At 38.3% G+C, this 136233-nt stretch overlaps 2 protein-coding genes across 2 annotated transcripts; one reads left to right on the forward strand and one right to left on the reverse strand.

Annotated features, from left to right (window-relative positions):
• The first annotated feature begins 7669 nt into the window (after positions 1-7669).
• On the forward strand, positions 7670-60105 carry LOC109434145 (selection and upkeep of intraepithelial T-cells protein 1). The gene is given in 11 exon segments (XM_019710869.2): positions 7670-7957; positions 7959-8068; positions 8070-8233; positions 38352-38432; positions 40094-40441; positions 44378-44659; positions 47609-47713; positions 53895-53987; positions 58581-58700; positions 59754-59849; positions 59957-60105. Coding segments are annotated over 10 exon segments (1659 nt in total). The 3' UTR covers positions 59822-59849; positions 59957-60105.
• A 5948-nt stretch (positions 60106-66053) lies between these two features.
• LOC109434149 (putative selection and upkeep of intraepithelial T-cells protein 1 homolog) lies at positions 66054-93700 on the reverse strand. The gene is made up of 8 exons (XM_019710872.2): positions 93623-93700; positions 83860-84207; positions 82080-82361; positions 79216-79326; positions 75780-75872; positions 74892-74999; positions 70171-70293; positions 66054-67048 (listed from the first exon to the last, which is right to left on the reverse strand). The coding sequence occupies exons 1-8, from the start codon at positions 93696-93698 to the stop codon at positions 67032-67034; spliced, it is 1158 nt and encodes a 385-aa protein (XP_019566431.2). The 5' UTR covers positions 93699-93700; the 3' UTR covers positions 66054-67031.
• Between the last annotated feature and the right edge of the window lie 42533 nt (positions 93701-136233).

The following is a 136233-nucleotide window of genomic DNA, read 5'->3' on the forward strand; positions in this document are numbered from 1 at the left end:
CAGGGACAGGGTAATTGAGGCTCACAGATGTGAAGTCATTAGACCCCAACTGCACAGCTCGGAAGTGGTGCAGCTGGGATGTGAACCGGGTTTGTCTGCCACAGAAGCCTGTGCTTTGTCAGTTTCACCTCGGAGGTCCTGGCTGAGTTTTAATGGCTGGTGTCCTGCCCCAAGACCCCAAGTCAGGGACATTAAAGCAGTATGCTCCCAGGGCTGGTGTCAGGAGCCCCGTAGTTAAAATTGCAGCTTCTTGGGCTTCACGTCAGCCTCTTCCAAATCAAAATCTCTGGCAAGGAGATTTTCTTAATCAACTATCTGGGCTGATTCTTATGCTCTCACTAGCTGTCAGGGTCATTAAAATCTACCGTTTGCTCATATTGTTGAGATAGCTACTCCTAGACACGTGCTTGGGGTAGGGAAGCTTATCTTCTAGGTAAGGGGACAAGAGAACGGTGAAAACAAGCAGCCCCCTGTCCTGAGATGAGACAGTGAAAGTGAGACAGGCCAGGACCCCTTGAGAGTAGCCTAATGAGTTCACACTGGGATGAGTGTCTCCCGTGGCCGCCAGAGACAGAGAGATGGATTGATACCTGCTTTGAGCACCAGGCCTCTCCCTTTGCACAGGCCTGGAACAGTGGGCTTCCCAAGTAGTTGAGAACTGCAGAGGTCGTTTCTTGAAGCCAGCGAGAGCGTCAGGCTAGGAGGCAGCAGCTTCTGTCCCCCGCGGATGGCAGCAAGGCAGCCTTCATGGATGTACATGTTGCTGGCAGGACGTAGGGCGCTGACCTCCCTAAACCTAATGGGCATCCAGAGCAGAGACGAGTTCATTGTGGGGACTGCAAAGGACTCCTGGGAAGAAACAACTGAAGATTCTGGGGGCACTGGGGCTGGTTTTTCTGGGCCACAGTGACTGTGCAACGGTGAGCACCCAGACGGCAGGGGACTCCTCACATGCTGACAAGTAGCACAGGCTAACCAGGCAGACAGAATTGTATGCTGTGTCCCCCTTTGCCAGAGACAAGCTATGCAAACTTGGAAAACTTCCTTCCCTTCCCAGTGCCTCAATTTCCTCCTCTGTATAATGAAAGTAGCAATATCTGCCTTGCCCGACATTTGTGAAGATTAAACGACCATGTTATACACATTATCTCATTTAATCTTTGCAAGAACCTTTGAAATAAGGGTATAATTATTCTCAAATTTATAATGAGAATGAGAGGGGTTCAAGTGACTTGTTCAAAGTTACATAGGTATTTTTGTTTGTTTGTTTGTTTGTTTTTGTTTTTTAGTAGCAGAGCCAGGGTTTAAACCCAGTTCTGTCTGATTCTAGAAACTTTGCTTTTACCATGTTCATAATGTGTGTTTTCTAGGAATGAATGAATGAATGAATTCCCTTACATATTTATTCAGCCTCTGACGTTTTTCTGAAAACCCTGACTACTTCCTCTTGAAGCTGGGTTCAGCCCTTCCTGTGACTTCCTACTGTAGCACACAGACCTACCGGCCTGGCTGGTGTATGCTGCTTTCATCACAGGGGACCGCTAACTGCTGGCAGTACTTGAGGCTGTGTGAAACAGTGGTTTTAAGCACAGACTCTGGAGTCAGGCAAACTTGGGTTACAATATTGTTCAGGAAACCCTTGGACTGAGGAACTCTCAGTGAGACAGAAACTGTCTGATAACGGGGTTACCCAGGATCCCAGGTTTCAGGGGAGCACACTGATAGGCCAAGAAGGAGCTTGGAACCTTCCATAAAACTGCCTTATACCCTCCTCAAGATGCTACAGCCAAGAGATAAGGAGTCACCTCACTGGAGCCCAACATGGAGTCTGAGCTTTGTGGGAAAGGAAGGGAGGACGATCTCACAGAAATGTTTTTATAATTTAAAGTCTTCAAGTTAGAACTTTAAATGCAGGATTTAATCAGCAGGAAATCCAGACAGGACTCGTTTTTGTCATTGCTGCTCTAAGTAACTGCTTGGACTGGCTCCCTGGTGGCTGTCTTCAGTCCAGCAAACATTTATTGAGAACATACTGGGTGCCAGGACCTTTGCTGGGGATACAGGGATGAAATTGGGACAATGCCGTGATTACGGAGATTTTCAGCTCTCTGCAGCTGGGTGGTAAGGCTGTGTGTGTGTGTGTGTGTGTGTGTGTGTGTGTGTGTGTGTGTGTTGAGAGGGAGGAAGAAAAAAGGGAAGGACTGATGCATCTATTAATACATAAAAGGTGTGTTCTCATTTACAGCCCTGGGAGGGACCACTCTACCCACCGGTCAGGACCAGCTCTGCTTGTGCTGGGCTAAGAGTAGGAAGATGAGTTTTCATTTGGAAACTGGTTTGTATTTGCCCAGAAAAGAATCTAAGAGTTGGAATTGTTCAATAAGAGGTTTGTGAGGTCAAGAGAGCTGAGTTCTGTGGGTGTTGGTTAACAGATAGACACCAATCTGTGTGTTGGGGAGAAGGATGGGGAAGAGGGCGGGGGACAGGGGACAGGACAGAAGGGGTTGGTGGACTAGGTCTGGCTTCATGTCCAAGTCCCCATGTCATGCGGGAGACCCTGCTCACTGCGCCATTTGTCCTGCAGGGAGTCCGGCAGGGTCTCTGCTCCCGCTCCCCACATAAGAATGCAGGACATGGTGAGGCCAAAAAGGAACACCCACGGAGCCATAGGTAGGGGAATCATACCACTATATTCTCGCTGGCAGCTGGGTTGGAGAAACAGGAAACAGGAGCCACACAATTCTCAACCCTCACTGAGCCGCTTGCAGGCTCAGCCACCATCTTCCTGCTAGCCCCCATTTGTTTGCTAGCGTAGCCACAGCAGTTATATTAGTGGCCAATGACTCACTGGTTATAGCTGACGGCCAACTAGCCACAGCTGATGGCCATCCAATCACATTGATGGCCATTTACTACCTGAGCCAGCACCTGTCTATGTGAGGCCGAGAGCCTGGAAACTGCTTTCTGGGGCTCTGTCCCCACACCCTAACTATAAACATCTAGTCTTAGGGAGTTCAGTGTTTTGCACTATTCATGTGAGAACAATCTGAGAACTGGAGGCAGTCCCAGGTGAACAGGAAGAGGCAGGCTGACCCGCTGTTCCCAGCTGTATGCAGTCTTGGCCAGCAGTGAATGTGGACTCCCCTTCCCCTCAACCCTGGGCAGAACACACTCAGCTAGTCATCTTCAGGTGTGGGGATCACAAATTGGGGGAGGTTTTACCAGGACGGGGAGGGGTTCGTTGGTTAAAGTCTGAAGGAGAGAAGACTCTGAGGCCATATCTCTGTATCCAAATCTCTGAAGGTTGTCAGAGGTCGGTTCTTGAAGCCCTCACCCCTTCCCTGGATGGTCTGCCTCCTGTAATCTGTTTGCCCTCTGCTTGATTTGTCCAACCTGTGGGCCTATACAAACAAGAGTGGGGACACTTAGCTCCCTCTTATGGTTGAATTAGTCAGAAGCTGTTGCTTGCTGAAAGGCAAGGCCTTTTAAGAACGCTAGGAAAATCACTGCAATGGAAAAGGTTTGCCCACCTGGGAGGTAGGAACATATTCCAGGAATGGAGTTCTCTGGCACACAGTAGGTGCTCCGTACAAATCCAGTGCATCATTGAATGAAACAGAGACGTGGAGGCAGAGGTGGATCATGGGTATTTTACCTCACGGGTAAACGTTTCTGCACAGATTTTTGTATGAACATAGTTTTTCTTTTTCTTGGGTAAATACCTAGGGAAGCAAAGCAAAGAGTTGCTAAGGCAGGGCAGCCAGCTGGGAAGCGTGCCAACTGGGGCAGAGCCCAGGGCTCCAGTTGCAGCTCTCCCAGCGACCCCTGGGAGTCCCACACAAGCTGCCCTCCGTGGCAGGGCCTCAGCCTCGCCTGCATAATCAGGAGGCTGATTTATATCAGCGGCATTCATTCGAGGCTGCACTTATTAATCACTTGGGAAGTTTTAAAATATCCTGATAACGGGGCCCTCTCCCTAGAGATTCTGACTTAATTGGTCTGAGGTGGGTCAGTGCGTTGCTAATTTAACACCCTCCCCCCCCCACCCCCCCAGGTAATTACAGTAAGCTGCCAAGGCTGAGAAAGACATGGGTTATTTTCTGGGTCCCTCAAGTTCCCAATGCCTGTGATTCTGAGATTGTTTTTGAAGAATTGAACTAAATTAAATTTGTATCCCGTGGTAGTAAATGATGGCATTGCACCATTAGGACAATGGGTGGATATTGGTCACCAATAAACCTAAAGATAAATCTGACTATTTGTGTTTAGAAGGTAATCCCAACAATAAGCCACGGGAATATGATTTATTTCCCATGCCTCTAATGTAATTAAGTGTGCATTATAAAGAAAGCTGCATTATTGAGATGCAAATTAGTAATGGCAGTTTACCTTCCCATTGCCATTTTGTTGAGGTTACCATTGTGTGGTTTCAAGTGCTTAAAAGTGCATTATTCATGTAGCAAACACAGGAAGTCCACTGGGAGAGAAAATGCAACACACTCAAGAGATGATTCAAGGCCTCTGGACTTTGTCACATCCACAAGAACTATTACTTCATTCCCTCCCCTGTTTGTTCTCCCTCTATTCTACGCTGAACTGTGCAAGAAACATAACACTAGTGGGGGAAAAGGAAAAACCATCTGCAACTTGGGCAGTCCTCTTTAGATACGCCACTTAGAGCAAGTTGTTCTTATTAGAAATGTTCAAAGGGCAAGCATTATTTTGAGGCAGTTCTCTAATGTCTCCCTGCTAGGGAAAACCATGCACCGAAAGAGAGAAGTATGTGAAGAATATTTTAGAATTCTGAGCTGGGTCTGTGTCTGGAAGCCTGGCCTGGCCCCCCTGCTTTGCAGTCTCTCCCCCAATCCTAAGGGGGCTCTGGCCTAGCCACTGAGCGAGCATTCACAGAGAGGTTGCTAACGGGCCCCAGATGAGGCTGCTGCCAGATGACACGGCTCTGGCTTCGATTAGCAAGAAACCATGTGGAACAATATCAGTATTAAGAACCACTATTGATTGAGTGCTACCATATTCCAGATGCAATGCTTGAATGACCCCCTTCACCAGTCTGAGGCATAAAAACAAGGTTACAAGGCTTTTACTTCTCATTTAATTACTCAAGGCCTACCTGCCTATAATATCCACCTTCCTTGACTTTTCCAAGAACATCATATAGTAAAAGGGTTTGGTGATGCTTCCAAGTGAACTCAATCTATCAAAGAGATTTTAATCTTGTTGATTGTCTAAAGGGGAGAGATTGGCTGTAATCCCTTTTCTTCTTAGAGATTCCTCAACCCTGTGCAAATTTAGTCCCTTATCCTAAGTAGCTAGATCTTGGAAGGGTTTGCAAAGGACAATCTTTGTAAGCCTCAAAGAATCCTGTTACACCTATTCCACATCTCAGTGTGTACTTTGTGGTCTCTTATTTGTATTAACTAAGTGGTGTTACTGAAGTGTTCAGAGAAAAAGCCAAGATCTGCTTTCAGGTGATAAAACTTACAATGTTTGTCAGACAGAAGCTACTGGCAGCTTCTCTTGATGAAAAAATCTTAAGTTCTGTCTCACCTGGCAGTCTATCATTCATATGTACATAATTTAATTATCACAACAATTTTGCAAGGTTGGCAAGTTAATCTTATTAAGTTAGAATGCTTATTATTGTCAGACTGATAGTAAAAGCTAATATTTTCTTAGTGCCTTCTTGGTTTCAGGACTTGTGCTAGGTCATATATAAATAACAAACACTCTTGCTGATCCTGACCATAAGACCATAAGGCAGGCATTATCATTCCATCTAGCAAACTAGGAAATCAAGTCTCAGATGTAATTAGCCCGAGGTTCAGTAGTTTGTACAGTCCATAAGTGACAGAGCTACGTAGGATTCAAGAGTGCATCTCACTGACTCCCAAACCTATGATTTGCACTGCATGGTGACTTGCAAATGTTCTGTTGTCCTGGAGATGATGGGACATGCTTTTCTCAAGGATCCTGTTCTAACAAGGTCGGGGAACACATTTCAGAGATGTTGTACAAGGTACTCCCCCTGAGAGCAGGAAGGGGCTGCATAAAGTTTCTTCCAGGCCAGGGGCTGACTTGTCATGAATCAGCAGACAGTCCCATTACCAGCACAGTCTGGCACAAAGAGTATGTTCAAAAATATCTGTTGACTAAGTGCTGACTGCCTACCCTGAGATTGGAAAATATGATTTCTCCATATGCTGTGCAAGTTAGTAGCTTTCATTGTATCTTATATATACAAGCTCAATAAAATGCATTTATTGAATTAAAAAATTGTTGAAGATAGTGCTCTGTCTTGGGAATGATTAAATGATAAAGAAAACATACAAGAACTATCAGGGAAGGGGAGGTGACTGGTCTGCAGTGATTAGGGAGGCAGATTTTGACTCAAGATGTGAAAAAACGTGCCACTGCTTTCGTTGGCAGTAGTAATGATGTCATTTATTCTTTTCTTTAGATGCCACATATAAGTGAGATCATCTGGTATCTGTCTTTCTCGGTCTGACTTATGTCACGTAGCATATAACGATGTCCATCGGGCAGTGATAATTAGGGACCTCTGGGAACAAATTCCTGTGACCTGCTTTGCATGAGCAGCCTCTAAAAAGTCTGCAGTACTAGTGTTACCTCCAGGTGGCACTCATGTACTTTTATAACTTTTACAGCTTAGCTTTCAAAGGAACTCAGCCAGTGGTTCTGTCCAACACCCTCCAGCTTCTCTTCATTGTGTTTCTGTAGGTTGGGATGTCCACTTATGGTTAATAAAATATCAGAGGACAAACATGTTTTTATCTTATTTATTATGAATTCAGTCATGTATACCCCCTCTTAGCCTGGATTGGGCTTGAGGCTAAACAGTCTGGCGTCCTGTATTACACATATTTCAGGCAGATACAGATGCAGACACAGAGGCCCTGAGACAGTCCCAATGTCACAGTGACTCCCATGCTCTCGGGATCCTCCCTGAGGGTCAGGTCTTGGGCTATGAGTCTGTGAAGAGACAAGATGCTGGCAGAGCCCTGCCCAGGGGTAAAGTACCTGTTTTGTCTCAAGTGACAAGCAGAGGAAATTTGTCTTCAATTCCATATTCATTACTTTTTGTTTTCTCTTACCTATTCTAATCTTGTGAAACACAGATAGGTGACAGGATGAAGGTATGCAGGGTCATGACAATCATAAGCACCGTGGTTGGAAGATCATGAGAAACAGTGTACCCACTGTACCCAAACAGTGTAACGTACCAAAGAGATGTAACAAACTAGGAATATAGGAACTGGAGGTGAAGTAAAGGCTGGTGAAAGAGAGATCCTATCATCCTCGATTCTATTGCCAAGGAGAAGAGTGAGTGAAGTTGAATTTTGGATGAGAAGTTCTGGGAATGGGGCGGAGCCTGGGCTAGTTGAATTTTGAGCTGGAGCATTCTCCCCACCCTGCCCAGTATCTCATGATTATGCCTTTATTCAATAAATACCCGAGCATCTTTCATGTTATAAGAATTGGTAGAGGTACTGAGGGTATAGCTATGAGAAAGACAAACAAAATACCTGCCCTTGAGCTTACATTTTAGTAGGGGAAATAGATAGACTTAAGTAAGGGTTGAGCGCAGGGCCCATGCCACTGACTAGGGCGTGCTGAGGGGTGCCATGGGGGCATGCTCCCTTGTGCTGCTCCGGGGACCAGGTGGGACCCACCAGACTCCGGTAGAGGCAGGTGCTCGCTCTCCTCCCTCCTGGTCCTGACCGCCGCACTCTGGTGACAGGAGCAGGCCCAGCCCACCGATTGGAGGGTCACGCGGAACGGTGTTCACAAGATCAACAGGTACCTGAACGCAGCCTTGGTCCTCCTGGGAGACGAGGACGGGCTCTGCCAGGGTCACTGCAGTGACTGATCTAAGCCTTTCCCACATTACGGTTATAAACCCTCTCCGCCGAGTGTATGCACGTGGCGCTCCACTATGCGGTGTTCATCTTAACATCGGCGTCCTTTCCCTGACAAAGCGCTGCAACCACCACGACAGGAGCTGTGAGACCCGTGGCAAAAGCAAGAACGACTAACGAGGAGTTCCAGTATTGCCTCTCCAAGATCAGCCGAGAAGTACAGAAAACACTGGGACTAGCTCAGCATGTTCAGGCAGGTGAAACAACAGTGGAGCTCTTGTTTGACAGGGTTATACATTTAGGCTGTAAACCATACCTGGATAGTCAACGAGCCACCGGTAGGTGGCGCTGTGAAATAAAAAACGGATCTTGAAAGAAGATGCTGGCGGGTGGTGACAGCACCAGGATGGAAGAATATAACCTTTGGCAAAGAACTAATGTTTTTACAGCATTAAGCTGCCTCATTTTTGTTTAAGAGTTATTTTAAGACCTCATTTTGACATTAAAACTGCAAACTAAAGAAAAAGCAGGGGAGTTTATGTTCTTGGATGTTGCTGCTTTAGTGTGCCAGATTGCCTTGACAATTTAGGAGGTTCAACATTTGAGAAACAGGAGTTCAAAAAGAGATGAGGAAAACTCAAGGGGAGAAAATTATTCAAAAGTGAAAATAATTTAAAAGAAAAAATAAATGAAAAGAATAGAGAATTTATCAGAGTAAAATGGATAAATGAAGTTTGAAATTGAGACAATCAAGTAAGATAAATAAAAATAAGGACAAGATAAGGCAAAGCATTATAGGGTTTCATACCATTAGAATTAGGACAGCAGGGATCAAATGAAAATTCTAAAATTTTCAGAGAAAGAGAGAGAGACTCACAAAAGAAAAATATTAGATAAGTAGATAAGCATCAGATTTCTTGTCGGAAAGAGTATATATATTCTTTTCCAGTATTCACAAAAAATTTGCCAGGGGGCCATGAAGCAAGTCTCAACAAATTACAAAAGATTGAAATCACATGAGGAATTAAGCTAGAGATGAATGTCAAAGAGATAACTATAATTTTCCATAGTACATGGAAAATTACAAAATATACATATACTCGTAGTTATACCATTTTGCATTCCCTCTAGCAATGAATGAGATTTCTTGTTACTTCACACCCTCACCAGCATGTGATATTGTCAATTTTGGGACTTTTAGCCATTCTGATAGCTGTGTAATTGTATCTCATTGTTGTTTTAATTTGTAATTCCTTAGTGACATTAGCATCTTTGTATGTGCTTATTTGCCACCTGTATATCTTCTTTGAAGAGGTGTCCAGATCTTTTGCCTATTTTGAAATTGGGTGCTTGTTTTCTATTTTTAGTCTCAATATTTGGATCCAAATCTTTTAACAGGTAGTTGTTTTTCAGATATTTTTTCCCACTCTCTGATTTGTCATTCTCTTAACCATGTCTGTTGCATAGAAGTTTTAAATTTGAATAAATCTCAGTTTATCAAAATTTCTTTCATGGAATACCCTTTTGACATTGTATCTAAAAATTCATTGCTAAACTCAAGGTCACATAGATTTTTCTCTTTTGTTTTTTTAGAAATTTTATAGCATTGCATCTTATATTCTTATATTTAGGTCTATGCTCCATTATGAGTTAATTTTGTGACAAGTGAAAGGTCTGTGTGTAGGTTTTTTTGTCTCTCTCTCTCTCTCTCTCTCTCTCTTTCTCTCTCTCCCTCTCTCTTTTTTTTTTTGTTTGGTACATGGACATCATGGTGTTCCAAAAAAGATTATCCTTTCTCCATTGAATTTCTTTTACTTCCTTGTCAATGATCAGTTGACAATATTTGTATGAATCTATTTCTGAGTCTCTATCCAATTGATGTGTTAATCTCATCACTAATCACTAATCACTAATACCATGTTGTCTCTTTTTTTATTTTTTGTACCAGCTTACTTTTTAAAAAAATTATTATTAGTTTCAGGTGTACAAAAGAATGTAATAGTCAGACATTTATACCCCTCACAAAGTGATAACCCCTCCTCCCCCAATCTACTACCCCTCTGACATCACATACAGCCGTTACATTTCCACTGTCTCTATTCCCTATGCTGTACTCCACTTTTTGTGGAGTATATGTATAATTATAGTTGGCATTCATTATTGTTCCGCTTCAGGTGGACAGTGCAGTGATCAGGCATCTATACCACCCATGAAGTGGTCTCCCTAATAAGACAAGTGTCCATCGGATACCCTATAAAATCTTTACAACGTTATTGATTATATCGCCCAAAGTGTCTTTCATATCCCAGTGGCAATCCTGTGGTTACCAATTTGTGCTTTCTAATCCCCTCATCTTCTCCCTCATCCCCACCTCCTCCCATCTAGCAACCCTCAGTTTTTCCTCTATGTCTCTGAAAATGTTTCTGATTAGTTTGTTCATTTATTCTATTCTTTAGATTCCACCTATAAGTGAGATTATACGGTATTTGTCTTTCTCCATTTGACTTATTTCGCTTAGCATAATGTTCTCTGGGTCCTTCATATTGTTGAAAATGGTAAGATTTCATTCTTCTTTATGGCCAAGTAATACTCCATTGTATAAATGTACCACAGTTTCTTTCTTTCTTTCTTTCTTTCTTTCTTTCTTTCTTTCTTTCTTTCTTTCTTTCTTTCTTTCTTTCTTTCTTTCTTTCTTTCCTTCCTTCCTTCCTTCCTTCCTTCCTTCCTTCCTTCCTTCCTTCCTTCCTTCCTTCCTTCCTTTCTTTTATTAGTTTCAGGTGTACAAAACAATGTAACAGACATTTATCATTTATACCCCTCACACAGTGATAACCCCCCTCCCCCAATCTACTACCCCTCTGATATCATATACAGCTATTACAATTCCACTGACTCTATTCCCTATGCTGTACTCCACGTCCTGTGACTATATATATATTAAATTATAGTTGACATTCATTATTATTCAGCTTCAGCTTCAGGTGTACACTGCAGTGCTCAGGCACCTACAACGTCCATGAAGGAATCTCCCCAATAAGACAAGTGTCCATCGGGTACCCTACAAAATCTTTACAACATTATTGATTACATTCCCCAAATTGACTTTTGTAACCCCATGGCAATCTTGTGGTTACTGACTGTGCTTTCTAATCCCCTCACCTTCTCCCTCATCCTCACCCTCCCTCCCATCTAGCAACACTCAGTTTTTCCTCTATGTCTCTGAGACTGTTTCTGATTCGTTTGTTCATTTATTCTTTTCTTTAGATTCCACATATAAGTGAGATCATATAATACCATGTTGTCTTAATTACTGTAGCTTCATGGTAAGTCTTGAAGTCAGGTAATGTCAGTCCTCCGATTCTGTTGTTCAATATTGTGTTGACAATTCTAAGTCTTTTGTCTTGCTATGTAAACTTTAGAGTCATTTTATCAATATCCACAAAATAGCTGGCTGAGATTTTGATTAGGATTGTAATTAATCTATAGATTAAATAGAGAAAGAATTGAAATCTTAACATTATTGAGTCTTTCTGTCCATAAACATGAAATATCTTTCAATTTACCCCTGTGATTGCTTTCATCAGTTTTGTAGTTTTCTTTTTTTTTTTTTTAATTTATTGGGGTGACAATTGTTAGTAAAATTACATAGATTTCAGGTGTACAATTCTGTATTACATCATCTATAAATACCATTGTGTGTTCACCACCCAGAGTCAGTTCTCCTTCCATCACCATATATTTGATCCCCCTTACCCTCATCTCCCACCCCAGCCCCCCTTACCCTCTGGTAACCACTAAACTATTGTCTGTGTCTGTGAGTTTCTGTTTCTCATTTGTTTGTCTTGTTCTTTTGTTGTTTTTGGTTTATATACCACATATCAGTGAAATCACATGGTGCTCTGCTTTTTCTGTCTGACTTATTTCGCTCAGCATTACACTCTCAAGATCCATCCATGTTGTCACAAATGTTCTTATATCATCTTTTCTTATCGCCGAATAGTATTCCATTGTGTATATATACCACAACTTCTTTATCCATTCATCTATCGAAGGACATTTTGGTTGTTTCCATGTCTTGGCCACCGTAAACAAAGCTGCAGTGAACATTGGAGCACACGTGTCTTTATGGATAAATGTTTCCAGATTTTTTGGGTAGATACCCAGGAGAGGGATTGCTGGGTCATATGGCAATTCTATTCGTAATTTTTTGAGGAACCTCCACACTGCCTTCCATAATGGCTGCACCAGTCTGCATTCCCACCAACAGTGTATGAGGGTTCCTTTTTCTCCACAGCCTCTCCAACACTTGTTACTATTTGTCTTGTTGATGATAGCCATTCTGACTGGGGTGAGGTGATATCTCATTGTGGTTTTGATTTGCATTTCTCTGATGATTAGTGATGTTGAGCATTTTTTCATATGTCTATTTGCCATTTGTATGTCCTCTTTGGAGAAATGTCTCTTCAGGTCTTCTGCCCATTTTTCAATTGGGTTGTTTGTTTCTTTGTTGTTGAGTTGCATGAGTTCTTTGTATATTTTGGCTATTAATCCCTTATTTGAGGCACTGTTTGCAAAAATTTTCTCCTATTCAGTTGGTTGCCTCTTTATTTTGTCGATGGTTTCTTTTGCTGTGCAGAAGCTTTTAAGTTTGATATAGTCCCATTCATTTATTTTAGCTTTTACTTCCCTTGCCTTTGGAGTCAAGTTCATAAAATGCTCTTTGAACCCAAGGTCCATAAGTTTAGTACCTATGTTTTCTTCTATGCAGTTTATTGTTTCAGGTCTTATGCTTAAGTCTTTGATCCATTTTGAATTAATTTTGGTACATGGTGACAGATAGCAGTCCAGTTTCATTCTTTTGCACGTGGCTTTCCAATTCTGCCAGCACCATTTATTGAAGAGGCTGTCTTTTCTCCATAGTATGTTTTTTGCTTCTTTGTCAAAAATTATCTGTCCATATTTATGTGGTTTTATTTCTGGGTTCTCAATTGTATTCCATTGGTCTATATGTCTGTTTTTCTGCCAATACCATGCTGTTTTGATTATTGTAGTCCTGTAGTACAAGCTAAAGTCAGGGAGTGTGATACCTCCAGCATTGTTCTTTTTTCTTAAGATTGCTTTGGCTATTCAGGGTCTTTTGTGGTTCCAAACAAATCTGATGATTTTTTGTTCTATTTCTTTAAAAAATGCCATTGGGATTTTGATGGGGATTGCATTAAATCTGTATATTGCTTTGGGTAATATGGCCATTTTAACTATGTTGATTCTTCCAATCCATGAGTACGGAATGTCTTTCTATTTCTTTGTGTCTTCTTCAGCTTCTTTTAAAAATGTCATAGTTTTCAGCATATAGGTCTTTCACATCCTTGGTTAAGTTTATTCCTAGGTATTTTATTCTTTTTTGCTGCAATTGCAAAAGGAATTGTTTTCTTATTTTATTTCTTTTTCTGAGATTTTATTGTTAGTATATGGGAATGCAGTGGACTTTTGTACATTGATTTTGTACTCGGCAATTTTACTGTATTTGTTTATCATTTCTAATAGCTTTTTGGTGGCATCTTTAGGGTTTTCTATATATAGCATCATGTCATCTGCAAAGAGTGACAATTAAACTTCTTCATTCCCAATTTGGATGCCTTTTATTTCTTTCTCTTGCCTGATTGCTCTGCTGAGGACTTCCAACACTATGTTGAAAAGCAGAGGTGATAGGGGACAGCCCTGTCGTATTCCTGAAAGTAGAGCAAAGGGCTTCTGTTTTTCACTATTAAGTATGAGATTAGCTAAGGGTTTGTCATATATGGCCTTTATTATGTTAAGGTATTTTCCTTCTATACCTATTTTATTAAGTGTTTTAATCATAAATGGATGTTGTATCTTGTCAAATGCTTTTTCTGTATCAATTGATAAAATCATATGATTTTTGTCTTTTGTTTTGTTTATGTGGTATATCACATTGATGGATTTTTGTATGTTGAACCATCCTTGTGCCCTGAGGATGAACCTCACTTGGTCGTGATGAATAATCTTTTTAATGCATTGTTGCATTCGATTTGCTAGAATTTTGTTTAGGATTTTTGCATTTGTATTCATCAGAGTCTGTAATTTTGTTTGTGTGTGCTGTCCTTGCCAGGTTTTGGTATCAGGGTAATGTTGGCCTCATAAAATGAGTTAGGAAGTACAGTCTCTTCTTCAATTTTTTGGAAGAGTTTGAGCAGGATTGGTATTAGATCCTTTTATTTTTCTTTTTTGCATATATATCTTACAAATATTTTGTTAGACTTATATCTAAGTATTTATTATTATTTAAATATTTTAAGTGATGTGTTTTTAATTTCAAATTCCATTCAAACTTTGCAGTCTATATGAAAACAATTGGCTTTTGTATATTAATCTTGTATCCTGTGAGTTTGCAATGATCATTTTTTTAGTTTCATGAGTTTTTGGTCATTTAATTGGGGTTTGTACATAGACATTGATGTCATCTGCAAACAAAGACAGTTTTATTTTTTTCTTTCCCAATATGTACACATTTACTTTCTTTTCCATTTTTTGTCTTATTATATTAGCTATGACTCCAGTATCATGTTGAATAGAGTAGGAAGAGGGACCTCCCTGCCTTGTTCCTGATATTGAGAGAAAGCATCCAGTTTTTCACTGTTAAGTATGTTATCTGTAAGTTTTTTATAGATATTATTTTACAAGTTAAAAAACTTCTTGTCTCTATTAGTTTCCCAGCATGTCCATTGCAAAGTACCACAAACCATGTGGTTTAGAACAACAGAAATTTATTCTCTCACACTTCTAGAGGCTAGAAATCCAAAATAAAGACAACGACAGGACTATACTTTCTCTGAAGGCCTAGTTGTTTATTTTATTAATCTGTCTATTTCTGTGCATATTTGTAAGTTTACATTTAAAAAGAAAAAGATCAAATGGGATGAATAAAAGCAACTAGCAAGGTAGTAGATTTAAACTCCATCAAATCACTAATGACATTAAGTGTACATGGTCTATGCACCTCAATTAAAAGGCAGAGATTGTCAGATACAAAAAAGCAATTATACACTGCCTACAAGAAACTACTTTAAATAAAAGGGCACAATTAGGTCAAAGTAATAGGGTGGGGAAAGATATGATGCTATTTTTAATCAAAGGAAGCTAGAGTGGCTATTTTAGTATCAGACAAAATAGATTTCAGAACAAAGAATATTACATAGAATAAAGGAAATCATTTCATAATTGTAAAAGGAACATTTAACTAGGAGACATAAGAATTTAAAAATTTTAAGTACTCACAGTTTTAAAACACTTGAAGCAAATACTAATAGAACTGAAAGGAGAAATAGGCAAATTTATATATTTATTTGGAGATTTCAAAGCTCCCTCTCTCAATAACTGGTAAGTAATCAGAAAATCAGTAGAAGACTTCAACAACTCTATGAATCAACCTGACCTGATTCACTTTTATAGAAAACTCCACCCAACAGCAGCAATATCCATGTAGATCAGCTCCAGCTGTGTCTGCAGATTACAATCTTTTCACCAGCAGCCACTTCTGAGAAACTCCAGCTTGCCAATGCCCTCTGGCAACAGCAGCCACCACTACAGAACAGTTCTGGTTCATCCATCCTTCTGAAACACTGGGAAACGTCTACAGAGCATCTCCAGACTTCCCACATTCTCATTAGAACTGGGCCACTTCTATAGACCAGAATCGGCCAACCTCCTCTGTCAAGTTTGGGTGCCAAAGGCAGAACGTATGCATATTTGGTAGCCATGCCCTCTTCAAAGAGATGTAAATATTTACCTTGGTGTAGAACACTCTCACTCTTTAGTGTCTTTATTTCCCATTCTTCCTTAGCCTAGAGCCTAGGTGATGCTCTTTTGTACCTACTGCTTCTGAATATCACAGAGTTTATTGAGCAATTAGCCACAATTCTATTGTCCTAGGCAACAATAATTTATGTTAAAATTACCCTACTTGAATATCTGGAGTGGTTTCAGCCCCCTGACTTGGCCCTGATTGATATATTTGTAGGGAGCTAAAATACTATAACCCACAGCATCTCTTGCAGAAAAGGGGTGACAAATGAGATATTGGGTGGGCTGGAGGGAAGCTTTTTAAAGAGGCCTGCCCTTGCTGTCAAGTGCCATTTAAGCTTTCCCCTATTCCTCATTGTTTTTGCTTGGAAAGAGAACACAATGGCTGGAGCTCTAGAAGTCATCAATGATCATGAGGTGACCTTGAGGATGAAAGCCAATTGATTCAGGAGGACAAAGCAAAAAGAATAACTTCATTCCTGGTGATTTAATGGAGTCATCATACTGCACCTGAACTGTCTGTCTCAACTTCATGTCACATAAGGGGGAAAAGAGCCCAATATTAGAGAAATACTTGGATTATGAGAATATATTATAGGAGAGTATTAGATTGTTTCTAAACCTTTATCATTATAAATACTGTAGTTAATATCTCCCAACATAACTGTCTTCAAACCTGATCCGTATTATAAGGAAATTAGGGGACAAAGCATAACTATTTTAAGGTTTTGATGTATATTCTTCTGTGAATTGTTGATTTTTTTTTGCCATCTTTTTTTCTATTCAGACGTGCATTTTTCTTATTGACGTATGTGCAAGGGCTCTTACCCATTGCATGTGTTAATTAACTTTTTAACTTTTTAAATTACCACAACCTTGGCAGCTCAAAGCCACATACATTTATTATTTACAGGTTCTGTAGGTTAGGAATCTGGCCATGGCTTACTTATGTGGGTCCTCTGTTTCAGGGTCTCTCATGAGGCTCTGATTAAGGTAAGAGCCAGGGTAGCGTCTCACCTGAAGCTCGACGGAGAAGGATCTGCTTCCCAAAATCCCTTATGTGTTTGTTGGCAGCATTCAGCTCCTTTAGGGCTGTTGAACTGGGTGCTTTAGTTCCCACCTGGCAATTAGCTGGAGGCCCCTCTAAGTTCCTTTCCACATGATCCTTCCAGAAATGGCAATTTGCTTCAATAAAAGCCAATAAGGGAGAGAATGCATTAGCAAAAGGGAAGTCAGACCCTTTCATAACCAATCACAGAAGTGAAATGCCCTAAACACTGAGGTTATCTATTGGTTGATAATCTGTCAGTTGATAGGCCAGCCCACGCTCAAAGGGAGGGGTTACACAAGGGAGTGAATACCAAGTGGTGGAGATCACTGGGGCCCATTGTAGAGTTTATCGCACCATATTGAAGTCAAGCACCTTTTTTTAAAAAAAAAAAAAAATCATATTTACTGCAATTATTTTTCTCACTTTGACAGAATTTTTGCTTCATTAATGGTGTTTTGGATACACTGATAGTTTTTTTTTCACCTTAGCATTTCAGATGTAAAATGTTAAGAAATATGAATACATGAAATTTGTCAAGGTAGAAATTTGGGGCCACCATGTGAAGCTGTGACCACTAGGACCTCCATATGGCCTAGTGGCCCATCCTTCCTCCCAATGGTCAACCCTCAGGCTACATGCCTCACTCCTGAAGAACTAAAAAAGAACACCTTTGGGCGGCTGGATGGCTCAGTTGGTTAGCGTGCAAGCTCTTAACAACAAGGTTGCCAGTTCAATTCCCAAATGGGCCAGTGAACTGCGCCCTCCACAACTAGATTGAAAACAGTGGCTTGAGGTTGGAGCTGAGCCACCAGTGGGTGGCCGGTTTTCTCAGTGGTTAGAGCACGGTGCTTATAACACCAAGGTCGCCGGTTCGAGTCCCACACAGGTCAGTGAGCTATGCCCTCCACAACTAGATTGAAAAAACAATGAGTTGACACCCTGGAAAAACACTGTTCCCCAATATTCCCCAATGGAAAAAAAAAGGAACCCCTTTTGCAGCTCTGAGGGTTTTTTGTTCATCATTGGTAGTAGTCTACTCTGCAGGTGACAGAGAAATTGTGGACCTGTTCAGTGGATTGTGGGGATGTAGGGCTACCGTCAGTCCCCACTCTGCATTGGCCACCATCTAAGGGCTTCAGATCAGCTTCTGGCAAGAAGAGACCAGCCCAGGGTGTCCACCCCCTTTGCCTGGTCTGGCCACTATGGAAGCTAAGGGGTAATTAGGAAGCTCTGTCATAAAGATTATCAAAGCATGAATAGAGCTATTCAAACGCTATACTCTTATTGTCCATTGGAGAAAATGGAGTTTCTCTGATGTATCACCCTGATTTGAAATGTTATATTTTTGAGGTATCACATTGTACTTTTCGTTGTGTTTCCTGATTTCACAAGGATAATAAAACCTTCCAACTTATTACAAAATAGCTCTTTACCCCTTTTTGTATCCAGAAAGGCAAATTAACTTTGAGGGTACAAGGGCTGACAGACGACTTCTTAACAGAACCTATAGAATCCATAAGTCAGTGGATTAACATCTATAAAGTGCTGCAATACACACACACACACACACACACACACACACACACACACACACAACCTATAACTAGACTTCTATGCCCAGTAAAAATATTATTCAGGAAATAGGATAAAACATTTTTTGAAAAGTAAAAGCCGAGGGAATTTGTAGTTCGCAGATCTACACTAAGAACAACACTAAAGGGATTTCTTCAGGCAGAAGGAGAATGATCCCAATTGAAAATATAAAAAGGCAGGAAAGAATAAAGAACAAAAGACAAGATAAATACACGGGTAAATGATATTTATGACTCAATAATTGAAATGTATTATAGAGTAGCATATGGCCGAAAATAATAATGCAAAAGGTGGGAGGAAGTAAATGAAATTTAAAAGTTCTAAATTTCAAGCACTGTTAGGAAATGGTAAAAGTAATATTTTGTATTGTGGTAATAAATCAAGGATGAATGATATAATCTCTAGGATAACTACTAAATAGTAATAGAGTGTAAAACTAAAATTTTAATAGAAGGAGAAGTAAAATGAAGACGTTTAATCCACAAGAAGTAAGGAAAGAAGGAAAAAGGAACATTGTCTAGCTAATAAATTAACAAAAGAACCACAAATAAAAAATAAAATGTTGATTCATTAAAAAGAAGAAAAGAAAGGAGGTAAAGGACCATAAAACAGATGAACCAAATAGAAAATAAATAGTGAGATGGTAGATAGCAACTCAACTATATTGGTAATTACATGAAAATAAATGGAGTAAATGCTTCAAATAGAAGAATAATGTTGTCACAACGGTTAGAAATAAGTTTAAAATGCTTCTTCCATGAGACACACTTTCAGTATAAGAATACAAAATGGGTTAAAAGTAAAAGAATGGATAAAGATAGCCTGTGAAAAAGGTAACCAAAAGAAAACGAATGTAGCTATTCTAAGATTATACAACATAGATCATAAGGCAAAAAGCATTTGTAGAGATAAAGAGAAACATTTCATAATGATACATAATGATAAAGGTGTCTAGCACAAAGACATCAAATTCATAACACATACAGTTATATATGCTAATCTTATATGTCCCGATCCTATTTCATCATCTTTGTGTGTATCAAGGGTGTGCAACGAAGTCCAATGATATGTTCTATCTAAGCGCCTGCAATGGGCTGAATTTTTGTGTCCTCCCAAAGTTCGTATGTTGAAATCCAACACCCTCCCCCCCCCCAATGTAATTGTATTAGGAGGTGGGGTCTTTGGGAGGTAGTTAGATCATGAGAGAGGAGTCCTCACAAATGGGATTAATGCCCTTATAAAAGAGACACCTCTCACCTTAACTCTACCATGTGAGGATGCCACAAGAGGATGGTAGTTTGCAAGCTGGAAGAGAGCCCTCATTACATTAGTACCCAACCACTGGCATCCTGAGCCCAGACTTCCAACCTCCAGAACGATGAGAAATAAATTTCTGGTGTTTATAAGCCGACTTGTATATGGTGCTTTGTTACAGCAGCCTGAATTGACAAAGAGTGCCTGCCTTTGTTTTCTCTATAAACTTTGCTCTTCTTGCATGAGGCTTTTGTCAAGTTTTCACAAGTTGTTTGAGGTCCATGGTTTGGTGGCTGCGTCCCTACCTTTGCTTCTGGGCCCTCTGGAGCCTGACTTTCTTTCTGCTTTTATCTCTGCACCAACAAGACTTTCACCCTTATTTAAAACTATCACTTAAACAATGGAATGAACGCATAATTCACAGACTTTTTGGACAGGAGGCTGGTCTGGTATGCAGTCTTCTCCTTCCAGAAATAATGCCCCATGACATTATATTTTGGAGATTACAATCTGCCAAGCTGAGTTTGTGTGACTCATCTTATCTGTGCCAAAATTGCTGCCTCGCCCAGGGATTGGTTCTCCTCATCTATTTCCAGTACTCTTGTACGTGACCTAGCCAAACTCTGATAAAAATTTTTTATATAAGTTATAAATATCATTTTCAGGAAAAAGTAATTAAGTAGAAAGTATTTTCTTTTGCTGGTGGTGAGAGGTTTTATCATCGTACCTCAGAGAACATCCTACTCTTATTGGAAACTATGCCTTTTAAAACCATCTTGAGGTAGGCAAATACTGACAAGCCTGGGCTTTAGCTAGTGCCGAGACTTCTGAGAAAGGTGAGAAAATAAAACATAATAGACAAGGTTTAAGTATTTTCTCTGTGTGGGAGAGGAAGAAAAGGGAAGAAGGAAAGGTGATCATTATAATAGTATCATGTCATGTCATGAGTCATATAATACTTTTACGAATCCCAAGTCATTGGTAAAGCAGAGAATAATATTACAAATGCTTGGAATATTCCATTTCTTCTGGAAATTATTAAAGTCACAGATGTCTGCATTTTGGTTGATTTGATATGGAAGCTACACAAGGACAGAATGCTTGGGTGTTGGGCCTAGAGACACAGTTGACATGAATATATTGCTTCTATGGAAATTAGAAGACGTTTTTGGACTTCCTCAAAATATGGAACTAGTTAGGGTTCAAGGACACTTCACCCAGGACATTGGGGAAGAGAAGGTATCTGAACGCGATCTGGACCACATGTACGTTCAGTAAATCTCTTGTCCCATTCTGTTATATCCAGCTCTTATTTCTGAGGCTGCCAGATGAGACCTATATCGACTTTATGCTCCCAGATACTGGCTTGGGACCTCTAAGGTGCCTCCAAACTGGTATAAGTCCCCACTCTTGAGTTAAAGAGGGAGACTCCAACTTGTAACCTCCTTTTCTCCTCACCAATTAACCAAAGCCCCCATGATTACTGTCCCCAACTTTCTGGTTCGTAGTTGGGATTTTAATGTCAAAGGCCTTAAGCTCTGTCCCCACATCTGCTGTTTCTTGAGTCAGTGCCTCCATTGATGACTTTGTTGCTGTGGGAAGTGGATCAGGAATTGAGAGGGTGAATGTTGGAGACTTCCGATTGCTTTGGGGAGTTTGCAGTCTGTCCATGCTACTGCTTAAGCCTAGTGTGACATACATCTTACAAGTTCCACAGTATTCAGATATGACTTGTAAAGCCTTTCTGTGTCCCCTCACACATCATTGCTTCTCTCTGGGCCTTAGTCTCCCTAAATACATGATGACAGAGGTATTTGTTGACTGGTTCTGTGAGGCTAAGAATAAGATCAGGTCGCGCATTACAAGGAAAGACTGACAATTCTATCTACCTCTCCTTGTACCTCCATTCTATTTTTTTAAATTCCCTGTTTGATTTCTTTAGTTCTAATTTTTACCCTGGCTCTGCCTGGAACCCTGTTTTCTTTGGAATAGGGTCTCTGCCTGACTCTAATCGGCCCTGATAGAGATAGTACTTCTGATCCTAAACTGCTGTCTCTGTCAGTTCTCCTAGAAGTTGGCCTCCGGCTGCTTACGAGACTTGACAATTTAGTTCGTGAACTTCTTGCAATGCTGTTGCTAACCTTTTTTGATATCAGAGGGATTATTCATTATGAAATTGTACCAAGTGGACAAAGAGTTAACCAAGTTTACTGTTTGGAAGTGCTGAAAAGGCTGCGTGAAAAAGTTAGACGACCTGAATTTTCGCCAACAATTCATGACTCTTGCATCACAATGCTCCAGCTCACACAGCACTGTCTGTGAGGGAGTTTTTAGCCAGTAAACAAATAACTGTATTGGAACACCCTCCCTACTCACCTGATCTGCCCCCCAATGACTTCTTTCTTTACCCAAAGATAAAAGAAATATTGAAAGGAAGACATTTTGACAACATTCTGGACATGAATTGTAATACGACGACAGCACTGATGGCCATTCCAGCGAAAGAGTTCCAAAATTGCTTTGAAGGGTGGACTAGGCACTGGTGTCAGTGCATAGCTTCCCAAGGGGCATACTTTGAAGGTGACCATAGTGATATTCAGCAGTGACGTATGTAGCACTTTTTCTAGGATGAGTTCGCAAACTTAATTGTCCGACCCCATATACTGCATATTATTAGCTACATATTCCAAGTCTTTGTAATGTAGGACGTGGTAGCCTTTATGAGAATTGCTCCTGGATTCTGCCCTCTTGTCACCAACAATAGTGCCCATAATCTGTTACCATGTCTTCTAGGGGACCAAGCAAGTCCAAGTGACCTGTTTGAACCCTCTCTCTAGATGTCCTCCCTTTGTTCTGTGCTTGCTGTATTCAAGGACTGGGACTTTCTATCAAATTACATCTGTTTCCATTGAAATTCCTCATTTTTCCCTATGAATTCAAGCTTCAACAGATGCCCTTCACTTTGTAAAAAAACAAAAAAAACAAAGAAGTATGACAGAGTCTTGTTGGCTGCTGAGTACTAGACCCCAGACATTCTGGTTGAATCTGGGAAGGAAAGACAAATCTCTGGATGGAAGGGGCTCTCTGGAATTTATATTGTATAAAGGCAGGAATATTGTCATCCGTTTAGTGACTCACCATGTGTCCCTTGCTATGTTCTCCCCAAAGCTCTCTCACATAGCCTGCTTTAAGGACCATCATGATTGTAAGGTAGGTTGGTGAGCTATTTTATTTTTTACCACATTAGTAATAAGTAAATGAGGGTTTAGAAAGTGTAAAACACTTGCTTAAAATGACGCCAAACTACATCTGCTTGAGAGAAGCAAAATTGTTTAATTTGAATGAAAAGCCCTATGAAGACATGGACTTGTTTTCATTTTGGCCATTCCCCTCCCCTTCCTGCCCCCCATTTCCTATCCAGATCAGTTAAAACCAGGCAGTAGCCTAGACCAGAGAAAATGGGATTTCAGGCAGAGCCAGGGCAGAGATCTGAACTAAAGGAATCAAACAGCATAGCTAAAGAATGGAATGGCGTGCAAGGGAAGGTAGATGCTATTGTCAATTACTCTTTCTATTTTCTGTTTGGTTGCTAGAGTATCATCCTGGAATGACCTGGCTTCTCTCCTAGGCTTTCTGTTTACAACCTCTCTTGAGTCTAAGCTCCTATTTGGCAAAGGAGTTTCTGCCATTTGTCTTAAAACTCCCCATCTACAATCCCATCTTCTACGATATTTCAGCTAGAAAAAAAGTCTTACTTAAGATAACACACACGGGGGTGGCCCGTTAGCTCGGTTGGTTAGAGTGTGGTGCTAATAACACCAAGGTGGCCGGTTTGATCCCTGCATGGGTCACTGTGAGCTGCGCGCTCCTTAAAAAATAAATAAAAAGATAACACACGTAATTCCACGCATATCTGCAGATGGCCTGTGGAAACTATAACTCCTACTCTTCCCGTTTATTAACTGTCTGCCGTGTCATTGGTATCTACTAAGGAAGGAAATGTGTTGAAGGCCGTGGAAGAGAAGTGGTGTGTCTCTCACTCTTCCTTTTTCTCCTTAAATATTCAAAAACGTTTCCTTTTCTGGCTCTCAGAGGAACAAGAACTCAGCTGGAGTAACAAAGTGGGCAAAGAAATAACAGGGTTATTTCTCCAACATGCCCCAGATTCAGCTGTTTTGACAGATGTTTAATATCTTATGAGATATAATTGCAAAAGAAAGAACTTGCCTTTTTAAGAAATCTTTTGCAAAATGAACGGTGTATCCCTCCATGTTTGTGCAGAGTGACCATGTTTGCACAAAGGCTATGATACTCAAGCTTTTCTAGCTGATTAGTGAGTACGATCATGGTTCTTAAGTTTCTCTTGTCCCAGATAAATGCAAGTGGGATGTCAAAGTCACATCATATTCATCACATTCACATTTCATAAACTCAGAACCGACCTTTGTTTAACGGTGTGGTTTCACAAACATGAGACTTAGTTCCATTTAATATATACAATAACATTTTGAGCACAGAATTAATATTTCTCTTTTATAAAGTCGGGCTTCAGGGCATGTAGCACACAGTGAGCAAAAGCAGGCAGCATTATAACGTAGGCCAGTGTGACTCAATCTGTCACTTCACATTAACTTCACAAGGTGTGTGGGGTGTTATCACACAGACCATGAGGACATCAGACTGTGGAGTTCCCCTTCACAGGGAATCCGGGAAGTAAGTAAGAGGAGAGTCTATGATCTAGTTCAGATGTGGCAGGGTGAGCAGACAGTTACTATAATTCAGCAGATTGCCAGGGTTCAGGATCCAGGAGCTCAGGGAATCAGCTAAAATAGCCCCAAAGAGCAGATAGGTCAGAGAGATTTTGTTATTGCTGGGTTTTGTTTTCTTTTGTTTTGCTGTGTATGAGACTCCATACCTAAAGCTGTTTCAGCAATACTCTCAGAAAGTGCTTAGAATATGCTCCATGGTGATGCGTGAAGTTCTCTCTGGAACAAAGCTGAGTTGGGCCAAGGCAAGGGGCAAAGCTGGAGAGTCATTCTCAGGAATTTAGGAGGCGGGACCGTGGCAGAAGCGATGACCACAGGTGGGATGCCAGGCAGGTACAACAAGCAGACCAAATTCCAGTGGGGGGGCGGCGATTGTAAACTAATTCTAGGCAAGACTTGTGAAGCCAGTTGAGTTCTGACTGGGGAGAAGTGGCCTGGGTGAGCTTCAGAAATGTAAACTAGGAAAATGGAGAGTGTCTGATATGTTTGACATCCCCACTCTGATCTCAAAGGCACCTCAAATCTGATCATGCACATATGAAAGTGTGGGTTGAAGGATTGAGAAAAGGCTGGGATAGCTAGTATTTCAGCTCAAGCAGCATAGAAAGGCTTGTGCCTTTCTCAAGTCCCTTGACAGAGCTTTGGGCTTCCTGACCACAGGGAGGGACTGACATGGACTTATAGCTAAGGTGATTCGTCTCTTTCTGCTCCTAAGTAAGAGAAGATCTTCACCAAGAAATCAGAACGAGTCCAGCAGCATTCCATTTCAACAGCGAGAGAGAGACTCAGCCTGCTCACCTGCTTGGGCCGCCCGCAGCACGAGACCTCCCCAGCTCTGGTCTTCCCTTTGAAAAGTGTCAATCCCACCAGATTCTTGTCTTTGCCATTATAGGTCACTTCAAAATTCACATTCCTGCTAGCTCTTCTTCTCTTACATCCTTTTACATTTTTACTCTTCCTTTTCCCCCATTCTATTGGCCCAGGATGCTCATTCTATGTACAGTCACTGTATCCCATATCTTTACCTTATTTATATAATTATTTTTTTCCTCCTTGTGATGATTAATTTTCTACGTCAACTTGGGTAGGTCACGGTTTCCAGTTTTTGGTCAAACACCAGTCTAGATGCTGCTCTAACGATATTTTTAAAGATTTTATTAATATTTAAATCAGTAGACTTTCAGTAAAGCAGATTGCCCTCAATAATGTGGGTAGGCCTCATCCAATCGGTTAAATGCCTTAAGAGAAAAGACTGAGGTCCCCTGCAAAAGAAGTGATCCTGCCTTTGTACCCAAGCTTGCAATATTAACTCTTCCCTTGGGTTTCCACACTCCTGGCCAGCCCTACATGTCTCAGACTTGACTGCCCCACAATTGCATAAGGTGAAATAAATCTCTCTATATATATGTACATCCTATTGGTTTTGTTTCTCTGGAAAATCTTGACTAATACACTCCCCTAAAGAAAACTTGACGCAACCCCCATGGAAACCACCTCCCACCGAGTGACTGTCAGTAATTGATTTTTCTCTCCCACAAAAACCACAGAGCCAGGAAGCAGCGTCCGCATTTTGCACGCCTCCCATATACTTGCTCAGAAGTCATATTCTTTTCTTATCAGATACAAACCCATCCTTCTTTGTTATTGATGCTGTCCAACCAAGATCGTACTACTGCTATGTTTCTCACTTTTGTCCTCTACCAACCTCCGCATCACTTCCCCTCATTCATTCATGGGAACAGTGTCTAGCTCTGGCCTATGCATTTGGGACAGTGATAGCTCTCTGGAAGGGTAGTTGTCAGAACTAATGCCAATATGTATAAAAGACCTAAAGCTGTGAGACCAATGGTAGGCACATGATACATAGGCGTTATTAGCAATTATGTTTTCATTCAGTACAGGTCCTTGTATAACCATATGAGGCTCCAATGAACATAAGGACAAACCATCCAACACTCTTGGTTTAAAAGTTCTTTGACCTTCACTCCAAAAACGTTTACCTGAACTCCTCTTTGGCCACTCATACCACAGCAACGTCCTGTATCTTATTAGTTTAAGAGGGAAGCATGTTCCAGAAAACTCCCCCGTCACTTACCACAAACTCATTTTCTATAGTTCAGCCAGAAAAAAAGGCTTGCTTAAGAAGCCCATTCCTGTGATTTCCATGAAAAGAAAATTTTCTCAAACACTACTGACCTCTTGTCCCTCCACTGTACTTCTTCCCTCAAAAGAAGAGAAGTTGTTATGATTGGTTGGTGACAGCATGAGCCCACATTTTTCTCAATTTACTTGGAGATAATTTGCCAAAAGTCAGTTACCACACAGATTTATCTCCTCAGTGTGAAAACCTAGACAGTATGCTTCTTTTTCAAACACCAATTTCTTTTCAAATGATGTCAAGATGTTAGGAGTGGGGAGAATGGGTGGGCAGGGGTGCTAACAAGCCCATGTGGTTCTCACAGTAAGACAGCAATTTTATCAGTGATCAAAACTTGTCATTTATTAGCCTTCTTAGACCTCTCCTGTCATCAAGCAAAACTGCTCTACCTATCTGAAATTGTAAAGTATAAAATACCAATTTCTGACCATACCTTTATACTCCAGTTTTTCTCACCCATTTTTCTACTAGAACTGACCTTTTACACTCATTAAGATGTAGTCCTAAACTCCCTCCGTGCTTTGTCGTGATAACCAATGCTGCACTGATCTCATTCCCAACAGGGCTCTGGTTCTATGCAGCAGGGACTGTTGATGGCTGTTGTCTAGAGCCTGATGGGCTTTCTGCGTTAGAAATCTCTAGTAAGTCACTGTTGAGAGACTGGATGGTCCTGGATGGACACAAGCAAGATACTGGTCCAAGCTCCAAAAGGGGAAAATGGTGTGACCGTGTCATGCACTGAGGGGCTCTAAAGCATGAATAATGGGAGTCCCTGCTGGGCAAGCGCAGTGCCCACCCTCAGTGTCTGATGAGAAGTCACAGCCTCACTCTGGGCTCTAACTTACAAAATACCTTGTCTCTCCCAACCTCTTAATCATAATTACCAAAGGGTCAGATTCAAGTCTCTTCTCTGAGTAACCCCTCTTCACTACAAATGTGAGGGTTATTTTAATTTCTTAAGGTTTCTCAGAAAACAATGATAATTGATGATACTTGCAATTACAGAAGAAAGAGCATTATCAAAACAAATATATTTACCAAATTGAATTTTGTGAGGTGATATTTGACAGGGAATTTCCTTCCTTTAGGAGTTTGGCTGAAAGTTAGATATATTTCTGCTGCTGTGCTATTGCTGGTGGTAACTTGCCCTGGCTTGACTTGAGTCTGCTCATTTGAATCATCCACTGCGACTGAGCTGGTTGCCAGTGCGGTTCTGCCTCGCTCTGTTCTCATTATAGAGCAGCAGCGGTGGTGTTTCTGGGAGCATGGAGGGAGCAAGGACTTGTTCAAATTTTGAATGGATTAAGTTATATACAGGTGAGTAGTTAATCCTCCTCTTCCAATCTAGCAGTGGCCATTCCCAGGTTCCATTTTGTAATTCTTTTTAAAAAATTTAATTTTCCTTACTGTGTTGTTTCCTGCTAAGGGAAGTTTGCTACTGGCCCATTTGGGGAAAGCTCACAGAGCTAAACAATTTCAGTCATATTTTGAGCTCAAAGGCAAATCGTTTCTGGGAAAAGTAAATGCAGAGAACAAGTTTGCCTTCTCTTTTGTCAGATATGTTACAGGCACTAATAGAAACATGAAATGCAGAGAAGTGTGCATTCAGGATAAAAGCAAGGGATACTTATTCCTCCTTAGGACAACGATTCATTCTGATGTTTCCTTATGCTCAGTGTCATTTAAACTGGTCTCCTTCAGATTTAAGGTGCTGCCATCTTCAGAAATTTAAAAGGCCAGGTGTCAGTGTGTCACAGTGTGATGATTTAGAGGCAGGCCACTATAGACAGGACACATTCATGCTCTCCTAGTGGAGATATATGGGTGTGTGTGTGTGTGTGTGTGTGTGTGTGTGTGTGTGCATATATATAATAAAATAAGGGCATGTTTTTTAGAATAGCGAGCCTTTTGATAAACTCTGACCTCCAGTATTTCAACTACATTATTACCTAGTCCCCCAAGAGAAAATTGTGTGGCGTTTGCTTCTAATACTACCCCACCAAGGGAGAAAATAGGTACAGCTATTCTAGTCCTCAAGTCAGTAACTAGTTACAAAGCTATAAATAATATTTATGACTTTTCCCACTACCTAACCTAGGCTTCCTTTTCATTCATCTCAGAATATTGGGGTTTTCTACCTGGTGGGGAGACCCTAATCTTCATTCCTAAAGCATCTGAATCTTTAGTGTTCTTGCCTTTATTACATTACTGTGGTCTTTAATGAACATCTACTACTGAACTTGAAGTAATTAGGTATGTTCAAGAGAATCCCCTGGATTCTAGACATAGTTCTCTCTGAATCGATAACGTCTATTTCCTTTTGATAACTGGATTTCAATACATTTTTTATGTGCCTGTTGATTCAATGGCAAAAGGAACCCAAACTAGCCAGGTGGCCGTCTATGCATCCTTGTCACCAGGCAAATATTGCTCACTCTTATGAAGTTATGCCTCCCTTGAGAAGACCTTTAAACTGACAGAGCCCGAAATTATGGGAATGGGAAGCAAAGATATAATGAATGGATTACTGGGTACGGTAGTAACAGAACCTCTCCCACTTCTGTCTCTCTAGTCTTGAGCCTACGCATTTTGGCAACGGAATTAAAAACACCACGCATAAGTCATTGATTCAGAGATGGACTGATCCTTATGGGGCAGTGTTGCAGCCGTGCAGATGGTGCTTTCTAGCTAGCACCACATCTGAGTGTTCAACAGGCCACTCTAATGGTCTCTAAGACCTGCTGCTACTGTGTAAAGGAATGTATAGTAAGATCTGTCAGTTCCATAAGTGGGAGCTCATTGCTGCACTTTTTAAATGGTAAACTTAGTTCCTCAACCAGAAACCATTTTGTATGGAATGCCATGACTACATATAAGGCATATTATAAATTGGTTCTTGGTGATGCTGACAGAAGCATTGCAGTCGATGAAGGCAATCACATATGTAGGATAATTATCCCATCCAGTGAAGACAAAATGCCCTTTTCTCTATGGTGGCAGAGGTCCAATATAATCAATTAGTGGAAAATAGTTTCTCATCCGGGGAAAGAGTAAAAAACATGGGGCTTAATGTTTGATCCTTGCCATTAGCAGTTGGGCAATCAGTGGTTTCCGTAAGCAGAAACTGTGGGGAGGAGAATCCATCTTGTTGAGCTCATTCATAGACCACACCCCACCACCATGGCTGTTTTGTATCTGAGCCCATTAAACAAATACCAGGGTTGCTCACAGAAAAGGCTGATTGACATCCACAGGGTGGGATGCCGTGTCCACTTGATTACTGAGGGCTTCTTCTGCAATAGGAAGCTTGGATGACCATGCAAATAATTCATGAATATGCTCATACTTTGTGCTCCTTATGAGAGCATTCACGCATGAACTTTTCCAGACTGCCTGCCACTAATTTTCCTACTTTGTTCATTCCAAGATTCTGATCAGTTATCAGCTGTTTCATGAGCCAGTGTAGATCTTTATGCTCACCTACTGTCTCGTTATCACTCACCTAGTCTCTACCAGAGACCAGGAGCAAGGCAGACACTGATTCTCTAAAGGAGAACAGCTATTTGTGAAAGATGGTGTGCCTTGTTTCCAAATCTGTAGATAGTTTCCTGGTTGTTCTTGAAAATGAAGAACTCAGTTGGACAATCTGATTTCAAAGCTCACTATATATCAATCAAGAGTGTGTGCTAGTGCTGGAAAGATGCACAAATAGATAAATGGAATAGAATAGAGTCCAGAAATAGACCCAAATTTTCTGCACTTTGAATTTTTGTCAAAAATCAGTTATCAATATATGCATCTATCCCTCTGATGACAGAACACTGTTTTGATTATTATAATACATCTTGAGATTAAATAGTGTTAGATCTTCAACTTTGTTCTTTTAAAAAAAATGTTTGGTTATTCTGCATCCTGGACTTCTCCATATAATTTTTGATGAGCGATGTAGTTTCCTCAAAAAACTTGCTTGGATTTTGGGATTAAGTTTAGTTTATAGATAAATTTGAAAGTATGGCCTTAAAAAAAATACTGAGTCTTTCAATCTGTGACCATAGTGTATCACTCCACACATGTGGGTCTTCTTTAATGTCTTTAAAGATGTTTTATAATTTTCATTGTAAAATTTCTATACTTATTAGATTTATATCTGTATGTTTCATTTTAGATTAGTGAATAGAATTAGCATTACTTCTTTCTGATTTTTGTGCCATTACTCTTGCCTTTCTGCACTGGATAGGATAAGTACACTGCTAAATAGAAGTAGTAAGAACAGATATTCTTGCTTTAGTCTCTGTCTTAACAGAAAGTGTTTAACATTTCACTATTAAGTCTGATATCAGCTGTAGGTTTTCTGTAGACACCTTTTATCAGACTGAGAGAGTTTTCTTCTATTCATATTCCGAGAGTTTTAAGTGTTGAGTTTTGTGATATGATTTTTTTTTCTGCATCTGTTGAAATGATCATATGATTTTTGTCTTTTATTCTGTTAATGTCATGAATGCTCTGTTCCAGTTTTTCTTTTTTCACTTTTTCTTCTCTTTTAGTTTGGATAATTTCTATTGATCTCTCTTCACATTCACTGCACCTTTTTCTGTGGTGTTCTGTCATCAACCCATTCAAATGAATTCTTTATATCCAAAGTCATATTTTTTTATATTTAACATTTCCATTTTGTTTTTTAAGTGGTATCCAAGTTTCTGAAAAAAATTTCCATCTGTTCATGCATGTTGTCACTTTCCTAACTAATATTTTATTATATTTATCATACTTATTTTAAAGTTCTTGAGTTGCAAATCAAACATTTGAGCCATCTCTGGGTCAGCTTCTACTGACTCTTTCCTCTTGATAATGTGTCACATTTTATTGCTTCTTCATGTCTTGTAAGCTTTTATTGTATGTCAGACAATGATATGTTAATTCTCAGTACTAAATGCTAATTTTAATCATAAAAGCATATGTTCCTTCTTTTGTCAGGCTTCTGATATGGGTGACTAGATTAATCTAATTTGTATTTGAGAATGCATTCAGTTTCACTACTTGCTTCAAGTACTTTGGGCATGGGATCAGAACTTTCCTTTAAAAAGAGCCTGGGAGCAAATTGTATGAGATATCTTTATGCTCTACAACCCAGTTGTCATCTTCCTGATCTGAGAGGTCCCTCTCTGCTTTATATTCCAACTACTGGCTTTTTGATTCACTTGGGAATTCTTTTTGCTCTCCTGTCATAATTTAGCTATTCTGTTTCTTAGGAGATCTCTCACTGCCCTCTTTCCCTGACCCTAGCTGTTAGAAGGCCAACGCAGTGCTATTGATGAAAGAGTCTCTAGGAAGAATTTTTCTCATGTTTTCTACCTTTGCCTCAATCTTCAGCAGCCACTGCCTTGCACGTAAGGTACAGCCTGCCTGCCTCAGGGGATTTCTCTCACCTGTTATGCCCTGTGCCCAGTCTTTGGTATACTACTCTCATGCACTAATTGAATTCTCTTGGGAAAGAATTAGTGTTGTATACAGACTTGCTCTGTGGCAAGAGCTCCTCAATCTATCAGCTTAGCCCACATATGACTGTTAAAAGTTTACCTTATTTTGTCTTACGACTATCTATGGTGGATTTCTCCTCCTTGAAAAATTCCACCAGAGGTGAAAGAAGCCTAGAAAAGTTTTTCTATTTTCTGGAATTTAGTTCCTTAGGTTTCTTTGAGCCCTTAGTTCTCTTGTGGGCTTGAAAAAGTTATCATCCTATAGCTTATCAACATTTTCATGTTTAGGGTGGGAGTAACAATCTCTTATTACCTAAAATTTGAATTAATTTTAAACTTTCATCAATGTTTCAAGAATAGAACTAACATGTGCAGAGACTCCTTAAGTTTCACTCTTTGTCCCAATAAAGTTCTTTATAGCAAAGGAATCCAATCCAAGATTATGTGGAGTATCCACTTTTTAGGTCTCTCCTGTCTTCTTAAATCTGGAAAAGTTCCTCCGTTTTTCCTTCATTTTAATTACCTGGACATTTTTTATAATTATAGGACAGTCATTTTGTAGAATACTCATCAGTTTGGGTTTGTACGATGTTTCTTCTTGATTAGACTTAGGTTAATTATTTTAGGCTGAAATACAACATAATAAATACTATGTTTTTCTCATTGCATTATGTCTGGTGGAACACAAAGAAAGAAAATATATATGCTAAAGATATATATACCAGCCATACAAAGGAGAATACATATTTTCTTTCTCTTTCTTTCTTTCCTTCCTTCCTCCTCCTCTCTCTTTCCCTCTCTCTCCCTCCTTTTCTCTCTCTGTTTCTCTTTCCCTCTTTCTTTTCTCTCTTTATTTTTTCTTTCTAGATTAAAAGAAATAATTTCTGTTTTAATTCCCTATGTTAAGATAGCATATTCTTTAGGATTTTAATTCTTTGGAATTGATTGTGACTTGTTTTATGGTCTGGTATTTGATCTATCTTGGTGAATATCCCAGGTGTATTTTCAGTTTCTGTGTATAATCTTCTATAAATATAGTGGTAATATTTATAGGATTTTTAAAGTCTTCTTTATCCTTACTGATTTCAGTTCACTTTTCCTGTCAATTACTGAAAGAGAAACCTTAAAATCTAGAAGTATAGTTGTGGATTTGTCTATTTCTGTTTTTATTTTGCTCAGTTTTTGCTTCATATGTTTTGAATCTCTTTAATTAGGAGCATACACAGTTGTGATTGCTATGTTTTCTTGATGAGTTATATTTTCATCATTATGAAATGTCCCTCTTTCTGTCTGCTAATACTTTGTCCTGAAATCCATGTTGTCTAATATTAATATACTACGATATTAATTAATATGCTTGCTGTTCAGACGGTGTATCTTTTTTCAAGATTTTACTTTTAATCTTTCTGTCTTTATATTTAATGTGTCCCATTTTTATCCAGTTTGACAAAATGAACTGTGAGAAACATTCCTTTCTCTACATGGGCACCTGTGAAGGAGTTTCTTGAGGTATATATCCAGACATGTGCTTAGTATATCACACATACATGAATCCTTAATTTAATGCTAAATTAAGAGATTACATTCCAGATTATATAGGTTTATTTTCACTCCTACCTGCAGTGAATTTTAGCCCCCATTTTCCCAGTTCTCCTCAGCACTAAATATTATTCAACTTCTTTATTTTGCTCATTTGATGGGTGAAAAATTGTATCTCCTTTTTCTTATATTTGTGTTTACCTGATTACTAGCGAGATTATGAATTTCTCCCCATAGGTTTAGATATTCAGTTCTACCCTTTGGTGGATTTCTTATTCACACATTTTAATGATTATGGAGATGTCTATAGGTAGACTTTATCAAGATAAGGATGGTCCTTCTTATTTCCATTTTCAAAGACTGTAACCATAGTCCACAATCTTCCCTAATATATTCTTAAGACACTTTACTGTAATTTCTTCACCATAGAAAATTTAAATGATTCAAATTTTATGATACATAATAAACAACATTGTTTCATGCTCTATTTTCAGGGAAAGGTAAATCAAGTTGAAACTTGTGCTTGTTTGAGAATTGTTGTTGAATCCTGATGGCAAAAATGAGTTTGAACAAATAGTCCCACACACTGGGTGGGGTTGCCACCTTCAGATTTCTCTTATGAGGGGACGTGCATACACCTTAAACTGGAAAAATAAGCTGTTGCATGCATGCATTCATTGGGATGTATGTGTGTTTAAAGGTGTGTGGGGAGGATATATCCAAAATATCTGGAATGAATCTAGGTCTTTAACAATTTCAGGAAGCTGGCCTACCAGTCTTGAAATGTTTGCTTTTGACCTTCTTTCACCTTATTTAAGAACACTTTAAAGATAAATAAATATTGAATAGGTATAAATATTATTTATAATATATTTGCATTAAGAAGAACAACAATAAATGGAACAAGTGTGAAATGCAACCCAATTCAAGAAAAAAAAAAGACATAACTTTCATCATTAAACAAAATGAAAGAAGACCAAAGGTGGGTTTCCAAAGCTGGTGGGACAGCTTTGTAAATTTAAGGACCAAGCTCCTTCTGTTTCACTTTGTGCTCCATCATCTTCAGCCTATGGCTCCCTCTTCAAGGTTCAAGGTACATCTGAGATAGAGCCATCAGGATGGCATTCAGTCTGGCTCTAAGGAGGAAGAGAAGGTGTGCCTCCTGTTTTTAGGGATAAAAGAAAGTTGCTTACAGTTCTGTCTGCATTGTATTGGCCAGCAATTAGTACTATAGGCTCACCTAGCTGCAAGGAATCTGAAAACTGTAGCTTTGTTTGAGTTGTTCAAATTCTTCGATAAACACAGGCCGTTCTTTATTAAGGACAAAACAAAGAATTGTTTCTATTAAGAGACCACTAGTAATTTGTATGATAAGGAGTAATTAATGTATTTTAGATATTGATCCTTTGCTAGTTCTAGGTATTTCAAATTTCTTCCATATCTATCTTTATAATGTCCTTAGATAAACACACTATTAAATTGAATGGAGTTGAATTTAACATTTACATTGCTGTTTTATTCATAGTTTAAGAATTTTGTCCATATCCAAATTTCATAAAAAGTATATTACTATTATAGAAAACGATTGAACATTTTTCAGCTTTGATTTAGCTTATATACAGAGGGTGCCAAAAAAATGTATACATACTTTGAGAAAGGGAAAAACTGTGTTAAAATTATAATACTCAATATATACTGATAACAAAAGATGAATATAAGTCATGTGCATACATTTTTTTGGCATGCGTGGTGTACCGCATAGACTTAGCGTCTCCATTCACTACTCGCCTTCATAGACCAGTAGTGCTTCTTCTCTTAATTGATTTGCAATGCTAGTTCTATCATGCATCAGGTTTCCATGTGTGTTTGGATCTGTATTGGGACCTAAATTTTGTTGATTTATCTATTTGTCTATATCTACACTAAGACCACCATTCTTTTTAATTATAATAGTTTTATAATAAGTCTTAGTATCACTTAATTCAGATTTCCTCACATTATTGTTCTTCAGAAGAATTTTGGTTCTTTTTGGCCCATCACTGTTCTATGTATGTTTTAGAGTCATTCTTTTAAGATTCATGATACAAAACAAAAAACAACAAAAACAGAAAAAGTCAGAACTTTCACTGAAAGTGCATTGACTCTATAGAATATTTTGGATAGACTTGACATCTTTATGATATTAAATTTTCCAATCCATAAACACTTGTATCTCTGGGATTTAACATAATAAAGTAGTATCTTTCAATAGATACAATTACAGTACTGTGTCATAATTTCATTAATAAAAATTTTGAATTGTTTCATTTATTCCAGAGGACTTTACATTTTTATTGTTGTTATTAATAAATGATAGTTTTAAAAAGGTATATATGCTAACTTCCTGTTGTTGGCAGAAATGCAAGTAATTTTTAAATAAAGAAACAAAAATAAGTATCTAGAAAAACATGATTTTCTATGTACAAATACAAAAGAATATGCACCTAAGTCATTATAAATGGTAAGAGATTTTAACAAATTGATTAATAAAATCTGTTATTAACATTATGTTTCTAAAGTTGTTTGTTGGATGTTGATATTACTTTGGGTTATATGTGTATGCTTACTGCTAGAATATTTGTATTGTGCCTAATTTAGTTATTACCAATAATGCTATGTTTATTACACATGTCTCTTGTGCAGATGTACTTGTGTTTCTAATAATCATATACCCAGATGTAGAATTGCTGGATCATAGGCTATATTTATTTTCATCTCTAGTGGAAGATGCTAAAGTGCTTTCAAATACAGTAGTTCCCCCCTTATCTGCAGTTTTACTTTCTGCAGTTTCAGTTATCCACAGTCAACCACAGTTCAAAAATATTAAATGGAAAATTCCAGAAATAAATTTATAAGTTTTAAATTGTGTGCCATTCTGAGTAATGTGATGAAATCTCTTGCTGACCCGCTCCATCCCACCCACGACATGAATCATCCCTTTGTCCAGTGAATCCATACTTTATGTGCTACCCATGCATTAGTCACTTAGTAGCCATCTCGGTTATCAGATCAGCTATTGCAGTATCACAGTGCTTGGCTCTAGTAACCCTTATTTTACTTTATAATGGCCCCAAAGTGCAAGAATAGTGATGCTGGCAATTCATATATGCCAAAAAAAAGTCATGAAGGGTATGTATGTATAAAAAAATCATAGAATATCTAAGGTTCGGTACTGTCTGCAGTTTCAGACATCCACTGGGGTTGGGGTTGGGGTGGTCTTGAAAGTATCCCCACAGATAAAGGGGGACTACTGTAACATCTTAGCAATGCACTCTAACCAGCCATTAACATAAGGAATGCTCTGTACACCACGTTGCACCATATCTTCAGCAAAACTTGGTATTGTCAGCCATTCTGGTCTGTGTGACAATGTTACATTGTGGTTTTATTATGCATTTTCCTGATTCTTAATGAGGTTCTTCATCTTTTTTTATCTTTACTGTTATTTGGGTATTTTCTATGTTGAGACTGTTTAGGTCTCTTGCCTACTTTTCCTTTGGCTTATTTGCCTTAAAAATAATTTGTGTAATTAAAAATTTTAAACTATATATTCAGGATATCAGCCCTTCATCAGCTGAAGTTTTGCAAATACCTATCCCTACTCTGTGGCACTGTTTTCATCTATGTCATTCTTTCTAATCCCATTTTCTTTTTAATGGGTAGATTAAACCATTGCAAGAGACAGCTAACCTGTAAATTTTCTCTCTAACACATTATTTCATATTCTTGTATTGTAAAACACAAATCTCAAAATAGAATCACATCATTTATATTTGCACATAAGCACTCCATATTCTAGCAAGTGAAACCTAATATTTTATTTATTGACACATTTGAGATTCTTCGTGAACCAGACTTTGCTTAACTATTGAACATATAAAACCAAATATAGGTCCCTCAATCCAGCATGCTAATACATACTCCCATATCTTAGCCATGCCTTTTTTTTCTGTCTAGGACTCCTAGAAAAAGAGCCTAGGACCAAATGTATTACTAAGAATTTATTGGAGGGGAGTTGCAATTTAAGCAGCAAAAGTGAGGGGAGAAATTAAGAAATAAAGTAAGAAATGAGTAGCATTTATCTGCTTGCTTCTTCCTATTTCCTGTATCTGATTGATCCAAGTTAATCTCACAAGCAGTTAACACACCTTTGCATATGAGTTATTTTACCCAGGCCCTCTGGCCAGCTATTGTGGAATTGAGATCCTTCCTCCCTATTGTGGCATTTCCTTTGAATGTGGAAGTAGTGGCAAGAGCCAGAAGTTCCATGGATTCAGGCTGGTCAAACCCTGCCCATAACAATGGAGTTATAGATATTTTGCTAAAGCGGGCCTATCCCCTACAGAAGGCACACAAGTGTTCCCTTTAGGGAATGAGGCAATATCAGAGGAAGCAGCCAGGGCTCTCCACTGAGTAAGTGGCCCAGGCCAAGGAGTCGATGGGGCCAAATGAGTGTGGGGATGTGTATAGCTGGGTTCTGTACGCCTTTATGCTCTTGTCTGCCACAGCTGCCATTCAGAACAGTAAATTGATGAAAGCAATGAGCCACAGGAAGGAAAGAGGAAAAGAGATAATCTCAGTGCATCTGACACCTAGTTTCGCTAAGTCATTTGGTTGTACATCAAAAGGAATTCTCTCAAAAGGCAAGCTTTCAAAAATTATCTCGTGTGTGTGTGTGTGTGTGTGTGTGTGTGTGTGTGTGTCTTACCATGATTCTTGCTGCCTGATCGATCCCACAGTTGCTATTTCATTTTCCAGGTGTGATGGAGCCTTTATTTCCCAGTGTGTCTGGATACTCTGTGGCCATTCTTCTCTTACTGGTGGCAGTACCCACCTCGGGTAAGACTATCTGTTTCCTTTGCATGGTGGGTTACATCTATAAGGGAAGATAAGGGAGATAAGTGACACTAAACGAAATGAGGAAGCTTTCTCACTGATATTCCTCAGGTCCTACCCTTTTTGTTCTAGTTTTGAGGATAAAAATGAGTCCTGAAACAACTTATTATTAAGAAATGTTGTGTCAGTGACTGCGTCTTTCTCAGCCCCAACTCCATACCACAGTGCTGTGATGATGTACCTACGAGACAGATAAATGCCTACCATCTACCCCAGGGAGACTCAAAATCTGGCAAAACATAATGAATAGATCCCTTTATTTAACAACAAACCATGATCATTTATGTGACTATGAATTATAAGTTTAGTAGGACCTCAGGTAAAGAAATGGTGTGACCTGGATCTGTCCACAAATTTTTCTTAGTGCAGTGGGCCTTAAGTGGCAATTCAGATTCCTTATGGTGAGAATGATAAGCATTGTTGGCAGAGACAGGAACGCATTTGGCGTAGTTGAAAGGAGCAAAAACTCAGAGAATGTGAGGAGCTGTGTGATAGTTATCTATAGCTTCATGACAAATTATCCCAAAATTAATGCTTTAAAATAACCACTATTTTATAATATCTCACAGCTTTGTGGGTCAAGAATTCTGGCCAGTGCTTAGCTGGGTGATTCTTCTGTTCCACGTGACATAGACTGTCACTGGTTTATTCAGCTTATGGGCAGGATGGTCTGAAGGACCCAAGGTGGCTTTATTCAGATGTCTGGCACTTGGGTGGAGCAGGCTGGAAGGCTGGGATCAGCTGGGGTTGTCAAACAGCCTTTCTGCCATGGATGTCTCAGTGTAGTCAGACTTCATTTTGTTAGCTCATGGCTTCCAGAAAGAATGTTACCAGAGAGAGAGAGAGAGAGAGAGAGAGAGAGAGAGAGAGAGAGAGAGAGAGAGAGAGAGATGCTCATTTCTTCAGACAGGCTCAGAAATGATTGCAGGTTGTCTTCTGCTATATTCTCCTGAGCAAAGCAATCTCAGAACACACTTCGAAGAGGAGGGGACATAGACCCTTTCTCTTCATGGAAGGGGCATCAAAAAATTTATGGCCATCTTTAATCCACCAAAAATGGATACTGAAAAAAAGCAGTGGTATATTTGATAAGTAAAGGATATTGTTCGGCAATAGTGGTCCACATCCCACCTCTCAACAAGGGAGTATCTTCCATTCCTTCATTAAGTATTTACAGAGTACCTGCTAGGTCCAAGTGCTGTTTTATGCATTGGGGATAATAAAGAGTCTTAAAAAGGGAAATGAAACAAGACTCTGCTATTGCATGACTTACAAGTTAGTGGGCCAGGAGGTAATACAGAAATTTAAAATATCAGGTAGTAATATGTGCTATGAAGACATGCTTAGTTATGATTAAGGGAAATGTTAAATGGGTGGTCATAAAAAATTTCCCTAAGGAGAGATAAGGAGGCTGTGACTGAAGTGTCTGAGGAAGGAAAGCTGCTCCCAGAGTGAAAAAACCTCTGAGAATAAAGTTTTGAGTCAGAAAGGACTTGACATCAAGAATCAGAAAGTAGGCTAATGTGTCCGGGGCAGAGGGATCTAGGTGAAGCATTCTTCTCAGGCCTTCAGACTAAACCCTTGGTCTCCAACTTCCTCCACAGAGCATTTCAAAGTGAACAGCTCCAGGAGCGACCAGGTGGCCATGGTAGGCAGACATGCTGAGCTCAGCTGCCAGCTGTCCCCACCACAGAATGCAGAACACATGGACGTGGGCTGGTACCGGGATCACTACTCCCACCTAGTTCACATGTATGAGCATGGGAAAAAATTCTCTGGAGAAAGCACTCAGAACTATGCAAATCGGACAGTGTTACTGATGGATGCCTTGGGAGAGGGCAAAATGACGCTCAGAATCCACAATGTCAGTATTTCTGATGAGGGGAAGTACCACTGTTTCTTTAAAGATAATGACACCTATACAGAGGCCAGCATGGATCTGAAGGTGGCAGGTAAGGACAGAGGAGTCATCTCCAGGTTTCCTTGGTAGTGCTACTCTGGACCCATGATTCAGGATTCATTAATGCTGGGCCATGAGAAAAAGATCTCAGGGCATTTTTAAAAATTTATAACTTTTCAATATAATGAAATACTATAATTTGTAGAAAAATACATAGAAAAATATAATAATCCAGATACTTGGTTAGCAATTTGTCATATGTACTTTAGATCAAGTTAAAGTCACTTTTATACTCCTCGATGGCACTGTTCATTTTTCTCGTTTCCAAGAAATAATCATTAAACTCATATTGTATTTTTTGGTTTATGTACAGTCATTCATAAAAATAGATTTTATTATTTTGTGTTTTTAAATTTTATACATTACTATCATTATATATATTCTATTGATCTGATTATAGTCTTAATATTTTATTTTGATATCAATTCATTCTTATTCAAGTAGATACAATTCATTCTTTTTAACTGTAGTACAGTATTCCACCCCACAAATATACGACCACTGGTTTATATATTCCCATATCGCTGTGCATTAAGGTGGTAGTCAAGTTCCGGTTCCCATGTTAAACTGTAATCTTTGTGTGCAAGAGTTCCTCTAGGATATACAGCTAGGAGGGAAGTTGCTAGGCCATTGTATACAAATATCTTCAAATTAATTTGGCAATTGCCCAACAAAATGATTGGACCAATTTATATTGGACTCAAGTCATGCAAAAACTATATCCACTTCAATGCTTGGAATTATCATGTTTTTAAACTTTGGCAATTTTGAACATTTGTGACAACATGGATGGATCTTGAGAGTATAATGCTAAGTGAAATAAGTCAGACAGTAAAAGCAGAGAACCATATGATTTCACTGATATGTGGTATATAAACCAAAAACAGTAAAAGATCACGACAAACAAATGAGAAACAAAAACTCATAGACACAGACAACAGTTTAGTGGTTACCAGAGGGTAAGGGGTGTGGGGGGTGGGAGATGAGGGTAAGGGGGATCAAATATATGGTGATGGAAGGAGAACTGACTCTGAGTGGTGAACACACAATGGGATTTATAGATGATGTAATACAGAATTGTACACCTGAAACCTATGTAATTTTACTAACAATTGTCACCCCAATAAATTAAAAAAAAAAAAATCCTTTGGCAATTTTGATTTTAGTTTCCTTATTGATAGTAAATTGTTCTTTGTTATATAATGGATATTGTATTTTCCTTTCTGCTTCTTGCCTGTTTATTATTTTTACCCATTTTGCTATTGAGTTCTTTGATGGTTTTCTTAATTTATGGGAATTTTTTTTATTCTGGATATTACATTTCTGTTTTCATTTATGTTGCAATAATATTTAGTCTATTGTTTTTTGGGAAAAAACACTTATGGTAATTTTTGTTGCGCAGATATAATTTTGAAATTATCAAATTTACAGTCTACCAATTATGATTTATAATTTGTGTAACATTTAAGAAACATCTTCCTATTCTCATATTATAAAGATATTTCCTTTTAAATTTTTAAAGATTTTTTCACATTTAGTTCTTGATTTATACAGATTTTACTTTTGTTTGTTATGAGATAATAATGTCTTTCAATATTAAGATATATATTTGTTGACTATTCCCAATAATTGTAAGATCTTACACAACTTTTGTCGAATTTCATTAGTCAATTTTTTTGGATTATGAATGGGATGTTATTGTTATACATTTTAATGATTATGGTTGTGATGTAGAAATGTTACTGATTTTTGTTTTCTTTAAATATTACTTTCTGAATGAAAATATCAAGATTCAAAATTTAATAATTTGAAGAGTGCATGGTGAAAAGTTTCAATATATTCCCATCTTATAGCCAAGAATTTCACCTGTCACAGCTAATATGATTAGTTTCTTAAATATCACTCCCTGAGATATTTTACATTTATATAAATAATATACATAAACATGCATATGTACACGCATATACAAACACAGGCATACAAGTATATATCTATATAATCTTTATATATATCCATATTTTCTTTTTAAATAAATGCTAACATACTATATAGTTTTTTAAAACTTGCTTTTTTTTGCTTAATAGTATGAATTGAAAAAAATTTCATATCAGTATATAAATTTTTTTCTATTCCTTCTATGGTTGCAGTGTTACATTGCAATGGATTGTGGATGCTGTAGAAATTATCTTACTCATATCCTATTAAAGAATATGCAGATTGCTTTCAAGTTTTGGTGTGCAAGCAATGCTCTAATAACTTAAGTAAATAGCTACACATACAATTTCACACATGTACAAGTATGTGCCTGTATGAAAATTTTAACATCCATTTGTCAAATCTTTCTCTCTCTCTCTTTTTCTCTCTCTCCCTCTCTCAGACACACACACTCATACCTTTAGGTTTTTATTAGACTTCATTGAATTGATAGAACAAATTGGGTATGGGGTAGGGTTAATGCACCAGAATCTTCATCTTCTAGGTTCCAATCTTTTCTCTCTTACTCCCAGAAATTCTCTAAAAGAAACTCAAGGTCATTAGCTGTCCTCCCTGACAAGCAAATACTCAGATGCAGAAACAGCTAAACCTTCTCTTAACTTCAATCCTTTCCCTGTTCAGGTCCTGTAATTGCTCTTTATCTTTTTTTTTCTTTTTTCTTTTTTTTAATTGCTCTTTATCTTATTAGAACTTTGAGCAAATTTTAGGAGATGCTTTTTGGATTTAATCCACATTTGGGTTGTCTTCAGATGGAAGATTTGTTCAAATTACCTCATCATCATTACTGGCAGCCAAAGCTCTAAACACATCATTTTTATTTTTAAAAATTTATTATTTGTATACTTACGTATTTACTCCCAAAAAGAACTTGATGCAGGTTCTATGCTCAAAAAGTGATGATGCAAATTTTACAATAGTTAATGTAGAGATGAGGACACCTAATAGAACTTGATTCTAATTTGGATTTTTTTTAATTACTTTTTTTTTGTATTGAGGTACACTTTATAAATAGCACAGTGTACAAATCTTAAATGTACAGCTCAGTGAATTTTCACATATGGGGACACCCATGAACTCACCCTTTAGATCAAAATGTTAAATATTTCCAGCACCCCAGAAGGGTCCATCTTTCTCCTTCCTAGTCAATACCACTCTCCTCCTATGGAGGTAACCATCATTCTAACTTCTGTGACAATAGATAAGTTTTACTTCTAGAGGATGATACAAGTGGAATAACACATTTAGATACACAATTGCTCACCATTATTCATTTATGTTATTGTGAATAACAAAATGTGTTATTTCTCATTTCTTTGTACTATTCTATGCTGCGATTGGACATTGGATTACTTTCGGTTTGGGGCTATTATGAATAATGCTACCACGAGTATTCTTGAGCATACTTTTGGTAGGCATTAGTACTCATTAGTACTAGCATTTATTTCCCTGAGAGTTAGTGGTGTTGAGCATCTTTGCATATACTTATTGGTCCGTGTGTGTGTGTGTGTGTGTGTGTGTGTGTGTGTGTAAATTGAATATCTCTTCAAATCGTTTGTCCATTTAAAAAAACAGGTTTGTCTGTCTTACTGATTTATAGTATTTTTAAAATTGTGTTTTGGACTCAACTCTTTTCTCAGATGTATTGTGAATGTCCTCTAGTCTGTAGCTTGATTTTTCACTTTCTACCTGTCTTTTGATGAACAGAAATGATTAATTTCCATAAAGTCTAATTTGTCAATCATTTCTTCTATGGTTAATACCTTGGTATCCTTTAGCTTGGATTTGGATCAGAGTATTAGCCCTGCCCTAATTGTGGCCATCACTATTAAACTTATGGCATATTATATCAGCCACAGAGAATGAAAGGAAACATTTACTTATTAATTTTTGAGTACACACCAACCATTAATGTTATTTCTCTCTCCTCCTCCAGCTCTTGGCATGAATATACAGATTGATCTTCAGGTTTCTGACACAAAAGATTTCATGGTGGAGTGTAGCTCAGGAGGGTGGTTTCCACAAGCCCTGATGGAGTGGAGAGACAGCAGAGGGAACGTAATTCCACCCTTATCAAAAATCTCCTCTGAGGATGTAGCTGGATTATGGCACCTAAAGATGAGTGTTCTTCTCAAAAATAGCACCCATTGTTCTGTCACTTGCTGCTTTCATAACACGGTTACCCGTCAAGAGAAAAGGGCAGGTATTGTCCTACCAGGTGAGTACTTGTGGCTTACCTTCTTGTTTTTATCAGTGTGACAAACTAAATATAAAATTAAGTAAAATAATAAATGGGAAATTGCTTTATAAACTGAACTGCTGTAGAAATGTAATATTTAAACCTTATTAACTGGTTGGGAACAATGAAAACACCAGATGCAAAGGGGACTGTTTTTTAAAAATGGAAGGTACTATAATAATCAGAGAAAGAGCCCTTATTCTGTTTAGCATCTTAAGGCTTCAACAATTATATGTCATTTGAGTGCTAGATCCACTATTTCTAGCTTTGTGAACTTGGATGTCACTTGACCTTTAAGACCATTGATTTTTCTTATTTGAAAATGATAACACATATGGTATTTTGAGTTTGCAATAAAATGTTGCAAGTGAAATGGCTTTACGAGACCTAAAGCACATGCATATTTAACATTGATTTAAAAATTATGGATGTCACAAGTGGACTTTTTACTATCTCATGAAGAAATAGATATGTAGAGAAGTCAGTTACTATAGATTCAGAAACCAGTAAGTGGTATATCCAGGATTAGATCCCAGCTCCTCACCCATTATCCAAGGCTGTTTTTCTCTGGCAAGGGATGGGTTATGATCATGGAGGAAAGAGGCCAACACAATGAGTTGTGACCTGTGTGCTTCAGCCAGTGACTAGGTGCAGTCCCAGAGAAATTAAAGTGAATGGAAAGGACAAGAGGTAGGAGAAGTGAAAGAGTCCATTTTCAGTAGGACAACAGCTCAACAGTTATACTAAAAGACTTTCTCCATCAGTAGTTCAAACACAATAGAAATAGTCAGATAGTTCATGTGGCTCTACTCCTTGAGGTAACTCAAACACTTAGATTCACTTGGGTTGTTCACAATCAATCCCCCTAAAGACCTGAAAAACCTGTTTATTAGACCTAATGCAGTAAGAGAGAACATCATCTTGGCAGAGTATTAATAGCACTCTAAAATGGGTAATTAGAGGAGGATATTTATAGAGTTTTAGAGCCTCTGCTGGGTGATTTTAAAGGTCTTGCAAGATGACACACTAGTTAGAATTTACAGAGTTTATAATATAATAGCTTTGAATTGGTGAGCACAGTAAGAGGAAGGTCTTGAAGTGAGTCTTGATGAGCCAATCATTAGTTTTATTGAATAAACTATTTTAGTTGACCCACAGCCTTATCTCCCAGGAGCAAGAATTTCCTGGGACCAGTAGTCAAGTTATTGTTGTTTTCAGTTGTTTAGTAGAGGGACACGAAAGTATGCCTAGCACCAAAATTGTTTACCACAAGGACCAATGTTTAACATAGGGACAGGGAATTATTTTAGTTTCATTCTCAAGGGGACTACTGCTGAAAAGAAGGAGAGGACATGTCCTGCGGGACATCATCAGTGTCTACAAGAGGGTCTTTGGATATGACCTCAGATCAATTTTAGTCTTACTGTAGAGAACGGAACAGAGAAGATAACTGTTTAACTACATCCAGTTCACAAAGCCTTAGTATCAGGAAATTACAAAATGCCCTTTTTCTTCATAGTCATGGAAGAATTAGGAAGTTAATAAATAAATTTTGGAAGCCCCTTTACTCCTGTTCATCAAAACCCCACTTTATGTGCTTAAATCTTTTCATAATTCAAAATTAACTCCCTTTGTCAACTCACAATTTGAATCTTCTGTTTGGCTTCATGGGAAACTTACTTCTGGTTTTCCTTTTAATCCTACATTTCTATTCTGAGTCATTCGGGATTTTTGGATTGTCCGACCTAATCAATATTGTTGAAATTGAAGTGTAATGTAGAACCTTGGATCCCAGGCTCTTTTCATGTTGATCTTTTATTTGAATGAACGACTTTCATAAAATGAAACAACAAATTCAGCCCTGGTGATAGCCAAGTAAGGGAAATACCTTGACAGTGGAGCTGCTATTTTTGTTGTTGTTCCTAAAATCCATGTGTCCCTCAAATTCCAATAGTTTGCTAATCTACTTACTGGGTTAGCTTGCTTTACTTCACACCATTTGTTAATTTAATATATTAAGATATTAATTTAATATATTAAGATGAAAATAACACGATATGGAGGTATTTCCTGTCTGATTCTGTGTTTTGTTAGTTTGTGTGTTTGTCTCTTTCCAAATTTACCTTCTTCATTCCCTGAGAAACAATGCTTGTCTCCTTTCACAATATCTCAGACACAAGGTTTTTAAAATCCTACTCTCCAGGTCACCAGTTATTAGTAGTAATGATAGGGCAAATATTGGCATTGCACTTTCCCTATTTTCTGAACTTTTAAGAGTTGAGGATTCCTTGCTTTATTACCACTCAAAATTTGTTACTTTTTAATTTAAATATTTTGATCAGGATATTGGATGTTCTCTCCTGGGAGAATTTTTCTGTCATATTGGTCCTAATACACAGGGAATTTGAACACTGAATGTCAGAAGACTTTCATAGTTTTATTTCTGGAATTTCAGAGCTCTTATGTTTTCTTTAAACTTCCTAAAATTTCACCAGGCGCACTTCTGATTCAGTTCCACAGACATTGGTTTCCCCAAATCTCACAAATATTTTTTGTGAGTGGTGCTCAGGACCCTGTCCTCTAATTTCCTTAATTTCATAGATTTGTCCTCTGGAATTTAAGAAAAGAAATAGAAAGTTATTCCTCCCTTCAATTCTGTCCCACCCTTGGCCCAATACCTCCTAAATTCTGGTCTTTCCCTTAGTCCATTTTCATTGGCCAGTAGCCCTCATCTTTGTACTGTGTTGGTGGTACAGTGGTGAGCATAGCTGCCTTCCAGGAGCCCTCATCTGAGCCCAGAGTACATTTCAGAGTGTAATGGGGATGATAAGTGTGGATCCTGCTTCCTTAGGAGCAAATTTCCATACCCATTGGACTCTTGTAATCCTGCTGCCCTACTTAATCAAGACTTTCTGCTCTCTCTTTCAGATATCCTGCTCAAATCTGAGTATTGGTCAACAATGTCGTGTATGTATTCATTGGTCATTACAGGTTTGGTCTTTGTGCCTGTTTTTCTGACACTCAGAATGAAAGGTATGTCATTCATGGAAGGTAAAGAGCTCTGAAGCCTTCTGTACTTGATATCAAGTGCTTAGAGAAGGTTTATACAAAACTGTGAACCTGCATCTCAATGTGTCACACTGCTATACTTGCCAAAGTAGGTCTCAATGTCTCGAGTTATGCCTCAGGTTAAGCTGCCAGTCTCCCTCCTTCTGTGGTTCTCCAGGGTGTGGGCACTGCTGATGTGTATTACCGCCAAGACCTCCTGATCATTTCACAGTCATCATTGCTTGTTTCCATCACTTGGAATCTCAGTAATAGTAATTCTGTCCTCTTACACACACAGCCATGGATCTTTAGACTTATCTCTCAAGTTATTGAGAATATTTTTTCTTGACAACATGAGAAAGAGAAAAATATATGAACCAATAACCAGATTCTTGGTCCTCCTGAATCTCCTCTCAACTCTCCTTTTGCTCTTCCTATGAAACTAACATAAATATATCATTTTTCTTCCCCATTAGAGGTAGGAAATGAAGCCTTAATTGGAGGGAACTGAGAACAGAGGGCAGAATAGGTATCAGATACATTTGAGAATGAGTCCTTAAGTACTTGACCTTAGGAACTTCAGACCATGCATTCTATAACGTTGAATGAGTATTTGTCATGTGCCAGAAGATGTGATAAATAATTTGTAGTAAATATCTTACTAACTTATCCAAACAATCCTATGTGGTAGCTTCTGTTTATTAGCATCATTCTTAGATGAAGAAATTAAGGATCAGAGTTTTTAGGTGAATTGTTCAAGCTCAAACAACGTATAAATATACAGCCAGGATTGGAACTTAGGTTTTTCAAATGCTAAACACTTTGCTCCACAATCAGGCTCTTCTTCATGTTGTGTGGTATCAAGATCGTTCTCTTATCCTTGCACTGATGGGGAGATCACTAACTCATTAGACAGCTTGATTTGTTTATTCATTTATTCAGCAAATGTATATTGAGCATCTCCTAGGTGCACTGTTCCAGATACTGACAATATAGTAGAAGAGAGCACTGGTAGACCTTACTTTTAGTGTAATGTGAGAAAATTCTTCTTTTTGGAACTTTCTTGTTGAGAATTACTTGTATTTGTGACTTTAAGAACAAAACAAACATAGAATATTTGTCTTTCTCTGTCTGATTTATTTCACTTAGCATAACACCCTATAGATCCACCCATGTAGAACCTTAAAAAACAAAATAAATGAACAAACAAAACAAAACAGAAACAAACTCATGTATACAGAGAACAAACTGATGGTTGCCGAATGGGAAGGGGTGGGGGGCATAGGTGAAAATGGTGAAAGGGATTAAGAAGTACAAACTGTCAGTTATAAAAGTAGTCATGGGGATGTAAAGTACAGCTTGGGGAACATAGTCAATAATATTATAATAACTGTATATGGTGCCAGATGACAACTAGACTTATCATGGTGATTACTTTGTAAGGTATATAAATGTCTAATCACTATGTTGTATACCTGAAACTAATATAATATTATACGTCAATTATAATTTAAAAAATACAAACTAACAAACAAATAAACAAAACAAAACCAAAACCATGTTTCTGGATCCTCTCCACTCTAAGCCAAGTATTCAGTTTTTTTTTTTTCCATTATAAACCTCAGAATTACCCAACTATCTCATCATTTTCCTCTAGGAATGTTATGAATGAGTAAATGAATCTTTTAAAAAATTTTTCATTTAAAATATACAATATTATATTAGTTTCAAGTGTACTCTATAGTTAATTCAACATTTATATACCTAAAGATAAGTCCAGCAACCATCTGACACCATATTATGCTATCACAATATTTTTGGCTATATTCCCTATGCTGCACATTAAATCCCATGACTATTTGCTTCATACCTGGACATTTGAACCTCTTATTCCCCTTTACCACCCCATTTTTTAAATTTTTCAATTATAGTTGACATTCAATATTATTTTATATTAATTTCAGGTGTACAGCATACTAGCGAGACATTTATATAATTTAAGAAGTGATCCTCCTGAGTAGTCTAGTACCCACCTGGCACTATACACAGTTATTACCTTATTATTGACTATATCCCCTATGCTTTACTTTATATCCTCATGACTATTTTATAATGACCGATTTTTACTTCTTAATCCCTTCACTTTTTCACCCTGCTGCCCAACCCACTCCCATCTATCACCTCAACAAGTCTAGCACCCATCTAGCACTATAAATCGTTATTACACTATTATTGACTATATTCCTTATGCTATTCCCCATAACTACTTTGTAACAATCAATTTGTACTTTCTAATCTCTTTACCTTTTTTCACCCACATCCCCAACTTCTCTCCCATCAGGAAACCATCAAAAAGTTTTCTGTATCTATGAGTTTGTTCCTGTTTTGTTTCTTTATTTTATTCTTTAGATTCCACATATAAGCACAATCACATTCCATCTGTCTTTCTCTGTCCTTCCAGGTCCATCCATGTTGCCAAGATGGCAAGAACTCATTTCTTTCCATGGCCGAGCAATATTTCATGGTATATATGTATATCACGTCTTTTCTTTCTTTCTTTTTTTTAAATCTATTCATCCATCCACAAATACCCAGGCTTCCTCCACATCTTGGCCATTGAAAACAATGCTGCAATGAATATATGGATGCACACATCCCCTCAAATTAGTGTTTTGGGTTTCTTCAGATAAATACCCGGAAGTGGGATTACTGGGTCCTTCTTTGTCTCTTGTTATAGCCTTTATTTGAAAGTCTATTTTGTCTGGTATAAGTACTACTACTGTAACTTTTTTTGTGTGTGTTTTTTTTTTCATTTCCATTTTCATGAAATATCTTTTTCCATTCCATTACTTTTAGTCAGTGTGTATCTTTAAATCTGAAGTGAGTCTCTTGTACACAGCATATGGAAGGGGTTGGTTTTCTTATCTATTCAGCCTTCCTAAGTCTTTTGGTTAAAGCATTTAATCCATTTATATTCAAAGTAATTGTTGACAGACATGTAACTATTGCTATTTTATTATTCATAATTTTGATTTTTTTCCCCCATCTCTAAGAAGTCCCTCTACATTCCTTGTACTACTGGTTTGGTGATGATGAACTCCTTTAGCTTTCTCTTGTCTGGGAAGCTCTTTTTCTGTCTTTCAATTTTAGATGATAGTCTTGCTGGGTAGAATAATCTTGGTTGTAGGTCCTTGCTTTTCATCATGTTGACTATTTCATACCAGTCATTTCTGTCTGCCAAAGTTTCTGTTGAGAAATCAGGTGACGATCTTATGAGGGTTCCCTTATAAATTATTAATTGTCTTTCTCTTGCTGTTTTTAGGATTCTCTCTTTGTCTTTAACCTTTGCCATTTTAATTATGATGTATCTTGGTGTGGGCCTGTTTGGGTTCATTTTGTTTGACACTCTGTGCTTCCTGGACTTGTATGTGTATTTCCTTCACCAGGTTAGGAAAGTTTTCGGTCATTATTTCTTCAAATAGGTTCTCAATTCCTTGTTTTCTCTATTCTTCTGGTACCCATGTTATGCACATGTGGTTATGCTTGGTGCTGTCCCAAAGGTCTCTTAAACTATCCTCATTTTTAAAAATTCTCTTTTCTTTTTGCATTCTGATTGGGTGTTTTCTGTTATCTTGCCTTCCAAATCATTGATTTGATCCTTTGCTTCATCTAATTTGCTGGTGACTCCTTCTAGTTCATGCTTCATTTCAGTTATTGTATTCTTCACTTCCGACTGGTTCTTTTTTATGGTTTCTATACCCTTCTTTATGCTGCTTTCTCTCTGTTGAAGTTCTCACTAAGTTCCTTGAGCATCCTTATCACCATTGTTTGGAACTCTGTCTCTGGTAGGTTTATTCCCTCCATTTCATTTAGTTCTGTTTGTGAAGTTTTCTCCTGTTCTTTCATTTGGGATACATTTCTTTGTTTCCTCACTTTTGGCTGCCTCTCTGTGTTTGTTTCTATGTTTTAGGTACATCTGCTATGTCTCCCAATCTTAGCTAAGTGGCCTTATGTAGTAGGGCCCTGTGGGGCCCTGGCACAGTCTCCCTGGTCACCTGCTCTCAGATGTTCCAGGAGTGTCCCTTTTGTGGGTTGTGTGTGCCCTCCTGTTGTAGTTGAACCTTAATTGCTATTGGCATGTTAGGGGGTGGGGTTGACCCTCAGGCTGATTGGCTGTGGGATTTGACCATATCCACAGCTTACCTCACTGAGTGGGATTTGCCCCAGGGGGCTCTAGTGCCTGTTGGGACCACCCTTTGTGTGTGCTGCTTGTGGGGCTAATTGGGTGGTGGTCTGCTGTGGCCTGAAGCCAACCTACAAGTATATTTGTTCGGGGGCCTCTTGGGAGGGGTTCTGGTGCAGACCTAGGTCTTCCCCTGCCTGTGACCAACTGGGGACTACCTAGCAGGAGCTACAAAGTGATCCACAGTTATTCACTGTCTGTGCTAAACCTGGAGCCATGTGGGAGAGGCCATGCTGTGAACCAAGAGTGTCTGACATCAGTACCTGGCCTGGGGTAGCTCTGCAAAAAGCCAGAACACCCGGAGGCCTGCTGCCACCTGCCCACTCTCTTTAGGTTCAGTTACTAATAAAGACTCCTACAGGATGCAAGTTGGGTGAGACAGGAGCTCAGTGAGTCACTAGAGTGGGAAGAGTTGTGGTCACCAGGTAATGTAAATTCTGGTTTGATGCCAGTGCTGAGCCTGGGATGACTCAGCAAAAGTCTCAGAGCTCACTGAAGCTATTTGCTGCCCACCTGGAGCCTGTGAATTCTGATAGTTTTCCAAGAAAGAGTTGCAATTGGGGGGGGGGGGGGCTGACTGCTCATGAGAAAGTGCCTCCAGCATTGGGAGTTTGGGGTGATATGGAGTCCTAGTGGAGCTCACCAGACCAACTCAAATTCAGATTTGGCCATGCATGTGTGGGGATGGCTCAACACAGGCAAGATGGTATTTGCCCACTGGCCAGATGGGAGAAGGACCCCACACAGGGAAAATGGCGACTGTCCTCCAGCCCCTGCCCCGAAGCCACACACCCCAGGCTGCCCCCAACAAGCCCTTGATGCCCACTGAGATACCATCCCTGTGCCAGAGCCCAAGGTGAGTGCCTGAGTGTAAGTGAATCTGTGCCCAGGCTTTTTAAGAAGACTCCTGGGTTTCCCACAGCCTTCTGTCCCACTGAGATGATCAGAATCCTCACTGTTTTTCACAGCCAGATGTTGTGAGGGCTCCTCCTCTCAGCACCAGTACCCCAGACTGGGAAGACTAGTGTGCGGCTGGTGTCCCTTGATCCTCTGGGGGGGACCTCCACAACTCAGATATCCCTCCTAATTCTCAACCACCACATGGAGGTTGGGGGTCAGCCCAGTTTGTGTCTCTACTCCCAACCCAGTCTCAATGTGGTTTCTTTTTGTATCCTTACTTATAAAACTTCTGTTCTGCTTGACTCAGATGACTCTCCAGGTTGAGTTTTCAATAATGTTATAATTTTAATGTGTTCACAGAAGGAAGCCGGCACAGGGTTTATCTACTCTGTCATCTTGGATTTCTAAATGAATCTTTTATTTTTTTTAAATCTAGCTTGATGTAGGAAATCATAGTTTAATAAAAAGAGTTTTCCAGCCTTGAAATAATCTTTCTCCCACTGCAGTAAGCGCCCTAAACAATAAATATTCAAGCCAAGATTGAATGAATAGCAGGGATGCTAAAGAGAAGAGCCTTGCACTGTAACTGAAGGCCCTTACCGCTGTAAAATTCTTGGCTTCCAAGGCACTTTTGTTCTCCTAGCTAACTCAGAGTTTCCAAAACTGTCACTTTATTGGGCCTATCAACTTTATACCTCAACATGTCACAAGGTTATAGTGACCTGGGCCCTACTCTTTCTAGATCTTATTTCCAGGTTGATCACATGCTACACAGTATGGGAACAAGTAGAAAGAGATCATTCTTTTTAACCTTGCTCTATCCTCAGCTTAAGTGACTGTGAGCCCTGACTATGGCTTTATCTTCACCCACAATCCTGCCTTTCATGCCTGAACTCTGATATAGGTTGAATAGCTCTGAGTAGACATGGCAATGAGAACTTTAAAAAAGTTTCCGGTATTCAGCATTTTTATTGTTATCCCAAAGTATCCTTAAAGTCCTACCTTCCTAATTCTCTTTTTCAGTTCCACAGAATAAATGGTGTGTTCTAGTTGAGTATTTACCTTTCCTGATACAGGCTGTCATCTTTCCTGTCTACTGGATACTCAAGAAAAGAGGTAAATGGAAATAGAAAACATTGAGTTTTTCAGATAATTTCTTCTCTGGCTGGTGCCCTCTTTACTAGGAGGTACTTAGAGATAAAGCTGGGTGACCTTTGTAGCAGCAACAGGAGGAGGAATCAGGGTTACTTGACATCTCAGAGGTTTCAGATTCTGCTCCCTGAACTGTTAGAAGCCCAGCATTTTAGGCTGTACTGATTGATGGCTGTGTTTCCACCATCACTCATGGTGACAGCTGCTTGTGCACCAAGGGAAAAACATATGTTCCTTCAGGTGTCACAGAAATTTCATCAAAAATTATTAAGTCCAGACACTCATTTACGAAACACAATTATTGATGTCACCTATAGGTTGGTTCTGAAGCCACAATTCAAAAACATTTTTGAGTTAGAGATGTTCTTTGAAAAATTAATGAAATAATCCAAATGCGTAATTTTACTTATATTATTTTCTATTCAGTTTCAAGACTATTGAAAGCTATCACTTAACCCTATTTACATATATTTAGATGTTGTTTAGAAATGTGATTACACTATATTTTATACCTTATTATGATCGTATCTGAGAATTTAGCAATACCTTTCATTCATTTACAGTCACTGGTAAGTATTTACATAGGACAATGACTAAGTAAGCAAAAGCATCACTTTATTATTTGCTAGGGCTTTTTTAAATCTAGTATATATTTCTGCATTGCCCCCAAACTAAGCCCATTACATATATTTATACCTCCAGTTACAAACCCAAGCCTCAAATCTTAACAAACAAATGAGCACAAAGAACAGCCCCCTCCGAGTCAGCTAGAAAGTAGTAAGGATGTGTAAGGTGGAATTCTTTTTCCAAAAGTATGGGAGGTCTGAATACCCTAAACCACTCTCTGACAACAATATATGTGCTGCAACGTCTATCTATCATCCATCTAATCTAACATCAATCTGTATCAATCTACCAACCATTATTTTCAAGTTATTTTTGAGCTACTGTGAAGCATTGTTAAAGGAAATTCTTCAGACAGAGGAAAATAATACCAGAAGGAAATGTGGACATTAGGAATTAAGGAAGAGTAAGAAGAGAAGGGGAAAATATCTGGGTTGATCTATTAGAATGTTCTCCTTTTAAGCTCTTAAAAAACCCCAGTTGGCTATTTCTCTTCCTGTTGTCCCACCACTTGTCTCTAGACACAGGTACAGACACAGGAATTATACAGCAAAGCGGATGTCTTAGTCCATTCAGGGTTCTATAACAAAAGCCACAGAATGAGTAGCTTATAAACAACAGAAATTTATTTCTCATAGTTCTGGAGGCTTGGAAGTCTAACATCAAGTTGCCAGGAAGGTCACATTCTGGTGAGGGCCCTCTTCCTGGTGTATAGCTGGGACCTTCCCACTGTGTCCTCACATGGCGGCAGGGGGCTGGGGAGTTCTGTGAGATCTCCTTTATAAAAACACTAACCCCATTAATGAAGCCTCCAACTTTATGATCTAATCACCTCCCAAAGAACGATCTTCCTAATGCTCTCACATCAAGCATTAAGATTTCAACATATGAATTTTGAGAGGGATACAAAAATTCATAGCAGTAGGGTGAAGTAAAAAAAAAATAGATAGAAAGTTTGATGGTGGAAAGCAAAAATCATAGTATTGTCTGATTAGATTTTTTGTTTTTATTCTCATTTCTTAAAATCAATTTTTATTAAATATATTTGGGGTGATATTGGTTAGTAAAATTATATAGGTTTCAAGTGTACTTTTCTATAATACATAGATGTAACATATGTGACAACTACAACATAAATAGGGATGGTAAAGGGACCTAAGTAGATTGTAGAAAATTCAGTATATTTATTTTAATTCCTTGTACAACCATTAAAACCAACCAAACAAAAACTATACAAATTAATAGAGTAAAAACACAAAAGATAAATTAAAACGTAAAAATTAAAAAGTTCAAAGGATCCCTAAAATTGAGGAAAGGAGGAACAGAGGAATAAGAAATAGAGAAAATAAATAATAAAATGGTAGGCTTAAATCCAAACATATCAATAATTACATTAAATGTAAATGATTGCGTTTTCTCAATTTTCTTTTTATATGTTGAAACCATAGTAAGTACATACACATTTAAAACTGATAAACTTTACTGATGAAAGAAAGCAATAATCATTACAGTGTAGCTATTAATGTTTTGCTTTAGCATCTGTTTTGTTCATTAGTAGTATGGCTACACCAGTAATCTTATGACTTGTATTTGCATTGTGTATCTTTTTCTAACCTTTTATTCAATCTTATAAAATATTTTTTATTTAAACTTTTCTGCATGCTTATGCTTTTATGTTCCTCTTGCAAAAAACATATATAATTAGATTTTAATGTTTTAATTTATCCTGTTTAATTTAACTGTCATTTAAATGGATCATTTATATCTTTTGCTTATTGATGTTTCAAATCTCTAACGTTATTTTGTGCCTATTGACCTTCCTGTTCTAGCCACATATTTCCATTCTTCTTTCACTTTTGTTTTATTGTGTATTTTTAATAATTTCATTTCCTTTTTCATAATTTTAATCATTCCATCTGTTTTCACTTATAATTGACATATAACTTATACAGTATTTCTATTATTTTAGCAGTTCCCTTAGAAATTGATATACAAATTTAAGTTAACACGTATATACTTAACTTATTAAGTCTGAAGTGAATTAATACCTTAAACACTCTCAGTAGATTAAAAAAACAAAACAAAACTTGGAATAGTTTAATAGCATTTAGCCCCATTGAGTTACATACTATATTTGCTGGGGATTTTAATTCTATGTTATTTAAGCCTCATGGGAGGTTATTTTAATTATTGCTTTATATAGCATTGCATATTTATATTTATCCACACATTTCAATGCTTTTTATCTTTATTCTTTCCTGTGTGTTAGCCTTTACAAATACTAACACATTGAGTAGTTTGTTGACCTTTACCTCACCTTTATTTCAATCACTACAGAACTTTAGTTTGCACGTTATTTTTTTTTTCTTCCAGTGCACTGAATATATTATTTCACCATTTTGGCTTCCACTCTCTCTATTCTATCGAGACTCTTCACTCTTGACTGTGATCTGTTTTTTCTCTGGTTGATCAAAAGAGTTTTTATTTGCCTTTGTGCCTGTGTGCACAAGTGCCCTCAGTGTGGGATTCCTTTTATTTTTCATAACAGGGATTTGTTGGGCTCCCTGATTTTCTAGATTAGTGTCTTTTACCAGATCTCAAATATTTTCAAATACCATTGTTTCAAACACTTCGTTTTCTCCATTCTTTAACTCTTCTTCTTGTACAACTTTATAACTAAGAATCAGAATTTCTACTTCATCCTATATGTCTCTTACCATTTCTTAATTGTTTTCACTTTTTCACTGTTTGTATCTTCCCATTTATTATCCAGTTTACTAATTATCTCCTGAAACATGACTAATCTATTGTGGGACCCAGCCTTTGACTTCTTAATTTCAGGTATTATGTTTCAATACCATCAGTCCTATTAACTATATTTTCAAATGTGCTATGTCTTGTGTTTTTATTATTTCCTGTCCTGCAGATATTTCCTAGCTTGTCTCTTTCAATTTTTGAAATATGATATGTATATAGGTGTTTTATAAAATTCTGTCTCATAATTGAAATATCTAAAACTGTTTTGCATCTGTTTCTGACTTTTGTTGAATGCTGTCTTTGTAGCTCTAATTCATTTATCAGATATTTAATAAGGGCCTACTATGTGCCAGGCACATTTCTAAATACTGGGGATTCAACAAGTAACAAAAAATTAAAAGACCCTGACCTTCCTCTGGAGCTTCCATTTTGGTGACAATGTTTTGCATTAATAGACATGAAAACTACCATCTCCAACTTCTCTATTGGTCCTTCCAGGGTCTCATCACAATGACAACATTTTAAAGATTTGAATTTAGTCATCATGGCCCCTGTATCATCATTTGCCCATTTGTTACTTAAATGGAATGACTTTGCGCGTCTTCAATATTATGATCATATCCAGGGCACATGCGTATTTGTCTTCTAACACTGAGCTGCAATTACAAACCACTTTGTTTTACCCAATTGCTCAATGGTCCAATTTATTATCTCTATGACATTTCTAGAACATTTTGCCGCTACAGCTCCTAACCAAGGGTACGAAAGCAAATGAGAGTGTGTTCATTTAAGTGAGTAGATGCCTTGCAGTTTACAGTCATGGCTCAGTCCAAATTTTATGCACCCTCTAGCTCATGTAAACTACCAAGTCTTATCCTGTCCTAAAACCTGGGGTTGCAATCCCAAACTAGACCCAGAAAAAGAAGTAAATGAGGGCTCGAAGGCAGATTTTCCTTTGCCAATGTTCCCCTTTCCCCTGTTAAGTGGGCTCTACACACCTGTTTCCTTTATTTGTGCATCTTTTCCAGTCTCTATTTTGTTTTGCATATATATGTGTGTGTGTATATGTATATATATATACACGTATATATGTATACATATACATATACATATACATATACATATACATATACATATACATATACATAGTTTTTAAAATATTTTCTTTTTTTCTAGTCTCTGTTTTAGATGACCTGTCATTTTATAGTACCTTCATGTGTGATATGTCTGTGATCGTGGGTGTGCTGATGTGCTTTTTCACCATACTGGTTTGTGTTCTACTTCGTACTCTGAAAGGTAAGTGAGACAGTGAGGGTAGGAGCTCTGACAATGTCATCTCCTGTACTTCCACCAGAATCCCTTGTGTGCTTGGCTTGCACACTGAAACTTCCAGTATAGGGTCAAATAAGCGCTAGGGGAAAAAATGGCAGCTTTACCACTCCCATTATGAGTGAAAGCTAGTCCGAAAGGGCACAGCAATCAGAAAGAAAACCAGGACAAGAACAAGAAAGGCAGGACAGAAGTATGTTTGCCCTGATTGAGGTTTGTATTTAGGCTCTGCTTCCTGTCAGAGATGGTAATGAAGGCACATGTACAGGGATAGGTAGCATACCACCCAAATCAAGAGCAATTCCCATGTAAGAGTCTCATGCCCACAACAACAACAACAAAAAACAGAAGTAACAGCATAAGAGCCAGAGAAGGGCTGTGCTCCTGCTAATACAGGCTCATTTTATCCCCTTCTTGACCCTGCTTAAGGGTTTTCCCTTCTGTCTAAAAAAAGATCCGGTAAATTCCAAATGGGTCATCACTTGGAGGTGTTCAAGTACCTACTAATGCCCCAATCCCTTGAATCAAGGGTTTTCTGTTTTGAGAAGAGACAAAGTGTGTGTCTTGTCCTGGCTTGTTTTTATCTAAGTTAAGAAATTGTAGAGGAATCAGGCTTCCTTTTATTGGACTACAATTATCAAAGGAATGGGTCATAGCTGTGACATCGGAATTAACATTCTACTTCCAAACCATGTCATTTAACTTTTTCCTTAACAAATATATTCTAAACACCCCAATGTGGAATTAGAACCAAATCTGTCTTGGGAGAGACTCTACTCCCTTATCTAAATGGTATACTCCAAGTTTATAGTAGGCAGCCCTCAGATTTTGTCACTTATATGATATTAAGCCAATATCTTTACTGCTCTCTATATATCTCTTTATCCACTCAGCTTCTTGAATAACACATGTAATTTACACAAAAATGGTTGTTGATACTGGTTTCTGCTCTAGAATTTAACTCTACAAAACATTACAATCACAGAGGTTCTTTTCTCTCTCCAATTTTGTTCTGTCTAGAAAATAAAGACTTTGATCTTGATCTTCATTGTCCTATGAATGTCAGTGAGCACCATCATGACCTTTGATGTACACTCATGATGTCCATGAATGTCAGTGAGTACCATCATGACCTTTGATGTACACTCCTTTCCTATACCTTAAATTTAATTAGGATTGAATCCATATACATTCAATAATAACACTTGCTGCTTCCTTAACAGGTTTTCTATAATCATGGACATCTGTCTCTTCATCTGAAACATAGGACACTTGAAGACAGCAGAACCAGTTATATAAAACTTTGAGAAAAAAGCACTTTGGATAAAGGGCCTGTATACTTTTGTGCAAAGTCAAATAATGAGCAATGTGTGAGAGCAAAATAAAAATTTTCATAGATATTTTGTAGTCTTTGAATGAATTTATCACATATGTATCTTTCTTGCAAATTTACATGAGAAATTATCTAAGCCAAATGTAAATTGCACCATAACAAAGAACTCAAGCAAGGGCAGTAGCTATAGGTAGAACAAGTGATAAGCTAAGAATCAAACATATCACAAAATCTAAATGTTTCCTTGAAATAATCCCTGTGTATCATAATCAGATATATAAATGGACTAAAATCTTTGATTTTCAAACTGAGACTCTATTGGATGAAATTACAAATTAGAAAATGTTTGATTTTCAGGACTTATGCTCTGATGGTTTACTTTATACATCAACTTGACTGGGCTAAGGGATGCCCAGATAACTGGTAAAACATTATCCCTGGGTGTTTTTGTGAGCATGTTTCTGGAAGAAAGTAGCATTTGAATCAATAGACTGAGTATAGCAGATGACTCTCACCAATGTGGGCAGGCATTAGCCAATTCACAAGGGGCCCAAATAGAACAAAAAGTTGGAGAAAGGGCAAATTCTCTCTCTTCTTGAGTTGGGATGTCCATATTCTTCTGCCCTTGGACATGAGAGCTCCTGGTTTTCAGGCAATTAGCCTTGAATTGGGAGTTACACTATTGGCTCCCTTGGTTCTCAGGCCTTTGAACTTGCACTGAATTATACCACCAGCTTTCCTGGTTCTCTACCTTGAAGATGGCAGATCACAGGACTTCTTGTTCTCCAAAACCACGTGGCAATTTACATAATAAATGTGTGTGTGTGTGTGTCTGTGTATAAACTTATATAATAAATTTATATGTATACATTTATATAGATATATGTAATTTATATAATAAACTTATACACACACACCGAGGTCAGACAATTAAGTTTGCAAACTCATTCTAGAAAAAGTGCTACATGCCTCATTGCTGAATATCACTATGGTCACCTTTGAAGTACTCCCCTTGGAAAGCTATGCACCAATGCCAGGGGCTAGTCCACCCTTCAAAGCAATTTTGGAACTCTTTTTCTGGAATGGCCATCAGAGCTGCCGTCATATTACACTTGATGTCCTGAATGTCATCAAAATGTTTTCCTTTCAATATTTCCTTTATCTTCAGGTAAAGAAAGAAGTCATTGGGAGTCAGATCTGGTGAGTAGAGAGGGTATTCCAATACAGTTATTTGTTTACTGGCTAAAAACTCCCTCACAGACAGTGTCATGTGAGCTGGTACATTGTCGTGATGCAAGAGCCATGAACTGTTGGTGAAAAGTTCAGATCGTCCATTTCACACAGCCTTTTCAGCACTTCCAAATAGTAAACTTGGTTAACTGTTTGTTCAGTTGGAACACATTCATAATGAATAATCTCTCTGATATCAAAAAAAGGTTAGCAACATCATTATAACAAGTTCTCAAACTTAATTGTCAGCCCTCGTATACATACCCTATTGGTTCTCTTTCTCTGGAGAACACTGACTAATATATATGCTTAAAACTTAATGATAAAATCAGTTTTGGTGTAAAAGGATGGAAAAATAAATACCTGGAAAATAGTAACTGTATAATTACACTGATACTAGTAATTATACAGAAAACATAATTGCTACTACATAATAGCAATACGTAGGTGTTGTTTTAAACTTTCGCCATTTTGGTTGGCATGTAGTGCTATCTTACTTGGGTCTTAATTTGTATATCTCTAATGACTACATATATAACCTAGTATAAAGTATAGGGCAAAGTAGAACATTTAGACATGATGTACTTGTTGACCTCAGTGCAAAATCAATCCAAGGCAACGTGTAAGTGTCCACATGAGACTTTAAGAGAGTGAACTTTTATACCTTAATCCAAAATGTCAGAGACGGATAAGATTGATGTGGACCTAACACCTGAAAGAAAGATTTTTGGAGAATGTGGGATTTGAGCTGGACTTTTAAGATAGTTAATGTTTTGGGTTTTAAAAATAAGAGAAAACAAACTAGAGGGGACACCCAGTGATGCTAAGGAATAGAGTTTTTGTAAGAAATGGCTTGTTTTTAAGCAGCCTTGTTTCTCTCCTAGGTTTGGTAACTTAAAAAGATCCCCTGCGAGATCTGCATGGTTGGATCAGAACTAGAAACACGTGAATATAGTTCTTTAAATAGCAGAGTTAAATTAGTTGTAGAATTTGAAGTGCTGAGTTCAGCATATTTTTGATAGGATTAACCTTAGTATAAGAAGAGACAAGAGAAAGCTCTCTCTCTCTCTCTCTCTCTCGCTTTCTGTGTGTGCACAAAGAAGAGGTCATGAGGGCACATGGTGATATGGCGGTTACCTACAAGCCAGCAAGGGAGACCTCACCACAAATTGACCATGTTAGCACCCTGATCTTGGACTTTCAGCTTCTGGAACTGTGAGAAAATAAATATCTGCTGTTTAAGCCACCCAGTCTATGATATTTTGTTATGTTACCCCAAGCTGACTAATACATATCATCTATAAAGCAATAAGTAAACTGGGAAAAAAATATGTTAGAAATCAACTTTTTCAGAACTCCAGAAGCTAACCAAAAGCTTGCAACAACCAGAGGGACACTTAATCAGAAAAACAAACAAACAAACAAACAAAACAAAGAGCTGAGTTTAGGTAAGACAGTGAACTTTGCGGCATTTTAATGGAACCTCATATTCTGCTTCCCAGCTCAGTGGTTATCTTGAAAATAACAGCCTGCATTCCCTGACTAGTACTGGAAGAGAGAGCAGAAATGAACCTCATTACCAAAGATACATATAAGTTGGAACCCACATGCATGAGCTAGACCATCACAAAGTTGGATTGATATCCATATCTATTCTTATTGCTTCTATTTCAGGATTATTTCTTCTGACCTTATCGAGGAGACTCTATGCAGAAGTCAGGGCAACTTTATAACAGAGTTAACACACGCATTTGGCTTAAGAGTCAGAGAAATTGAAGGAAGATTAATGGGAAGATAGAGCAATTGTAGATCTATCTGCACATTTCCCTTGTGGCCCATCCTAACTGAAAACATAAAAGAAAAGGCATTCTGGAAAGTAGTTCATCCTAGACAAGTTGATACATTATAAAGCTATCACAATGTCCTTAAATCAAACTTTTTTTATATGTGAGAAGACAGAATCATCTGAATATAAACTAAGAGAAAAAACAGACAATAGAAACCAATCCAACAGCCCTACTGTTTACTGAGATAGTAAAATTAGCTGGTAAGTTTAAAATAACTACCATGTTTCCCGGAAAATAAGACCTAGCCGGACCATCAGCTCTAATGTGTCTTTTGGAACAAAAATTAATATTATATATAAGACTGGGCCTTATATTATACATAAGAGAAGATCTGGTCTTATAGTATTATATTATATAAGACCCGGTCTTATATTATAGTAAAATAAGACCTGGTCTTATATTAATTTTTGCTTCAAAAGATGCATTAGAGCTGATGGTCTGGCTAGGTCTTATTTTCAGGGAAACAGGGTATCATTAATTTGTTCAAACATGTAGAGGAAGAGTATTTAACATTACCATAGAAGTGGAATCTATGATAGAAAAATACTTGGGATTCCCAAAAGAAGAAAATATAACTTCTGAAACAACACACTCATTAAAATAGTTTAGTAGTATATTAGGCAGAGAGAACACAGTATTAGTGAACTGGGAGACTCTGTAATTGTAAAAATCCAAACTGAAGAACAGAAAGAAGAAAGAATAGAAAATAAAGAAAAAAGCATAGGGAGATAACAAACACAATGAAAAGATCTAATATACATGTAACTGAACACCCCAAAAGGAAAAGAGCATAATGCAGAAAAAAATATTTGAAGAAATAATTGTTGGAATTTTATTTTTAAACTCATGTATGCAGGAGGTATGTGAAACCCAAGAAGGATAAATATAAATTAAACAATATCAAACACATCATAAATAGACTATGAAAACCAAATTGAAGCAAAAATGTTTAAAGCAATCTGAGAATTAAGACTGACTATTCAACATATAATACAAAAGAGATATGCAACAATGAAATAACTGATCTAACACTTTGGAAGGAAATAAGTTCCAATTAGGGTTTTGTTCCAGTTGACATTATCCTTAACAAATGTAGGTTAAAAAAAGATGATTATATCACAATCTGAGAGAAGTGAGTTTACTTTAGTTTAAGAAGATATTTACAAATACCAAGACCTCCTAATTCTTGAATCAAATTACAAACACGCTTACATCTTTACCCTGGTGTGAAAAACTCAGTCAAGGCTTGGATTTTTGTAAGCCAGTGTTTCTCCTTCAAGATTTCTAGTTTTTGTTTGTTTTGTTTGTTTTTTCCCCCCACCTGTTCAAATTTGGTTCCCCCCCCCTTCTGTCATGCAGGGTGTCATGCGGGGTCTCTACTCCCGCTCCCCACATAAGAACACAGGACATGGTGAGGCCAAAAAGGAACACACATGGAGCCATAGATAGGGGAGTCATACCACTATAGTCGCACTGGCGGCTGGGTTGGAGACACAGGAAGCAGGAGCCACACAATCCGCCACCCACTGTCTGCTTCTCTGCCAACGAACCTCACTTGCTAACTGCAATCCGCCTCTCTGCAATCCTCAATCCGCTGCTGCATAGCCACGGCAGTTATATTAGTGGCCAATGGCTCACTGATTACAGCTGACGGCCAACTAGCCACAGCTGATGGCCATCCAATAATCCTCAATCCGCTGCTGCATAGCCACGGCAGTTATATTAGTGGCCAATGGCTCACTGATTGCAGCTGACGGCCAACTAGCCACAGCTGATGGCCATTCAATTACAGTTGATGGCCATTTACTACCCGAGCCAGCACCTTTCCACATGAGGCTGAGAGCCTGGAAACTGCACTCCTGGCTCTGTCCCCATACCTTCCTTCCATCTCCCACCTGCCCCTCCATTTCAAGCCGTTGTTTCTCAGTCTAGTTGTGTAGGACACAGCTCCCTGGCCTTGCACTCCCCGTGGGCTGAAGCAGTTGGTCACCAGTCATCAACTGCTCACAGCAGCTCACAGCAGCTCTCACCGGCCACTGGCCACTCAGCAGCCTGCGCCCAGCACTCAGCAGCTCACACCAACCTCCGGCTGCTCACGGCAGCCCAGCTCCAGGGAGAGCTGTTGTTCACAATTTTAGCAGTAGAGGGCGCAGCTCACTGGCCCATGTGGGAAGGGAATCCGCAGCCTTTGGCGTTAGGAGCATGGCCCTCCAACTAAATCTTAGTTGTCCTTTCTAAGTGTACTTGCGTTTCAACATTATCTGTGTTGATGTAAATCTTTCTAAGATATAACTTTATACTTAGCATTATCTGTTGCAGTAGACTGAATGTTTGTGTCTCCCCACCCCCCAAATTCATCTGTTGAAACCCAGTCCCCAGTGTGGTGGTGTTTGGAGGTGGAGCATTTAGGATGTGATTGGGTCATGACAATGGAACCCTCATGAATGGTATCATGCCCTTATAAAAGAGGCCCCAGAGAGCTCCCTTAGCCATTGCATCACGTGAGGACACAGTGGAAAGACTTCTGCTGTCAATGAACCAGGAAGTGGGCCCTCAGCAGACACTGGATACTTGACCTTGGAATTCCCAGACTCCAGGACTGGGGGAAACAAATTTCTGTTGTTTATAAGCCACCCAATCTATAGTATTTTGTTATAGCAGCCTGAATGTACTATAACATTGGCTTAGAAATATTCATGGTATTGAAAAGAAATTTGATTATTGAATTTTATTTCTAGCTTGAAAAAGAAATGTTCTATCTTACAATTTCATTCAGAACCACAAAAAACACCCAGTCTAAATGGAAATGTAAATATTTGTTTTTTTATGCATAACAATTTTTATTAATTATTGACAAAATGTTTTTTACTAAGTTGTTTTTAAACAAGAAATATATGACATCCCATTTACACAAATGATCATCAAAATTTGATGCTTTTAAATGTTTGTTAGTCTGATAGTGGTTAGATAAAGTCTCATTGTTTTGGATTTCATTTACCCTGAACAGTAATTTTAAGAATCTTTTCACATATTGTTTTATTTTACTTTATTTTATAAATAAAATTTCTTTAGTACCAGACCCTAAGAAAAGTGCTACCCAAATACTAAATCAGGTTATCACATTAGGAACCTATGAGGCAGGTACTATTGTTTGATCTGTCAATTCCTGACGCCAAGAGGCATATTAAAATCTTACTCAGTATTTATAGAATTGTATATTTTCACTTACATTTTAAAAAATGTTTTCTTTATAGATTTAAGCATGTATTATCAGTGTATATCTACTAATATTTAGAAAATTTTGGTGTATGGTTCTTATCTTTATTTTGTGGGTGACTTTTTTATCCTTACTCATTTACTTTTATCTTTTTCCCTTAATATTAATATATCTTTCCACATTATTTTTTGGTAGCGGTTACATATTTTTGGTCTTTGCATTCTTGTATTTTCAACTTCTCTGTCATTATGCTTGAGTTAAGTCTCTTGTAAACATGGATTTGAGAGTAGTTTTCTTTAATTGACATCTTTAATTACTGATAGATATAATATTTAATTACTGATATAGATTGATTTCTACTTTCAGAGAGTTCTTCAATTTGACCATGTAGATTATTAGTTTTGTCTCAATTATTCCCTTAATTTGTTTTCTCTGATTACATTTCCATCTTTCTCTCTCTCTCTCTCTTTTGAGTTAACATAGTTTATACAAGAGCTTTTAATGAAATGCAGATTTGAAGATACAAATATATTTTATTTGCCTTTCACCTGGCAATTACTTGAACCTATATAAATTTGTTGGTTACTTTTTTCTGAGCTCTTAGTATATTGTTCCACTGTAGTCTCTTTATTCAGAGATCCAGATGAGATGTTTGATGCTTGTTTAATCCCTTAAGTTTCTAGGAAACCTGTAAAGGAAATAAAATTTACTCAAGGCATTGTAAATTCACATCTTACTGAAGGCAAGTAGTTGAAATGAAAACCATGAGAAACAACTTTTATTTAGAAGTCATTAACTTGAATTCTCTGGCTTAAATCAATGAGAGGGCATTCTGTGCAGGGAGGAAGGCTGCAAGGAATAAAGGCATTCTAGAAAGGAGTCTGATTTAATTTGCATATTATCTCCTTACAGCTGAAGTAAATGAAAATCCTAGTGAAACTGTAATCAAGAATATTTTTTATAACTCAGATAACAGCAAGTCAATATATGTTGTGTTTACTTGGAAAAGGCTATTGCACAATAAAATTGAAGTGTATGTCACAAGATACATCAGAAGTTGCAGCGCGTTTGTGGATTTACTTTTTAAATTTTCCTAAATATTCTTATGCACCCTCTTAACCTTCTAGAACTTGGAAAATTATGAAACATAAGAGACATAAAATTGGAATAATCAAACTATTCAACATATGAAAAAAAGCTGAACTTGTTCAATGAAAGGGCATAGAAAGTAGCTACTAAAAAAGCCATGGGTTTCATCATAAAACCCCAAAACAAACTTGGCAGAACTAAAGAAAACATTAAGAAAAATTTTAAGGAATATATTTGGAGAAATTATTTTTTCTTTGTAAAATTGATTCCATTATGAGAAGTGGTTGATTTTTTTTTTTTTTTTTTTTTTACTTTAAAAATCTAGCAGCTAATTTAGAGCATATTAATTTGTGGTCAAGTTTGGCCATTTCCAAGTTGACTATGCTATCATGAGGTTGCTGCTTTAAAACTATGATATTAGCAATGTGAGACAAATTAGTACAGCATAAATGGTGATAAAAAAAAGAATGTACTGGGTCTTTTCAGTTCATTGCATTGTATACTCTCTACTGCAAATCAATTAATACATTGTCTTGACCTTTTTTTCATAGAATTCTGGGGAAAACAAAAAAGATACTTGATAAAATCTTCGACTGGCTAATGCAACTTTTTCATTGGTGTCAATGGGATACAGAGGAGCAGCATCAAAAAATGGCCTTGCAGGTCCACATATCTGAAAACAGGACTTGTTTCTTAGCAACTCTGATCCCATTCACTGTGAGAGACAGTAAAACTTCTGCTTGATTCTGACCGGGCTTTTAAACCCCCTGAATCAATAGGTAAACATGAGTCAAGCGGAAGAAATTGGCTGCAGGCTCCTTCCTACTTACCCCTAGCATTAATTCATATCTCTGGATGCAGGGATGATTAGGTTGCTGTTCTTGGTGACAGAAACTAGGGGTGAGAAGTATAAATCGTACTGTAGGAAGCACACACTTGTCCCTTGCATTGGTTTAATCTCAACTGAGAGACTATTTCTCAACATTACAGAAGTAATGAGGAGCCTGACTCCAGGCCAAAATCCTATGTGTGATCCCTTACGTCTGATTATAGGAAATTGCAAAGGCTTTGCCTAGCAGGCGGCATGTGGGAAAGCTGTCCTCTCCACATTAGGCTTGGTGCACAGCCAATGCCTTGAAATTTCTGGAAGGAGCTGCAATCAAGGACTCAGTCTCCTACGCCCAGGCGCCATGTTCATATGCATATTTGTATTCCTAGCCCAGGCACTTCCTTTTGGAGACCTCTTTGTGTGTGTGTGGTGGGGGGCGGGGGGGTAGGGCCTCAGCTTAGATGCTTTTTGTCACCTTTGCTGAGACCTTCTCTTTTTTGGGGGTGGGAGGGGGTGGGGGGAAGGGTCATGACTACAACATTCTTTTCCACCCTGACTCAGTACTTTTCCATTCCTAGCCCTTCTCTGTCTCTTTCCTCCCCATATACCCCCAGTCCATAAAACTGCAGGAGGATTTTGTTTAGTGCTCCTTTGTAGTGAGACACAATTTTCCCCACCTGCACTGTACATCATCTGACCTTGCCCAGTGCTGTTCCATGGGGAAAACGGAACTATGAGGAGCCAGCACTACTTGCCTTTTTGGCCGCTTGCACTACCGTGCCAAGGGGATAAAGCCTTGACCGTTACTTTCAGTTTTGCTTGTTGTCCTAATTAGCCACCTTAACGCCGGGCATCTCTCCACAGGTAGTATAGAAAAGCCAAGAGTCACTGGACGCAAAGACGAGAAAAACTAAAGTACACATTCTTTGCGGTTCTGGTCTATGGACCATTTTTGATTGAGTAAAAATAATTTCCCTTGTCAAAACTTATGACAGAAAACTTAACTTACACAGAAATCAGGAAGGCCTATAGTAGTTCTCTGGTGGTACAGTTGGTTAGCATGCGATACTTACACAGCAGTACATAAGTGGGTGACCCCGTAGTTGTGGGTTTGAGCCTCACGAGGGGGCTTGCATGTGGCTCAACATACTTGCAAGTACCAGATTGTAATCCTTTTTTTTTTTTTAATGGTCAACATTCTGTATTGTTCATAATAACTCACCACGGATTTGCATTACATATGAGGGGGGATGGTGGAATCTGCTGGTAATCAAGGGTACATATTTGCATAACCTTGCATATATTTTTAAATGAAACTTTTCAGGATTGTAGATTACTGGTGGAACACAAGTATCAAGTATTAATTTTTTTTTCTTCCTGGGTGACTGCATTTCCTTCCATATTCCTTAGGAGATTATATTAGCACAATAAAGCCAAGACTTTCATCTTTGGGCATCAGGCCATGTTTCAAAGATACATACCCTCATGTAAACATAGGTTCAGAAATGTTCCTGGTTCAGTCTCTGTGGACACTTAAAATTTCTGGAAAAAAACCCCCACAAAAACCTATAATATCAAATTTCCAATTCTGCCTTTGAGATCAAAGTAGAAGAAAATACTTAAGCCTTGCAAAGAGCTCAAGATACAGAAAGTTTTTAGTGAATGAAACAACTGGGCCTTCCAAGTTTACTTGAGAGAGTTGTCACAGTTATAAAATTAAAACTGAGACTGTCATTGGAATTTGAGGCATGAACACTGGCAGAAACCCCAGGTCTTTCTTTCATTCTCCATCTATTAAGGCACTAGGACTGGAAAGGCCACCTCTTCAGACATCTGAAGATCAGTCAGGGAAACAATCCCTTCTGAGTTACCCCTCTTCCCATTCCATTTACCTCTGAATCTGAAGTAAACAAAGGAAATGACCATGGTGATGAAGACCATCAGAGCGCACAGGACCACAGTCATGTCTTCCAACCAAATGGTATCCAGTTGGAAATGTGGATCTGAAGGAGGGACTGGAAAGAAAGATGCAAGAATTAGGAGGGTCACAGCAGGGAAAGGAGGGCTGGAGTGCAGATTTATAATAGATTTACTTTTCAAGTTCCTATTTATCCCTACTTTCAGGCTTATATGATGGTGGGGGAGAAGTAGGCTGGGTTATTGGATGATCCTGGAGATGAGTTTGGGCTGAGTCTGGAAGAGGGCTGCAAAGAGACAGCTATAAGTTCTTCCACTCCAGCAACATGACACCTGCTTTCTGGTTGGCCAGAGTTTGAAGAATAGGTACACACATTTTGCCTTTATTTTCTTTGTCTGGTGCGACAGGCCCTCAAGAATTCTAAGCCTTTTAAGGAGTATGGTGAAACTGAATAGCCTAGGATGAACAGAATCTCTGAAATGGGAGAGATCTTTCAATTCTCAAAAGTCAATCTTCTTATCTGGAGCAGAAGTCTCCTTTAAAATTATCTTTTTTGAGTGATTCTAAAGTGGAAAACATCCCCATCTCATAATATTGGTTAATATGTCTTGTGCTGGGACCACCATTGCCAACAATTAGGTTATCTGTTTCATTACTGGACAGCTATGCCTATTAGAAATTACTTTCCTACATTAAGTGTATTTTGCCTCACTGACAGGGATTGTTCACTGATTCGTACTGACGGGGTTCAGAACAGGCTTACCCAAGATGTGCACTTTGGCATGTGGATTATCTTGAGCTGTAGGCAATCAAGACCTTGTGAGTTCAAGAGAAAATTTTACCTCTCCCTTAAAGAATTTAAATTGCGGCCTTGCCCATTATCAGAGTTATAACCAGAAATAACCTTTTATAACCTATCTATAGGGTAGGGCAAACTTCTCATTACTGAACATCTGTTCTTATTATCTTGTGAATAGCCCTTCTCCCCTCTGAAGCCCCAGGCATCTTAGTTCATTCCTTAGCTCAGAATGTCATATCCACCTCTTTTTAATTTACTGCCTCTGAACCTCTCGTGTATGTGGGGTCTCTGACTCTCCTATGTATGCGAGGTTCCTGTATGTATGTATGCAATTAAATTTGCTTATTTTTCTCTTGTTAATTTGTCTCATGTCAATTGCATTATTAGACCAGCTAAAAGAACCTAGAAGGGTAGAGGAAAATTTCTTCTTTCCCCTGTCTGTAGAGAAAGACAACCAAAATGGTAAAGATGGAGAAGCGGGGGTCAGGGAGTCTTAAATTCATGTAATTGAAATGACAGTCGAAATAATTGATGCTATTGTTATTGGACAAGAGAAGACTCAGAAAGCATTATGATTGCTGGCTTCAAATTTCATGTCATGGAGATAAAGGAGCTGAAATATTCTATATGGTCTTATAAAAGTGGAGGGTAAAGTAGTTACCTAATTAATATCTACTTTCCCCTTATAATTTGAGATAAATTCTCTGCCCTAGATGAGGTCAGAGATTCCTTTTATAAAGGTAATAGCATAAACTTAAAAACAGCAAAATTGCTCTGTGTAGGCGTCCAAAAAAATAATCAGAGAGTAGAATGTCAGCAAGTCTCTCCCTTGGTCACATCTATTTTTCTAACATCAACATTTAGGAGAATCTCAAGTCTCTTCTCATAAGGGATAGAAAACAATTTAAAACAAAATTGAAGGAAAAAATTGAAAATAAAATAGTCTAAAAATTCTAAGAGTATTTTACTTAGAGAAACGTGTGTGTGTGTGTGTGTGTGTGTGTAAATCTAAGCTGAGATTTTGATTTTCTTTCCTTCCTACATGGCTAGAACTGTCCCATGCTTAAAAGGCTAGTTAAGATCATGGTGGGGTGCAAGTGAAGAAAGACATGACATGAGCTAGGGAGGGAAGGAAAAAAGAAGGATGGCAAACACATGTAGTTCTGTTCTCCTATCCAATGAGGTCACCAGAAAGGGATTCCGGGTAGAATCCCTAACTAATATTAATAATAATGATAATAATAGAAAAAAATAGTAATATTGCTTGCACTATGTGTGAAGCCAAGCTAAATGATTTTGATATAATGACAAATTTAATCTGAAATAACCTTATAAAGTATGTATATATTATCATCAATATTTCACAGATGAGGAAAGTGCAGTTCAGGGACTTAACTTTCCCAAGTTCACAGTTAATGATAAGTATAACCAAGGAAGTCTAGCTTTAGTCTGCCACTGATTCTCGGAAACAAATGGTGTACACCTCTTGAAAGTGTCTCTGTCCATAAACTTCACAGAGAACGGGCAGAGCAGAATGTATCTGTTGGAGATGCAAATGCTGGCTTTCTCTTTTTAGAAGAAACAATTACCTGCATTTAGGAAGGCAATCTGATTTACTGTAAAATATTCAGAATAAGAAACACATGGTTTGAATCCCAGGGATAATATTACTTGCTAGATCAACTGATATAAATTAATCAAAGCTTATCTTTGTAGCTGCAGCTCCAAAATGGAGAAGATAATAGACATTGCATAAGGATGTTAGACAATTAAAATATACAATGCTTGTGAAATTTTTTGGCAACTTATATTTGTTAAATGAATTAACAAGTGATTTCTGAATTGATAAACATGAAGAAGAAAAATTAGTACAGAAAGGGCAGGGTAAACAGAAAGTTGCCTGTATAGGGAGAGAGGCTGCTAAATGAAACATTTAAGAGAGGAGGCAATATCCTCAGAGGAAAGTACATATTAAGTACAGAGAAGAAGGGTCAGTAACAATTAGAGAGGAGGTTAGTGGGTGGGCAGGTGTTATCTGCCTAAATACCAGAAGTCTGCAGTGTGGGTGGAGGTCTCTGTGATTGATGGCTCAGTTTTGGGTCCTCAGGTTAGAGCAAGCAAATATAAAGTTTTAATCCCAAGCCTCATTCTGAAGGATTTCAAGTCAGCTTTGACCGTGAGTGACCAGCTGCCCATTTTGGGGGCTTTCGGTTATCTCCTGGAAGCCTCATAAATCACTAAATGTCCAGGCTGCATTTCCCTACAGTGATCTACTACTTTTCACAAGATAGCTATGACTGAATATCTCTGTTTATTTCCTTTTAATTCATTTTCATTGAGGAACAGAATACTACCGTTGTTGAAACAGAGGTCTAAAGATGCTACATGCCTGAGTTGGGATCCTGGCTCCACTGTCATTTAGCTATGTGGATAAGCTATTTAACTTCTTTGTGTGCAGATTTTATCACTGACAAAAACTAATTCACTGAAGAGTAAGTATAGTTGACCCTTGAACAATATGGGAGGTTAGGGATACAGACCCCAGCACAGTTGAAAATCTGAATATAACTTTTGACTTCCCCCAAATTTAACTAGTAGTCTACTGTTCACCAGAAGCCTTACTGATTACATAAACAATTAACACATAACATGTATGTCATGTATTATGTACTGTATTCTTACAATAAGTAAGATAGAGAAAAGAAAATGTTATTAAGAAAATCATAGGAAGAGAAAATACATATATTTTATGCATTCACGACATACCAAACTTTTTCTTAATTTTTAAAAATATTTCTAGGCTATGAGGTTCATCCGTGAGTTTTTAAAATTGTTGCGAATCTCCAAAAAATTCTCCAATATATTTATTGAAAAAAACCTCTACATATAAGTGGACCCATGCAGTTCAAACCCATGTCGTTCAAGGGTCAGCCATATATTAATTTATATAAAATTCATAGCACACATAACATTTAATATATACTAGCTGTTATTATAGCATCTTGCTCCTTTTCTCTGACACTGCCTATGTGGCATTTAACTCTCTGACATGATTAATAAGCCAGACTCAGGTATGGACTTTCTTAGAATAAAATATAAAAAACACTTTCAGTCTGGTTTGGTTTAAGGCCATTTGTGTCTTCATTTCACAGGAGAAAATTAGTAAATAAAATCCTCTCAATAGTCCAGCCCTACTTTATGACTTCTGCATTGTTATTTTTGGCTATTGCTATAGCTCCAGTTTATAAGAAAGAATTACCTTACCTGGCTGATCATTGCCTTATATACATAATTTCGATGGGGACCTCAAAGATAGAGCTGAGGGCACATTTCAAGTTGTGTTAGATTCAGCTATCCCAAAACCTACACATTACCTTCTCAATTTCACCCTCAAAGAGAGCCAAAGAAAAGAAGAATCCGTTTCAGGTGTCCATGCATACAACGAAATTACACAAAATATGTGTGGACATATGACTTATTTTGAGAAGAGGGTCTATTGCTTTGCATCAGTTTTTAAAAGAAATCTGTGACCCCCAAAAGTTTGAGATATGCTGACTTACTACCTCCTCCAGGCTAAAAGTAAGAATGGAAAAAGCAAAAATTGGCATATTTCATTAGGTGAAGTGATGGCTGGATTTTTGGCAAAAATAGAGTTATTAAAAGTGACGAAAATATTTTCTTTCCTTGGGGGGGGCAGAAGCATCAGCAGTTTGTATCACTAAACCCATAACATTCGGGAGACTGAGATCCAAACCCTATGACATGAAACTCAAGTGTTTATTGTTCCTGTAATTCAAACAAATATCACTGTTCTTTGGTTAAATGTTTTACCAGAGACTGGGTATTTGGAAAAGGAAATATTTTCAGGAAGCTCCCACCTTTTTGATCCCACATACCTCTATTTTTGTGATGCAAATAGATAATGAGTGAGACGATTGCAACAAATGAAACTCCAGTTATCTCCACGCCCACTGCAATAGGAGCGGTCCATGTGCTGAAGCAACCTGAAGAAAAAGAGAAATCATAATCATTGGTTATTGTGGTGGAGGTATTTTGGATTGGGGAAAAAATGCACCAAGAAAGCAAGAGCTATATTTTAATGCCATTCTTCTGTATTAATTTAGATTAGGACTAAGGGGGGAGGGGACGGGAAAGGCCCAAGGCTTAGGTCTAAAGCTGTTGGTGACTAGGACAAAAGCCAAGCTCTGTTTCTAGGATGGGACAGGTTTTGGGCTGAGGCTAAACAGACTTAGAGAAAAGCAACTCATCTTTTTCTCCATCTAGCCCATCAATCACTGTGCCCGATTTAAGAGCATGAGACAAGAGTTATGCACTGGTCATTATCATTTCATCCAGGTTTGAAAGAGGCCAGGAGTAGGGTAGCTCTGGAGACCTCTGATTGCCTTAGAGATCATAAGAGCTTTGGAAACAGGAATCTCATGAATGAAAGGATTGTCGGACAACATATTGTTTAAAATCTTATTTAGCACATATCATTATAGTATCATGGGGCTATCTAGTTTTCCCATGAAAATTTCCTATGATGTGGGAGCTTACTACCACAGGCAGTGCCCACTCCTCTGTGGAGAGTTATAGGCACAGTTTAACTTAGTGGTTAAATGATGACGTACAATGATTGATGAGCCTTATGGTGGCATATGATGTCTATTGTTTCTGTCCCTCCCGCCACAACAAAATTGGCACCCATCCACAAAAAGAAGTGTTTCTGAGGGAGTTGTGGGACACACCGCCATACACCATGGGACCCAGGACGAGTTGCCCACCTGTGCATCCGTTAGAAGGCCGACAGTCTTTGGTACAGGCTCTGCTACATACGGAACACTGTGAACAGGCTCTGGCCCCGCTCCCCTGTGGTTCTGAAACACATGGAAAACATCGACTTAGGTAGTTACCTACCTAAGAGAGAGCCTTGTGGAAGTCCAGACAAGAAGTTCCAGCACTCCCCTGGAGCAATAATACCCTAGAGGGTATTATACTCAGTGAAATAAGTTAGACTGAGAAAGACAAATACCACATGATCTCACTTATATGTGGAATCTGAAGAACAGAATAAATGAACAAACAAAACAGAAACTGACTCAGATGCAGAGAATAAACTGATGGTTGCCAAACTGATGGTTTGGGCAGCTGGGTGAAAAGATGAAGGGATTAAGAAACATAAATTGGTAGTTACAAAATAGTCACAGGGATTAAAAAAAAAAAAACAAAAACGTTATGAGAGTGGATGCGCTAGAGTGGATAAGGAGACCAGCTTGCCCTCTCCCTAAGGAAGCACAGCTTAGGGCTAAATGTGATGGCTGTGATTTCTCCCCTGGGAGATGGGAGAGCCACTGAGTAAATGCCTGGCTTCCCCAGCTGTTCCGGAGGCTGCCAAAAAGACTCATGCATCTCTCACAGTATCCACTGTATTAAATTGGAAGCTCCATGAGTGAGGGGAGGGAGCAGATCAGGAGAGTGCATATAAGATTTAAGGAGGGAATTAACAGGATATGCTTCCTGCTTATTGTATTCTGTACTCCATCAAGAAGCCTGTCTACGAGACAGGGGAAAACCTGACCCCAAAATCTCCCAGTTGGCCTGCTGGCATGCCCGGCACACCACAGGCCAAATCCACACCCGCTTTGTGGCTGGCCCCCTGTGCCTGCTCTGGAGCACAGCAGAGATGGCAAGAGCTAGTAGACAGGAAGTGTCTGCAGAAAGCCAGCCAGGGTGTGCGAGCCAGGGAGAAACCACAAACTTGAACTGTAGAGCCACCTTCAGGGAAACAAGAAAGCCTGAGAGCAGCCAACATGGTGTTTTGTGAAAATCATGAAAAGACACAAAAGCTAAAGAATTCTGCCAGAAGAGTATGAAAGTGTGAAACAGGTGTATCCAAGGTCTGAGAAAACCTCAGAATCTACAGCAGTTGCAAATCATATATCTGATAAGGGGTTAATATCCAAAATATACAAAGAATGCATACAACTCAACAGCAAAAAATTAAACAATTTAATTTTTAAAATGGGCAGAGGATCTGAATACACATTTCTCCAAAGAAGAAATGCAGATGGCCAAAAGGTACATGAAAAGATGCTCAACATCACTAATCAACAGGAGAATGCAAATCAAAACCACAATGAGATATTGCCTCATGCCTCTTAGAATGGTTATTGTCAAAAAGACAATAAATAGGTGTTGGCGAGGATATGGAGAAAAGGGAACCCTTGTGCAGGGTTGGTGGGAGTGTAAATTGGTACAGCTACCATGGAAAACAGTATGGAGGTCCCTCAAATATTAAGCACAGTCATGTGCCACACAATGACATCTTAGTTAACAACAGACTGCATATATAATGGTGGTCCCATAAGATTATAATGGAGCCACAATTTTCCTATGTCCTACCGATGTCTTAGCCATCATAGTGCGGCAGCGCAATGCATTACACGAGTATCTACCCCCGTGTTACAGTTGCCAAGAGTATTCAGTATAATAATATGCTGTACAGATTTGTGGCCTAGGACCTATAGGGGAACAGAATTTGTCACTGCAAAAATATGTCTATTTGGCATAAGAATTATTTTAGGCTGGTTAAATTTAAGAAACAGCAGACATGGGAAAAGATCTGAAGATCAAGTATAAGTTACCCTTTGTAAAAGACGTTTACATTTGTAAGGGAAATCTCTATTTGTAAGGCGTCTCCCTAGTTGTACCAGAAAGAAAGCGATGACCTTATCTCTAGAAACTGTTATCAGTACAGAAGACAACAACAACCTTACCCATGTTTACTGTGTTTTTCCAGGTAACCTCCCATAATTAACTCTCCTCACCCCCAACACCTTCTTTAGTCTTCAGCTGAAGATGGTATTTAAGGTGCTGGCTTCAACTATTTGGGAGAGTCATTCAGTTTGCCTGGGTCTCTTCCTTGTATAGAGGAGGTATACATGCTATTAACCCTTTTGCCACAACAGTCGGATAGATCTGAATGAATATTTCCATCTGCTGACTGTGGATGGAAACTTCCAGAAAGGAAGTTTAGGAAAGCAGATGTACATTTTTCTATGTTTTTGTGTTTTTCAAGAATGAATAACAATAGGAAATTTTTATACATAAAAATAATGTCATTTATATACAAAACAGTTCAAATTATTATTATTAAATGCATAAAATAGTCAAAATATCAACTTTTTGGGCTTTATTTGTGGATTTCTGACACTTTTTTGAAAAAAAAAAAACTTGAAATCAATTAACACAGTGAAAGAGTTAAACTTTGGTTTGCTTTTCTCCTGTTAATCTGTTTTTTATTACAGGGATGTCTCAGCCAAGAACCCAGAAGGGTAGAGGAAAAATGATTTTTTTTTTTCTCCCCTACAGAGCAATAGGCTATACCATCTAGCCTCGGTGTATAGTATACCTCCTAACGTAAGTGCCCTCTATGATATTCACACAATGACAAAATTGTCTAATGACTCATTTCTCAGAATGCATGCCTGTCATTAAATGCAGCATGACTGTGTTTATTCAAAGAAAATGAAAACGCTAACTCAAAAAAATATATGCACACCCATGTTCACTGCAGTGTTATTTACAATAGCCAAGATATAGAAAAAAACCTAAATGGCCATCAGTGAATGAATAGATAGAGGAAATGTGATACACACACACACACACACACACACACACACACATTAGAATGCTGTATACAATATATATACAATGATATCAATATATATATGGAATATTATTCCATATAATATTCCAATGGAATATTATTTACCATAATCTTGCCATTTGTATCAACATGGATGGACCTTCAGGGCATTATGCTAAGTGAAATAAGTCAGAAAGAAAAAAACAAATATGATCTCACTTACATGTAGAATCTAAAATAATAATAACAATAATAATAATAATAAAACCAAGTTTATAGATACAGAAAACAGATTGGTGATTGCCAGAGGCAGGGGTGGGGGATGGGCAAAATGGTTGAAGGTAGTCAAAAGATACTAATTTACAGCTAGAAAATAAGTAAGTCATGGGGATATATACAACATGACAACTATAGTTAATAATACTGAGTTGCATATTTGAAAGTTGGGAAGTTTAAAGTTCACATCAGAAGAAAAATAAATTATATAACTATGTTTGGTAATGGATGTTAACTAGACTTATTGTAGCTCCCCCAGCCCCAGTTTGCGTCTTCCATCCATCAGACCTACTCACCTTGCAATCTGTAATGTAGCTGGATACTGGGCACCATTATAAACGTCAACAGCATAACCAGAATTAGGCTCAGATTCAGTATCCACAGAACGTTCCATGGAAAAAGTGTACCTGAAATAGAGAGCTGCAGATTTCACCACTCAGGAAACTTGGAGTGTTTGGACCCACCAAACCAGTAATGATGATTCATCCAAAGAATGTTTCCATTCAAGACCCCATGACCTTGAGATATTAGACTAAAGCTAGTTGGAGAGAGAGTTATGATTGGGGGGGGGGGGCGTGAAAAGTGAGAAAGAGCCTGAGCCAGGTGTCATGTCCTTTGAGACAGGAGCAAAGGGGAGTGAAGGAACCTTACTCCCTCACCCCATTTCTTCCCATTTGTTCTAGCTCACGTTCTCCCTGACTAATGGGGAAGAGGCAGAGAGAGTTTCTTCCCACCAAGCCTCAGATGAAACTCAGTCCTTCAGGCCTTTTGTCTAAATAATCAGTATATGTGCAGCCCTGAATTTCCCAATATATTCACTGGGTCTGGCATTGTGATTCAGAATACATTTAGAGACACAAGTTTATGCAACCTTTCTCCGTTTCTATTCATGTGAACAAGCATCTTTTTTGGCCTGCTGTTTTGCACATACTAAGCTTGGACACCCATCATTTTGTTTGGGAATCTGATATCTTTCTTCCCAGAGAAAACTCTGTACTCCACCTGGAACATGCCATTACATACAAGGAAATGAATCCAAGAGAGCCAATCACAAATTCTGCTACTCACAATTTTGGGTATGTTTGGTGTGGCAGGAATTTAGATTGAGCTGGCGATTTTCTCCATGTAATTCATGGGATTGAAAACCCCATGATTTTGGAGCTAATCCTATATCCAGATGAACTCCCCCACCCTGAGACCCAGTGAGCTGAAAAAGAGCTTTGTCAGCTCACAAGTCAGACAGAGACAGAGTCTCAAGTAAGATTAAATTTTGATAATAATCTTTTCTTTATCATAAGTTTTGAATCTTATCCATGTTGTCTAACATTCAGTGACTAGAAATAAGAACTCCCTCAAATGTTTTTATTTCCCAGAACTTTAACCTGATTCCCAAAGTTTGTGGTAATGACAATTCTCTTAAAACATGTTTTTAAGAAGTGCACATCTACTTTAGGAAAGTGTTAACTCAGAAAATACGCCTCTTGTTATTTAGTGAAGTTATAAATAAGTTAACAAGGATTTTACCCAGTTTCTTTCTTTGTTTTCTACATATATATCCTGTTATGAACTTTGGGGATAGAAGATAGTTTTGTCTTTCTCTCCCTGCAACTGCTTGTCTGATAGAAGTGCCTTGCTGTTTCTGATACAACCATCATATGAAGCTTTTTTTTCTGGAAGGTTAAATGAGCAAATAAATACAAAAATAATCTCAAAGTAGTAAATTGTTAAACCTATAAGGGACTTACTCCTACGATAATACTCTTGAAGTAGAATATCCCTTTCAGCATCTGGCTACAACACTAATTTCACAGACATAGACAAATACAAATATATTTACTCAGCAGTTTACAAGACACTTATTTTGTTTTATTTCGATCATTCAGGTATCAGATATTTATTGCTTACTATGCACAATGCAATACTTGAAGCAGTTGGGGTATATCAAGTATATAAAACCAACAAAGATTTCTACCTTCGTGTTTTAGAGAGGGAGATAGGTAAGGGACAATAAACATAATAAACATGTTACATAGAAGGCTAAAAGGTGATAATACTATGTTTAAAAAGTTAAAGCAAGGTGAGGAGATAGGGAACCCCAATTAGTGGGGGGCAGGCTGCATTTTCCCAAGTTGTTTTGTCTAAGTAGTCCTTATTTACAAAGTGAGAGTTGAGCATAGACTTGAAGGAGATGAGGGAATTGAGTGGAATTACAGTGTTCAGAGAGGAGGGAGCAACTAGAGCAAAGCCCCCCAAGGTGAGAGCAAGTCTGGCATGGTTGGGAAACAGCAAGAAGGTCTGTGTGACTAAACTAGGGTGCATAAAGGAGACACTCAGGGGATAAGGACAGATAGGCAATGGGAGCATGGATAATGCAGGGCATTGTGGGGCATTTTATTCTGAATAAATTAGGGAACCTTTGCAGCGTCTTGAACAAAGGATGATGCTGTATGTCTCATGTTTTAAGTGGGTTCTCCTATCTATATGTTGATAGTATACCATAGTGGACAAGAATAGAAATAGAAGAACATTTCAGATGCTATTGCAATATTTAGACCATGGGTGATAGTGTCTCAGACTTGGATGACGGCAATAAGGTAAGAAGTGGTGAGATCTGGGCGTATTTTAAAGGTAGAGTTAGTATTATCTTTTGATAGATGTGACATAGAAAGATGGGCGTCAAGGATGACTTTACAAATTTTCTTCTTTGAAACTGAGAATATGAAGTGTGATTGGGAAGGCAGTAAGTTACAAAACTCAGGAGGTGACTGGGGGTTTAGTGTTTTTATTTGGGATATTTATTGGACTCCCACATTGAAATGTGAGTTTAGAGATGAGACAAGAGTTGGGAAAGAGGTCTGGATGGGAGATACCATTTGAGGAGCCATTGCCCCATTGATGGTACTTAAAGCCATGAGAGGGAATTAAGACAAAAGAGAAAAAAGATACAAAGACTCTGCCCAGGATACTCCTACATGAAGAAGGTAGCGTGAAAAAGATAAAGTAGCAGAAGAGAATAAGAAAGAAAATGAGTGAGATAATGAATAAAGCCAAGAGAATGTAATATCCTAGAAACCAAGTGAAGAAAGTATATTAATGTTTCTCCTTAGTTTATGTTTTATGACAATGGCCAACATTTGAAGAACAAAGACACAGATCTCACCTGATAGGACAATGCTTGTCCTTTCTTCTTGACCAGTTACAGGGTTTCGAAGGTAGCAAGTGACATTCCCCTGGGAGCTTCGTTTAAGGAGAAGGGTCATCTTCATGTTGAACAATTTGCCTGTATCCTGTGAATGGGATTTTGATGTATGTGGAATGACCTCTCCTCTGCTGTCTCTCCATTCCATTTGAGGCTGTGGGAACCAACCTGCTGAATTACACTCCACTAAAAGACCTTTGGTATTAGGAGGATGCAAAACAATCTGTATTTCTAAGCTTGTAGCTGGTTGGAAAGAAAGGGGGAAAACAGTATTTTTAGGTGAAGAAAAGGGGAAAAGAAACACAAAGAAAAGCCCCCTCCCCAATCTAATCCCTGTGCTCTTAGAGGCAGGCACTGTGGAGATCTGATTGTCACTACAAACTAATCAAAAGGGAAACAGGATAAGCCAGACTGAAGGGTTATGATATAGAAATTCAAGCCTGGGGAGGAAATGCCTGTTTGTTTCATTTATTCATTCATTCAGAAATATTGGTTATTTACTAAATCTAGGAGATGGGGTTAGATCCATGGACATAATAATGAACAAAACAATCAAGATCTGAGTCCTCTTGAATTGGTAGCTTAATGTTTTTTTCTTGTATCTTCATCATTAGTCACGTTTAAGCTGCCATAACAATTTATAAGTAAACAACATAAATGCATTTGCAATTTTAATTACAAGTTTAATATGTATATTAGTTGCATATAAGTATTTGCAGTAAATAGGTAATATAATTAATATTATAAAAAATAAAGCAGTACATATCAGTTAAAAAACAAACAAAATAGTTTTTGAAACATTTCAGGACATTTCCTGAGATATAAGACTTGCCTAATGTGTGGGCAGAGAAAGAACAAGAGATTTAAAGTCTTACTCTAGAATAGCTCTGTCCTGTACAAATTTCTGCAATGATGGAAATATTTGATATCTGTGCTGTCCAGTACAGTAGTTATTTGCTATATGAAACTATTAAGCACCTGAGATTTGGCCAGTGAGACTGAAAATTGAATTTTTAACTTTACTTAATTTAAATATAAATCTCTATAGCCACATGTGGCTATGGCTGTCATACTGGATAGCCCAGCTCTAAGCAATAGAACTGAGTGTTATAATACCCAATAAAAATGTTAAGCGTGAGAACCTACATTAGTGCCCTCACATTTGTGAAGCCTGCCTGTTTACTTCAAGTCCTCCATCTCCCCACATGTCTTTGTCATTCAGAATACTTCAAGGGTGAGTGGCTTAAATACTATATATCTGCATACAGCACATACATGTCAGATATATTGGAGGATACTGAAGATTGTAGATAAGGCTTTTTGAAATAGATTTAAGAAAATTAGTCTGGAACTAAGTCGTGAATTGAGTGAGGGAGAAATGGGAATAAGAATTATCATTACAGAGACTATTGTAATTTGGGTAGTTTATAGAGTCAGGTTTCATTAAAGTGTTGCCAGAAATAATTAAAAGGATAGTAATAAATCCTGAAATGATTCTGTTGATACTTTCAGGTCTTACAGTGTATGTGAACATGGGAAAACAGTTCTTGCTGATAAAGGTAATGTGTACAGATAATAATTTGCATTCTTAATACTACACTTTTTTCAATTCAAAGATTAAATGCATGAATTTGAACTTGCTTAGCAAACCATGTAATATGAAAATGGTCAAAAACACTGAGAATTTTCCTAATACTCAGCCTCAGATGGGTTGAGAATCCCTTTGAGGATCCGTCCTTACCTGTGACTTTCACTTCTGTGATGGCTTCGTCATAGAAATCACCATCTTTGAAGAAGCAGTGGTACTGTCCATCATCATCCACACTGACATTAAAGATCCGGAGGGTCACTTTACCCTCTCCGATAGCTTCTTTCAGGAGCTCTGTCCGCTCCACGTACTTGGAGATAGTTTCTCCATGTAGGTCTTTACCATTTTTATACAGGTGAACAGGTTTTGTGTAGCGGTTCCGGAACCAGCGTACTTCCATGTGTTCTGCATTTTGTGGTGGGGACAGCTGGCAGCTGAGCTCAACTACTTCACCCAATTGAGCCAAAATTGGCCCCTGTGAGCCAGTCACTGTGAACTGTTCTAGGAAGGGAGATGGTAACCAAATAGTGAGAGCATGAGTCAGGTCCTGCCTTGTATTTTAATATAACACACACACACACACACACACACACACGCACACGCACGCACATGCAGCCTTCTACATGTTTCAGTGAGGTGTTGGAGGCCATTCTGCCACATTTATATATTGTATAAATACATATATATGTATGTATGTATATGTGTTGCATGTGTGTGTGTATATATGTATTATACATACACACATATACATATACATACATATATACATACATATTACACACACACACACATATATTTCTGTTTCTAATAATGTCACATTCATTTTCTAACTTGACTCATTAAGGATAATCTGTGTTCCTACCTCTCTAGGTATCAATGTGTTCTTAACATCCCCTACAAATACCACCTATAGGACAGCCTTACTATTTTAATATCTAGCCAGAGGCTCCTAATATTTCCCTTTTCTTTGATTCTTTTTAAATAAGCTCAAGACGAAACTTTCAAAAAACTAGAAAAACAGAGACCAGTTAAAAGGGGTATGCCACCAGGCTCCATTCTTAACAAAGGACTCTGCACTCACAAAGTGCTTAATCAAATAATGTAGGCTGACTGATCTGCGCTGGCAAATAAAGCCTTCTCCAAAAAAAATTGTAATCATTATTCTTGTTCTTTCTATTAGCCTCAAGTCAGCTACCAACCGTTCTTGCTTAGACTGCAGAAATCCACACTGACATTGGCTCCTGACAGATTTCTCTTCTCATCCCTTTAGAACTCAAAAATTGCTCTCTGGATAGGGCTTTTATAAAAGGATGTAGTCTCTGTGTCCCTCAAAGGATTATACCTCACCCTAACAGACTATGTGAAATCTCATTGTGGGGAGCATTCTGCACCATTTAGACTATGTTCTCTCACACTTCTGGTGGGGGATTCTACCTTGGATTAGAAAGGTAAAAGTATACTAAGTCACGATTTATCTCTTCCAAATCAGTTTCGTAGCTTTTTGTCCCCTACAGCAGAAAGCCACGTGCCATACAACCCATTGAAAGAGAAAATAAGACTTGGATATATATTAAACCTTTATGAGATATGGAACAAAATATGTTCATTTATTCATGTGTGCATTTTAAATTGATTTCTTTGTATTTCACATATGCAGCCTTATAGATTCATATGGGAAGACTGAATACAGAATTATTTAAATATGACAATAAAAGTGTCACATGCCAGAGAATTTGCATACCAGAAAAATGTTGTTTACATTTGGACACAACTCATTTAATAACATAGTAGGGAAGAAATTTAAGTTCAGATACTGCTAAGATTATAATAGTAATAATTGCTAAAATATATTAGAAACTTACAATATGTGATGCAATATTCTAAGCTTATAAATATTAAATACATAAAAAATTATATATCATGTTTGTGAATGGGAAGAATCAATCCCTTAAAAGTTTCAAATCTCCCACCCCCAATAATGTATAATTTTAGTATAGTTCCAATATCTCAACAGTTGTTTTTTTTCATAAAAATTGTCAAGTTGACACAAATTAATATGGATGAGTAAAGGCTAAAGGATTGACAACTGTGGAAGAAGAAAAGAAGAAGGATGCATAAAATAAAGATGAAGTTATAATAAAATAAAGAAGGAGGAGACAAAGAGGAGAAAATGTAATGGATATTAAAACATATCCAAAATTTTTACTATAAACTGAACCATTTTTTTTCTGATTAAGATTATTGATATAAAGTATTATATTACAATTTTGATAACAATAAAATTTAGTAATTTGGAGATCAGTATAATGTAAGAATTGTTAGATGTTACTTTAAACAAGTAGCTGAGTTTGATTTAATATTTTATTTACAGCTTTAAATTTATACCCATACATGAAATTTATCTATCTTTTAAAATTCCTTTGTCAGATTGTGATATCAGGATTCTATGGTCATTGTTATATTATTTGAAATCCTATTTTTCTTTATCCTCTTGAGTTCCTCACAAAACATGGAAATTAACTCTAAAATTTTGAAAGGAGTAAGCTTGTTTTGGAATAGATCTTTGATAAGATCTTTTTTCTCCCTTTTTGTAACTCAAATGACCATTGATATAGAATAGTTTTCTATATTTTGAGCACAATTTTGCAAACATTCTTTTTTTGGTTTTACATAAAACTGTCCACTTCACTAACATTGCTAGCTTAATAGAACAAACAATTTTGTAGGAATCGTTCATAATTACTTTTTTGAGATTATATCAATTTTAATCTTTCTTTATTGAGGATGAATTCTTTGTTTTTCTGAAAACAGCTTAATTTTGTACTTGAGTGGTAATTCATCAAATTATTTCCATTAAGAAATATGAAAACACAGTTTCCACTACTGTTGTTGAGAAAACTGCTACCTATCTGGGATTGCAAACTGGTGCAGCCACTATGGAAAACAGTATGGAGGTTCCTCCAAAAATTAAAAATAGAACTACTTTATGACCCAGCAATAAACACCACTCCTGGGTATTTATCCAAAGAAATCTAAAATGCTAATTTGAAAAGGTACATGTACTCTTTTGTTTACTGCAATACTATTCACAATAGCCAAGATGCGGAAACAATCAAAATACCCATCAATAGATGACTGGATAAAGAAATTGTGGTACATTTATACAATGGAGAGTAGTATGCAAAGTGAAATAAGTCAGATTGAGAAAGACAAATACCACATGATCTCACTTATATTTGGAATCTAAAGAACAGAATAAAAGAAAGATCATATGAATGATTATATGCCATAAAAATTAATGAAATCTTACCATTTGCAACAAAGTAAGTAGAAGAAAAAAAAAGTTCAGAGTCTAAAAATAATAATAGACGAGATCAATGAAAGCAAGAGTTGTTTTTTTGAAAAGATAAACAAAATCGATAAACCTTTAGTCAGGCTGATCAATACAAATACAAGAGAGCGGGTCCAAATAAATAAAATCAGAAATGAAATAGAAGTGACAACAGACACCACAGAAATATTATACAAAGGATTATAAGAAAAATACTATGAACAATTATATGCCAACAAATTGGATAACCTGGAAGAAATGGATAAATACTTAGAAAAATACAATTTGCCAAGATATACTCAGGAAGAAACAGAAAATCTGAAGGAACTAATAATGGCTAACAAATTGAATCACTAATCAAAAATTGCCAACAAAAGTATTGGACCAGATGGCTTCACAGGTGAATTTTACCAAATATTCAAAGAAGAATTCATACCTGCCTTTCTCAAACTATTCCAAAAAATTAAAGAGGAAGGAAGACCACCAAATTCATTTTATAAGGCTAGCATCGTTACCCTGATGCCAAAAACAAAGAGACTACAAAAAAGAAAATGGGAGGCCAATATCCGTGGTAAACATAGATGCAAAAATCCTCAACAAAATATTAGTAGTCTGAATTCATATTTAAAAGATCACACAGTGATCAAGTGGAATTTATTCCTGAGATGTAAGTTTCGTTCAACATCTGCAGATCAATTAACATGACACATCACATAAACAAAATGAAGGATAAAAACAAGAGACTAAAAATAAATTATACGATTCATTTGTTATCTGTTCTTTAGATTCCAAATGTAAGTGAGATCATACTGTATTTGTCTTTCTCAGTATGACTTATTTCACTTAGCATAATACTCTCTATGTCCATCCATATTGTTGCAAATGGTAAGATTTAATTCTTTTTTATGTCAGAGTAATACTCCATTGTATATATGTACCACAATTTCTTTATCCAATTGTCTATCAATGGGCATTTTGGTTGTCCATATCTTGGCTATTGTGAATAGTATTGCAGTAAACATAGGGGTGCATCTATCTTTTTGAATTAACATTTTGGATTTCTTTGGATAAACAGCTAAGAGTGGTATTTATTGCTGGGTCATGAGGTAGTTCTAGTTTTAATCTTTTTGAGGAAGCTCCATACTGTTTCCCATAGTGGTTTTATCAATTTGCAATTCCACCAACAGTGCACAAAGTGTTCCCTTTTCTCCACGTTCTTGCCAACACTTGTTATTTGTTGATTTATTGGCGATGGCCATTCTAACAGATGTGAAGTGATATTAAAACAACAAATGCCTACAAAATATAAAATAAAATACTATTATGCTTTTCCTTCAAAAAAATCATATGATCATATCAATAGATGCAGAAAAAGCATTTGACAAAATCCAGCATCCATTTATGATTTAAAAAAATAACTCTTAGTAAAGTGGGGATAGAATGTACCTCAGCATAATAAAGGCCATATACAACAAACCCACAGCTAACATCATACTTAATGATGAAAAGCTGAAAGCTTTTTCTTTAAGACCAGGAATAAGATAAGGATGTATACGTTCACCACTTTTATTCAAAATACTGGGGGTGTCAAAATAATGTATATAAGTGGACACTTCGGTCAGCATTTCTCAAGCAGTAGTTCATCATAATCAGAAGTGTCTAGATGCTGATGGTAATTGCTTTGAGCACCTCTTGTAATTGCAGAAGTCAAACTTGACTTGTATTCATCTTTTGTTATTGGTAAATACTTACTAAGTATTACAATTTTAATATAGTTTTCCTTTATTAAAATGTGTATACACTTTTCTTGGCACCCTCTGTATGTTGAAAGTCCTAGCCACAGCAATCAGACAAGAAGAAGAAATAAAAGGCATCCAAATTGCAAAGAAAGAAGTAAAACTGTCATTATTTGCAGCTATGCTACTATACAGAGAGAACATTAAAGATTCCACCAAAAATCTATTAAAACTAATGAATTCAATAAAGTAGCAAGATACAAAATTAATATTCAGAAAGCAGTTGCATTTTTGTATACCAATAATGAACTATGAAAAAAAGAAATTAAGAAAGCAATCCCATTTACAACAACATCAAAAAGAATAAAATACCTTGGAATAATTTAAGCAAGGAGGTAAAAGACTTGTACTCAGAAAACTATAAGATATTGAAGAAAGAAATTGGAGAACATATAAATAAATGGAAGACTACCATGTTCATGGATAGGTAGAATTAACATTGTTAATATATCCATGCTACCCAAAGCAATCTACAGATTCAATGCAATCCCTATCAAAATACCAAAGGCATTTCCCACAGAACTAGAACACATAATCTTAAAATTTATATGGAACCACAAAAGACCCCAAACAGCCAAAGCAATCTTGAAATAGAAGAACAAGATTGGAGGTATCAAGCTGCCTGACATCAAACTATACTACAACACTATAGTAATCAAAACAGCATAGTACTGGCATAGAAACAGACACATAGGTCAATGGAACAGAATAGAGAGACCAGAAATAAACCCACGACTATGTGTAAATTAATCTATGACACAGAAGGCAAGAATCTACAACACGGTAAAAACAGTCTCTTCCATAAATGGTATTGGAAAAACTAGATAGGTACATTAAAAAAAAATTAGTTGGACCACTTTCTTACACCATATACAAAAATAAATTCAAAATGGATTAAAGTCTTAAATGTAAGACCTGAAAACATAAGATTCCTAGAAGAAAACATAGGCTATAAATTCTCTGACATCATTCTTAGCATACATATTTGGATATGTTTCCTTGGGCGAGGGAAAAAGAATAAAAAATAAACAAATGTGACTATATCAAATCAATGATACGTCTGATAATATGTTACTATCCAAAATATATGAAGAACTCATACAACTTAACACCAAAAAAACAAACAAACAAACAAAAAATCCCAAATAACCTGATTAAAAAATGGGCAAAAGACCTGAAAAGACATTTCTCCAAAGAGGACATATCTCCAAGATGGCCAACAGACATGAAAAGATCCCCAACATCACTAATCATCAAGGAATTACAAGTCAAAACCGCAATGAGATATCACCTCACACCTGTCAGAATTGCTATCATTAATAAATCAACAAACAAGTGTTGGTGAAGATGTGGATAAAAGGGAACACTTGTGCATGGTTAGTGGGATTGTAAATTGGTGCAGACACTATGGAAAACAGTATGGGGGGGTCCTCAAAACATTAAAAATAGAACTACCATATGACCCAGCAATTCCACTTCTGGGTATTTATCCAAAGAAATCCAAAACACTAATTCAAAAAGACATATGCACCCTTATGTTCATTGCAGCATTATTTACAATAGCCAAGATACGGAAGCAACCTAAGTGTCTATTGATAGACACATGGATAAAGAAGAAATGGTACATATATACACTGGAATATTACTCAGCCATAAAAAGAATGAAATCTTACCATTTGTGACAACATAGATGGACCTAGAGCAGGGGTGTCCAAACTGCGGCCCGCGGGCCAACTGCGGCCCACGATCCATTTTTAATTGGCCTGCAGCAAATTCCAAAAATAAATTTAGTTTACTTAAATAAACCAGGTGAGGCAATACGTATTTTACCTCGAGTGAGTGGCCCGGCTCTTTGTGTATTTTACCGCATATGGCCCTTGGTGAAAAACATTGAAAAAAGTTTGGACACCCCTGACTTAGAGGGTATTATGTGAAGTGAAATAAGTGAGACAGAGAAAGATAAATACCATATGATTTAACTTATATGTGGAATCTAAAGAACAGAATAAATGAGCAAACAGAACATAACAGACTCATAGATACAAAGAACTTTTGATGGTTGCCAGATGGAGGGTTGGGGAGATGGTTGAAAAAGAGGAAGGCATTAAGATGTACAAATTGCCAGTTATAAACAGTCACGGGGATGTAAAGTACAGCATAGAGAATATAGTCAATAATACTGTGCTAATTATGTATGGTGTCAGATGGGTACTAGACTTACTGGGATGATCACTTCGTAAGGTATATAAACGTCTAGTCACTATGTTGTCCACCTGGAACTAATATAATATTGTATGTCAACTATAATTGGAAAATAAATTAATTTTTAAAAATTTTTAAAAAGGTGAAAGACATGGAAGAACCTTAAATTGCATATTGCTAAGTAAAAGAGTCCAGCAAAAATATGGAGAGAGTGAAGAGAGCAGTGTTTGCCGTGGCTTCGGGAAGGGAGAGATGAATAAGTGGAGCATAGGCATTTTTAGGGTGGTAAAATAATTCGTTATGATACTGTAATGGTGCATACTGGGGGTGCCAAAAAAATGTATATGAGTGGACACTTTGCTCAATCAGCCGTTCGCCGTAATCAGAAGTGTCTGGACGCTGATGGTAACCACTTTGAGCACTTCTCGTAATTGCAGAAGTCAAATGTGACTTGTATTCATCTTTTGTTATCAGTATATATTGAGCATTACAATTTTAATATAGTTTTCCCTTCTTAAAATGTGAATACTATTTTTTGGCACCCTGTATATAACATTTTGCATTTATTTGGTAAATTTGAGGATTTCAGGGCTGATAAAGGAAAAGGACACGACCACAAGGTGGCAGTAGCACACAGTAAGCTTTTATTGGCGCAGCACTTGACAGGGTTGCACAGATGGCACTTCCCAGCATGTGACCCTCTAAAGGCCCTGGGAACCCAACCCAGAAGGGAGGGGGGCAAGGGAACTCCCAGGGGAGAGACAGGCTGCAGAGGAGTCTTGTGAGTCTACAGTGTCACTCCACAGCGTGGTGGAAAGTTGAGAGTTCCAAAGGGAAACAGTGGCTTGGGGTCTTTGTAGCTACAGGGTTTATCTTATCTATGACAAGCAGATGTTGAGTGCAGTTTCATACAGAATACAAACCAGGTAGTCATTAAATAGCTACAAATATGTTTATTTGTGATATATTTAAAAATTGGATGTGTGAAAAATTGAATTTGGTGTTGGCAGGCTTTTGAGCTAATGGATATCAGATTGCTTTAAAGAAGTAAACAACATGGGGCCAATATACAGAGGTCATTTGGGCTCATTTACACAACATTTTGCTAAAACCCAGAGAACTGTACAACACAAACTGTGAACCCTAATGTAAACTTTGACTTTATTAATAATAATTTATCAATATTGGTTCATTGATTGTAATAAGTGTACCACACTAATGTAAGATGTTAATAATAGGGGAAATTGGGAGAGGGGAGAGGAAGAGAGAATGAGGTTATGTGGAAACTTTATTTACTTTTTGCACAACTTTTCTGTAAATCTAAAACTGCTCTAGAAAATAAAATCTAGTAAAATTTAAAAAGTCAATGAAGAGAAAAAGGAGAATTTGGCGGGGGTGTAGGATGGACTTTAAATCCACAAAGTAAAATAAAAAGTCAAGACAAAAAAGCTTCTGCATATCAAAAATATAATTAACAAGTCGATGAATTGAGCTATAAACTGGTCAGATATATGTGAAACAGGTATAACAGATCAAAAATTAATTCTTAATGTTGACGACTTCTTAAAAACCAACAAAAGAAAGATTAACAGTGCCAAGGAGACATATGCAGGCAGGTCAGAGAAAAAGAAATACGACTTTTTTGAAAGGTACTCAATTTCACTCATTTAAAAAAGGTAAAATATAATCACTATGAGATTAACTTTTCATCTGTAACTTTGGAAAAGATAAAAAGCTCTGATATCTATAATATCTGAAATAGTGACACTACCTGACAAATTGACATGTGCTTTTTGTGGAGATTTCTGTTACTAAGTATTTCAGAATAACATTTTCAATATTATAATAAAATAGCACATAACCTTGACCAGAAGTTCTACTCTTAGGAATATTTCCTGCCTATGTACTCACAGGTATGCTCAAAACATATGTGCAAAATGTTTGTGGCAGCATTACTTTTATTAGCGAAAGACTAGAAGGTAAATAAATATGCATCAGTAGGATTTCTGCCATTTAGCAAGCAACTTTTGCTAGAAAATTTTATCTTTTATGCCATTTGTTGTCCCAGGCTTTTCTTCTATTTATCTCTACATAAGTTATATTTATTTCTGCTTTGCATAGACCCCCTTACAAATGCTAATTTTTATCACCTGTCAAGCTCCCACCAGCCTAGTCCATGCTTCCTCATCTGAGGCCCTACTGTACTGATAACGCACATGGATTCCAATATGGATCCATATCTTGGACCATTTCCTCACTGTGTAAGTAATACATAAATAAATCATGTCTCCTCAATGTGAATATTGGATTCTCAAGGACAATGTGAATATTGTTAGGTCTTCTCAATTTGTTTCTTTTCCTTGGAAACTAAAACAAATCCACGTACATGATAAAGATTTGTTGATTCAAATTAATTAATTTTTCCCCACCATAAAATGGATCTTATTGTATACATCCTCCTTACATACTTATGAATTACACTTGAAGAACAGTGGCCAGAAGACCTTGACCCTTTTGTTTGGGCCTTGCTTTTTTAGGCATACTTGATGTTGCCATGACTCATAAAAGGTAGGCGAGAGAGTCATACCTGCACTTCGTGCTGTCATCTGAAGGAGGAACAGCATAACAAAGTATCTGGTGAAAGATAGTCCTGCAGTTTCCATTAGACCTGTGAGAACAAGTGAGGCGGGTACAGAAACAGTGATAACAGGAGTAAGCAGTTCTAGAAATCACATGTTTCCATATCTGTTTTCTGCAGTAATGAACTCTCAAGTAGCGTTGCCAAATAAAATGTAAGATTTCCAGTTAAATTTGAATATCGAATAAACAGTTGTCGATGTAAGAACATGCAAATCTGTAGAGAACTTTTATAAATTTATTTCAGCCAAAGTGACTACATATGCCAGGGAGCAAGATCTCAAATGCTCCGGAGAACAACAGTTTTGCAGCTTCTTCCATACATTTAGAATCAAGGAGAGAATGTAAGAAAGATTACACGAAAGTGGGAGAAAGCAAGGTGAGAACTGGATTACAGGATAGTTAACAAAAGTATGTGCTCTCTTGAGGGTGGTTACAGCTTATTTCAAAGGTGTGTTAACATGGGTGCACAGAAACAATGGACAGGGCTTGCATAAGGCAAAGATAAACCTTTTACTAAAGATGTTATATGCCTGGGGCATGACTCCCCACCATGACCTGCCTAGGTAGGAATTTATGATCAGATTACCCTGTGAGAATTACTTTCCATAGAAACCCTTTTTTTGTCACATGTGAATAATTTTCTAGTATACGTATTTCTGATGCAATATTTGGCATCCTGTATTTTTTATTTGCTAAATCTGTCAACCCTAATGTTAAGAATGTCCATTATTATGACCAAGTCTAGCCACAGGCTTCATTCCCATTAAAGGATTGCTTCCTCCAGGCTAGAGGGCTTTCTCTTTTGGTCTGTAAACTCCTGAGCTGCTTCCCCAGGGGAAGTGGCAGCAGACCTGGGAAATAGGCCCCAATCTCCAAAGCCTCAGTAGTCCAAGCATATGCCACAGTTAATTACAGTCAGCTACACAGGAAAGTTTAAAGACAAAGATTTACCCTTATTTTTTGGGAGAGATGAACTGAGGGGCCATTTTAAAAGGGAACATGACTTTCTCCCCTTTCCTAGGCACAATCCCTTTGAAGTTTCTGTTCCTGGAGAGTCTACAGTTAGGCACAGATCTATTGACCCATATGGCCAGTAAAAACTAGGGAAGAATGAAATTGTCTTTCATAGTCAAATGTGAAGAAGGCTTTTGGTCAGTTCTGTAATGGTTTGGCGTTTGACTCAGCACACAGATGTAATCATCATCCTTTCCTCCCTCAAACAAACAAACAAAAAAAAGATTAGAAGGTGCTAGGGTTGTGGTGAGGTGGACAGATAGGTGAGTAGTTACATAATGTGAAAATGCCATGCTATAGACGCGGGGCGCTCTTAGGACCTTGGAGAGAGCAAGTCACTCTGCAGCCTCATGGCAGCAAGAACATCCATGAAGGCTTTACTAGTGAGGTGGTGTCTACATTTTGAGGACTGAGGTGGCTTTCTCATAAAGTATAAAGGCAATGAGGACACACATCAGATTCATCCCTGAGCAAAGGGAATCGAGGAAAACACATGTGTAGTAAGACTCAAGAGTAAGGCAGAGAGCTGATTGTGAAGTGATACATATGGCCCCGTATTGAATTTACCCTCTATTTTGTAGGCCGAAGAGGCTGAGAGGTGGTATGCATGGGGGTTCAATCAAGGTTCTGGAATGATGCTGCTTCTGTTTAAATCCTGGCTGTACTGTTTAGTTATGTGAGTTTAGGATAGTTACTAAACCTCTCCACGATTCTGTTTTTTCATCTGTAAATAGGGGATAATAATTTCTTGCTCAATATTTATTATTAAAAGTAATGGAATTATTATATATGAAGGGGTCAGATTAGTAGTGCCTAATAAGTAAAGTATAAGCATCAAAAGTATATAAGAACTATAACGTATTTGTTTTCCTATCATTTCTAGTATTATTGAAATTTAGTGCTTTAGAGTGATGAAAAGTAAGGGCTTTGGAACCAGACTCAAATCCTGGCTCTGCTACTTACCAGTTGTGTGGCCTCAGGTTATTGATGTAACCTCTCCTTGCTATTTGGAAAACACAGATAATACAAGTACACATTCCACAAGGTGAAATTAGTTGAATATTCAGATTAAAAAGGGGACCATAACAAGTGCCCAAGAAATGCTATCTCTGGCTATTAAGGAAGAGTTTTAAATTGTGGTATATCCAGTACAGTATATCCAGATTTACATATTTGAACGTGATTCTGGAGAGCAGGAAATGGCCGGAGAAGGAATACCACATGGAAAGCTGCAACAAATCGTTCGGCCCAAGTGGGAGAAGTTGGGTAAGGAATGAACGATCAGGATATAAGAGACACAATGATTGTACAACTGCTGGGGCTCAATGAGTCTCTGAATGTAGGGAACAGAGAGATGTATTTTTATAGGTTTCCTGGGTTTCCAGGATGTGTGATTTTTGTGGATAAATTGTGTCATTAGTCTTGACAGGAAGTGGGGGAAAAGCAATTGAGCTTTGAATAGGTCAAATTACAGGTTTCTATGCAATTCTTTTTATTTATTATGTTGACTTTTTTATACACATCATACTCTGTTAACAGTTATTAAAATACATGACTTCACCATTAGATTTTGAAGTCTTTAAGTACAGGAATTATATCTTCTCATCCCAAATTATGTTATGGAATCCTGCAATGTGTCTAGCATACATCTGCTATCTACTCTTCCTGATCCAATCTCCATTCTGCTCTGCCTGGCTCTGTTTCCCAGAAAGCTGACTATAAGAATTACGGTAATTGACTCCCTTCCATTTGCTATCTGGTCAAGTTTAATAAACATGAATAATATGTAGGAGATTGTGGCAGTGAAAGAGAGTAAGATTGGAGTATTTTTTTCTCTCAGATCCCTTCTTTCTGGTTTGCTGTGTTGAGCTGTATGCCAGGTCAAAAGTCATAATTTCCATTAAAAAAAAGCGCCTCTCTGTCCTCAGGTTTTAATAACTGCTTCCAGCCACTGCTGCTTCAGGCCTAGGTATGGCCACAACCCCTCTGTTTCAGCTCCACGGTACTGCACTACCACTCAGGCATTTTCTACACCTTGCTCACACATTGTAAATCATCCCTTTATTTAATGCTCCTCAAACTTGATTGTGTCATCTGTTTCTGGCTAGAACCCTGGCTGACACAGGAATTGCTACTGAAAGTGGTTCCCAGAGAGAGACCCTCAAAATGTGATTCTGAAATTGGGGTGCTCATGTATTTGAGGAGGGCACAGCTAACCACCTTGCTGGCAGGAAATGAGCAAAGGTGATGTATACAGCAAGCCATGGACCAAATTTGTTTAAATTGCCAATATTGGTCTAGGTCCCAGGCAGGAAATCTGGCCCAACCCATCAGGGTATGGTAGCTCATATAGGATCAAGTTGGGAGCAGGGCACAGTTGGGAGCAGGGCACAGGAAAGAAAAACAGATCACTTAGTCCCTAGGGCAAAAATAGTAATTATAAAGATCATGGAGTCCTCAACCTTCTTCTGACTGCCCAAGAAGACAAACATAAGGAAAAGGGGAAATTAAAAGCTATGAATAACAATTGAGAACATCTGTGAAGAGCTATGAGGTCTCCCTTGCAACTCTGAAAAAATCCCTGTCTTCTCCTTAGCATAAGAGATGTGGACGAGGATGAATACAAGGTCTAATTTTAAGGGCTGCAGAGTGTGAGCAACAACTAAATGTTCGACCTCACAAAGTCGATCAAGTTAAGGGCACTGGAGGGCTTCCTGGTATCCTGAGACATGGGACAAGGGCACTTGGGCACACATGGACAAGGCTATGCTTGGGATCAACAACATGCATTTCCTTGCAGTCAGAATGAGTGTCTATCACCTCTGCTGATTGTTCAGCTTTATCTTTTCAGGGGACTGGCAGGTTAGCTGGTGGCATCTATCATAGAGGGGACATTAATTTGTCCTCACAGTAATAGACACTTAACCTACCATTGGATCTGACTTGCCTGTAAGCAGTATTTCTTTATGCACAACTATGCCTATACATATAAAATGCCTTATTTATCCCCATGTTATCTCACACAGCTTTGCCTTTGGCCAGAGTCATTTTACAGCAAAGGAAGTGCAGCAGTGGGCTCAAGACCATGAAATGCACTAGTCTTACCAAGTGCCTGATCCAGATACAGCTGACTTGACAGAACCTGATAAAGGATCAGGTGGGGCACCAGACAGGAGCTAACACCCCATGCAATAGAGGACTCCCTACGACATGTAAGATGTGCCTGAAACTCGTGGCTAGTCAACTGTGCAGAATGCACCTGATGGAAAGCGAGGAGGGCTTATGGGATCCTCTTACTATGTGGCTTTACAATCTATTTGAAGAATTTTTGCCATCCATCTTCCAATCTTCACCTCAATGTGTCTGGAGGTCCTAGGATCTCATGGAGTCATGAATCTGATTAATTGGAAGCTGAGACTGTCCTCTGGCCACTTTGAGGCTTCTTATACCACTGAACTAAGAATCAGAAAAGTGGGCCATTGGAAGCCTGAAGAGACTAATCCAGGGGCCAGAGAGGTGCCTGGACCGATAGTCCTGGTCAGAACAAAACGGAAGCACCTCAAATAAAGATAAGACCCATAGAAGTAAGGATTTGAAGAACGCTATCAGGTTAAGAACCTCATGTAGCTGAGGTAGTGATTGAAGGGAAGGGGAACACAGAATGAGCAGTGCAAGAAGGCAGCTACAGTTACGTTGTTTAGACTTTTGTGACCACTTGGTTCTATAACCGCTATGTTTCATGTTTATTAACTATGACTTTTGCCCATTTTCCCAGAAACTTTACATGAATTACTATGATGGTCTAGGTCCTAGGCAGGAAATCTGGCCAAACCCATCAGAATATGGCAGCTCATAGGACTGGGCTCCCCTTCGGTAAGGATGCAAACTTCTCACCGAGCTGGAGGACAAGACTAGGCTGTGGCTGAGACTCTTGCTAACAAGCAAAGGTGGCAGACTGTGCTGGATTCTCTCTCTGTCTATCCACGGCCATTCTCACCACTTTGTAAGGAAATTGGAATGAAAGCCAATATGGATATTGGAAGTAGGTGACAAAAGGAGTGAATTTGTTATAGGATGTCCATTAAAACTTTGCATGGATTTTAATCTCACTCAAATGAGAATCTTGATCAGGTACATATTTCATACAGTATATAATACTTTTAAAACATGTTTTTAAAATGCAGTTGTAGTGTTTAATGGTACAGAGTTTCAGTTTGGGAAGACAGAAAAGTTATGAAAATGGATAGTGGTGATGGTTGCTTGACAATGTGAAGGGAATGTCACTGAATGTGCACTTAAAATTGTTGAAATAGTAAATTTTAAGTTATGTATATTGTAACAAAATATTTAAAAATTAAGTATTCAAACAAAAAGCAAATATACCAACCAAGGGACTATAAAAGTTAATACAAATCACATTCAACCTGTCAGGCAAGCGATTCAGATCACAAAAGAAAAAACCAGTATTATCACAGCAATTTTCCTATCAGAAACAGTAGTATCTAATTCACCCTTTTTCTGTCAATTTTCTTTTTATTTTAAGCAAAACCAAAGTGTTTTTGATATATCCTCCTTACCTGTTGAGGGTGACTGAGTTAAAATATTTTTTTATAAAAATCATTCATGTTACATTTTAAAAGCCAATAATTTTTTAGATATAATATTTCAAAACTCATCATAAATATACTAGAATGAGGTACTTCTCTTTATCTCTCCATTTTTTTGTTTATCTCAGCCAGCTACATTAGAGAAGGGGAATTCAATTTGCAAAGAATATTATGCAATGGTGACTGGTCGCACTATTACTTGTACTTAGTGACTGGGGAATTACATGCGTAAGAATAATATTTTCTTTATTCCTGATCAAACCAGAATCCAGAAATTGAGCCCAACATTTGCTGTGACACAATCCTGCAGAGTGCGTCTCAAATGATCCACAAAGAAAAGGTTTTCCCTAGAGGTGATTGGGACCTCTGTTCACTCCATCTCACTAGTCTTTAAATATAGGGTCTGTCAAGTCCCTAGAAATGTTAAGGACAAGAGGTCTCCCAGGAAGAACAAGGAAGAGGAAGGGATAAGAGAAGTGATAACCATCTACGAAAAGAGAACGGCATCCTAAATCGTAAACTTACCTGAGCCTGGTGATCCCAAGTCAGCGCTCCCTTGTTTCTAGAGAAGGAGTCCCAGATGAGTCACCTCAAGTTCTGACAGTGCCAGAGTCTGATGGAAACCAGGCAAACTACGCAACAAGGATCTGTGTCACTGCTGCTCCAACTCTGGCCGCCTGATTATGCCAGCCTGATCCTTATGTTCCTTTCCCAAAGGAAATGACAAGGATACTGGCAGTTACACTCTGTGGGTAGGAGCTTTTTCAACTTCAGTGATTGCAGCTGGCATCACTGAACTAACATCACAAGTCCTAACAAGACTTGTCTCACTCTGAAAGGAAGCAACACATAATATAATTTATGTATTTTATGTAATTTGTGCCAACTAAAAGGGCTGTAATAAAAAAATTTATTTTGAATACTGTTCCTGTACTTAGAAAGAAAAGGAAGAGAACTGTGGAAGCACAAGTAAAAGGCACTAAATTCAGATTAGAAATTCAGGGAAGGCTTCAGTGAGGTGATAATGTCTGAGAGGAACCTTGAAACAAAATGAACAGTTAGCCCAGTTAAAAAAACGGAGCAGAGTACGTTTCCAGGCTGAGGGAGCAATAATATGAGAGAAGATGGTAAATTCATGAAACTTTAAGTAGTTTACTGTGGCTGGAATGGGAGATATATGAAAGAATGATGGGAGATGAGCTGTACAGAGAAACAAAGGTAAAGTTACGAAGTTTGTAATTTTAAGAAATATATACAAGTATGACATATACTTAAGTATATACACACATATATCTACATAATTCCCATATAATATAGATAATAGACATACATAAATATTAAAATATATAGCTGTATATATAAGCTAATACATGTGTGCATGAATATATATATTTATAAAGAATTATACATGTTTATGCATGTATGCTTATACACATATAAGTCTATGTTCATATGTATTTTATGCACATGCATATATGTCCTAATGATGCATGCGATGTCTGACAATTACGTTTGCCCACTTGTTGCAACAATGTTGCAAACTTTTTTGATATCGGAGGGATTATTCACTATGAATTTGTACCAACTGGACAGTTAACCAAATTTACTGTTTGAAAGTGCTGAAAAGGCTGCGTGAAAAAGTTAGACGACCTGAACTTTTTGCCAACAATTCATGGTTTTTGCATCACGACAATGCACCAGCTCACACAGCACTGTCTGTGAGGGAGTTTTTAGCCAGTAAATAACTGTACTGGAACACCCTCCCTACTCACCTGATCTGGCCCCCAAGGACTTCTTTCTTTACCTAAAGATAAAGGAAATAGTGGAAGGAAGACATTCTGATGACATTCAGGACATCAATGGTAATACAATGACAGCTCTAATGGCCATTCCAGAAAAAGAGTTCCAAAATTGCTTTGAAGGGTACACTAAGCACTGGCGTCTGTGCATCGCTTCCCAGGGGAAGCACTTCAAAGGTGACCGTAGTGATTCAGCAAAAAGGTATGTAGCCCTTTTTCTAGGATGAGTTCATAAAGTTAATTGTCTGACCTCCTATATGTATAATACACGTATATGTGTAAATGATGATATATGCATATATGTCTGTATGTACACATATGACTATGTTCATATGTACACAAATATATGGACTATGTAAGCACATATGGATATATGTTAAATAAAACATACATATATATTATATATATAATATATATATAAATATGTATATATATTACACACACGTATATAAACAAACAACCAGAGACGAGTACAATGAGAACTTAAAGTAGTGGTGAAGCAGATGATGCATAATTGGAAAGATCTGAGATTTACGTAGGACATGGAATTGCTAGAATGAGGGAGTGGAGGTAAATAAAGACTTGCAGGATGTCTCCCAGAGTTCAGCATTTAACTTACTAGATGAGGTATAGGACAAGGAGCCACTTTAACCTGAGTGCAAAATGTGGTGGTTGTGAATGAATAAGTTTGGAACAGCCTGAATTTAGTACCTTTGGGCTCCTCAGGAGGTTATGATCAAGGGGCACTTGGTTATTTGGGTCTAGAGCTCATGGCTTGTCTTTGATTCCATCTTCAGTAAGTGGCAGGCGCTCCAGGCCTTTTCACTAGGAAGGCCCAGGAAGCACCCTCAGGGCCTTCCTCCTCCCTGCAGGCCCCAAGTTCCATGGCTGACCCCTCCCTGGCCTTGTAGTCACCCTCATCCACACTCCACATGGCAGTCTCTACCCTCAGGGTGCTTGACACCATCATGTCCGCTCTCTTCTGCCTCGATGCACTCCAAACAAGGCAACTGCTCTGTCTTTTAAGCATTTCGCTATTTCTTTTAGGCAAACATGCAGGTTAATAAAGCAGCTTGGGTGGAGATGTGAATAATTCTAGAACACTATTAAAAATGCTTAGGCAAATGGTTGCTGGCCTGCATAACCCGACGTACTACTGGAAGAGGCTCTGGTGTCCATGGTAGAACCCTGTCATTTCTTCTGGGATGGGAACCCTATCATGGGAGGGGAAGAAGGTCGTTACACTCCCTTTTACTGATTTCTTCCTCTATGGTTATCCTTCATATGCAAAGCAGAAATGGTTTGGGGATTTTTCTACTTAGGTGATTAGAACCCACATTGACAATCTCTGAAGTCAGCCTGAGAGTCTTGGAGAAGAACCTGGACTCTCCGACATGAGACAGAGACCTGAGAAACGCCCCCCAGTGGTACCACGCCTGAGTCCTCCAAGACCACTTCTACTCTGCTCCCCTAGTGACCGTGGCTCTAGGATGGAGCTCCAGCAGACTCACATCCCTGAATCTGACCACTTACCTGAGTTCCTGAATCTGGTCTCCTCCTCTCCAGGTTCTTCTGGTGAAGCCCTAGCTGCGTCCACAATCTAGGACTGTGTCTGAGCTAATGGCCTGTACTCAGTGCCAAGTAAAGCGGTCGCCAAGACACATGCAGAGAATCTAGAAAGAGATCGCGAAGCATAACCACATCAATGACCCATTTTCTGTGACAGATATTTCTGTGAAATATCTGGAGGCAGAATCCAGAAGTTTTCTGTTGTACAAGTGGCATTAACGCGGAGTAACCTCTGGGTGAAATTAACACTGATTTTAAAATGTTAATAGGATTAATTTTTCCTCTGAAATTCTTGTGCCCTGTAACTCCTTCTCTGACTCACCAAAACATTTTGCACTTTCAATATGTTTTTGTATCAGATTCTCCACCCAGACTACACATTTGAATCAACTCTGGAATATTTTAGCTCTGTTTTGGAGTGGGGACGCCATTGGTTTTATTTATTTATGTATGTATGTATGTATGTATGTATGTATGGTTTTGTCTCTATTTTTAATTGTGAATAAATTTACATAACATAAAATTTACTATTTAAGAACTATTTGTACAAGTCAATGGTTTTTAGTATATTCACAATGTTGTATAATCATCACCATTATCTAATTCCAAAATATTTTCATCACCCCAAAAAGGAGCCTGTGCCTCCCAGTTTCCCCCTCCCTTCATTCCTTGGGAATCACTGACCTACTCTCTGTCTCTATGGATCTTCTTTTTCTGGATATTTTATATAAATGGAATCATACAATATGTGGCTTTTGTGACTGGGTTTTTCACTTAGCAAAACGCTGTTGTAGCAGGTATCAGTACGTAATTCCTTTTTATGGGACAATAGTATTCAATTTATGAATATACATTTTTTAACTGGTAACTAAAGACTTTATTCAGTTTTCTTTTTTTTTCTCTTTAACTCTGCATCACTCATTATAGAGAACTTTTTAAAAAATTGAGATATAAGTAACGTATAACATTCTATAATTTTAAGGTATATAGTATGTTGATTCCTTTATATATTATGGTATGATTATCACCGTAGTATTAGCTAACACATTTATCTGTCTTATAACTGTCATTTCTTTTATATGGTGAGAAGAACTGAGATGTAGTCTCTTAGAAACTTTGAAGTTTATAGCAGTTTTATTATAAAAGCTATGCTGTGCATTAGATCTCCAGAAGTTATTTATCTACTATTTACAAGTTTGTACCCTTAAACATCTCTCCAATTCCCAATCTCCCTAAGCCCTTGTAACCACCATTCTATCCTCTGTTTGTACAAGTTCTGCTTTTTCAGATGCCATTGGTAATTTTTAAATTTCCCCTAGATGTTTGCATTGTGCAAACCAGTTTGAAATGTATGCCTCTATAGTTAATAGATATTTCTGACTTGCGCTTAAAATTTTTCAGGGCTTGTGATAGGAAGAATTTGAGAGGAAGAGTAATGGAGTTTTTCAGTTGGGGGTATTGGAAATAGGATTTGGGGAATTCCAAATCCTGTTAGCTCTGCTGTTTGATGACTATCTTTATTTTGTAGTTCTGATTGTGGGACTACACTGCTATGCAAGAACAAGCTTCATCTTGCAAATAAATGACTTTATGTGTTGTTATTTCCATCCATTGCATAAGGTAATGAGAACACTTGCTTTCACTCTCTGTTTACATAGTCAGAGTTTCAATGTGGTTGATGGGAATATTCTGCTCTAAACAGTGTAGGAGGGTTTATATGACCATCAATTACTTCTTAGATTGGTCACATCCTCAATAAAATAAAAGAAAAAGAATGATGAATAAAATCACATCAAAACTTACAATTTTCTCTCATTTAAATACAATATTAAGGATTTTAGGCTTCTGCTTGAGATCCATGAATTTGGAGTGTTGCTCCAAGCCTAACAACAAGGGAAACCTGGGTAATCAACAAAATCATAAGTTTTCTTAAACCCTGTAGAGTTTGTAAGGAAGATGGTAGCCTGAAATTTCCAAGAACAGAGAGACACAAGCACTGACTTCCCTGGGCAGAGCACAGGAAGAAGAGAGAAGACACCACTGAAACTGGTATGAAGACTTGAGCTAAAATTTTTTAATTAATAAAGGCCAAGTTTGAGCTAACATGAAAGTGTACATCCCTAGGCGATGCGGAGACAAAAGGAGTTTGTACCCTCCTGCAAGATCATCACTGTGGTCCTGAGTGGGTATTCATAGGAATGATGGAGGCAGAGCAGGAGACTGGAGAAAACCTTTCTGTGAAACCAAGGAGAGAGGCAGTCCCCGTTCCGTGGGAAATGCCGAAGTTACACCCAGTTCCTCCTCCCCTATGGAATAAAAGTGTTAAGATGCCACCCCCAGGGCACGTGAAGACCTGTTACTCTATAGATAAAAAGGGAAGAGAAAAGTTTCTCTACCCCTGAGGGAGGGGCAAGAAAAGGTACTGGGCCTAAACTGTTGAGACAGCTCCCCATGGAGGAAACCAGAATGACTGATAAAACCTCTCACCTGAGGCCCAGGCACACAGGACAGGACCTACCTCAGTCTGAGCTAAATTAGGACAACAGAGAACATTCTCCCATTCCTGACACGAGGGTAGTAAGCATTGAGTAACATGGAATAGCAGATTACTAAGGGCGGACCAGAACACAGAGACCTTCTCTGATATGCAAACTTGCCAGGAAAGCCTACAGCTTGAGGTAGTACAGGAACATTGAACAAAAGCCTCAAACAAATCAGTTTCCACTCCCAAACCCACAGTAATACTAGAGGAATTTGAAGCCAATGGTTCTCTGAAATTAACTATAGTAACAATAAAACCCAAAGCTGGATCAGCTCCTTAAGGTATTGATTCAAAACAGCTCATTAAAGGCTTTGCAGAAGAAGCTGGCCCATCTCTAGGCATAAATACTATTTACCTCAGTAACTACTATTCTACACACCATGTCCCACTTTAACCAAAAATTGAGATACACAGAAAAATAACCCAATGTCAAGAGACTAAACAATAAACAAAGCAAGACTCAGAGAAGGCCCAGATGTTGGAATTATCAGACAGGGAATTTAAATAACAGTGATTAATAAAAGGTATACAGCATACATGGATAGATGGGAAATTTCAGCAGAGATATGAAAACCCAGATTGAGAGACCTTCTGAAAAGAACTGTTCTGTATTCCTCAAATACATAAAGGTCAGTGATTGTTAGGCTATATTTAGGCCAGGAACAGGAATCTTCTTATCTAAACGCCATCTTGTCTTGCTTTATACCTTGTACCTGCTGGCTTGTATTTGCCTTAGGCCTGGAGAAGCTGCCTGGAATGTAAAAACCATCTTGTCCTGTCTGACTTTGTACTTTGTCTCTTAGGGGCTTGTGATCAGTGGGCCTAGGCAGGCCTGAGAAGTCCAGACAGAGGCCTGGGGGCCAGGGTGTGGAGCCGGAGGGCTTGGTCATGCCCTGAAACCCTTGGTTGCTAGAGACAGTGCAATGAAAACCCCCCAAAGCACTGACGGGGGAAGAACCTCGTTTACCCCCTCCTATAAAAGTCCATACTCCTTTTTGCTCGGGGAGGTTATGGTCTTTTCTAGCCTACCCCTCGCAGCTCAAACACACCAAATAAATTTTAATAGACCAATTCTGGTCTCCTGCGACTCACTCCTCCAGCCACGCCTAACAATAATAACAAAGAATGCTAAGATGATTGTCATGAGGGGTCTCTGGTCCAGCTCCCCATATAAGAACGCAGGATATGGTGAGGCCAAAAAGGAACACCAACAGAGCCATGGGATGGGGGGTTCATACCACTATATTCTCACTGGTGGCTGGGTTGGAGACACAGGAAGCAGGAGCCACACAATCCGTTATTTGCTATCCGCTTCTCTACCAACCTGCCAACCAACCAAACAACCCCCTAGCGTAGCTAGCAGTTATATTAGTGGCTAATGGCTAACCGGTAACAGCTGATGGCCACCCAGCCACAGCAGATGGCCATCTTGTTATGGATACCAGGACCGGAAAGAACCCAAGCAACACTCAGAGAGGTAGGAAGGTCAACTTTATTACATCGGTGACCTCAGTGGGATCTTTCCCAAATAGTGAGCCCCTAGCAAGGTTTTGAGCAGGTTTTTATGGGTTGGGGACTTCCCTGAGTCAGGGAAGGGGTAGGTGTCATCTGGTGATTGGTTCGGGGTGTGGCTTGGAGGGGGTTATGCGGAAGTGGGCTGGGGCTTAGGCTGGAGATTTCTCTCTTCGCTCGGGCCACCATTTTAGGTCAGTCCATTTTAGGTCAGTTCTCCCATCACGTCCCCCCTGTTGACGATCGTAAGTGGTAACAACTTAGAGATCATCATATTGGCTAAGAGGACGATAACCCCACGGGGCAAGGATCCGGGCTGTAGCCTGACGGGTGACGGAGGTCTCTATGAAACATAAGTACGAGAAGTTTGGGTGGCCAGTGAATTTTCCCCGGCAGCCTGAGGGACAGGAAGGGGAGGTCGTGACTACTTTCTGGGGAAGAGATAGTATGAGAAAAAGCCAAATCATGGTTGCTGCTTAAGACAGGTTAGGGAGAGTAGGCAAGCAGCCCAGAACAGGAAGTAGAACTCTAACAGTCCCTTTTCCAGTGGTGACCAGCTCGGTGGGGAGGATGCAATGAGACCAGCAAAGGCTAGGAACAATAGGAGTCCAATAACAGTGAAAATGGAGGCCGGGCAGACGACAGTGAGGCTCATCCAGGCTGTTTCTCGATGGTCAGGCGGGGCAGTCCAGGCATTGGTCTCTGGTTGGGCTCCTTTAATCCAGGTGTGATGGATCCATGGGACAATGCCTGAAACATTAAGAGCAGTGGGAGTAACGAGTATTACAGTATGAGGGCCTGTCCACCGGAGCAGGAGGAGCTCCCGCTTCCAATCTTTGACCCAGACTTGATCTCCTGGGGTAAAGGGGTGTACCGGGGCCCCGAGAGAAATGGGGGCCCTTTCCAGAATGTAAGCACGTACATCTGTGGGCACCTTGCCTAGCGCGGCCATCTGGTTTTGGAGGCTGGATAACCCCAGCTGGCAAATGTCGCCAGGGAGGCTGGTTAGTAGGGGAGGGGGCCTCCCGAACATAATTTCAAAGGGAGAGAATCCAGATTTGCCAGGGGTGCCGCGCGCCCGAAGGACAGCTAATGGTAGGAGGTCCACCCACTCTAGGGAGGTCTCCTGGTGAAGTTTAGCTAATGTCTCCTTGAGGGTACAGTTCATGCGTTCAACTTTCCCTGAGCTTTGGGGTCCTTATGTTGTATGGAGTCTCCAGTTGATGCCCATGGCTCTGGTTACTGTCTGGAGGAGTTCTGCTGTGAAAGCCGGCCCGTTGTCACTGTGAATAGAAAGTGGAATCCCATAGCAGGGGATAACCTCCCTAAGGAGGACCTTGGCTACTTCACAGCTCTTCTCAGTCTGAGTGGGGAAAGCTTCAACTCACCCGGAGTAGGTGCAGACCAGGTTGCAAGTACTTAGTACCGTGGCAGTTTGTCATGTCAGTGAAGTTGACTTCGAGGTCCTCAAAATGTGTGGTACCGCTTTTCTGTATCCCAGGGATGGGGCTAGGGCCGGACTTTGGATTGTTCTTTGCACAAGTGAGGCAGCGTTCTCCAATGGACTTGCAAAGAGCTGACAGCCGGCTAATGTGGAAGGTTTTGGTTAGGAGGCCTTCGAGAGCAATTTTTCCTAAGTGGGTTAACTTGTGGTATTCAGCGGTTAGTTGAGGACCTAGCAGGGCTGGGATGAAGAGTCTTCCGTCGGGCAGTTGTCACCACCCTTGTGGCAATCTAGTGGCCCCTTCTGACTTTGCCCATCTGAGTTCTTTTTCTGTGTACCGCGGGAGGGACGTGGTGGTAGTGTCAGTGACCAAGAGTAGCTCACTAGGGCTTCCCATCACCGCTGATTTGGTTGAGGTGTCGGCGAGCCTGTTCCCGACTGCTAAGGGCTCGTTGCCCCTCTGGTGGCCCCGACAATGGATAACCGCAACCTTCTGGGGAAGCCAAATGGCTTGTAGGAGCTTAAGGATTTCTTGTTTATTTTTAATAGTTTTTCCCTCCGTGGTCAGAAGGCCTCTTTCTTTGTATATAGACCCATGGATATGGACAGTTGCAAAGGCATACCAAGAGTCGGTGTAGATGTTGACTTTCCGGCCCTGAGAGAGAGCAAGGGCTCTTATTAGTGCCCATAGTTCTGCCCGTTGGGCCAACCATCCCAATGGAAGTGCCCCTGCCTCGAGTACCTCATCTGTGGTAGTTACCACATACCTCGCATGACGTTTTCCATCCCTCAGGAAGCTGCTGCCGTCAGGATACAGAGTAAGGTCCGGGTTAGGATGTGGGCTGTCCCGGAGGTCTGGTCTGGTGGCCAGACCTCGTTGATAACTTCTACACAGTCATGTTCTGGATCCCCTTCCTCGGTTGGCAGGAAAGTGGCTGGGTTCAGGGTGCACACAGTTTCTAATGAGATCCGAGGGTTTTCCAGGAGTAGCTCCTGATACTGAGTCAGCTGTGCATTTGACAGTCATCGGGTCCTTGACTGTTCTTTAAGGTGGTGACCGAGTGGGGTAGTTTAACTATGAGTCTCTGGCCTAAAGTGAGCTTATCTGCCTCTTTGATGAGAATCACAGTGGCTGCTAGGGCCTGCAGGCATGCTGGCCCACTCACTGCTACCGGGTCTAGTTTCTTTGAGAGGTAGGCGATGGGATAGAGCCACGGTCCAACTGTTTGGGCCAGCAGTCCTAAGGCTCCTTTGTCTCTTTCATGGATGAATAAGTGAAATGGCCTCTCAGCATCAGGTAACCCGAGGGCTGGGGCCTGTCCAAGTGAGCTCTTGAGCATCTGGAAGGCGTGTTCTTGATCTTCTGTCCATAGCATGGGGACCTTTTCTTGACCAGTTAGAGCCTCCTATAAGGTCCGGGCTATTGCTGAAAAGCCAGGAATCCAGATCTGGCAGAAGCCGGTGGCCCCGAGGAACTCACAGAGCGCTCTCCAGTTGGTGGGCCAAGGGAAGGAGGTGATGATTTTCTTCTGCTCAGTGCTGAGGGCCCGCTGTCCTTTGGAGATGACAAAGCCCAATATTCTACTTGTTCTCTGCAGAGCTGGGCTTTCTTCCAGGAGATTCTATACCCCATCTCAGCTAAGTGGGACAGGAGTGCCCGTGTCGCGGTTTGGCACTCGGTCTCGGTGGCACAGGCTAAGAGCAGATCATCCACATATTGCAATAGAGTGCAGCGGTATTCTTCTCGAGGAAAGATGCCTAAATCTGAGGCTAGCGCTTCCCCAAAGAGGGTTGGGGAGTTCTTGAAGCCCTGTGGGAGCCGAGTCCATGTCAGCTGGAGCTGCCGGCCGGTATCAGGATTGGTCCATTCGAAGGTGAACAGTGATTGGCTCTGGGGTCAATCTTCTGCCAACCAAACGCAGAAGAATGCATCTTTCAGGTCCAGGCAGGTGAACCATCCGGACTCCTGGGGCAGCTGACTGAGGAGAGTATACGGATTTGGGACTACGGGGTGTAGGGGTGTAGGGAGACTGTGGCTTGGTTTACCGCTCTTAAATCTTGTACTGGCTGGTATTCTCCATTAGACTTTCTTACCTGCAGGAGGGGCGTATTCCATGGCGACTGGCTCTCTACGAGTATCCCTGCTGCTCTGAGATGGGTGAGGTATTTTTGAATCCCTGCCTGATCTTCCCTGGAGATGGGGTATTGGCGTAGCCATTGGGGTTGAGCTCCGGGCCTCAGTTCCACCAAAACTGGGGCCTTATGTTTTGCTAGCCCAGGCGGGTTATCTCCAGCCCAAACCTCCAGGAAATCGGCCCTGTAGGCTTCTGGGTTCTGTTCTACACTGCCAGTCCTGTAGAGCCTCCATTCTTCTTCTCTCAGGTAGTGATAGACAGAATAAGTCCCTCTGACTGGGGCTGCAGTGACATGGTGGCTTGGCCTGATGGTTCGAAGGATATTTGCGCCCCTAACTTGGTAAGAAGGTCGCATCCCAGGAGCAGGATTGGGCAGTCTGGTAAGTAGAGGAACTCGTGCGACATGGTGTGTCCTCCTAATTTACAAGTCCGAGCCTGGCAGAATGGTTGGCTCTTAGCTTGATCCCCGGTGGCTCCCATTATGGTGACTCTGCGGTCCCCAAGCAGTGCCACCGGCGTGGTGACTACCAAGTGTTCTGCTAGGGTATCTACCATAAAAGTCACTGTTTAGCCCCTTACATCTAAGTCAACTGTGGGCTCGTGGGGCTGAGTTTGAACGAGCCTGGTCCTCTTCAGTCTGACTCAATTCCTGCTAATCCTATGAAGGCGGGCTCCGGGCTGGTTGGGTTGGGACCACGGGGAGGCTGAGGCTTTCCTTTCCGACGGTTGGGGCACTCATTCTTCCGATGGCCCAGTTCTTTACAATACGCGCATTGGTCTTCTTTTAGCGGGGCACAAAGATGGGGGTCTGTCTGCCAGCAGGTAGGCCCTTTTCTTCTGGGCCCATCCCCTCCTTGTTGGAGAGCAGCCGTGAGGAAGGTTACTTTCTCTCTCATCCTTCTATCGGCCTCTCGTTTAGCCACAACCTCACGATTCCAATAGACCTTGTTAGCCACCTCCGAGAGCTGGGTGATATTCATTCCTGTGAACCCCTCGAGTTTCTGGAGTTTTCGGTGGATATCAGGAGCTGCCTGAGCAATGAAGGCCACGTTTATCATCCTCTGATTCTCTGGGGCTTCTGGATCAAACAGGGCGTAGACTCGGAACGCCTCACAGAGACGTTCATAGAAGTCGACAGGAGTTTCCTCCCCATTTTGGGTTACATCAGCTGTTTTGGACATATTGGTTGGTTTTCGGGGTCCTGCCTGCAACCCTCGTAGGAGAGCATCTTGATATCTGCGGATTGTGCCTCTCCCCGCTTCAGTATTAAAGTCCCAATCAGGGCATGCATCCGGAGCAGCCTTGGTCACCCAGGTGGCAGCATCCAGGACTCCTCTGGGGGCCACTTCTTCTAGCCACTGCCTTGCCCCCTGTATGATAAGCTGGGGTATGGTGTTTCCAATTCAATAGGTCAATGGTGGAGAAGGGCTGGTAGTAGATGATGGGGCATCCTGGCTGGAGGGTCACGTCATTTCCAACTTGGTCTTGCCCTCTGGTCTCTCGGAGGGACAGCTGAAGCACAGGCGAGTCCTTGGACCAAAGTTGACTAGCAGGCCCCAGTGAGGCTTGGTGTGTGGGATCAGGGGCTCCCTGGGGAGGGCTTTGGAGGTTGGATGTTGGCCTGGGGGGTCGGACGGAGGTGGAGTGTCTGGAAGTGGTGAGGCTGCGCCAGCCATTGGCCGTGGTGTGTTGGGAGGTGGTGGTGGCTCTTCGTTGGGGTCTCCCTGGTAAACGGTCTTAGTCATCTCTTTCTGAGTGCAGCCTCATGGGTTCTGTGCAATGAGGACCCTGGACTGTCCCTTACTATTAGAGCAGAACCCTACCCAAGGAGGAAGTGTTCGGGCTATTTCCAACCACGAGTCAATGTAGGGGAACTGGTCTGGATGTCCTGGGGTCCTGGTGACAACTATGTAGACTCAGCGAATCATGGGGAGGTCAAGAGTGCCTTCTGAGGGCCATCCCACATCAAAACTTGGCCACTCCAGTTCACATAAAGTGCGGAGACGTCCGGGGGTCATTTTGACCCCATAGTCGCCTCCGAAACCTTTCCTGAAATTCTTTAACATGCAGTTTAGAACCGTGGGCTTCCCATGACTCCCTCCCATGATGTTCGGTGTCGCGTAGACAAGAAAAGTGTCTCAATCAGGCACCCGCCTGGCTGTGTCCCTCGTGGAAACTTTGGGTACGTCTTGGCTAAGATGTGCCCGTATAAGCCACGGGCCTGGTCGCACTCCGAGAGTGTGAATCACCGTTATGCCATACGATGCTACCCCGGAACGCAGGTTGGGGCTCACTCGAGCTCTGTAGCCGACAGGCCATGGATCCACACAGAATCCCTTTCGGGACCAAGCACACACACATTCATTCAGGGAGGAAAGACACCCTCCCCTGGAATGGCCCTAACTGGAATCCGAAGTGGGACTCAGCGGGAGGTGATCAGGCTCCCCTCCTGCCCTTAGGCAGGCCTAATGGGGTCCGGGCCCCGGGGTCTTACTGTGACCGATGTCCTGGTTGACTGTCTGTCCTTTCTCTCTACTGGGGTCCAGCAGGGAGTCACGGGATGGAGCCGGCAGGAGGTCGCTGGTCCCAGGCCTGCGAAAATCAGCAGGGTGCGCCTAGCCCCGTCTTGGCTCTCCTGCCACCCTCTGTCCCACTCTCGCCCAAACTGGTGGCTCAAGGGGCCAGTGCAGTTGGGTTTCCCAGTCAGGGAACCAAGAATGTTACAGATACCAGGAACAGAAAGAACCCAAGGGGCACTCAGAGAGCTAGGAAAGTCAGCTTTATTATGCCGGTGGGCTCAGTGGGATCTTTCCCAAATACTGAGCCCCCAGCAAGGTTTTGAGCAGGTTTTTATGGGTTGGGGACTTCCCTGAGTAAGGGAAGTAGTAGGTGTCATCTGGTGATTGGCTCGGGGTGTGGATTGGAGGGGGTTATGTGGAAGTGGGCTGAGGCTTAGGCTGGGAATTTCTCTCTTCGCTCGGGCCACCATTTTAGGTCAGTTTCTCCCATCAATCTGATTACGGCTGATGGCCATCTAATAACCGAACCAGCACCTTTCCACGTGAGGCCAAGAGCCTGGAAACTGCTCTTTGGGACGCTGTCCCCACAATGATATATCATCAACATATCATATACGTATACAGGCATACTTTCGAGATATTGTGGGTTTGGTTCCAGACCACTGAAATAAAGAGAATATCGCAATAAAGCAAGTCATGAATTTTTTTGTTTCCCAGTGCATACAAAAATTATGTTTATATTATACTGTTGTCCATTAAATGTGCAGTAGAAGTATGTGTTAAAATACAATGTACATACCTTAATTAATACTTTATTGCTAAAAATGCTATCTGTCACCTGAACCTTCAGGGAGTCATAACCTTTTTGCTGGTGGAGGGTCTTGCCTTGATGCAATGGTTGCTGACTGATCAGCGTGGTGGTTGCTGAAGGTGTGTGGCTGTGGTGATGTCTTAAAATAAGACAACAGTGAAGTTTGATGTATCAATTGTCTTCCATTCAAAACTGATTTCTCTGTAGCATGTGATGCTGTTTCATAGCATTTTACCCACAGTAGAACTTCTTTCAAAATTGGAGTCAGTCTTCTCAAACCCTGCCTCTGCTTTATCAACTAAACTTATGTAATATTCTAAATCCTCTGTTGTCACTTCAACAATCTTCACAGCATCTTTACCCGGAGTAGATTCCGTCTCAAGAAACTATTTTCTTTGCTCGTCTATTAACAAAGAAAGCTACTCCTCATCTGCTAAAGTTTTCTCATGAGATTGCAGCAATTCAGTCAGACATGGTAAATGGCCGGTCAGTGGAGCAGTTAGAACACACACAACATTTATTGACTAAGTCCACCATCTTATATGGGTGGGATTCGTGGCACCGCCCCACCCAAAAAAATATGAAAGTAACATCAAGGATCACTGATCACAGATTATCATAACAAATATAATAATAATGAAAAAGCTTGAAATACTGTGAGAATTCCCAAAACGTGACAGAGACATGAAGTGAGCATATGTTGGAAAAAATGGTACTGACAGACTTGCTCAAAGGGTTGCCACAAACCTTCAGTTTGGAAAAACTTAATACTGGCAAAGCTCAAAAAGGTGAAGTGCAATAACATGAGGTATGTCTGTAGATGATATATATCATACATATGATACATATCTGGCATATATAAACCTGCTATGAGAGTTTCTGTACAACTCTTTTGGACAAAAGTACTAATATCTGTTAGATACCTATAAATGGATTACTGGCACATGTGATATACATATGCTTACTTTTAATATTGCCAGTTTTCCAAGTTTTAGCAATTTACACAATCTTACAAGCAAAATCCTACAATTTGTGACAACATGGATAAACCTGAAGGATGTTGTGCTAAGTGAAATAAGCTGGACATAGAAAGACAAATACTGTACGATCTCACTTGTGTGTGGAATCTAAAAAAGTCAAAGTCATAAACGTAAAGAGTGGAATGGGTGTTGCCAGGGGCTGTCAGCATGGGGGAATATAGAGATGCTAGTCAAAGAGTACAAAGGTTTAGTTATGCAGGATTAGTACATTTTGGACTTCTGTATAGTATGGTGAGTATAGTTAATAATACTGTGTTCTATACTTGAAATTTGCAGCGTTGATCTTAAGTGTTCTGACTACACACACGCACACACACACACACAGAATGTAACTATGTGAAGTGATAGATATGTTAATTAGCTTGATTGTGGTAATCATTTCACAATGTATGCATATAGCAAAACATCATTTGTACAACTTAAATGTAAACCATTTTTACTTGTCAAGTATACCTCAATAAAGCTGGAATCCATCAATCAAAATTGTGGAAATGGGATAGCCTTTCAATCCTAATGTCCTTCAATGGGAGAATGGATAGCTAGATGGTGGTACATCTATACAATGGAATACTACTCAGCACTAAAAAAAATGCACTACTGATACAACAATATGGATGACTCTCCAAAGATTTATATCAAGTGAAAGAAGTTAATCTCAAAAGGTTACATATTTCATGATTCCATTACATGACTTTCTCAAAAAGACAAAACTATCATGACAGAGAACTATTCAGTTGTTGCTTGGAGTTAGGGGTGTGTGTGTGTGTGTGTGTGTGTGTGTGTGTGTGTAGACAATTTATGGACATTTTGGGGGTTGATGGAACTCTTTGGTATTCTGATTGTGGTGGTGATTACACAATCTATACATGTGTTCAATTTAATATAACTGTATACCAAAATAGAAAAAAGGAAATTTCACTGGATAACAACAAAATCCCAGATAATCTGAAAAAGATATAATTATTGGTTGCCAGGTTTTCTTTCTTCAGTACTTTAACAATTTTGCTCCTCTGTCTTCTCGCATCCTTTGTTTCTGAGAACAAATCACTAATCATTTGAGTTGTTTTTTCATTTGAAATGTGTTACTTCCCCTTTGGCTGTTTTCAATGTTCCCTTTGTACTTCAGCAGTTTGATTATCATGTTCCTAGACATGATTTTCTACATATTTATACTGCTTGATATTTATGAGATTCTGAAATTTGTAAATAATCTTAAACTTTGAGATTATTTTACAATTAAAAGTAATTCTACCCCACTGTCTCTCTTCTTCTTTCAAGACTCCAATTTCATGCATGTTAGACCATATTGTCATATAGATTCTTGACACTATGTTCATTTCTATTCAATTTTTGTTCCTGTGTTCTTATGATTGGATAATTTCTTTAATTTCACTGCTGCTTCCCTCTCTTATGTTTGTCCTACCACTAATTAAAACCTACAGATAAGAAAGTACAGATAGCCAAATGCCCCTTCAAACCTTGCCCTGGAGTCCCCAATTATTAACATTTTGCATTAGTGTGGTACATTAGTTACAATTAAAGAGTTAAAATTGATATCTGATAATTAACTAAGTCCATAGTTTAAATTAATTCCTTTTTTCTGTTATACATTCTGTAGACTTTGACAAATGTATAATAATATGGATTCACCATTACAATATCATACAGAATAGTTTCTGCACTAAAAATTTTCTGTTCTCCATCTGTTTATCCCTCACCTTCTTCTCCTGAGCCACTTACAACAACAGCTATTTCTTCTGTCTCCATGATTTTGCTGTTTTGAGAATATTATATAATTGAAATCAAATAGTATGCCACTTTTTAATTTGGCTTCTTTCACTTAGCAACATGCATGAAGTTTCTTCCATGACTTTCTGTGGTTTGGTACTGCATTTCTATTTTTTTTAGATTTTCTTTTTCAATTATAGTTGATATACAATATTATATCAGTGTCAGGTGTACAACATAGTAATTAGACATTTATATAACTTACAAAGTAATCATCCCAATAAATCTAGTACCCATCTGACGCAATACATAGTTATTATAATATTGACTATATTCCTTGTGGTGTAATTTACATCCCCATGACTATTTTGTAACTACCAATTTGTACTTCTTAATCCCTTTACCTTTTTCACCCAGCCCCCCCAACACTCCTCCCATCTGGCAATCATCAAAATGTTCTCTGTGTCTATAAGCCTGTTTCTGTTTTGTTTGTTTATTCATTTTGTTCTTTAGATTCCACATGTAAGTGAAATCATGTGTCATGTGTCTTTCTCTGTATGACTTACTCCACTCAGCACAATACCTTGTAGGCCCATCCATGCTGCCACAGATGGCAAGATTTCATCTTTTTCATGGCTAAGTTATATTCCATCGTATATATATACCACCTCTTCTTTATCCATTCATACATCTATGGACACCCAGCTTGCCTCCATATTCTAGTTATTGTAAATAATGCTGCAATGAACATATAGATGCACATGTCCCTTCAAAGTAGTGTTTTGGGTTTCTTCACATAAATGCCCAAAAGTGGGATTACTGTGTCCTTTTTTGTTTTAAATCTAGTTTGTCTGGTATAAGTATTGTTACTCCAGATTTTTTTTTTCCATTTGCATGAAATATCTTTTTCCATCCCTTTACCTTCAGTCTGTGTGTGTCTTCCAATCTGTGAGTCTCTTCCAGGCAACATGTGTAACGGTTTTGTTTTCTCCATTCAGCCATCCTAGGTCTCATTTAACTTATTAGTTTTTTGTGGTGTATTTAAGGTTTCCTGTGTGTAAGATCATGCAATCTTCCAGCAGGAATGGTTTTACTTCCTCTTTTCCAGTTTGTAATTCTTTTATAACTTTTGTTGCCTAATTGCTCTGGTGAGGACTTTCAGTACTCTGTTAAATGGAAGTGGCAAGAGTGGAATCCTTGCCTTTTTCCTGCTCTTAAAGGAAAAGCTTTCAATTTTTCACTAATGAGAAAGATGTTAGCTGTGGGTTTCTCATGTATGAAAAAAAAAGTGAAGACATTACAACTGATGCCACATAAACAAAAAAGATCATAAGAGAATATTATAAACTTTTATACTCCAAAAATGTTGGAAAACTTAGAAGAAATGAGTAAGTTTCTTGCAATATACAATATACCAACAATGAATTATGAAGAAATAGAATATCTACACAGACCTGTAATTAGGAAGGAGTTGGATCTGTAGTCAAAAACATCCAAAAGAAAGGGGCAAGTTCACATGGCTTCACTGGTGAAATCTATCGAACATTTTAAGAAGAATTAATGCCAATCTTTCTCAAATTCTTCTGGAAAATGAAGCATAACAAATATTTCCAAATTCATTTTATAAGAGTAGCATTACCCTAATGCCAAAACCAGACAGAGACATTAAAAACAAAACAAAACAAACAAAAAAAAAACTACAGGACAATCCCTGAGAAGCATAGACGCAAATATTAGCTAATAGAATTCAACAGCACATTAAAAGGATCAGACATTATACCTAAGTGAGATGTATGCCTGGGATGTACGTCTCAGGGATGGCTTAACATATGAAAATCAATTAATGTGATACATAACATAAACCGAATAAAGGATAAAAAAATTACATGAATGTCTCAATAAATGCAGAAGAATATTTGACAAAATTCAACATGTTTTCATGATGAAAATTCTCAACAAACTAGCAGGTAGAAGACATCTGTGGATCACTTTGAGGCTCATGCTGGGTAGCGCACAGGCTGCTGCTGATGTTGTTAATCTTTTATGACATCAGAGGCATCATTCATTATGAATTTGTACCAACTGGGCAAACAGTTAACCAAGTTTACTGTTTGGAAGTGCTGAAAAGGCTTTGTGAAAAAGTTAGAGGACCTGAACTTTTTGCCAACAATTCATGGCTCTTGCATCACGACCTTGGCATTCGAATTATGATGTGTCTTGGTGTAGGCCTGTTTGGGTTCATCTTGTTTGGGATTCTCTGTACTTCCTGGGCTTGTATGTCTATTTCCTTCACCAGGTTAGGAAAGTTTTCAGTTGTTATTTCTTCAAATAGGTTTCCAATTCCTTGCTCTCTCTCTTCTCCTTCTGGCACCACTATTATGTGGATGTGTTAAATTTTTCAGAATACGTGTCTTTCACCTCTTTGGTTAAGTTTATTCCTAGGTATTTTATGTTTTTGATGAAATTGTAAATGGAATTGTTTTCTTAATTTCTCCTTCTGATTGTTCATTATTGAGATACAGAAACACAACCAATTTCTGTATTTTGATTTTGTATCTTGCAACTTCACTGAATTCATTTATTAGTTCTAATAGGGTTTTGGTGGAATCCTTAGGGTTTTCTATATATATAGTATTGTGTCATTTACACATACTGACAATTTTACTTCTTCCTTTCCAATTTGGATATTTTTCACTTCTTTTTCTTGTCTGAATGTTGTGGTTAGAACTTCAAGAACTATGAGATTAGGAGAGGTGATAATGGGCATCCTTATCTTGTTCCTGATCTTAGAGTAAGAGCCTTCAGCTATTCACCATTGTGTAATGATATTAACTGTGGGTTTGTCATATATAGCCTTCATTATGGTGAAATATATTCTCTCTATACCTACTTTGGTGAGAGTTTTTATCATAAAATAATGTTTAATTTTGTAAAATGCTTTTTCTGCATTTATTGAGATGATCATATGATTTATATCCTTCATTTTTTTTTGCTGAGATATATTACATTGATTAAATTATAGATGTTGAACCATCCTTGCATTCCTGGGATAAGTTCCACTGAGTCGTGGTGTATTATCCATTTGATGTATTGTTGAAAACACATTGCTAATATTTTGTTGAAAATTTTTGCACCCGTGTTCATCAAGGATATTGGCCTTTAATTTTCTGTTTTTGTAATGTCTTTATCTGGTTTTGGTATTAGGGTAATGCTGGCTTCATAGAATGAGCTTGGGAGCATTCCCTCCTCTTCAATTTTTTGGAATAGTTTGAGAAAGATAGGTATTAATTCTTCTTTAAGTATTTGGCAGAATTCACTGGTGAGTCTGTCTGGTCCTAGACTTTTGTTTGTTAGGAGTTTTTTGATTACTGCTTAAATTTCTTTGTTAGCAAAGAGTCTTTTTAAATTTTTTATTTCTTCCTAGTTTAGTCTTGGAAGGTTGTATGCTCCAGAAATTTATCTATTTCTTCTAGGTCCAACTTGTTGGCATGTAATTGTTCATAATATTCTTTAATGATCCTTTGTATTTCTGTGGTGTTAGTTATAACTTCTCCTCTTTCATTTTTGATTTTATTTATTTGGGCTCTCTCTCTCTTTTTTTTTTTTTTTTTTTTTTGATGAATTTGCTAAAGTTTTGTCATTTTTGTTTAATAGCATATTGGTTTAAATAGACATCCAAATATATGTACAGGTTGTGGTTGGTTGATATGCCTTTTACTTATGAACTATAAGTTCAGCTTCTATAACATTTTATTTTCTTGCAACATTTATTTAAGAACTTGGATCATTTGTTACATAGTGCTTTCTGTCTCTACATTTTGCTGATTGTCTCTCCGTAAACTTCTTTCATATGTGAGTATTCTTCTCTTACTTATATGTCCTACAAATTGGAGAAAAGATAGGTTTAATCAGATTCAGGGTTTCTTCCTTCCTTTTTTCCTTCCTTCCCTCCTTCCTTCCTTCCTTCCTTCCTTCCTTCCTTCCAGAAACATGTCATAGATAGCATTTTCTTATTACTTCTAGAATAATCTCTGGCTGTCTCATTCTCTGTGATATTAGCAGCCACTGATGTTCAATGATTAGGTTTTTAATATTTTCCATATTACTTTATTTAAATAGTCATTATATTGACAACCATTATAACACTATGCATTTATTTTTTAATTAACATTTCATTGATTAAAATTATTTTACTTATTTCTTATATATTCATTATTCATCTGATTTTTATACTAATTTCTCTTTGAAATTTTTTTCTTAATTTTTATATAGTCTATGATAATGGTGAATTCTGTAAGTCCTTGACTACTTTTGGTTCTTACTTGTAAGAAATTATTTGGAATAGTTAAAATTGTGGGCCCAAAACACATTTACCCCTTAGAATCCCATATATATATTTCTTGTTTCTTCTAACATCTAGCTATATACACAAGATATTCACTATCTATTTAATACTATGTTCATTTAAGAAAATTCTATCAAGAAAGCAATGGACACATGATTTTGTAAATTGAAATCTACTTACAAGAAGTTTTTATAGGAAAATTATACGTCTAAGGACTTGTTGGTCCTCATTTATATCAGAAACAAAATTTTGGCAAAAAGAAAAATCAGAAGAATTTCTAGCTTAAAACCTATTACTTGGGATTCCTGGATGAAAAAAAGTGGAGCAATGGTGAAATTCATTAAAGGAGGCAGGGTGAAAAGAGTTAAATGATGTCCAAGTAGAATAAAGTCTTAGTAATTTTCAGTGAATAGAATAATATAAGAGCTAGATAAATTAATCTACGTGGACAACAATGTCACAACATGTACTTGGAAAGACCCACATTGCATTCTTCTTTTTGGGTGCTAGAGATACAGATGTGTAAATAAAAATTGACCTACATGCCGCAGGAGGAGAATAACAAATCTGAAATGCATGGCTATGATTCTGTGTTACTACTAGCTGAAGGGCAGACCAGAAGAAGCCTGAAGGCCAGAGCAGAAGCAGAGTCACTATTTGATTGTGTACTTGAGATGCTATAACTTAACCTTAGTATATTAATATATAACTTCACAAAACCAAGTTTGGGATTTATTTTTCTTTCTCTCTGGAAACAGGATGGACCCTGGACTAATAACTAGGAAGAAAGTGGAGCCTTACAGGGAATGTAAAATAAATATGTGCTAGAAAAATGATAGTTAGAATCATGAATAACCATGATCACTTACCTCTTAGTGTCAGGTATAAACCAATGATAAGTGCACTGAAAAATATGATCAGTACACCTACCAATACTGCTATAGCGAATATCCAGTTGTTGTACAAGACAAAAAGAGGATCTGAAGTAGAGACTGAGAAAGATATAAAAATTAGGAAATTAGTTGAACTGAGAACTAGGGGGAGAGAATATTCAAGAACCAACATTTAGTATAACTTTATTGTACTGATAACTTATTCTTTAGAAGTCGTTTTACTACTTAAAGTGGACTAATTCAGTTAACCCTCATAACACCTATATAAAATAGATTGTTTAATATTCTTTTATTTTCTTCTTTATTATCAATTTTGATGTTATAATAGGATGAAATTTAGATGAGTAAAATAGACTTTGTGTTTGGGAGGGCAATGAATCTTTGGGGATGAAACATTGTCATAGGCAGATAGAACCCCCAAAGATATCCATGTCCCAATTTCTGGAATCTATGAATGAGTTACAGCGCATGAAAAATGAGACTTTGCCAATATAATTAAGGTTATGGAGCTTAAACTAGGGAGATGATCCAGGATTATTTAGGTGGGCCAAGTCTAATCATATGAGCCCATAAAAATAGAGACTTTCTCTGGCTGCAGTCAGATATATATGGAAGAAGTCAGAGATTTCAAATGCTGAAAGGGACTTGACCAACCATTGCTGGCAAAGCATAATAGAAAGCATGAGAAGATACCCCAGCAGCCTCTACGAGACCCCCAGCTGATAATCACCTAAGTTTTATAACTACAAGGAACTAACATTTTCCAACAACTTAAATAAATTTGGAAGTAGATGAGTGAAGCTCTGAGTATAATCCATTCTGGAGTAAAATTCCTCTCCATTATGAAAAACTAGATAAAAATTATCTGCTCCTAAAATATAATGGTAAAATAGTTATAGGTATTCCCATTGAAATGTGGAAAAAAGGAGAATAAAAAAAGTAGCCAACACTCCCATGCAAATTCAAAATTCAGCTGGATAAACTCCATTAGATTTCAAGTCCTGAGAACAATCCTCTGTGACTCATGGCTCTGATCTCTGGGGCTCTGGTACCATTCATGGAATCATTCTTTCATTTTCATGAAGGCTAGTACATGGTAGTAGGCTGAATAATGGAACCCCAAAATATTCAAGATCTAATCTATGGAAGTAAACGTGGTACCTCATATGGTAAAAGTATTTGTGGATGTTATTAAGTTAAGGATCTTGAGATGGAGAAATTACCCTGGATTATCTCAGTGGGCCTAACGCAATCACAAGTACCTTTATTAGAGGGAGGCAGAAATTTATTTTATATGCAGGGGAAAAAAGTGGATTTGAAGACACATCATCAAATCATGAAGCCCTCTGCAAGACTGAATACTATGGTCATTGATCCTTTCAAGACTTCAGCAAAATTTGTCCAAACACACCCTTGGTTTTCTTTACAGAGCACTTTCCAGGCAGTGAATCTCCTAATTTTAGCACATTTTACAATCTGGATTGCTGAGAACTTCCCACATTATCAGGTCCTGGTCTCTTTTTGTTGTTCCATCAATCTTTTTCCTATCACATTTTACTAAAAGTGGCAAGAAGAAAACAGAACATATCTTCAAACCTTTGATTAGAAATCTCATCTAAATATACAATTTTATCACTTACAAGTTGTGATTTCCACACAACTGTAGGACACAATTCAGCTCACTATTTTGCTATTTTATAACAATGATCTTTTTTTCTTCTAATTTCCAATAATATGCTCCTCATTTCCTTCTGAGACTATACCATAGCACCTTTAATGTCCACATTTCTACCAACAGTATCTTTATAATGATTTAGATATTTTCTAAGATGATATAGATTTTCTCTACTATGCTCTTCACTTCCTTCTGAGCCCTCACCAGCCGTGCCTTTAAACCCCATATTTCTACTAACTGTCTAGTTAAGGCGATCTAGGCTTTTAAAATTATGCTTCTTGAAATATTTCCAGCCTCTGTCATTACCCAATTCCAAAGCTATTTTCACATTTAAAAATATTTGTTACAAACACACAATGGGATTTATAGATGATGTAATACAGAATTGTACAACTGAAATCTATGTAATTTTGCTAACAATTGTCACCCCAATAAATTTAAAAAATAAATTAAAAAAATATATTTGTTACAGTAGCACTCTACTTCCATGTACCGAAATTTGCATTAGTTATTATACCTTTTGTTGCTCTAATAAATCACCACAAATTTGTTGGCTTAAAGTAGCATGCACTAATTTTATTAGTTATGAAGATCAGAAGTCCAGAGTCAGTTTCACTAAGCTAAAATTAAGGTTTTGGCAGTCCTGCATTCTTTCTGGAGGCTCTAAGGAATAGACCATTTTCTTGCTTTTCCCAGCTTTTAAAGGCTGCCTACATTCCTTGACTCATAGCCACCTTCTCCGTCTTCAAAGCTCATCACTCCCAACTCCACTTCTTTCCTTACATCTTCACTATCTGACTCTGATTCTCCCATCTCCCACTTATAAGGACATTATGATCGTAGTGACCAACCCACACAATCCAGTATAATCTCTTATTTCAAGATTCTTAACTTAATCTTGTCCATAAATTCCCCTTACCAAGTCCTGGGGACTACAAAGTCCTGGCTCCTCTTCAGGATCCATTATTCCACATACCAGACATAATTATTGTCATACCCAGGGCAAATACTAAGAAAAACTCCCAAAAAATATAAAACTAGTAAACGAAACATGATACAACAGGAAATATCTATTTAACAAAAAGAAGGCAATAATTAAGGAATAGAAGACCAAAAAAAAAAAAAAAAAAAAGACATAGAAAACAAATAAAATCATGGCAGATATAAACACTATCCTATTAGTAATTATATTAAAGGTAAATAGAGTAAATGTTCCAAGGAAAAGGTAGAAGTTTTTCTACCTTCTGCAATATTTGCAGAATTGATAAAAAAAAAAAAAGAAAACTCAGTTCAAATATATGCTGTTTATAAGAGACATATTTTAAATTCAAAGACACAAATAGTTTGAAAGTAAAGGATTGGAAAAGATGACATGCCAATAGTACAAAAAGAAAGTTGGAATAGATGTACTAAAAATGAACAAAAGGAATTTTAATGGGAAAGTTACCCAGGCTAATCTTCTCTGTAGGGTTCTAATTTTAGTATATGTGCTGCCAGAGCGAGCACTGAATTAATATGTTCTTTTCTAATCCCAACAAAGAAAAGCTCAGGTTCAGATAGCGTCACATGTAAATTCTACTAAAATTTGTAGAATTAATAGTAATCTTTCACAAACACTTCCAAAAAATAGAAAAGGCAGAATCACTTCCCAAATGATTCATTGAGACCACTTTACTGTTATATCAAAACAATACAAAAATATTATATGAAAAGAAAACTGCAAATCCATATACCTTATGAACACAAAATCTTGAACAAGAAAAAACTATTCCTCAATTAACAAAAATACATTAGCAAACCAAATCATGATTATATATAAGAGATTATTTACCATGACCACGTGAGATTTGCCCTGGGAAGGAAAGGATAGTTTAACATCTGAAAATCAATGTAATACAATGAATAAAGGACAAAACAACATGATCATATCAACAGATGCCAACAAAGCATCTGAGACAACAGAACACCTTTTCATGATAAAATAATCAGCAAGTCAGGAACTGAACAGAACTTTAAGCCATCTATAAACATGCCTATAGGTAACATCAAATTATATGGTAAAAAAGTTAATGCTTCCCCCTTATGATCAGGAACAATACAAGGATGTCTGCTTTTACTACTAATATTTAGTGTTGCACTGGATTTCCTAGTCAGGATAATTAGGCAAGAATAAGAGATAATTCTATTCATAATTTTTTGAGGAACCTCCACACTGCCTTCCATAGCGGCTGCACCAATGTGCATTCCCACCAACAGTGTATGAGATAAAAAGCATGAAAATTGTAAAGGAAAAAGTAAGTCTACCTCAATTCAGATATGATATTGTACATAGAAAATCCTAAGGAATACACACACACACACACACACACACACGCACACACACACTATTAGAATAAATAAACAGTGAATAAATAAATTTAGCAAGGTTTTAGGATGCAAGATCAATATATAAGATTCAGTTTTACTTCTATGTTTATCAATGATAAAGATGAATGTGAAATTCAGAAAGCAATTTCACTTGCAATAGCATTAAAAAGGGTAGAGTTCCTAGGAATAAAATGAATGACAAACTCCTCAGACTTGTGCACTGTAAATTATAAAACAATGTTGAAAGTAATTAAATAAGATATAAATAAATGGAATAACATTCGTGCTCTTTATACTCAAATATTCATAGTAAAATTATTAATAATAGCCAAAATTGGAAAAACCCAAGGTACAATAACTGAAGAATGAATGAACAAAATGTTCTATATTCATGATATAATATTATTAAACAATAAAAAGGAATGAAGAACTGACACATACTAAAACATGAATAGGCCATCAAAATGATATTCTAAGTGAAAGAAGACAGTAAAAAAAAGTAAATATTGTATGATTCTATTTGTATTGAATCCTCAGGAAAAGGAAATGAAAGCCAAGATGAGACATCACTACACACACTAAGCTAAAATGAGGGAGACTAACGGAATCAAATATTGGAAAACATAAGGAATAAGTATTTTCTTATGCATTGCCGGTGATGTGCAAAATGGTACAGACACTTCAGCAGTTTCTTATAAAGGTAAACATACACCTAACATATGATCCAGCTCAACTCCTGGTATTTATTTTTAAAAATTGCTGACCACAAATTTTTCCATCGAGATGGTGAATGGTGAAGTAGGTAATCTCTGGGCTTGCATCTCTCACAACCATATCAAAATCACAACTAAACTACAGAATAATCATCACTGAGAATCACCTGAAATCTAGCTAGATCCTCTAACTAAGGATATACAGAAGAGGCCATGACGGGACTGGTAGGAGGAGTGGAGATGCAGAACAGGCTGGTCTCTATACCCACATGTGGCAGTTAAAAATAGGATGGATATCTCAGCTGCAGAGCTTCCTCCTGAAAAGTGAGGGGTCCCAACCCTACACCAGAAACCCCAACCCAGGATTTCAGTGCCAGGAAGACAAGTCCCCACAACTTCTGGCTGTGAAAATCAGTGAATTGTGGATGAATAAGATTAGGATGGCTGCAGTGCCAGGCATTCTTCTTAAAGAGCCTATGCATGAGCTTACTTGCTAATGAACTCACAGACTCTGAGCTCCAGCACTGGGGCAGCAGCTTGAAAGGCACCAGGGACATACAGGGAGGAATTGAATTGTCTGGCTTTAGGGCAAGGGCTGAGGGGCAGCTTTCCTCTAGACAAATGTGCAAGCAGAAGCCACTGTTTCTTTATTGAGCCCTCCCCACTCCCAGTGTGCAGAGGCAGGTGGCTACCAAATCTGAGTCTCCATAAACCTGCTAACAGCCTTTGCCCAGCATTGGTGATTCCCTGAGACCATGCCCCATCCAACTTGCCAGTCTACCTAAGCCACTTCCAGTATTTTTTCCATACAAACAGCGTGTCTTAGTTCATGCTTGGCTCATGCTAAAATCTCTCAAAGTTTCACAAACCCCAAACAAGCAGCATCTGACCTCAGTGTGCCCTGTATCTCTTCCTAAGCAGCCCCTAGCCCAACACTAGCAGCAGCCAGCCTTGACTTAGCCTCTTCCAGACACCTGCAAGTCTAGTGTGGTTGGAAGACATCTGTGGATTTCTTTGTGGCTCATGCTAGGTGGCCCTGGGTAGGGCACAGACTGCAGCTGAACTTGGCCTGTGGCAGGTCTCCTCCCAGGAGACCCTGGGGCCAGCAAACCTATGACCATCTTCAGACCACATCAGAGCACCACCAGGCAACTTCCACAGACAACACACTCAAAGGGCAGACTGGTCAGGCACCAGAGCCCAGCTAAAGTGGATCCTGCTCTATAGGGTCAGTCCCTGTACAATAGCTCCTCCATTGTAGTCACAGCCAATCCTCACAACCAATCAGACTGAGGGTCAATCTTTCCTATAGATGTACAAAGAGCAACCAAGGCTCAACTACAACAGGAGGGCAAACACAACCCACACAAGGGACACACCTGGAGTACTGCCTCTGGTGACCAGGGAGACTACACCATTGAGTCCCACAAAACATCTGCTACATAAAACCACTCTACTAAGACCAGGAGAAATAGCAGTTCTACCTAATACATAGAAACTAACAAAGGGAGGCAGCCAACATGGGGATACAAAGAAACATGTCCCAAATGAAAGAACAAAACAAAGCTCCAGAAGATAAACTAAACCAAATGGAGACAAGCAATCTACCAGATGCAGAATTCCAAACACTGGTTATAACGATACTCAATGATCTCAGTGAAAACTTCAACAAAGAGATAGGAAACATAAAACTGGAGATACAAAACATAAAAAAGAACCAGTCAGAAATGAAGCATACAATAACTGAAATAAAGAATACATTAGAGGGAATCAACAGTAGATTAGATGAAGCAGAGGTTCGAATCAGCAATTTGGAAGATATGGTAGCAGAAAGGACCCAATCAGAACAGCAAAAAGAGAAAATAATCCGAAAACGTGAGGAGAGTTTAAGCAGCCTCTGAGACAACATCAAGTGTAACAACATTTGCATCATAGGGGTACCAGAAGGAGAAGAGAGAGAGAGCAAGAAATTGAAAACCTATTTGAAGAAATAATGACTGAAAACTGTCCTAACCTGATGAAGGAAATAGACATACAAGCCCACGAAGTGCAGAGAGTCCCAAACAAGATGAACCCAAAGAGGCCCACACCAAGCCTCATCATAATCAAAATGCTAAGGTTTAAAGACAAGGAAAGAACATTAAAAGCAGCAAGGAAAAGGCAGTTAGTTACCTATAAGGAAGCTACCATAAAACTGTCAGATGATTTCTCAACAGAAATTTTTCAGGCCAGAAGGACTTGGCACAAAATATTCAAAGTGATGAAGATTACTCTACCCAGCAAAGCTATCATTGAAAATTGAAGGAGAGATAAAAAGCTTCCCAGACAAGAAAAAGCTAAAGGAGTTCATAACCAGCAAATCAGTATTACAAGAAATGTTAAAGGGACTTCTTTAAGAAGAGGAAAAATATATATATTAATAATAAAATGGCAATAACTACATATCTATCAGCAATTATCTTAAATGTACTTGTAATGGATTAAGTGCTCCAGTCAAAAGACCTAGGGTGGCTGAATGGAGGAGAAAACAAAACCCTTACATATGCTGTCCAGAAGAGATTCGCTTTAAATTGAAAGACACACAGAGACTGAAAGTAAAGGGATAGAAAAAGTCATTTCATGAAAATAGAAATGAAAAGAAAATCTGGAGTAGCAATGCTTATACCAGACAAAACAGACTTTAAAACAAAGGCTATAACAAGAGATAAAGAGCCCAGTAACCTCACTTCTGAGTATTTATCCACAGAAACCAAAACACTATTTTGAAGGGACATGTGCATCTATATGTTCATTGTAGCATTGTTTACATTAGGCGGGATATGGAGGCAACCTGAGTGTCCATCAATAGACGAATGGATAAAGAAGAGGTGGGAGATATATATATGAATATACTCAGCCACAAAAAAAGAATGAAATCTTGTCATCTGAGTGGAGTCAGACAGAGAAATACAAATGCCACATGATTTAACTTACATGTGGAATCTAAATGAACAAACAAAACAGAAATAGACTCATAGATACAGAGAACATGTTGATGGTTGCCAGGTGGAAGGAGGGTTGAAGGGCTCGGTGAAAAGGTAAAAGGATTAAGAATTAAGAAATTGGTAGTTACAAAATAGTCATGGGGATATAAAGTATAGCATAAGGAATATAGTCAATAATATTATAATAACTATGTATAGTATCAAATGGGTACTTATTGGGATGATGACATTGTAAGTTATATAGATGTCTAATCACTATGTTGTACACCTGCAACTAATATAATATTGTATGTCAACTGTAATTAGAAAATTTTAAAAATATTAAAATAATCAAAAAAATAATTGCTGACCAAAGCTATGTCATCATCAAACTTGAAAGACCCTTTATAATCAGGAAAAATTTATATTTCCATAAAACAGCTCTTGGAATGACCGAATTGAGCTATGTCCTGGTCTCTTCACTTCTCATATTTGCTACTACAGAATCTTCAGGAGTGAGTATTAAGAGCGCATTGAAACGAAGAAATCCAGGGAAGTTTGGCTCACCTATACCACTTTCTCCCACATTGTATGCAGGTGCTTGATTTGTTTATACAACATTAATTTTCCTTTGGTACTGGAAATTATGGTCTTTTTTATCAATTGGTTTGATAATTTCTGAGGCAGGGTTTTGCAATTTTCTGTAAAGAGTTCAAAATAAAGGCTTATATATGCATGGTTCAAGGCCTATCTAGAATTAGAATGTGAACTGAAGATACAGGAAAAAGTCTGCTGGTAAATACTACACTTCTCTAAAATTCTCTTTTGTGGTTTGAAAACAATGCTTCAAATAAAAGAAAGCATTTTTTTGCCTTGATTAGATGGTAGTTATTCTGTATATACATGTCCCTTGGAAACCTGTAAATAATGAAGAATTGTCAAATGCCAAAATCATCTTTCTGAATATTATTATATTAATCCATCAATTTCCCCTCTAAATGATAGCCACATTTCAGACAATAGGTCCAAAAAAGGATTTCAGTGTTTCATGAGCCTCCTGAAATTACATGCAAACTTAAGCAGCATATGGAAATACTGCAATCAAATGGAAAACATTTATGTTTGACATTATATATTCAATGTAGACTCTATGCCCTTAAATAGCTAAGAAACGTTGACCTAGAGTTATAGATATACACTATCAGTAGACCCAGTAAAGTAAATTAGTGGCTAGACCCAATAATATTTTCTGAAGCCAGAATGTTTCTTTCTCCTGGAAGCAGAAGGAGCTATGTCCGTAAGTGCATCTGAAACCACTGGCAGCAGTCATAGCAGCTTCGCTCCGTGATACTCACAACAGTCTTAGTGTGGGATTTGGTCCTCTGAGATGTCACCCAAACCACTGATCTCCTGGTCCTAACAACTCCCAGAAGACAGATTTCCAGGAAAAAGAGAGCTGCCAAGGGAGAGTCGATAACTACTGACCCCGCTTACCTCTGATCCGGAATGGCATATAAATACAGATCGCAGACCAAAAAAATCCAAGAAACAGTATTTCAGGAATGTTTAAGATCAACCGACAAAAGCGGTAACAATTGAACACTAGAACAGAGAAAGTCAGAATTAATAAATGAGAAATACAGGAATTAGGGACATCACTGGCCCAAGGACAATTATCAGAAAATGCACAGCCATTACCCTATGCCCACTCAACCTAGATAAGGCTCAGGATGTGCCTTTAGTTTGCAGGAGGTGGCAGGGTGTGGTATATATTGCCAAAAAAAGGTACACACATTTTAAGAAAGCAAAAAAACTGTATTAATTGTAATACTATATACCGATAACAAAAGATGAATACAAGTCACATTTGACTTCTGCAATTACAAGAGGTGCTCAAAGTGGTTACCATCAGTATCCAGTTACTTCTGATTATGGCAAACTACTGCTTGAGCATAGATAACATCCCTTAAAATACTTATATATTTTTTGGTACCCCGGTACATATATATAGTGCCCAAAAAATGTATACACATTTTAGGAAAGGAAAACACTATTAAAATTGTTATACTCAATATATACCAATAACAAAAGATGAATACAAGTCATGTGTATACATTTTTTGCACCATATATATATATATATATATATACATATATATATATATATATATATATATATATATATATATATATACATATATATATATATGTATATATATATATGTATATATATATGGTGCATATATATATGGGGTACATATATATGTTAGGGCTAAGAGGAGTTTCCTTTCCTAGTTCTCACCACCTAACCTAGCACAAGATTAATCTAACTGGGGAAACCGGAGAGAGGCCCTAAGAACCTTTATCAGATTTCTGGGGATTTTGAGGACTGGGAGACGGGATGGTTTAGCTGTAGTGACACTGAGTTGGCTGAAAGAAAAATAATTGTCTTGGATCCACAGACTCTGAGCATTCTTACACCTCTTAGTTTTAATCCCTTGTCAAGTGGGGTTATATCTACAATCCAACAGAGTTCATTAAAATGTTTTCCTATATTTTACTAAAATCTGAGGTCTGACAATTAAGTTCACAAACTTCCCACCATGACCTTACATCGGCAGCACTGTACAAACAGCTCGGTGAGGTTGCATAACCTTGGTATGTCAGTGTCTCTCAGCTGTGTTCATGTTCCACATGTGGCGGTGTCTTGCTGAGTGGCGTTCATTATTGTTGTTGTATGTTTTTGTGTGCTGTCACAAGAATGTCTGAGTTTGAATTAGAGCAACAAACAAACATTAAATTTCTTGTTAAACTTGGCAAGAGTGGAAATGAAATCAGGGTCATGTTAGTTCAAGTTTATGGGGATAATGCCATGAAAAAAACAGCAGTGTACAAATGGAATAAATGTTTTTCTGAGGGGAGAGAACACATCACTGATGAAGAGAGGTCAGAGAAGCCAGTAATGAGCAGAACTGATTAAAACATTGCAAAAATTCATGGACTTGTGTGTCAAAATTGTTGGCTGACTGAGAAGCACAGCAGACCAAGTAAACATCAACAGAGAAACAGGAAAATCTTAACTGAAAATCTTGGCATGAGAAAGGAATGTGCAAAAATGGTCCTGAAGGAGCTCATGAATGAACAAAAGCAAAGGAGAGTCGAAGTTTGCCAAGACCTTCCAGAGAGGCAAAATGGTATTTTTGGCACTGTTATCAATGGTGATGGAAAATGGGTGTACTAATATGACCCTGAAACAAAGCGTCAAAGTGCACAATGGAAATCAGCCATGTCTCCACGACCAAAAACGTCCCGTCAGTCCAAATCAAGAGTTAAAATGATGTTGCTAACTTTTTTGATATCAAAGGGATTATTCATTATGAATTTGCACCAACTGAACAGTTAACCAAGTTTACTATTTGGAAGTTCTGAAAGGCAGCATGAAAAATTTAGATGAAAATGACCTGAACTTTCACCAACAATTCATGGCTCTTGCATCACGACAATGCACCATCTCACGTGGCACTGTTTGTAAGGGAGTTTTTAGCCAGTAAACAAATAACTGTATTGGAACACCCTCCCTACTCACCTGATCTGGCCCCCAATGACTTCTTTCTATACCTGAAAATAAAGCAAATATTGAAAGGAAGACATTTAAATGACGTTCAGGACATCAAGGGTAATATGACGACAGCTCTGATGGTCATTCCAGAAAAAGAGTTCCAAAATTGCTTTGAAGGGTGGACTAGGTGCTGGCATCGGTGCATAGATTCCCAAGGGGAGTACTTCGAAGGTGACCATAGTGATACTCAGCAATGAGGTATGTAGTACTTTTTCTAGGATAGGTTTGTGAACTTAATTGCCAGGCCTTATACATATCAATTTGCTCTTTGATTTATATCACCTTCCACCAGAGTAAAATAATCAGAAATAGTGAGACACTTTTTAATGAAACCCAGTTGGAATAAAAGTATGATCTCAAGTCTTTAAAAGACTTTCCTGCTAAGACAGAGAAAAGCTATTGATTTAGATATAATTATTAGATGTCAGGTGTTAATAGATTTAATTTTCCAAACTATGGAACAGGATGGCTCATGAGTTAATAACCTCCTCAACCATTAATATATACAAGCAGAAACCTGAAACTAAATACCAAAGAGAAGCGTAAGGTTAGAACATGCGAGTTGGAGCTAAATGGACCTGCACTTTAAGTTGGCTTTGCCACTTACAAGCTATGTGAACCGTGACATCCTCATCTATTACATGGTGACAATAGTAGCACTGCCTTTTAGGGTTGATTCAGATAAGTTCTGTAAAATTATTATCACCAGGTCTAATATAAGGTAGGCACGTAAGTGTAGCACCAGGTTTTATGGATCAGGTAGGAAAATGGGCACCATGGGTTGCAACTTCTCCTTGACTCATCTCCATTTAATTGTCTACTCATCTCCAGATTTACATCCCCCACCTAGAAGTGTACTCAACTATAGATGATCTATTTTGTTTGCTCAGAAGTTGAGAAAAGAGTCATTCTTTAAAATGTTCCATGTCCTTGTACCTGATGGGTCACTGAATCATTCGGTGATACTTTTATTCAGAATTGTGATATAGTTTAGCCATAAAACCAGATGGAATAGTCTGATTGTAAAGGACTCCCTGGTTTACATACCTGTCTCTTTTCACATTAATTTTATTCAAGCCCTTGAATGGAGGTAATGTCTTGAAAATTTATGGCAATCTGTGTATTTCCTACTTCATTTTGCTTGAATAGGCTTGCTCAAGAGAGAAAGCACTCCTTTGGGGGTACAGAAGTAACTGTGGACCTGATCAGCTCAGGAGACATCTGCAGTGATCTCAGACCTCAAACCACATTGGGGAAGCTCATAATTGAGGGGTGTGAAGTTCAATACCTCTAAAGTAAGAAACAAACCCTAAATCTTCTTATGTAAGGCTTGGCATTGGTTGACAAATGTCAAACAGTTTTGTACAAACATCCCATGTGACTTACGCGTCGCATTAAAAGTGATATCATTAATGATTCCATCCTCGTTGCAGCGGTTACCTCTTTTTTTGAAATACAGCCAGAAAAGGAACAAAATCATCACCAATAGAAGTGAAACTGAAGCTATCGCCCAACCATTGTATGGGTTCAACATGGCATCTGAAAAAAAGCACAGTGTAATTTGAATATCAATAAACCCACAACATGGGGCACCATTGGATTAGGAATTGTACTGCAAATAAAGCAGGATTCCCCTTCAGGTCCTGTATTTTCTTCACATTTTGTGTTTAGATCAGGGGCTAAAGATGAGTGGAGCTGTTTCAGTGGCTAGTACAGAGTTTGGGATTGAACTTGTTTGGGGGATAGAACTTACATTGAGGCTACAGTGGATTGTAAGAACTTTCTCTTTTGTCTTTTATTAATATTCCAGTACAAATGCTTCCTGATTATGAAGGAAATAATCAAGCAGAACCCCAGACACTGTAACTCATGCTGGTAGTTGAGCAGCTCAATGGCTGTAAGACAGCCTCAGAATGGTCTCTAGTGAGCTCTCAGGGTGTAAAGATAATGGAGACAGATCTTTATTTTCTTTCATGATATGCATTTTTTGATAAGGTCTCTCTAGTATAGTATATTCCTTTTAAAATGTTTGTTTTTTAATTTTTAGCATTTAACTTCCTACCCATATGATATTTATTTCTATATATAGTTCTAGGTATAAGTCTTTTTTTTCCAGACGTATAGTCAATTATCCCAATACCATATAGGAACTTTTTCATCTTTTTCTTAATGCATTAAAATTCATACTTTACAACTTGATATACATTGCTTCCTTATGATTTAGCTCTCTTCTCTTTCTACCCTTTCTAATTTTTATTATTGATACAATGGCCTAGTCCTGCGACAAAATAATATTCTATGGTCAGGAATTACTAGAAATTATTTAACTCCTCTCATGTTCATAATCATTTTATTATTTAAACACACTCCAGAAAACAATTATTTGAAGGTTTAAAAAAAGTTGGATAAAGTAATTTTGAAGTTAGTATGGAAGAATGAATATGTATAAATGGCAGAAAAAAAGTTAAAAAGAAAAATAAGGAGAAAGAATTCCTTTAACAAATAAAAAAACTAACTACAATAAAATGATTATATTGATTTTGGATTATTTTTATCTTCATGGAGGTAAATTCAAAATTTAGTACTCCTCCACAAATATTTATATCCTTGTGAGTTCTTTTAGACAGAGTGCATATTGGTTTTCAGATATGTTCTGTATCTGCCTGTGACTTTATGTATTTTGTGGCTAATGTTAAGCATACACAATTTTCCCCCAGATTTTCCTTTGGGATTTTACCTCTGATTATTATATCCCTATTCTAGTCCATAATTAAGAATATATCTTAATTATGGTTGCATAATTGACTCTACCATATATTTGGTACTTCTGAATGTTAGCAACATTTTTTTGGATAGGTTTTTTAAAAAAACAAACTTTACCATGCAATGGTTTTGCAGATTTGATGTTTACTTTATGTTATTTTTAAATCTGCATTAATATTTATGAATTGGATAAAACTCTGAGAGCTTTACTTATTACATAGGATGTGAAAAATTATAGCAATATTGCTCATATAGTCCATGAAAACCTTTTTTTCCAAAATGTATTATTACATAATCCAATTTTAAATACTATTCATTTAATTATATCTGATATGGCTCTTTTTCTCAAACATTGTGCTTATAGCCTATTCCAATTTGTATCCTACTTGAAATAATTGAATTTATCTATATAATCCTTATAAACTTGCATAAGAAACAACTATATTTACTGAAACTATAAGAAACATTAGAAAGATTAAAAAGAGTTTCTAATGTAAATTA

Source organism: Rhinolophus sinicus, linkage group LG06 (genome assembly GCF_036562045.2).
Source record: "Rhinolophus sinicus isolate RSC01 linkage group LG06, ASM3656204v1, whole genome shotgun sequence".
NCBI classification, from domain to species: Eukaryota; Metazoa; Chordata; class Mammalia; order Chiroptera; family Rhinolophidae; genus Rhinolophus; species Rhinolophus sinicus.

Coding starts and splice junctions, on each gene's coding strand:
- LOC109434149 (XM_019710872.2), bottom strand. CDS start 93,698: ATGGAAACTGCAGGACTATCTTTCACCAGATACTTTGTTATGCTGTTC. Junction 75,873..79,215: donor GCTACATTACAGATTGCAAG/GTGAGTAGGTCT, acceptor CATGTGTTTCAG/AACCACAGGGGAGCGGGGCC. Junction 70,294..74,891: donor TTTGCATCACAAAAATAGAG/GTATGTGGGATC, acceptor CTTTCTTTCCAG/TCCCTCCTTCAGATCCACAT.